General features: G+C 39.6%; 5 protein-coding genes and 10 non-coding genes across 39 annotated transcripts in view; 5 read left to right on the top strand and 10 right to left on the bottom strand.

The window, feature by feature from the left end:
• The first annotated feature begins 10,334 nt into the window (after window positions 1-10,334).
• Window positions 10,335-59,566, top strand: CEP295 (centrosomal protein 295). Of its 11 annotated transcripts, none has more exons than XM_087433582.1 (29): window positions 10,335-10,470; window positions 14,961-15,094; window positions 15,924-16,124; window positions 16,998-17,122; window positions 17,838-17,931; window positions 20,563-20,658; window positions 24,228-24,368; window positions 26,953-27,136; window positions 27,580-27,747; window positions 30,002-30,223; window positions 33,832-33,924; window positions 34,069-34,181; window positions 35,968-36,105; window positions 36,516-36,613; window positions 36,887-40,391; window positions 41,849-42,017; window positions 42,154-42,297; window positions 46,389-46,541; window positions 50,409-50,512; window positions 51,067-51,169; window positions 53,128-53,267; window positions 54,287-54,467; window positions 55,170-55,831; window positions 57,110-57,250; window positions 58,595-58,667; window positions 58,831-58,998; window positions 59,074-59,173; window positions 59,258-59,357; window positions 59,441-59,566. In XM_087433582.1, the coding sequence occupies exons 1-29, from the start codon at window positions 10,335-10,337 to the stop codon at window positions 59,477-59,479; spliced, it is 7,725 nt and encodes a 2,574-aa protein (XP_087289708.1). In that variant the 3' UTR covers window positions 59,480-59,566. The 11 variants fall into 11 exon arrangements, with proteins under 11 accessions (XP_087289708.1, XP_087289709.1, XP_087289706.1 ...); XM_087433583.1 differs by having other exon boundaries at window positions 34,078-34,181; XM_087433580.1 differs by having other exon boundaries at window positions 58,831-59,173.
• LOC147916662 (small nucleolar RNA U2-19) lies at window positions 50,639-50,718 on the top strand. The gene has a single exon (XR_015552849.1). It is a non-coding gene; the product is annotated as a small nucleolar RNA U2-19 (small nucleolar RNA).
• Window positions 50,908-50,979, top strand: LOC147916663 (small nucleolar RNA U2-30). The gene has a single exon (XR_015552851.1). It is a non-coding gene; the product is annotated as a small nucleolar RNA U2-30 (small nucleolar RNA).
• On the bottom strand, window positions 59,534-69,558 carry TAF1D (TATA-box binding protein associated factor, RNA polymerase I subunit D). 12 transcript variants are annotated; one of them, XM_087433595.1, is made up of 13 exons: window positions 69,391-69,558; window positions 67,725-67,842; window positions 66,579-66,963; window positions 65,524-65,699; window positions 65,144-65,204; window positions 64,605-64,777; window positions 63,687-63,731; window positions 62,641-62,689; window positions 62,408-62,443; window positions 61,559-61,609; window positions 61,110-61,158; window positions 59,875-60,505; window positions 59,534-59,633 (listed from the first exon to the last, which is right to left on the bottom strand). In XM_087433595.1, the coding sequence occupies exons 2-6, from the start codon at window positions 67,781-67,783 to the stop codon at window positions 64,613-64,615; spliced, it is 846 nt and encodes a 281-aa protein (XP_087289721.1). In that variant the 5' UTR covers window positions 67,784-67,842; window positions 69,391-69,558; the 3' UTR covers window positions 59,534-59,633; window positions 59,875-60,505; window positions 61,110-61,158; window positions 61,559-61,609; window positions 62,408-62,443; window positions 62,641-62,689; window positions 63,687-63,731; window positions 64,605-64,612. The 12 variants fall into 12 exon arrangements, with proteins under 12 accessions (XP_087289721.1, XP_087289728.1, XP_087289725.1 ...); XM_087433602.1 differs by lacking the exon at window positions 63,687-63,731; XM_087433599.1 differs by lacking the exon at window positions 62,641-62,689.
• LOC147916664 (small nucleolar RNA SNORA25) lies at window positions 59,718-59,844 on the bottom strand. The gene has a single exon (XR_015552846.1). It is a non-coding gene; the product is annotated as a small nucleolar RNA SNORA25 (small nucleolar RNA).
• LOC147916665 (small nucleolar RNA SNORA32) lies at window positions 60,260-60,381 on the bottom strand. The gene has a single exon (XR_015552840.1). It is a non-coding gene; the product is annotated as a small nucleolar RNA SNORA32 (small nucleolar RNA).
• LOC147916666 (small nucleolar RNA Z40) lies at window positions 60,854-60,926 on the bottom strand. Its single transcript, XR_015552841.1, has one exon. It is a non-coding gene; the product is annotated as a small nucleolar RNA Z40 (small nucleolar RNA).
• LOC147916667 (small nucleolar RNA SNORA1) lies at window positions 61,286-61,420 on the bottom strand. Its single transcript, XR_015552842.1, has one exon. It is a non-coding gene; the product is annotated as a small nucleolar RNA SNORA1 (small nucleolar RNA).
• Window positions 61,680-61,817, bottom strand: LOC147916668 (small nucleolar RNA SNORA8). Its single transcript, XR_015552845.1, has one exon. It is a non-coding gene; the product is annotated as a small nucleolar RNA SNORA8 (small nucleolar RNA).
• On the bottom strand, window positions 62,527-62,599 carry LOC147916669 (small nucleolar RNA SNORD5). The gene has a single exon (XR_015552850.1). It is a non-coding gene; the product is annotated as a small nucleolar RNA SNORD5 (small nucleolar RNA).
• Window positions 62,738-62,868, bottom strand: LOC147916670 (small nucleolar RNA SNORA18). The gene has a single exon (XR_015552844.1). It is a non-coding gene; the product is annotated as a small nucleolar RNA SNORA18 (small nucleolar RNA).
• On the bottom strand, window positions 63,875-64,002 carry LOC147916671 (small nucleolar RNA SNORA40). Its single transcript, XR_015552852.1, has one exon. It is a non-coding gene; the product is annotated as a small nucleolar RNA SNORA40 (small nucleolar RNA).
• A 155-nt stretch (window positions 69,559-69,713) lies between the features above and the next one.
• BKGD (beta-keto-L-gulonate decarboxylase) lies at window positions 69,714-88,095 on the top strand. Of its 3 annotated transcripts, none has more exons than XM_014785244.2 (9): window positions 69,714-69,794; window positions 73,100-73,251; window positions 75,791-75,889; window positions 79,357-79,430; window positions 79,606-79,707; window positions 80,674-80,850; window positions 81,841-81,990; window positions 85,803-85,919; window positions 86,896-88,095. In XM_014785244.2, the coding sequence occupies exons 2-9, from the start codon at window positions 73,197-73,199 to the stop codon at window positions 87,067-87,069; spliced, it is 948 nt and encodes a 315-aa protein (XP_014640730.1). In that variant the 5' UTR covers window positions 69,714-69,794; window positions 73,100-73,196; the 3' UTR covers window positions 87,070-88,095. The 3 variants fall into 3 exon arrangements, with proteins under 3 accessions (XP_014640730.1, XP_087289715.1, XP_087289716.1); XM_087433589.1 differs by lacking the exon at window positions 69,714-69,794 and adding an exon at window positions 72,016-72,038; XM_087433590.1 differs by lacking the exons at window positions 69,714-69,794; window positions 73,100-73,251; window positions 79,357-79,430 and having other exon boundaries at window positions 75,871-75,889.
• A 9,436-nt stretch (window positions 88,096-97,531) lies between these two features.
• MED17 (mediator complex subunit 17) lies at window positions 97,532-123,892 on the top strand. Of its 2 annotated transcripts, none has more exons than XM_087433604.1 (12): window positions 97,532-97,953; window positions 100,534-100,700; window positions 102,999-103,218; window positions 105,135-105,271; window positions 105,364-105,448; window positions 106,123-106,275; window positions 107,198-107,328; window positions 108,141-108,325; window positions 112,113-112,250; window positions 115,987-116,104; window positions 117,899-118,076; window positions 119,413-123,892. In XM_087433604.1, the coding sequence occupies exons 1-12, from the start codon at window positions 97,704-97,706 to the stop codon at window positions 119,622-119,624; spliced, it is 1,974 nt and encodes a 657-aa protein (XP_087289730.1). In that variant the 5' UTR covers window positions 97,532-97,703; the 3' UTR covers window positions 119,625-123,892. The 2 variants fall into 2 exon arrangements, with proteins under 2 accessions (XP_087289730.1, XP_004427499.1); XM_004427442.3 differs by having other exon boundaries at window positions 97,535-97,953; window positions 117,917-118,076.
• Window positions 123,893-125,432: 1,540 nt separating this feature from the next.
• Window positions 125,433-142,774, bottom strand: part of VSTM5 (V-set and transmembrane domain containing 5) — a 25,944-nt gene continuing 8,602 nt past the window's right edge. The window contains exons 2-4 of the mRNA XM_004427441.3: window positions 128,182-128,508; window positions 127,930-128,070; window positions 125,433-127,791 (exon numbers count right to left, since the gene is read on the bottom strand). Coding sequence (XP_004427498.1) covers window positions 127,748-127,791; window positions 127,930-128,070; window positions 128,182-128,508 — 512 coding nt within the window. The 3' untranslated portion in view covers window positions 125,433-127,747. The remainder of the gene's footprint in view (window positions 127,792-127,929; window positions 128,071-128,181; window positions 128,509-142,774) is intronic.

Genomic DNA, 142,774 nt, shown 5'->3' on the forward strand with positions numbered 1-142,774 from the left:
CTGTTGCAGAGGGGTCTGCCATCATCCAATCAGAAAATAAGACTGCTACAAAAGGCACCATCTGCTTGCTGTGAGACAAATCAAGAGGCAAGATGGTGGCAGAAAAAGGGCATTTTGTTAAGTGATAAGCTAGCAAATCAGAAAATGGGGGAGAAGTGTCCCAAAGAACCATCTTAAGGGGGGCACAGAATCTTGAAGCAGTTATATAGGCCAGTGGGTTACAGGGGAGGGGGCTAGGAATGTTGACCCTCTGGTGTTACAGACTGGGAGTGGCCACACCAGATAGACTCTTTGTCTGGGGGCCATCACATTCCTAAGGAACTCAAAAGAACAAAGTTATAGGCTTACCGCAGCTGGGAGGTACATACACAAGCAGGGGTCATAAAATCTACACAGCAGGTAGATCTCTTGGAGGGTGTATATCCAGCTGGGTTAGTTAGTCAGAGGTCATCCAAAGTTGCAATATGGTTTCTTTTCTACAATATGGCTTCCCTTATGTCAACCTTGTGTTGAGCCAGTATCAAGATTGCGGTTAGGAAATATCATCAATTGATCTATCAATTCCAAAATGTATAGTATAGAATCAGCTTGTGTGTTTGACTTTGGAATAAAAAGTTCTAATTTGGAAATCCATTGCTCTCACTTCCTAGCATGTGACCTCTCTGAATCTCAGTTTCCTCCTTTCTCAAACGAGGCTAATAATTTTACCTGCCACATAGGGTCATTGTGAGTTGTGAGAATTGAACACATAAAGCACTTAGCTCAGTGCCTGGGATGTGGCAAAAATAGTAAAATATTAACTATTTTTAATTTTCAGAAACTGTTGAATCTGAATCTTTTCAGCAACTGTTGGTGATTCAAAGAAGCAAAAGACACGGGGACAGTATTCAGGTGTTTGTCAATTTCTAATTATCTTTAAGCCTCAGTAAAAACTTCAGCAAATCGTGGAAGCCTTCCTCTGCCAGCCTGAATTTTCTCTCTTTACTCTTCGTTTCTATAGGAGCCCATGTGTACCTTTATCAGGGCTCCTATTACCTCCTGTCTTAGCCTGTTTGGGCTGCTGTAACAGAATACCATAGACTGGGTGGCTTACAAACAACACACATTTATTTCTCACAGTTCTGGAGGCTGGAAGTCCAAGATCAGGGCACCAGCAAATTTGGTGTCTAGTGAGCACCTGCTTCCTGATTCATAGACGGCTCTCTTTCCACTGTGTCCTCACGTGGTGGAAGGCACAAGGGAGCTCTCTGGGGCCTCTTTTAGGAAAACACTAATCCCGTTCATGCGGGCTCCACACTCATGACCTTATCACCTCCCTAAGTCCCCACCTCCAAACAGCATCACATTGGGGGTTAAGATTTAACATATGAATGTGGAGGGGACACAAACATTGTCTATAGTCCCCCCCATTGTAATTACCTGCTTGGTCATCTGGCCACAAATGGGAATGTGATCATCTTCCCCAGCAGCCATGAGCACTTTGAGAGAAGGCTCTGTGTCTTGTATCTCTTTATTCTCTCATTGTGTAGTAAAGAGCCTGGTGATAATAGGTGTTCATTAAATGTTAAATTAATGCATCTAACTGGGAAGAACAATCATCTCGTTAAGTAACAAACAAGTAGTTAACCTGTGTGACACAGGCTCTAGGTGCAACATTTCATAGGCAGGAGAAAACTATAGAAGAAGACTTTATGGAAGGGGTGGGATGTGACCTAGACCTGAAAGACATGGTAAGGTACAAAGAGCACCGGCTACAACAGTGGCAGGAGGGACAGCAGCAGCAAACACATAACACTGACTGCATGCCAGGCACCATTCTAAGCGCTTTACAGGAGTAACTCATTTAATCCTCACTAGAGCCCATGAGCAGGTACTATTATCATCCAGACCTCAGGCAGTCTGGCCTCAGGGTCTACTCTCTTCCTCACCATGCTGGGCAATGGCTTGAGCACCAGCTCAGAGAGGGGAATAATCATAGCATGTTGTGGCCCAGCTGAAGAGCAGCAGACAGGTGTCCTGAAATAAGGCTGGAAGGATAAGAGCACCATAATCATCATAACATTTGCATAGTACTTGGTGGTTTACAAAGTGTTTTCAGATGCATCATCATGTTAGACTGTCACACAGTCCCATGAGTTTGGCATGGTGGATATTATTACTCCTATTTTACAAATAAAGAAACTAAGGGTCAAAGCTCTGTGCTTTTTAGTGCCATATTATAGAAGATCTGGAAAGCTTAAGAGACATCCACAGTTGATGTATAATGTAAAAGAGAACCACTGTATGTTTTGGGTTTTTTTTGAGAAAGACTGGCCCTGAGCTGATCTGTTGCCAATGTTCCTCTTTTTCTTTTTTCTCCAAAGCCCCAGTACACAGTTGTATATCCTAGTTGTAGGTCCTTCTAGTTCTTCTATGTGGGACACCACCTCAGCATGGCTTGATGAGCGGTGAGTAGGGACGCACCCAGGATCCGAACCCGTGAACCCCAGGCCACTGAAGCAGAGCCTGCAAACTTAACTGCTACACTACCTGGCCAGTCCCATACTGTAGGTTTAAACAGGGCAGGAAAGCTTATAGAGGGATGTCTGGCTGAAAGATTGTCCCATGTCACTACTTTGTGGAATCTGAAGAAAAAAACAAGTGCAAAAATACAAAGATTGAAGCAAGCATAAATTTATTCTGTCAGCTGTGCTTGGCAGTATTCTAGAAGAGCAGAATTCCCTTCAATATGCCTGTTTCACCCAACTACAATCATTTAAATAAATATTTTACACCAACACACAATGAAAGCATATGCATTATATTATCAAGACATTGCTCCCTTTGAAATTGCTAGAATATCTTGGATCCCCAGCTGTCTTCTTCCTGTTGCCAAAGATTTATAGCTGGAGTTCCTCCTTTCTGAAAACCATGGAGTGTTTACCATATGTGTTGGATCTCTGGTGTAGCAGACCCATCAATTGTCTCCCCAGTAGTCACTGCCCCCTTCTTTCTGCTAATCCCAGCCCTCAGGAAACCTACAGACTTCTGGTGGCCACCCCACTAGTTCACCATTTATATAAGAATCTCACTTTAGGCTCGAACAGGGCACTTGCTGGGTATACAGGCACGTAAGGAATGAACAGGCTATTGGACTTAACATTCAGTATTGTAAGAGCCTGTTCACACATCTGCACTGCCTTTTTGAGGGCAGGATCATGTCTCTCATGTGCATTGTTGTATTCTTAATATCTGGTTAGTCACTGTATCCTCAACTAAAGTGCCTGGCACTTAGTAGATGCTCAATGAATATTCAATGAATGAATAAATATAATGCAGCCAAAATACTTATAAGTGGATAATTACCATCTTATTAAGATGCCCAGTACATAGACACATCCCAGGTTTCTGGGTGAGAGCTCCCATGAAGAGAAATGTGATACACCGTAAAGATAACATCACCTCATCGTATTATTACCCTCCTGGACACACTCCACCAAGGGAGATGAAAGGAACAATTGGTTCCCAGTTCTGTGTTCAATGCTTCATATAAATTATAGATATTATAATCTCCATTTTATAGGTGAGGAAATTGGGTCTCAGAGTGACTGATTTTCTAAATTAGTAAGTGGCAGAGCTAGGACAAGAATTCCAAATCCAGTATACTCTTTCTACTACCCCACATACATACACCACGAAGTGGCCAAGGTCTGCATTAGTAAAAGGAACCACTATCCTCATTTGCGATGGTGTCGTGAACCACCTCTGTTACTTCTTCATATTACGACCCGTTTGCTTCCCCTTTTCTACTCCTATTTGGACATAAATTACTCTGTCCTAAATTTACCTCACACAGGGCTTTGTGTAGAGCAGTGCTTCTCAAACTTCAATGTGTGTATGAACTGCCTGCAGATCTAGTTAAAATGCAGATTCTGATTCAGCAGATCTGGGGTGGAGCCTGAGAGTCTGCATTTCTGACAAGCTCCCTGCTGATGCTGATGCTTCTGGTCCTTGGACCACATTTTGGGTAGCAAGGGTGTAGATTACCGTTATGTTCACAGGTAAATGGAAATAATTTTGGATGAAGAGAACTCTGACCAAATAGTGCTAATTCTTGTAGTGTAAAAGCTGGATCAGTTAAAGCAGGTGAAACGGCAGTAACAAAGAAACTGCAGTGTGGAAGGTGCCTGCCCCAAGTCTGCACTGGCGGCCAAATTGTAGTATGATCTTTTATAGTTTGATATACTTTTATGTAGGATATTTACAACTTTTTATACTTGGTCTTTACAACTGCTCTATAAGACAGTTTGGATATTAACATTCCTGGCACATACAGTGCCCAATAAATGTTGGATATTTTTATCCTCATTTTATAGATGGAGACTGAGCCTCAGAGAGGTTAACTGTTGGTCAAACAGATGTTCAAATCCACATCTTCTGATTCCAGCTGCAAAACTGTCCCCCACCCCACCCAATCCTCCTCAACTGCTACGTACTTCTCTGGGTTGTAAATAATCTCCTTTTTTCCCCCTTTCCATTTAGACTTCTATGTCTTTTTAAGTATATAACTCACTGTCTACACACTTATGGCTTAATAGATATTAATAATACTAATAAATCTCATATTAGCAGTGTGCTGAAAAAGATGAAACAAAATCAATTAATTTCTCCATTCTCTCCTCTTATTTCTTACTTTCCTTAAATAAATGGCCCAATTCCTCCCCATCCCTGGACCTACCCACACACCTTTAAAAAAATATTTATACCTTTTAAAAGCCTTTCCCAGCCCATCTTTTCTCTCCTGCTGGACACTCTTAATCTGGGCACTCTTTTTTTTTTTTTTGTGAGGAAGATCAGCCCTGAGCTAACATCCATGCTATCCTCCTCTTTTTGCTGAGGAAGACTGGCTCTGAGCTAACATCTATTGCCAATCCTCCTCCTTTTTTTTTCCTTTTTCCCCAAAGCCCCAGTAGATAGTTGTATGTCATAGTTGCACACCCTTCTAGTTGCTGTATGTGGGATGCGGCCTCAGCATGGCCGGAGAAGCAGTGAGTCAGTGTGCGCCCGAGATCCGAACCTGGGCCGCCAGTAGTGGAGCATGCGCACTTAACCGCTAAGCCACAGGGCCGGCCTGATCTGGGCACTCTTAATCTCCCTTCTGAGCTTGTTAAACTCTTGTGGTGTTTATGTCAGAGAGAGAGGGAAGGTGGCAGATGATCAGATGGAGTTTGATTACTTCTGTTCTTGCAGAGATCCCCTTTCTTCTAGATTTTATATATGAGAATTATTGAGGGTCCCCCACCAACTTTAACGTCAGTCTCTCATATTGGATGTGGATAAAGATTAAAGTGACCTCAGAAGGGTGAAACTGTTACATCAGAGAAACATCTTAAACTGCTCCAATCCTAAAAGGCTGCAGTTCCGTCTTGAGGAGGGACAGCATGACATGGCGACCAGTCACACTAATGTCATCACTGCCTAGGGCAACTCCTCCTCTTGATCACTGCTTATTAATGTTCTTCCTAATGGGATAATCACACTGGAAGCTAAACATACATACCTCTCCCGAGGCCTACAAAGTACAAAATGACCTAATTAAAAATTAAACCAAAAACACCAATAAACACATTTAAAAGGTTTTTGTGGGTTTGTTTTTTTTTTGCCTCCTATAGTCTAAAATGAACATATTAAAATAAAAGCCAAAAAAGATAATATTTATTGCACACTTTGTGCCAGGCACTGTCTTAAGAGCTTTAAACCTCTCAACAGGGGCGGCCCCGTGGCTTAGCGGTTAACTGCATGCGTTCCGCTACTGGTGGCCAGGGTTCAGAACCTGGGTGCACACCGACGCACCGCTTCTCCAGCCACGCTGAGGCGGCGTCCCACATACAGCAACTAGAAGGATGTGCAACTACGACATGCAACTATTTACTGGGGCTTTGGGGGAAAAAAGGAGGAGGATTGGCAATAGATGTTAGCTCAGAGCCGGTCTTCCTCAGCAAAAAGAGGAGGATTGGCATGGATGTTAGCTCAGGGCTGATCTTCCTTACACACACACACACACACACACACACACACACACACAAACCCTCCCAACAGCCTTTTGAGTACTTTTATTACATCCCTTTTAAAGATGAGGAAATTGACTTTACAGGAGGTTCAGGAACTAGTTCAAGGTCACAGAGTTGCTAAGCCAGAAATTTAAATCCAGGCAGTTGTACTGTAGGTCCAAGATCTTAACTTTTATTCTATACTATTTCCCAAGATGCCCAGATATTGTTTGTCTATGAGAATTTAAATGTAAATCTATAGCCTCTTTTAATTTGCAAAAAAGAGAAACTCCCATTCAAAGCAGTTTAAGTAAAAAGTCGGGATTTAATGGCTCCTGTCATGGTCTCCTGTCTGTAGAATGGGCTCACCTCAGAGATGGCTGGATCTAAGGAGTTGAACACTGTAAGGATTCTCTCTCTGTGTTCTTGCTGAATGTCAGAGTCATTCTTCCAGACCAGTTTGTGGAGGGCCACATGGTGGGGAATCTTTCTGAGGAAGCTCCAGTTTCATATCCCAACATGAGCCCAGAGAAGAAAATATTCATCCTCGCTAACTCCAGTAAGAAAAATTCCTGTGAAAGACTCTGACGACCCAGTTTAGATTATGGACTCATCCTCGGATCAATCCCAGTGGCTAGGGAGATGGAGAACTGTGATTTGCCCAGTTTGGGTCACATGCCTGTGGCCTGGAGGGCTGGGTACGCACCAGAAGAGGAGAGAAAGGTGCTAGACAGAAAACATAAAATAGCTGCTAAACTACCTAACACGGGTATACCTCTTTAGAGTCTACAAAGTGCTCTTGTATGATTCAGGTCTTTTGAGTCTCTCAGCTACTCTGTGAAGAGGGCAGATCAAGTATTACTAACAAACCGTGGTGGATTAAAGATGGCCCTAAATTCTCTGTCACTCTCTCTATTGAGAGATGGAGTTCATTTCTCCTTCACTTTTGTTACCGAACCAGGCTCAATTTTGCCCACTGCCCAGAAAGCCAATGACTGAGACGACAAGACTGCAGCAGAGAGAGGGTTTTAATCACAAGCCAGCCACATGAGGAAGTGGGAAAACGAGTCTCAGATCCACCTCCTCAAAAATGGGGACTCAGGGATATTATGGGATAGGGGGCAAGGTGGTCTGAAGTGTGGAGATGGATGATTGGAGGTGAGGAGAGGTGAGGTAACTGATGATCTGCACAAGCGTACTCAAACTTCATGCCTCTTCATAAGACGCATGTTGACAAAATGGTGGCATTAGCATGATCTGAGGGTGGAGGTTTTAGCCTCTTGACATCAGAAAGTTCACTTACTGGGCATCTGTGTGGGCCCAGTTGATGGGTTGGTGGTCTCAACCAGCCTGAACTGGACAAGGGATTCCTAATTCCTGAAAAATAGCTCAAATCCCCATTACCATGGTGACCAAGGCACCAGGGAGATGTTATCTATAAGAACCTAGTGGGAGTCGGATAGTATATTGCCTAAGCAACACAGTTAATAATGGGCAGGTAAACAACTAAAAGCAATAATTAGTAACTGCAAAAAAAAACTTTAGTTACTAGCTACCTAATCATCGAGGGCTAACTGTCTACCAGTTTCACTTGACTCTGGACTGGCCCTATGATACTTAATCAATAAAATGTGGCAGAACTTACTGTTACTGCTTCACAGCCTCACCTTTAAAAGAACTTGCAGCTTCCACTTTCTTTCTCCAGGAATGCTCACTCTTAGAACACTTCCTCTCAAAATTCAGCTAGTAAGAAGTCTAACCCACGTGGAGAGGCCACAGGAAGGCACTTCATTCAACAGTTCCAGCCGAGCTTTCAGCTGACAGCCAGCATCAACGGCCAGTCATAACGAGTGAGCCATTTCAGACATTCCAGGGTGGTCTAGCTGGCAACAATAGAGAAACAAACCAGAAACTAAGGCTCATTGGCTTAGGGTCCTACAGCTAGAAAGTCTGAGTTGTGATGCTAAACCAAACCCTCTGACTCTAAGCCCACTATGTTTTCTTTGAATCCTCACTGCCCAAAATACAATAAGCCTTAATTCAAAATCTCCAATAGTAGAATTTCTGCCCAGGATGCAGATTGAGCAAGTGGAGCATATAATTCATTCATTCATTCATTCAACAAACATTTGAGAAGCTCTACATGTTGGGCAACTGAACAAAATGCATTCCCAGTTCTTGTGGAATTCAGAGTCTAATCAATAGAGAGCCCCATAAACAGCTCATTTCAATAAGAAGTGATAAGTGCCATGACGGGGAATGTGCAGAGTGCTTTTGGAAAACATGGGGGCACTAAACCTAGCCCAAGACATGAAATAATGGGAAGGGCCACCCCGGTGGGGTAGTGGTTAAGTTCACACGCTCCACTTCGAGGGCCCGGGTTTGCCAGTTCAGATCCCGGGTGCGCATGCCGCACCCCTTGTCAAGCCATGCTGTGGTGGCGTCCCATACAAAGTAGAGGAAAATGGGCATGGATGTTAGTCCAGGGCTAATCTTCCTCAGCAAAAAGAGGAGGATTGGCAACAGATGTTAGCTGCAGGCTAATCTTCCTCACAAAAAAAAAGAAATAATGGGCACATCTGTCATTGAGTGTGGGAGGGTATCTCTGAGTCTGTGTTGAGGATGTTGAAGAATATGTTTTTAGAATAAATACAATTATTCATCAAGATAAATGTGACAGGAAATGGGGAGGGAGGCAGCGAGGAAGAACCCTAGTATTTGCAATAAGGCCATGAATCCTAGTCCTTGTTCCACCCTTTACTTACATGTGCTCTTGGCCAAGTCACTGAATCTCTCTGTAACTCAGCTTCCTTGTCTGTAAAACCGAGGTGGGATCACACTATTTCTTCTTCATGTACTTGACAGTTCCTTTCTCCAACTCCTTTAAGAGATGGTGTTCCTCAGTTTGGTCCTTAGGTCATTGCTTTTCTCACCCTGTAAATTCTCCCTAAGTGATCTCATCTACTTCTATAGCTTTGCTTATCACTTGTATGGAAATAAAACCCAAGTCTATATGCTAGTCCGGTTCTGTGGGCCGTCTACCACTGTATTCATCTGCTTACTGCACATCACTGGATGGTCCACAGGCACATGACGTTCAACATGTCCAGAGCCAAGCTCATCACCTTGCGCACTTAACTGACTCCCACTTCTGATTTCTCCGTTGATTGATGGCACCACCATCAACGTTGCTAGTGGCCTGTGAGGTTAACTTCACTCTCTCTCTTCTCTCAACCTCACATGCCACTGTTTGTCAGTACTGCTAATTTTGCTTCCTAAATATTTCTGCAATTCATCCCTTTGTTTAGATATCCCATAAACAGAATTCAAAATATTCAAAGCTGAACTCATTACTTCCCTCAAACCTGCTCCTCTTCCTGTGCTCCAATAGGATGTTATTTCCATCCACTCAGTTGCCAAATGTGGAACTCGGGCAGCATGGTTGATTTCTCCCTCTTCTTTGCCTTCCATGACCCGGTGACCAGCAATTCCTGATGTTTGGCCTCCTATTTGCCTCTTAAATCAACTCACTTCTCTCCATTCTCCTTACTAACCTCTTTCACTTCCTGCAGTAGTATCCTAATTGGTTTCCCTGCCTTCAGTCTTGTCTTAACTCCCTCTGACCTCTTCTCCACAAGGAAGCCAGAGCTGGTCAGCAACTTTCTTCTCCCTCACTCCCCATCTTCTAATCCTTTGATTCCTGCTATGTTTCAACCCCTAGACCACAAAATCTAGGATAGGCGCCATAATCCATTTACCCTTGTCTCCCCTGCACCTAGCACACTGGACTTGGCACATAATAGACGGTTAATAAATACGAACCTGCACTCATCTCCTCTCTGATTATAGCTTATTTTCTGTAGATAAATCCGTGACATAAGGAGGCCCAGTGTATCATGATATGGTTCCCTGTGTACGAGTTGGAGGCCTTTAATGAAAGCTATCGGACACTAACTGCGGCATAACAGTACCAAATGAATTGTGTAGTCAGTGTCCAAAAGGATGCATATCCCAAGGCATCTTCATGATGGGTCTTAAGACTAAAGTTACCCTCATGCCTCTAAGCAAATATCTTCCTCTTTCTGGACCTCTGTTTCCTGATCTGTAAAACAAGCACGTCGAGAGACATAAGGTAATACTCCAAAGCCACAGCAGATATGAGAAATAATGGGGCTCTACGTAGGTGCTGGCGCGTGCGCGTGCGCGGGGAGCGGGCTTTTCCTGCGCGGCCGTCCCTGCGGCCCCCGGGGAGGCGGGACCAAGCCGATTCCCGCGGTTTGGCCCCGCCATTGGCGGGCGGTTTGAATGACGGAAGTGACGGGGGCTCCGCGATGGCCGCCCCGCAGGCGCACAAACGGCTGTCGGGAAGCTGATCCGTGGCGGCCGCCTGGGCTTTCTGTGTCTGAGCTGCGGGTCCTGACTCTGAGCGTCCGGTTCTCAGGTGAGGGATGGACGCGCCGTCTAACCCCGTCCCGGGCATGCTCGACTCCCTGAGGCCCGGGAGCCGGGAGTGTGTTCCGAGGAGGGGGATGCCGTGAAGGCGCGGCGTGGCGATCGCAGACGGCCCGCGGGTCTCGGGCCCCGGCAGGCCGCGGGCCCTGGCCGGGTCCGGCTGCGGCTGTAAGGAGCGCGGGGGCGGGAGGCGCGTCCCGACCCACGCCCGGCCGCTTCGTGCGGGAGGCTGCTCCCGGGCCTTTTGCACGTGTGGCTTTGCGCGCCCTTGGGGTCGAGTCGCGCGGGGTGCCCAAGCTTCCAAGTCGGGGTGGCCTCGAGGGCCCCGCGATTGCTGCTGCAAACGCCTCTCGGTGCGTCCTGCCCACCCTTCCTCCATGTCACTCGCGGACGCGGCCTGAAATCTGGTAGCCATTTAAGACGCTGCCTGGAATCGTTTACTGCAGAGAATGTCCCTCACCTTTAGTTTCTCAAGTATTAAGTCCTGCCACAAACTGAGCTTTTAAAACAATGGGGAACGTTTGCGTCTTAAATACTTAGAAGGTATTTGGCAGTTTTACATTCATTAAGTCACATAATCATCAGAACAACCTGTTGGGGTAGATATTATTATTCCCGTTATGTTGTTTAAGAAAACAAGACGAAAGTGAATCCGCCAGTGTCTTCCTGCTCGAAGTGGCATTGTCGGGTCTTGAACCCAAATTTTCTAAGTCTAGTATTAATTTTATGATTACAGTGCCAGGTGCCGTGTAATCCTCAGGACAAACTCTTGCAAGATAAGTAGCATCATCTCTGTAACTGGATAGTAATAATACATAGAATTTAAAAATCCATATTGATATGAATAAATAAGTGAGGGAGCAGGGGAAACTCTTCCTTACAGTAGGATTCCAATTGATAAATGTAGAAGGAATAATAGAAATAGAAAATACCTTTTGATAATTGCTACAGTAATTGTTTCAGACAACAGTCATCAATGTATGCTAAACTTAGTGGACAAAAGTATGATGAGGAACATGATATTTATGGCCTCAACTGTCTCTCCACCAGACACTTATAGAGGAAAAGTAGTAACTACAGTGGAGAAACTTGATAGACACCACGTTAACCAAGTGATCAAAATTCACATCACCAGTATTAAGACATGTTACCATCATTTACCTCCTGATGTGATACACTGAGAAGGACACATCATCACTTCTGTGGTGTTCTTGCCAAAAATGCGTAACCCTGCAGTCTAACCACAAGAAAAGGTTAAACAAATCCAAATTGAGGGACATTCTACAAAATATCTGGCCAGTGTTTTTCAAAAATGTCAAGATCTTGAAAGAAAGACTGAGGAACTATCTCAGATTAGAGGAGTCCAAAGAGACAGGACAACCTCAGCAGCAGCGGCTAGAATGTAATTCACAGACCCTCAACTCCTGTATCCTGAAATCCATTTACATGGTTGCTTCTGATGGCCTGCTTCTAGCCAGTGACTGAGCATAGCAACCCTGTTGCAGAGCAACAAGGGACTTTGGCTTAAGGACTCCCCAGAGGTCTTGCTGAACCTTCCTTAGACTGCAGGGCAGTCTAAGAGGCGGTTACCCAACTTGCCCTCCCTCCTTCACTGTGTCAGATTTCCATGGAAGTCTGAGTGCCCCCAGCTTTTACCAGCTCCCTCCCTATTTTCCCTCACACGGACATTTCCCCTAATAAAATCTTCGTGGGTTTTAATCCCGTCTTGGCATCTGCTTCTTGGAGGACCCAGAGTAACACAACAATCAAACGTAATGTGTTGTCCTTGGATTGGGTCCTGGTCCAGAAAATGGACATTAGTGGGATAATTGATGAAATTTGAATAAAGTCTGTAGATTAGTTAAAAGTATTGTGCTAGTGTTAATTTCCTGGTTTTGATCATTGTACTGTGGTTGACATTTAGAGAAGCTGAGGAAAGAGTATATGAAAAAATATTTTTCTTTTTTATTAAGGTATAAATTAGAGTAAAATATACAAGTCTAAGTGTACCATTTGAGGAATTTTTACCTATGTATACACCTGTGTAACCATCACAAAGATCAACATAGAGAACATTTTCAGCACCCCTGCAGGCTCCTTTGTGCCCCCTCCTAGTCAGTAACCTCCAGAAAGGTGACCCCTGTTTTTAACCTCTCTCATCGTGGATTAGTCTTGCTTGTTTTTGAACTTCATATAAATGGAATTTTACAGTATGTTCTCTTTTTTGTCTTTTTTTCCTTGATACTATGTATATGAGATTTATCAGGAATTAGTTTTAAAAATTTGAATGTGAATTTTCAAAGACCTTCAAACAATACACATTGTGAAGACTAAATTTAATCTTGCTCATTTTTCTTCTTTGTTCAGTTCTTCCCTGTTTGTCAATCCCCACTTGCAAAAAATACCAGCTTAAACAAAATTTTCCTCACTCCACGTGTTTTAGTATGTCAGAAAGTTAGGAGCCATATGGAATAAGGAAAGCAGATTCTTCCCTTGGCTCTGCCAGTAGATATTGTCACTTAGGACAAGTCCTTTAACCCAAGAGGCCTTTATTTCTTCATGTATAAAATGAGGAAAACGGGCCGGCCCTGTGGCTTGGTGGTTAAGTGCGCGCGCTGCGATGTTGGTGGCCCGGGTTCGGATCCCGGGTGCGCATTGAGGCACCACTTCTCCGTTCATCCTGAGGCCGAGTCCCGCATACAGCAACTAGAAGGATGTGCAGCTACGACATACAACTATCCACTGGGGCTTTGGGGGGAAAAAGATAAAATAAAAATAAATAAAATCTTTAAAATGAGGAAAACAATCAGCACTTTACCTTCTGTTATCAAAGCCGTGTCTCAGATGAGAGGGACGCATTGGAAAAGATTTTCAAATGCAAGCACTTATTCCTTTTTGGCGTCAGAGTCCTGTTGAAAATAGTAACAATGACCCTGTATACCTCTGTAGCACTTTACATGAATTAACTCGCTGAATGAGTCATTCTTTCAGTCTATACACTTACTGAAGTAAGTAAGCACTTATGTGCGAGGCACTGTTTTTAGGCTGTGGGCATAACACTGTGAATAAGACCATTCCTGCCCTCGTTGAGCTTATGTTTTGGTGGAGAATTCACGGAAAGTATTAGTGTCTATTAGTTAACATTGAGTTCTCCTAGCCTTTATTCTGATTACACCTGAGTGAAAACAGTGTTCATCCATAGTGTGTCAAATACTGCCTGGTAGTTGTTATTTATCAAATTAATTTGATTATTAAAATAAAATAAAACTATAGCGTCTATCCTTCAAGTTGTTAGGAATCTAACTAGAAAGGGCAAACTGCAATTGTTGAAAAACTAGAGGAAGCTAATGCAAGACAACATTAGATTAGTCCCCATAAGAATGGAAAGGTAATGTGTTATAGGTAGGGCAAGTCAGGAATGAGGGGGTGGGTGGGCAGAGCAAGAATTACTAGAAGATTGGGGCCAGCCCAGTGGCATAGTGATTGAGTTCGTGCACTTTGCTGCGTTCGGCGGCGGCTCAGGTTTCACAAGTTCAAGTCCTGGGTGTGGAGTTACACACTGCTCATCAAGCCATGCTGTGATGGCATTCCACATACAAAAAATAGAGGAAGATTAGCCCAGATGTTAGCTCAGGGACAATCTTCCTCAAGCAAAAAAAAGAGGAGGATTGGCAACAGATGTTAGCTCAGGGCTGATCTTCCTCATGAAGAAGGGGGGTTAAGCTAGCTTCAGAAAGATCTAAGAACTGCATCCATGTTTTTATTGGGGGGGGTGGGAGTGAGAATACCTGAGTGTAAACAGTAGCACTAGTAGAATAGATCTGGGAATCTAAACACTTGACTCATCCAAACATCAGAATCGTTCTTAAAAAAAATTTTTAAATGATCATTCATTTAAAAATCACACCATTGTAATTATTGAAGAATTGTTGAGGGGTTGATGTGATTTCATACAATACAATGACACGTGGTGATGAAGTTATGTACAACAGACTAGGAGATGAATCTAGGGACCAGGAGCCCTTAAAATTACATCATTTTTGCTGCTTATGAACAAGTTATCAAAGTTATAAAGTGTTATATTGTAGTTGTGAAAACATTTATTCTATGCTAATACATCTTTCAAAGTCTTGGTGCTTTTTTACCTTTAAGCTAGGTAAAATCTGGAAATCCCAATCAGGAGTAAGTCAGGTCCCAGGTACTCTAGGTAAACAAAAATCTACTGAAGATAGGGAAAAACTTTTTCAAGTAATTCTAAGTCACCCTCTACTTAACCCCTCCCCACCCATTTGAGAACTGCTGATGTAAGTGCTGAATTAATAATTGCTATTTGTAAGTCAGTTGGACTTTATTTACCCAAATTATTTTATATGCATATATACAGCCCTTTAACTGTCAAAAGTAGTAATATGTATTTTAAAAAGTATTCTGATCTTTGCTACCCTATTTTAATAGACATTTTTCTTTTTTAAAATTCAGAACCTTTCTATTTAAAGTGCACAGAAATGAAAAGAAAGGTAGTGAGTGCTGGCAGACTGAAATTGAGTCCTAATGAGGAAGCCTTCATTTTAAAGGAAGATTATGAAAGAAGACGAAAACTAAGATTGCTACAGGTAAGGTTTATTTGGAACAAGGTGTCAAATTCTTTGTCTTCCCCAAATTATTGTATTTTTTACATTAGAATGTTCTAAATAAAATGTTGCATTTAAAAACCTTTTCTGGCTGTACATGGGCTATGGTTCGGCTCTTGCGTATTAACTAGTTTGGGAATATTTGAAAAATAGGCTGAAATGGTAAATAGATTGAAGAAGAATTTGAGGATAGAGAATATTTGACTCAATAATTATTGGAAAATAATTATTTAAATATTTTTTAAAATCATGTGTTACTGATGAAGATTAGAGCAGGAAGATCAGAATGACTTTGAAGAAGACTTACTGGAAAGATTAGCTGCTGAAACAAATTTATTAAGAGGTTGTAGATTATTCTTTTCTAGAAGTCTTTTTTAGAGTAAGATGGTTAAGTCTTTGTGAAGCGTGTTTTAAATTCCATTATGTCTAGAATGGGGGATGATGGACCACAGATATGGAGTTCTCATCTACCTCTGTCTATACTCATCTGGGCTGTAAATTTTGTTGAATCATACTTACCATTTTAGCCTCTTTATAGGTTATTAGAATGATAATGGCGGTCCATTAGGGCTTTGCTGGAGGAGTTATAATAGCTAATCAGTTAGGGAACTTTAGAAGTAGTCTTGAGATTTTAATTTTTTCTACCTCACTTGGATTTTCTGCTTTACATAGGCCTTATCTAATGTGAATGAATATTCAGGAGATTTGATAGCCCTAAAGAGAGTTCATTTAAGTTCCTGTTTACAAATAGCTTTTCAAAAAAGTTGAAGTAAGCCTCTTTTCATATAATTGTTAAATATTCATTCTTTAGGTTCGAGAACAGGAAAGAGATATCGCTTTACAGATCAGAGAAGATATAAAACAGAGGAGAAATCAGCAATTTGCTCGTTTGGCGGAAGAGCTAAGGACAGAATGGGAAGAATCACAAACTCAGAAAATAAAGAACTTGGAAAAACTGTATTTGGCAAGTTTAAGGAGTATGGGAGAGGGACATCAACAAGCCAAAGAAAATGTGAGCACTTATTTGACTACCTGTCTGGGGTAGTAATATTGGTTAAAAGTAAATTATAGTTGTTAAATACTTGTCTGATAAAAATGTTTTCATGTACAGAATTTGTTTTGGGCAGCTTGAACTATTTTGTAAATTTAATATAATTTAAGAAGGGTGCTAGGTTCATTGCCTAGTAAGGGTTATGTCAAGTAAAATCTGTCTTCCTATGATATTTAAATTGCGTTATTCTCTTCCAGTCCTTAACTAGCTGGGTAAATAAAATAGTAACCTTTTGAATCAGAAGTTATTTATTTCAAGCATTTTGGACAGATTCAGTGGAGTGGATTCAGATTTCCCATTTCGTTATGATTCTTCATGTATAGTTGAATGTATATACACTTGGATTTCGTTCACAGACAGTAAAAATTCTTTGATGACTTGCAGATAGGCAAAATAGAACTTAATTCAGTATTTAAGACTGTTCCCTGACCTTACTTTGTTGTTTATTGTGATTCATGGTTGGAAAATACTATACTGCAGTCCCAGAGATAATAGCACAAAATAAGCAAGCTGGTTCCAAAGCAGGCGGGTCTTTGATATCAAACTACTAGTGAGAAAAAGAAATCTCTTTAAAGAATGTGGAAATCAAGTATGTTCCTTGGTCCCTGATTTTAGTGTATGTTTTTAGTAATAGCCTTTAGTTCTGACATCAGATTGTTGTAGCTTTATTTATGCGCCATTAACTTTGTGCTTTAGTGCAGTGTTTCCTAAACCTCAGTCATTTTAATACCACCTTCGTGGTATTTTGCCCTGACTGGGGAACCACCCATATTAGTATATGTTTGGCATTTTAATCTTGTTTAACATGACATTGTAAGTAATATGTATTTTTAGGAACCTGATTTAAATGCTCTGGCACAGCGGGCAGCAGAAAGAAAAAGAAAAGCAGAAATGAGGCATAAAGAGGCCCTGAAAGTACAGAAAAATCAAAAGGAAACATTAATGAAACAAAAAACCTGGTAAAGTAATAATCATTTTTATCATATTCTCCACTGAAACTGATATGGCTAGAAGTAGAAGGTACATTGGATACTGTTTAAGCAGTTCTTAAATAAAAGTCATGTTATTTCCATTGCATTTGTTAAACTTGGTTTAAAAATAATGCAGTTAGTGGAATGGTTTGCTTAGGTGAACGTAGTAACAAATGAGCTTTCTCTTCTAGTCTTACTTCAGCAGTGATTACTACGTTTCTATAGAAATGTATGGCTAGTTCAGAATACACGTCAACCAAAATCTGTCTGCCTCTAATGTAAAAATAGAAAATCAGTGTGATTAAGAACATTAAAAGAGGTTGGAAGTCATTAGTGAGTATTTTTATATGTTGGGAAAATGAAGGAGCCTGTTACTAGTCAGCAGTGGTCATTTTATACAGTAGGCCATCTTTATCAACATTTCTAGTTTTTTGACTCTAACTGTTCTAAACTAAGGAACATTAGATATTTGTTGGGTCAGTCCCCACTGTAGAGCGTTACGTCTTTAGATACACCTCCTTCACTTGGTAAACATTTTCTTACTTGTCCACTGGATATAGACTCTTTATTAAACAGCATATTGAACCTGTGGGATCACACTGGAGGATTTCTTGAGATCCCATGGCTTTTACATTTTTAACCCGAAGGGTTGTACTGTATTATTACCTGAGAGATTAATTTATGACATCTCTTGTTTTTTAAGGCACATAAAAGCCCGAAAGGAAGCACTCCTTGTGGAAAAAGAGAGATCTGCCAAAATTACAAGTCTGCCACCTCCTCCTCCGACTCTTTTTGAGGTGAATTACTTTGAGTGTTGTGAAGAACTAGGTTAATAATAATTCTTTACCATTAGAATTCAATGAGGTCAAAATATCATTTGTTTAAACTTAACTTTTTTGTGTGTATGTGAGGAAGATCAGCCCTGAGCTAATCCATGCCAATCCTCCTCTTTTTGCTGAGGAAAACTGGCCCTGAGCTAACATCCATGCCCATCTTCCTCCACTTTATATGAGATGCCGCCAGAGCATGGCCTGACAACTGGTGTGTCGGTGCACGCCCGGGATCCGAACCCCGGCCGCCAGCAGCGGAGCGCGCGCACTTAACCGCTATGCTGCGAGGCCGGCCCCTAAACTTAACTTTTAATTGTATAAGTAACACGTGAGTATATTTGGAGTATTTAAAAATAATACTAGATATCATTTTACCTGTTGTAAATACTTTAGTATATATCTCTGTTGTATAAGGACTTTTTTTAAAGCACAATACCAATGTTGTTCCCAATATCATCTAATATCCAGTCTGTGTTCAGTTTTCCCCAGTTGTCTCAAAAAGTTTTTTGTTTGAAAAACTATAATGTTTTTGACTTTTAAAAAACTGTGAATTGGGCCGGCCCCGTGGCTTAGCGGTTAAGTGCGCACGCTCCGCTACTGGCGGCCTGGGTTCGGAACCCCGGGCGCCCACCAACGCACCGCTTCTCGGGCCATGCTGAGGCTGCGTCCTACATACAGCAACTAGAAGGATGTGCAACTATGATGTACAACTATCTACTGGGGCTTTGGGGGAAAAAAAGGAGGAGGATTGGCAATAGGTGTTAGCGCAGAGCCGGTCTTCCTCAGCATAAAAGAGAAGGATTAGCACAGATGTTAGCTCAGGGCTGATCTTCCTCACAAAAAAAAAAAAAAAAACAAAACTGAATAATTTGTCCTTTTTTTTTTTGAATGCTCTTTATTTATTTAAAAAAAAATGGATTATTTGCCCTATAGGCTTTCCCACGTTCAAGATTTGGCCATTGTAAATAGTTACCATTTTACAGATAAAGAAATTAAGTTCAGATAAGTTAATAAATTTACACAAGTTTACATAAAGTGGTGAGAGGGATCTATTTCTTTATGGGAGTAAAATGTGTGCTTTTGTGATTCAGAGCTTATTTTTTAAAAAAACAATTTATTAAATAAAGTGGAAATTAATTTAAAAGGTATTGGTTCTCTTGTTCACATTAGCTTGTTGTGGTTGCTGAAATGGATATTTGGATGATTATCAAAATTACATAGTTATTTTTATCTAGAAAGTTAAGTTGAAGTAAAAAAAAAAAGACATACAAATAAAGGGATGTCTAATTCAGTTGTATATACAAGTATATTTTATATATGTATGATCAGCATAAGTACCAGATATTTGCCTCTTAAGCCTTTCATTTTGTCAGTCTTCCTGCTTTTATATTGAGCTATCTGCCATGTAATATTTGATCCAACAAGATTCAAATGGAAGACTCAGATTTCAGTCACTCCCTCAGTACTGTGTTACAAGGCAGGCAGTATTTTATCCATGATGCCTTTTGATTACCTTTGTCTTAATTCCAAATTAATGAAAAGCGAAGAAAACATTGTCTGTGTAAGTGATTTAGCAAATATGAATTATATGTAAATGCGTGGTTGTACTTTTTTCCCAACTTTTTATTATGAAAGATTTCAAAATACAGACAAGTTGAGAACAATGAATGTCTGTTTGCATTGTGTATAGGTTTCAAATAGTTATATGTATGTATATATACATTTGAATGTAAATTGTAGAGATGACATTTCACCCTAATACTTCAGCACGCTTCTTGTAAGAATAAAGACATTCTCCTGTGCAACCACAATGACACACCAGGAAAATTAACGTTAATTGCTTAAAAAATTAATTCCTTAAAAAATTAATTCCTTTTAATATACAGTCTGTAATCAAAATTCTGCAATTATCCCTAAAATTGTTGTATAGCTTTTTTTTTTTTTTAAACCAGGATCCACTCAAGGTTCACACATTGCTTCTGTTTGTTTTGTTTCTTTAGTCTCTTAATGTAGAACATTGTCTCCCCAACCCTAGCCAACTTTTCTGTTTCAAACCTTTTGAAGAGATTAGTGTGGAAAGACTAGACTAGTTTCTCATATTCTGTATTTGTCTCATTTGGTTATGGTGGTGACTGTAAGAGATCTCCATCATAAAGGTATATTTTTCTCTTTTCAATTACCAAGTAATCTGGGAAATGATACTTGGGCACCAACAGGTATCTATCATCCTCCTACATTTATTCATTGGCTTACTTCTGTTTGAAAAAAGAAGAGAACTTTCTCTTATCATTGGGTATGAACCACTGTAACCAAATGATCAAACTTAGAATCAGTAGGGAAGCAGCTTGCCATTATTGACATCAACGTTCCTTCTGATGTGATGCAGTAAACTATACAGCATCACCTGTTGCCTAACTATAAGGTACCTTTTAAACCTGAATTTCAGTTTAGTGGAAATACAGTGCATGATCCCATGTGAAAAAAAATGAATAAGGATAATTAATTAGACTATGAAATTATTTTTTTGTATTGGATCAGCTTTAAATGAAAATTAATGCTTTTAACCTAACCATCTATTTTCTATGTTCCATTTTTCAGAACATTGAAATAAAGAGAGTTTCTAATGTGAAAACCAGTAGTTCTACCTACCATCATCTTTATGCTTTAGTGAATAGAGAGATGGACACAAAGCAGGTGATTGACTTATTGTTTGTTCACGACCCTCACTATTATCTCGCTGTTCATTGAATTGAGTTATATCTTGGTTCTATGTATGTTGTTCTCCGATGTCAAAATTTGAACAATTCTATTAACCATCTTCGGGTAATAGTGATAAAAAAATCGTTTAAATGTTCTTTGAATTACGTGTCATGTTTAATATGAATGATGATTTAATGAGAATGAAAGGAGTTGGCTATTTAAATGGTTTTATTTTAAAATAGCTGATTTTTAAACTTTTTATCATAAAAATAATACTCTGTGAAAAATTTGGAATTATACATATAACACCTATAATTCCATCACCAAATAGTAATGTGGTTAATACATTAATGAATTCATTATAGTCTTCATATATAAACATATACACACACTTTTCAAAACATGATTTTCAATAGGTGCTTAGTATTTCATCATAGAATTTATTTAACCATTCTCCTATTTATTTTTTTTTGCTTCTGTGAAGAATGCAGACATAACAGTCTCTTGTACATTTTTGTCTACAACTCTGATTGTATGTTTAGAATAGATTCCTAGAAGAGAAAATATTGGTTCCAAACTTATAACATTTGATACAGATACTTGGTATGGATCATTAAATTGCCTTTTAAAAAGCATCAGCAACATATGAGAATGGCCATCTTATCATACCCTTGTCTGTATAGAATATTATGGTTTAAAAATTGTTGCCAGTCTTAAGAGTGACAAATGATATATCCTAGTTATTATAATTGCTATTTCTTTGTAACAGTGGGGTTTAATTCTTTTCATGTTGGATATATGTGGCTGGTAGGAAAATAAACTTTCTCAACATAGCATTCATGTGGAGTTTAGAATGCAACAAATACACATTTTGGTTGACTGCTTGATAGCAGATGTTAAAATCAATATATGGTCAAGACCTAAGATGAGTATCATTATCATAGAATTAACTTCTGAAAAACAAGAATAAATCTGGAGACTTACTTAAAATCATAAATTATTATTACAACTTCAATATTATTATAATACGGGAACAATAACTTCAGTCTCTTGCTAACTTGCTCTTGTGGTTACTGCACTGCATTTTTGCAGGATTAAATAGATGTTCCTTTTCACCTAAGATTGATGAAGAAAGACAGTGTTTTGTTTAGCTCTAGTGTAGGGTACCACTGATGGTGTTACAGTAAATTACTAAACTTTCCTCTTTGATAGTAACTAAAAGGCCTACCCCCTCCTCAATTTCTGGTCTTGAAGATTGGATCAGTAGTTATAATGCAGTTACATAAAAGCAGTCCCACAAACTAAAGTGTACTAATACTTTCTTTCATTTACTTCTTCACACCATTAGTTAGGAAAAAGATCTATCCTCAAACCTTTGGTTTAAAATGTGACAGTGGAGCGATGTGCTTGGTTTTCCAGATAACAAAATTATCTTTGAATTTTCATCTGTATCGAAGCTTGTATCACAGGCACAATAATTTAGCATCTTTCCTGGTGTAGAATGATGGGATCTTTACAGGAGGTATCATGTAAAAAAATACTTGCACTCTTGGCATATATGTTTGTATTCAGCAGCTTTCTGCAAATAAACTACTTTCATTTGTTCAGTCAGTCTTTTAATATGTAAGAACTGCTATCATGTTTTGTTTGAATGTCCTAATAAAGTAGTTCTAAAATCTCGTATATGTCATGAAATTTGTCTTTGGCTGAAGAAGAATGATGAAAGTGGCCTGCTATATTCCTACTTAGTGCCAGTTATTCTCCAAATTATGTTTTGCTACATTTCCTTTCTATACACACACCTAAACAAAACATCATATGCTTGAAATTTCTAAATTACTCATGGCCTTCATCATGTTTTTTCCTTTGTCAACCACAGTTTTGTAGAGCTTACTAAAAGTAGATTTTTCATCCCAGAAATATTTTTCCAGTTAGATCCACTATATTGTTTGCTGTGAGACCCAGAAATGTCTACAGACAAGTAAAGCAGAAATAGTTAAATTCTTCAATTTACTATGATATCATACTTAAAAAGATTTCTATCCAATGTCTGATGTACAAGATGCAGAAGTAGCATATTTAATAATTCACTTATCCTTTTGTGCATTGCAGATTATAATTCATGGAAAAGTTTTTTAGAAACGTGTTTCCTAAAAAGAATTTTTGCTTGGGATTTACAGTTTTTGTAAATTTCACATACCTTTTGAGTTCAGCTACTGAAAATGGAATCTAACAATTATTTCAACCAAATTCTTATTTAAATTTTCAATCGCATTGACACAAATCTATAAGAGATTGTTGTCCTAAAGCATTCTTGTAAAATCTTGTTTTGAAGTTTGGTCCGTCAGAATAAAATTTGTTTGGGGTACCTAATTTTTCTCTAACCCTTTAGTTTCTTAATGTTCTTGATATACCTCATTGTGTCTGGACTGAACATGTTTATCAAGCATGTTGTATGTTTTGAAGTTTTTCCTTCCCATAAAATTTTGGTTTACCAGAATGATGTTCTGCTTTTAATTCACCCTCAAATGATGTGAAAAATTCCCAAGCAACTTTTTTCTTGAAAACCCCATAGCCTAAATGGAATGAAATATTGTTCCTAAAGGTTATTTTATTTATTATTATGCATGTTAATACAATAAATAATTTTATGGAGATTATAAGTTTGATTTAATCTAACCTTTGTTATTCTGCCTGGTGTTATTTAGATTTGCACAAATCATTTAGATTTGCACAAATATTTATTGGCTCAAAAGGGATATAATGCTTTGTTTGGCCAGTGCACTCTTAAGATATTAATGTCAGTCTCTTTACCTATTTATCTCACTACTTAAGAGTTTTAAATAATTTTATATATATAGTTAATAGCTTTCATGGTCATCATTAATTATTGTTTCACCTGAGTAATAGAATTTCAACATATAAAATACATGAGAAGATTTTTACTTAAAGTTACATTTGGAATGTTCACCTATATTTGAAAGTGAATGTTTGGGTATGATAGTAAGTCCAGGTTATGTGCCCCTCTCCCTTTCTTTGATGTTACTATTGTTATGTTAATGAGATGGTGGCTGACTGTACAATCTCATAATCATGGATTTTGCACAAGTTCTAGGAGGCCAGAAATTATATTAAACTAGGTGTTGTGGTGGTTTGGCCTTCCCAAGGCGGAAGCTGAGCAGATGTTGGCTGAAAACCAAAGACAGATCTCAGTGCTTCCGTGATTGTTGTTGGTGGTTTCTTAACTACTAGCTTTGTGGGTGTTTATCTTTCAACATTGCTGTTTTGATGGAATTTCTTTACTTAACAGAAAATGATGGAGGAATGTGTTTGGATGAGTATAACGTAATCTGATTTAAATGAACAACTGGTCGAACTTGACACTAACATTTTGATATTTCTCATAGATACGTGCTGTTGATAATTGTGGGCATTTAAAAAATATAACTTATTGTTTAATTTTGTATAAGTAGAAAAACTTGATTTTAAAGTTATTTTGTTTTTTAGTTATCGCTTTGTTTCACACTTTTAAACTGTCTAAAATGTAATTGGTTGACTGCTAGCCAGATCCTCATGTGGCTGCTGAAGAAGAAGCTAAAAGATCAGAAGAACTGCAAAAACAAGCAGCGCAAGAGAGAATGGAACGGTGTGAAAAGGCACATGTCCGGGGTTTCCAAGCACTGAAAAAGATCCATTTGGCTCAAGTAAGAATTAAGTTCTGGGCCGGCCCGGTGGCTTAGCGGTTAAGTGCGCGCGCTCTGATGCTGGCGGCCCGGGTTCGGATCCCGGGAGCGCCCTGAGGCACCACTTCTCCGTCCAACGCGAGGCCGAGTCCCACGTACAGCAACTAGAAGGATGTGAACCTATGACGTACAACTATCTACTGGGGCTTTGGGGGGAAAAAACTGAATAAATAAAATCTTTAAAAAAAAAAAAAAAAAAGAATTAAGTTCTGGCTGTGACCACTACTGATAGACCTACCAATAGCACTACAGAACTGAGTAGTGAATGGGCTCAGAGTATGGAGGTATGAAGAATGTGAAAACATAGGTTTGGAGTCATAATGATTTCAAGTTTCCCAACTTTCTTTTACCTCCTGTTTCAGATTCAGGTTCGGTGAAGCTATTCTCACTTACAGTATATTGTTCTTCTAAAATTTTTACTAATGATGAATTTATTAAAAGTTTAATATTTTAATCAGTTCAAAAATAGCCTGAGAAGAAATTAATTACTTTTCTAATTTAATTATTTGAATTGCATTTGTGCTCTGCAAATTTTAGGATTCAATTCATTAAATATTGAGCAGAGCACTTGTTGGCTTTGTGAAGTATTGATTCAAAGGCACAGTCATGATCCTTGCTATCAGGGAGCCTTGAAAAAGTGGCTTTGGCAGAGCTGCAAAGGATGTATAATAAAACCTGGCTTTCTAGTTTTAGCTTCACTTCTGTCATGCTTGTTGTTCAGTGAGTGTTCTGGAAATGCAGCATAAAAAGGATTCATCTTTTTAGAAGTCTGATTTTATATTCTGAATTTTGCTAATGCATTTGGATATTTTAAACACTCACCTGAGCAATGAATTTTTAAGCACTTCTATGGAAATTAAGTGCCTATCTTAGTAAAGTTCATTTGCATAGTTTGAACTGAATTATGACCTTCTCCCTTAGATTTTTAGCTTTTATAAACTGGGAGCAAATTATGACTAAAATAACTGAATGTCTGAATTATTACCAGTAATTCCCATCTGAGGCTTAAACCTATAGAAAAATAACATGTAAAAAGCGTTGTCATCCGAACACATTCTTGCACCAGTCATTAGTGTTTAGTGGTTAAGAAAGTGGACTGCACAGTCGGCCTGGATTCCCCTCCCTTCTTCACTATTTAGTTGTTTCATCTCAGGCAACTTACCTAACCTCTCTGAGCTCTGTTTCATCACCTGTTTTGTGAGGATTAAATGAGTTAGTAAAGCACCTAGAATTGTGCCTGGGATTTCATAAGCTCACAGTAAATGTTGATGGTGGTAGTTGTTGTTATAAATAATTCAAGTAGAATAATATGCCACACTTTCAGTGAGCCGGAAAGAGTGTACTTATTCAAATAACTTTGAAGTTAATTTAATGAGTTGACTTGAATCTTAATATAAATGAAATGAATTTATTCAAAATTTTCAGAGCGTGGCAAAAAAAAAAAATTCATCTCCAAATGACAAAATATTTAAGACTTTATATAAGAATAAGTAGTGTGTGTATGTTATTACCTGAAAAACATTTTATTATATAGGCTCTCCACCTTTTTGTAGACTTAGTGTCCCTACTCAAGAATGGTCGTCGAAACCATGCAATCTCACTGCTATTAGAGGATTTCCTTTCCCCTGTCTGAACCATCTTGCTGTAGACCCTGTTGTGACCTGGGATCCTATTTCCTGCTAGTGTCTATTGTGACTAGTATTTGGCCTCTACCTGCCTCTCTACCTTTATCTTTTCTCCTTAACCACCCATGCCCTACCTATAATGAACAGTGTACTTTCTCTCAGTGCCCATGCCTGCATCCACATACCTTTGTGCTGCCAACGTTATTTCTTACTTGTACTCCTGCTCCTTCACCCACTTTTGTCTGGCTAAATCCTCATCCCAAAGGATGAGAGGTCTTCCTTTATGCGCCCCTGCTATCCTCCACCACCAAAATTTGGTTAGATAACCTCACTGAAACACTTGCTTAAACTTTCACATCAGCGAGACTCTAAGCTTAAAGAGATACATACAGATCCCTTTTAATCATGGGTATTCCTAAGAGTGTGAAGTAACAAGAGTGTGTTAAGCCATAGTCACTCTGGGTCTTGTTGCTTACCCCAGACTGGTATATGCTGCTGGCTGCGTGGAGAACTGGCACAAAGTATGTTGCAGGAGCCGTGGCAACTTGTATAGAACGTAACTTCGTGACTATCCTGAGAAAGGAGAACTCTAACTGGCAGATACTTTCGAAGCTTTGTGGCCTAATCAGTACCACCATCTTCTAGTGCTTCCTAACGTAATACTAATTACCTTTTTGTTGGTCTCTAGGCTAGGGATGAGATTGTGTCCCTAGCGTCTAGCATGATATCTGGCATTCAGTAAATATATTTTTTAATGAATAGATTAATTAATGTCTTTTTGTGGCAGAACAAATGGTAGAGGAGGGAAGGGAATCCCAGGCCCTGTTCCTCATGATTTCTCCACTTTTCCTTCACTATTAATGTTACTATCCAAAGTCTGTGACTTAACTCTTGTTAATTAATTCTGTTTATATTTGAAGAATCAAGAGAAGCTAATGAAAGAACTCAGACAGCTGCAACAAGAGGACCTGGCACGGAGGAGACAGACTGTAGCACGAATGCCACCACAGCTGGTTGAGCTCCCATACAAACGCAGTGAGATGAAAGAAGATTGGCAGAGAGAGCTGGAGTTTGCCTTTGAAGACATGTACAATGCAGACAGGAGTAAGATATTTTCAATAAACTTTCAACAATGCTTTTAAATGTTTTAGTGGAGAAATACGTTTGTGTTGATGAAACAGTTTTTCTTTTGAAATGAGTTCTGTTTGAAAAAGACCCTCATATTTTAGACTGAGAAACTATGATGGTCTTTAAAATTTTATGCTAGGGCCGGCCCCGTGGCTTAGCGGTTAAGTGCGCGCGCTCCGCTGCTGGCGGCCCGGGTTCGGATCCCGGGCGCGCACCGACGCACCGCTTCTCCGGCCATGCTGAGGCCGCGTCCCACATATAGCAACTAGAAGGTTGTGCAGCTATGACATACAACTATCTGCTGGGGCTTTGGGGGGAAAAATAAATAAATAAAATCTTTAAAAAAAAAAAAAAAATTTTATGCTAAAGTTCTTTTTAGTCATTTTGGAATGGAAACATGTCTCTATTTCTTTATTGAGAGGTGAAAGGAAACCTGATTTTGCACCTTGAACCAGAGCCTTTGCCCGCTGTGACTGATCAGATCCAAGATGAAGAACTGGACCTTTCAATGGAACAGGAAAATTTAAGTGAAACTGAAAACCTTCCAGTGACAGAAGCTGAGACAATATGTTCTAGTGAAGCAGACGGTAAAAACTCCTTCTGAGCTGAATATTACAGTATTTCTTAGGAAAAAGTGCTAATCATTTGTCAACAGTTAGGAACGTTTGGTCTAATTTAAGTGCAAACAATGACTAATACTAATGGGAGTGATGAAAGGAGAAAACAATGTTTTCAGATTTCTGTCATTAAAGATCCTTTTCACATACCTTGGAGGGAAGTTATTTTATTCATATGTACATATAGTCTGAAGATTTTCAGGTTATTTTGTTTAGATTCTCAATTCTGAATTCATTTGAGAGGGCAGCAGTTTTTTCAGACTTTCAACAAATCACCAAAGAGATCCTAACTGTGTTAATTACTGCCAGGCACTCATGTATATGATGAATAGCACAAACTTAGATCTCTCTTCTAAATTTCATCCCTATCTCCACCATTCTGAATTTTTCCACTTGGCTGTTGCACAGGTACTTAAAATTCAGTGTCTAACAATAGATTTATCATCTTCTCTTGCCTACTGAAACCTTGTCTTCCTGTTTTCCTCATCTTAGTGAATGATACCACTATCTGCAGTTATCAAAGCCAGAGCAGTGAGCCTTACCTCTAACACTACCTTCTCTTTTACTCCACATCTCCTTAGAGAACAAGCCCTCTTCATTTTCACCTCTTTTTTCCCCCATACCTACTACTGTTGCCTTTGTTCCAAACCATTCAGGCCTTCTTATCATCATTTACCCTACACTGTGGATGGGTAGCCCTTTGGGGTTCCAACTTTATGTGGGTCTTCTACTAGACTCCTTGGGTGAGAGCTCTAGGCTTTATCTCTGCCTCTTATGCCCACACTACTGTCCAGACGAAGTGTAAGTTTACTGTGGTTTGTCATAAACTTCAGAAGATGGTTTCAGGGCTCACTTGCCTTCCAGAATTGCCACTTAAATTTCATTTCTGGCCTCTGCAGAATCTTTTATTTCCTTGCCAGATCAGCAGTGGCTTTAGGAAAAAAATTTTCTATTTCATCCAGCTTTTTTAGTTTTTTCACTGGGACTATCACTGAGAGCTAGTTTGTAAGAGGTGCCGGTCTTGCCTTACCTAAAGACAGTTCTTCTTCAGCTCCAGCTGATTCCATTTGGGATTGCTGGCTTGGTGTTGCCAGCTCTCTTGATTTTTCAAAAGAACCCGGGAATCCCATTGTTTTTAAAATCTTTATTTTTAAATATTGCCAACTAATTTAATTTATTCTTAAAAACGAGTGAGTCACAGACTAATGGTGAATGAAAGAAGCCAGGCAGAAAAGAATACCTAAGTATAATTCGGTATTTATATGAAGTTAAAGAAAAAAAAAACAGGCAAAACTAATCTGGTCTCAAGGTTAACAACAGTGGTTATTGTTAGGAGTGTATTGACTGGGAAGGGGTTGAAGGAGCCTTCTAGGTGCTGGAAATGTTCCACATAATGATCTGGATGGTGTTACACAGAGTACATATAAAATTCATTGAGCTCTACACTTAGGTTTTGTGTAATTTATTGTTTGTAAATTAAAACTCAATTAGAAAGTTTGAGGAAAATGTGAGTCAGACAGCACTACAGTCTGCCAGTTTTCAACCTCTGTAGATTTCTTAAATTTTATTCCTATCTATTTGCAACAGGTTTGTCCCCATGGACAGTTGTTATCACTGTACTGAGTTTTGGCATTGTACCATCAGCCCATATGGAAGGCTATTAGAGGAAGCAACTTAAGAATTTCTTTTAACTGAAGGGATCTCTTTAGGATGATAAGTGGGAGAAATTTTCCCAAGACGGTGCCAGAAATAATTTGGGAGTACTTCATTTGCTTTTAAGGTTATAACTAGTAATGTTTTCCTCTGTAGCCTACCTAAAAAGTACCATATTTTGGACCCTTTTCTAGCATAGAGTATAGAACCTTACAGCACGTATTTTGAATGTTAGTCTTACCTACAGATTAATTAAGAGGTATGCATATGCAGTCTGTCATCTTTTAGTAAGCAGAATAAACATGTTTCTGATGAGTTTTTAAGCTTGAAATGTGCGTTGCATGCATATTGTAGGAAAATGGTTGAATTTTGGTGCCTTTATTTAAATTTGACAAAAATATTCTTGGTTATAAAATTGTGATTGGCATCAAATAACGTTGTATATACTGTTAAATTATAAATATTGAGGAAAAGGAAGTTGTGCTTTTGTTTTAACTAGTGGTTATAGTGGTAACGAAGTATCAAGACTGATATATAATAGGTGCTGATAAGCTTTTTTCTTTTCTTTTAGTTCCTTTGTCAACGAAGACCCACCAGGTCCCTTCAAAAATTCTTTTTAAAAAATTATTAAATAAGATCCGAAGCCAAAAATCTCTCTGGACGATTAAATCCATGTCTGAGGATGAAAGTGAAATGATTACGACTGTTAATGAAACAGAGAGTAAAGCACCAACAGTTGAATCAGGAACAACCGCTAGTGAAGAGGGAACATTATCCTCGGGACAGGAACAAGGTGGTTCTCTCCAGTAGTCTTGTTTTGTAATACATAACCCTTTCTAAGTTGTTCATAATATGCTCATTCCTGAAAAATCAAAGAATAGAAGTCAAAAGGAAGAAAACATTTTAAAGTCCATAATGCTGCTGCTTGAAGGCAATAAATGTTAAACAGCTAAGTGACTCTCCTTCCAGACCACTTTCAATGTAGTAGTATTATTCATATATATTAATTCCAATGTAATTGTTGAACCAAAATTAACCAGTTCTCCATTGTTGAGACATTTAGGCTGTTTCTAGTTTTTCTTGTTATTTCTTGTGCTGCAGTAAGCATCCTTTTAGCAGAATCTTCCCACATCTTTGATTCTTTCCATAGGAACAACTCTTGAAAGAAGAATTCCTGAATCAAAGGATATGAACATGTTAACAGCTTTTGAGTGTACTGTATTATGGTTTATTCTTAAGAGTTTTGTTGTCTGGATTTTTTTTTTTTTTTTTTTTTTGTGAGGAAGATCAGCCCTGAGCTAATATCCGTGCCAATCCTCCTCTTTTTGCTGAGGAAGACTGGCCCTGGGCTAACATCTATGCCCATCTTCCTCTGCTTATATGGGACACCGCCACAGCATGGCCTGACAAGCAGTTCATTGGTGCGTGCCCGGGATCAGAACCCGGGCTGCCAGCAGCAGAGCGTGCACACTTAACCGCTATGCCACGGGGCCGGCCCCCATCTTCTGGATTTTTTTAAAAATGTGATTGGATTTGTATGGAAATGTTTTGCTACCAGGCTTCTGAAAGAAGTGACTTATAGTCTGTATTTGGATTTTGGATTTTATCTTAAGTACAACGGGAAGCTTTCTGGATATGATTTCTTCACTTGAACTCTTGACAGCACTCTCTCTTGATTTTCCTACCTCACTGGCTCCTCCTTCGTGGTTTCTTTTGCTGCTTATCCTCGTCTCTACAACCACTAGTCATTGCCCCCAGACCTTGTTCCTCAAATCTTTTCTCTTTGCATCAACACTCCTAATTGATCTCTAATATCATAACTTGACTTTACCATCTACATACTGATGATTTCCAAGTGTGTCTTTCTAGGCTTGGCCTCTGCTTGGAACTCCATTCATTTAAACATCTGTTTGACATCTTCCTTGTATATCTAATTACATCTTGAACTTTTCTGAAACTGAACTCTTGATATTCCCTTCTACCCCTCACCTGCTTTTCCTACAATCTTCCACATTTCAATAAGTGGTAGTAAAATGCTCCTGCTCAAGCCAAAAAGCTTGTCATTCTGGTTCCCTTCTTTTATACCCTACATTCCAAATCATCAGCAGATCCTGTAGTCCTACCCTCAAAATGTATCCAAAGTCGAACCATTTCCCACCACCTACCATCCTAGTTTGAGCCATGTTCATTCTCTAGTATAGATTCTTGCAGTAGCTTCCTAACAGGTCTTCTGCCTTCAGTTTTTGCACATCCCTGCTATAGTCTATTCCCAGAGTCATCCTGTTAAAACACACGTCGGCTCATGTCATTCCTCTGGAGAAGCCCTCCAACAACTACCTGTTTCACTCAGTAAAAACCGAAGTGCTTACAGTGGCATCAAAGCCGTATGTGATCTGCACACACCCACCTCTCCCCTCCACTTCTCTCATGCTCACTCTCTCTGACTTCATTTTCTGCCACACCTCCCTTCCAAGCCACTGCACCCTAGGCACTGACCTCCTTCCTCTCTATTCCTCAAACTGCCAACATGACTCACATGGTCTTTGCAATTGCTGGTCTTTTTGGCTGGAATGCTCTTGGATATTTCTATAGCTCTCTCTCTCACTTCCTTCAGACACTTGCTCAGATACCACTTTCTCAGTAAGACCTTCTCTGACCGCTGTTATAAAACGGCAAGCTTCTGCCCCTCCCCTGTCTCCCACCTCCTTCACTCCCTATCCCCTTTACCTTGCTTTTTCTCCATAGATCTGATCAACATCTGATGGACCATAAATTTACTTTCTTGCTTATTTGCTTCTTGTCTTGACACCTACCCCTCTCCACCCAGTCCCAGAATGTAACTTCATGAGGGTAGGATCTTGGTTTTGTTCGTTGCTATATCCCCAGAGCCTAGACCTAGTGCCTTGTACATAAAAGGTGCTCAGTTGATATTTGTTGAATTAATTGATTATCTAAGAGCAAGAGAGGTAAGTTTGGAAGTCAGACATATATATGATATTGAAAGCTATGGGCATGGAAGACTCTTTAGGGGAAAGAATTCAGTGAGAAGAGGGCTTATAAGGCCAGCTGAGGGCTTCTAGCATTGAGAAGATGGCTAGAGAAGGCACAGACAGCAAAGGCAATAAAAAGGAGTGGCTGAAGAAGTAGGAGAGAGTATGGTGTTGGAATTCAATAGAAGGGGGCTCTCTCATCTTCAGTCCATAACCAAGTTATTTTGGAAAAGGCCCTGTATGAGTAGGCTTTCTCTAGCCTCATCCTGCTTCATTCTCCCCCTTGTCTGAGTACACCCCATATACATTGATTCTCTTTCATTTCTTGCATGAGCCAAGTTTTTTTATCCTCACTGGACTTAATACCTGCTGATCTGTCTGGAAAGGTCTCCTGTCCATCCCCACATTTACCTGGCTGATTCTTCCTTTTCTTCAGATGTCCACTTAAATGTCATTTCCTGAGAGATCTCATCTGAGGCCCTCTTCTAATTCAGGTCCCCTGTAATAGTGTCTTGTATAACCCTTTATTTTTCTTATAGCGTGCTTACCACAGTTTCTCATTTTATAATTTTTCTTCTGGGATAATTGTATGTTTCTGTCCCCACTCACCCTATAAAACCTCCTGGAGTGGATGCCTTTTCTTATTTACCTCGGTGTCCCCAGCCCGCAGCACATGAGTAGGTGCTGAATGAATAAGTGAGTGAATGAATGAATGAATGTTTGATGCAGAGTTTCTGGCTACCCTGATATGATTGCTTTATTTTTTTATTTTTTATTTTATTTTATTTTATTTTATTTATTTATTTTTTCCCCCAAAGCCCCAGTAGATAGTTGTGTGTCATAGCTGCACATCCTTCTAGTTGCTGTATGTGGGACGCGGCCTCAGCGTGGCCCAAGAAGCAGTGTGTCGGTGCGCAACCGGGATCTGAACCTGGGCCGCCAGCAGCCGAGCGTGCGCGCACTTAACCGCTAAGCCATGGGGCTGGCCCGATATGATTGCTTTAACTTCCCTCTCTGCTCTGGTTTCATAAATAATAAAAATCTTAATATCTAAATATGTTAAAGATACATTTAAATTTCTTTAGCTTCTCTTTTTTTAAACTTTGGTGCCTTGCTTGTTCTGTTCCTTTTATACTTTTCCATTATGTTTGAAGCTCTTGTCAGCATACCTTTTTAATCAGTTGTCCTTCATTTTTTCCTTTTTGTTCACAATTTTAGTCTTCTGTCTTCTTATATTAGGCTTGTGTTTAATGGATAAAACGTGGTCATCTGGAAGGTGACTGGATCTAAACTAAATAAGCTATTCAGGTGGACCTGAATTGAATTGTTAATCTGAATGCAGATTTTTCTTATTTTGTTCAGATTTAATCTTGACATTGATAATATATTCATAATAATGTATCTGTTACAGTTGTTGAAAGTGATTCACTAACAGTTGACTCTGGACCACTTACTAGTGAAGACAAACCACTTCCATGCCATACAAGCTCTGAAAAGGAACAAGGTATTTCTTCTTAGCACATCCTCAGGTTAAACTTGCCTGACTCTTCACATCTTTTTCCTAATCAAATTCATGAAATAAATGAATAAAGGGCATTATGGAGGTGTCAGAATTTTAAATTATTGAAACTAATTTTTGTTTTGTCAGTTCTCTTAGAAATAGATGAGGCTCAGCCTATCACATCTGTAGCTCAGAGTTCAGTTCTACTTCATCCTCAAGAAGAAGCAGCCAGAATTAGAATGGCAGCAAGGCAGAAACAGGTAATTTGAAATTTTCCTTTTTAAAGCTTCTTTTCTACCCCTAGGTACTATAGTTTGTTTGACCCATGAGATTTGTCTTGATGTCTGGCTGCTTCTGATACCATCTCTTCTAGCTTGTCTTGTACATTCAGCTGCTAGGAAGCATTCCATCTTCACTTGTACTGCTTATTCGACCCTTACTGCATTCTGCTTTGTGATTTATACTTTTGTATGTATCTTATCTTCCCTATAAAATTTGTCAGTTTTTTAAAGACAGAGACTATCTTTTTTAAAATTCAATTTATCCTACATAGTTTCTGGTATAATGCCTCATACATAATAAATATTCAATAAATGTTGAATAAATGATTTCCTGTCATAATGTTAGACACACAGTTGGAGTTTGGAATTCCAGCAGCTTTTTAAAAATCTGGTATTTCAGAAGAAAAATTTTAAATTTAACCTCCTTAACTATAATTTTGGTCCCATCTACTTTAGTAAAAGACTTTTTTTAACACAGATTACCTTGACAGAGGCTAGTTATTACTAAGCCAGTCAGTTTATAGTCATGGTTTTTATAAAAATACATCTGGGGACTGAGAATTTTATGAGCCAGTGTTTCTTCTCAGATAAGTGTTTTCTAATCAATATTCTAAAGCAGTATTGTCCAATAGAACTTTCTGTGGTGATGGAAATGTTCCATATCTATGTCCAGGGTGGTAGCCCGTAGCTACATGGGCTGTTGAATACTTGGAATATGACTAGTGCAACTGAGGAACTGACTTTTAAATTTTATTTAATCTGAATTAATTTAAATTTTAATAGTCGCATATAGCTACTGACTACTGTATTGATAGTGTAGTTCTAGAGGTACTACAGAACTGTAAATGGTCTAAATTCAGTGGCTCCTATGAGGGCAAGTAAGGAGGATGAAGACAGGAACTCTGCTATAGCCACTATTGCCTGCTTAGAAACATGTAAAGTATCAGACTGAGACGTTTTTTATTTTGAAAACAAGATCATCCTTCATTATCTCTCGTAGAAGTGTTCCTCTTAATAAAACTTCACATGCATTCCTTTTTTCCTATGTATTCAGTAAGTTTTTATGTATTATGTATGTTTTAGGGACTGTTCTAGGTGCTGGATTGAGCAGGCAACCAGACAGACCAGTCCCTGTCCTCATGAAACTTAGTTACTCTAACCTGTGTTCTTATGACTTGGATCCGTGTGTGTGTGTTGGTGTAATATTAGAGTTTGTGTGTCATCCCTCTGCCATTGTCTTCCCATCTGTTTCATGCCTGACAGAAAAGATACAGAATGTTGCTCATTGTATTATTTGGCTATTAGATAACTGTGCCCGTTTATGGGTATGCCTAAGAAATCAAAAGGTTTAGGGAGGCCTTGATATTTAATTTTTTCAGTCGTTATTCTTACTGAGAACAATGTAAAATTAAAGATGTGAAAACAGAATTTGGCTGAGCATCATTTGCTACTTCTCTAGAGCTGGGTCTTCAGTGGTGATCAAGGTTTTCCTTGTGCTCCCAAGAAATAGAAATAGTTAATGTGTTTTTTCTTCTTCCATTTCTGCCTCTTTTTACTTCTCTCCCTTTTTCTCCTTTCCCCTTTTCCCATCTCTCACTCTCTTCCTTCCTCTGGCAATAGCAATAACAGAGATAAAACATCACCACTTTCTTCTCGGATAATTATTACTCTTGGTGATGAGACCTATTTCTTTTCAATGTAATACATATAAGATTTTTCTTTTGTATGAGTTTGTTAATAGAGCAATAGTATTTTTGTTACTTAGATAATGGAAATAGAAGAGCAGAAGCAAAAGCAGTTGGAATTACTTGAACAAATTGAACAACAGAAGTTAAGATTAGAAACTGATTGCTTCAGGGCTCAGCTGGAAGAAGAAAAAAGAAAAAAAACTCAACAGACCGGGGTAGGGTGCGGGAAATCTCATCCCTGAATAGATCATTGGGAAATAAGAAAATGCGAGCATTATATTATATAAAAAGCAAAAGCATTTCTAATTCTTATTTAGTAATTTTTCTTTTAATAATGTATACATCTAAATAAGTTTATACAAACCTAATGGCTTTCATCTTTCAGTTTCTAGAGGGTGCTGGTATATATGACCATGATTTGTATGTAATGGGTATGTTGAGCTCTTGGACTTGGCACTAAAAGAGAATGGTGGGTTCATTTCTTAATAATGGAAGTGCCAGTCTTCTTTTTTATAAAAAATAAAGCTATGTGGAAGTTTACAATTAGAGAACTTCAGTTTATATAAAATGCTTTAGTATTTGTTTCTGGATTTGCCTTTTAATTAGTAGCTTTTTCTTTTATTAGGTTGGCACTGCTCCAGCACCATGCACTATAAGTTCTGATGAAGATAGTCATAGGCAGATGATTCGAAACTATCAACATCAGCTTTTACAGCAAAACAGGTATTAGCTAGGGTACAATTTATATGTGATAGTGTGTGGCTACATCTTTAGGATTTATTATTTGGTTTATATGAAGCTGTAATTGGGATTCCCTTAGAACCAGGCATGTGGATTTCTCAAAGGGCAATGTAAATGTTATTCCTTTTCCACCATATTATGGCCAACCCTAGATTGTTGTTAAATTTAATGTGTAGAAACTTGAGAATATGAGGCATTTTTCTCATCAAAAAAGAATAATATTTGTTTGTTTTTGTGTTCATTTGTCTTTGGTAGGTTTCACAGACAATCCATTGAAATAGCCAGGAAACGATTACTTGAATATCAGACCATATTAAAAAGAAAGTACTCATCCATGTTAGCTACATCATTAATATCTGATTCTGTTATATCAGCACCACCACAGAAATCTGAAAGACCCACTGTTACATCAGAGCATTGGGATCAAGGTCAGAGACCCAAGTTGAGTCCTAACAAATATCAACCTATACAACCCATACCGATCCCCAAATTAGAAAAAGATTATTTTCAGGTTCCAAGACAAAATCACTTTCCACAAAGACAGGTAGAAACAACAGAAACATTAATCACTTCAGATGTTTTATCCAAGCAATCTTTGGACTCACAAGAACAGCCAAAGCAATTCTCAGAGACTGAAACACAACAGAGAGACTATAAATTGGTCCCTAAAGATTCTCATACACTTTCAAGGGCTTTGTCACATGATAAACCACTAATAGTACAGAATGTTAGAGAAATAGCTGAAACATCTAGCACAACCACTTTTCAGACTTTAGACTCCCAGCAAATGTTCCTAGAGGACAATGAAAGAATATCTTCTAAGTTAACTGAACCTTCTTCATTCCTACCACTGGTGATTGAGCGTTCTTTTAGTTCTCTGCCTGCTAAAGTTGAATCTGGAAAAATCCAGGAACCCTTTTCAACTATGAGCAAAAGTACAGTTTCTGTAAGCCATTCTGGAATCAGCCAAATGCAGGATAAGTCTTTGCCATCCTCAGACAATATCACAGCCCAGCAAGATAATTTAAAGGCTCTTCAAGAACAGTTAGACCTACAGAAAGAAGTTCTTCGGTCAAGACAGGAAGCTCAAGAACAATTGCTTTTGGGCAAACAGAAAGAATTGGAAGGGCAAACTGGTGTCTCCATATTCCTTCCATTGGTGCCTCTGGATTCGTTTGCTTCACTGCCTTCTGCTACAGCTGAATCAGGGAGAATCCAGGAATCTTCTCCAACCAAGAATGATACTGTAGTTTCCTTGGGCCATCCTAGGGTCCCACAACTTCAGGATAGGCTTTTGAGTTTTTCACAGCCTATCTTACCACAGGATTTTAAGTTTCTCCAAGAACAGTTAGATATTCAAAGGGACAGCCTTCTAGCTAGGCGGGAAGCCCAGGAAGTATTATGTGTACATAAACAGAATGAATTGGATGAAAAAGTATGGTCTGAACAGACTGAGCCCCCTTCTCTCCCATCTCAGGGAGCTCAGCATACATTTACTTCACTACCTTCTGCCAGTACTCAATCTGGAAAAATCCAGGAGCAGTATTCATCTAAGAGTGAGAATGGACTTCTCTCAGGCCAATCTGAAATCCCAAAATTTCAGGATGGATCTTTGAGTTTCCTACAGCAGTTCCTACCTTTGCATGATAGTTTGAAGTTGCTCCAAGAACAGCTGACTACACACAGGGACGCTCTTCAGGCTAGGCATGAAGCCCAAGCAGAATTACTTTTACACAGGCAAAGGGATTTGGGGGACAGTAAGTCTGGGCAGATGAGTTCTTCATTCCCACCAGTGGTAGCTCAACGTTCACTTGCTTTGCAAGCTTCTGCTAAAATTGAGCCTAGAAAAATTCAGAACCTTTTATCTGAGGAGAGTATTATTCCCTCAAGTCATTCAGTAATCCCCAGATTTCAGGATGAGTCTCTTAGTTTTCCACAGCGTAACCTGCCACAGCAAGAAAATTTGACAACACTCCAAGAACAGTCACACATACAGAGGGTAATACTCGGTGCTAAACCAGAAACTCAGGAATTTGTACACAAACAAAGAGAATTAGAAAAAAGAGTTTCTTCTGAACAGACTGGCACCTCTTCATGCCTATCCCAAGTAGCTGAATCTGAAAGATCCCAGGAATTTATGTCAATCAAGAGTGATAGTACATTTCCTTTAAGTCGTTCTAAGATCCCAAGATTTCAGGAAAGATTTACGAGATTTTCACAGCATACGCTACTTCCACAAGGTGATTTGGAGGAACAGCCAGAATGGCTAGACACAGAGAAGGAGTCCTTTCATTTTAGCCAGAAAACCCAAGGAAATATATCTTCTGAACAAACTGGCTCCTCCTCATTCATACCCCAGTTAGGACAGCTTTCATTTACTTCCTTACCTTCTGCTGAATCTGGTACAACCCAGGAACCTCTTTCAACAGAGAGTGATGGTCAAATTCCTTCAAGCCATTTACAAATTCCACAATTGCAGGATAGGCTTTTGAGGATATCCCAGCTCATCCAGCCTCAACAAGATAATTTGAAGGCACTTCAAGAACAGTTAGCTACACAGAGGGAAGCCATCGTTCAGTCTACACAGAAAGCTCAGGAAGAATTACTTTTACATAAACAGAGTGAGTGGAAGGAAAGAATATCTCCTGAGCAGGCTGGCACCTCTTCCTTCTTACCGCTAGTCACGCAAGATTCATCTGCTTCATTACCTGTTACTGAATCTGATAGAATCCAAGAACCTTGTCCAATGAAGAGTGATAATACAGCCTCCTCAAGTCATTCTGAGATACCAAGGTTGCCTGATAGGCTTTTGAATTTATCACAGCCTGTTTTACCTCAACAAGATTATCTTGCATTTAAAGAACACTTGTACGCACAGACAAATTCCCTTCCATGTAGTGAGAAAACCCAGAAAGAATTGGTTTTGCCCAAACAATATACATTTGAGGAAAAGTTATCTTCTGAGCATTTTAGCCAACCTCACCATGGTGATTTAAAGACATTTCAACAGCAGTTAGATATACAGAGGAAAGCCATTCGATCCAGACAGGAAGTCCAAGAAGAATTGCTTTTGCAAAGACTAAGTAAATTGGAGAAAAGGGTATCATCTGAGCAGACTAGCTCCTCTTTATCCTTATCGCAGGTAGCACCGCCTGTTGCTGACTCTGAAAGAATCCAAAAATCTTTTCCAATCAGAAGTAACAATACTGTTCCCTCCAGTCATCCTGAGATCCCAAGATCACAGGATAGGCTTTTGAGTTTATCACAGGCTGTTCTGCCTCAGCAAGATCATTTGACAGCACAGTTGGCCTTACAAAGGGAAGTGGTGCATTCTAGTGAGAAAGCCCAGGAAGAACTGCTTTTAAACAAGCAAAGCAAGTTGATGGAGAGTGAATCTCCTGAGCACACTATTCCCTCTTTGGTTCTACCCAAGGAAAGAGAGCATTCATTTATTCCACTACCTTTTGGTGAAGTTAAATCTGAAAACATTTGTGAATTGTATTCATCCAAGAATGAACACGCAGTGCCTTCAAGCGATTCTATGAGCCCAAGATTTCAAGACAGACTTTTGAGTTTTTCACAACCTATCTTAGCCCAGCAAGATAACTTGGGACTTCAGAAGCAGCTGAATCTACAAAAAGAAGTTCTGCGCTATAGCCACAAAGCCCAAGAAGAATTGCTTGCACAGAGACAAACTGCACTCCAGCAGCAGATACAGAAACATCAAGAGACTTTGCAGGATTTCTTTAAAGATAGTCGGGTATGTATTCAACTTGAATATCTAAGAATTAAACAATAGAGGTAACCCAACTCAGACAAGTTACATATTTGTTTTAATCCTAGGCCTAAATAAGTTCTTAGTTATTGAGAATAAGTGGTTTGATCTTAACCATGCTTTAGTTTTCTACCTTAAACAATATGGAAATTAAAACATAAAAATTGATCTACCTTGCATGGTGTTTATGAGGTTAGTAGTTATTTGAAGCCCAACTGATTTCAGCAGTAGTTTGATAGAACCAAATGCAAACATCATTAAAAATGTAGATTGTCATTTGAAGTTTTGTTATAAAGGGTTTTGAGCTTACCATAAAAAGATTCAATTGTAAAATAACTAGTTAGCGGAATTTCTCATGCAAATAGCAGGTCTTGTGCTTTCTGTATAGCACTTTGTTGACATTTGTATATGAAACAAAATCAGTACCATCTTTTTCTTTAAGTGACAGTATTAACACCTGTTGTAAAACTGGCATGATTTTAGGCTGATGGACAGCTAGACCTGCTGCTTGTTACTGAATTGAAAAGACTGACACAGTCACTCAGACATTGCATGGTTTCTCTATATGCGAGACGAGTATATTCTCACTATGAATGTGTCCATTTTATTTTAAAAGGCCACTTCTTAAATTTATGATGTAGCCTAAGTAGAATTCTACAAATCCTTTGATGTTTAAGAGAAACTTGAGTTTAGTTCATGAGAGCTTGAGTTCTAGGGATTTACTGGTCATTTGAAGGAAAAGTAAGGGGAAAAGAAAAGCAGAGGGGGTTACTCAAGTATAATCTCTTATTGAAACGTACAGTGGAGGCTAAGTATTAGGTTGAAGGCTGTGAATAGTTGTACTTTTCAATGGAAATATCACTCTTTCAGTATTAGAAGCATTTCTCATTTTTCTGTTAGTGCCATTGAGTCGATTCCTAGCAGCTCTGTGTACAGCAGAGCAGAACCCTGCCTGGTCTTGTTGCGCCATCCTCTCATCTTCTGATGCTTTATCAGACAGTGCTCCACTGCTATGCGTAAGGTTTCATGGCTAACTTTTTCAGAAGTGGGTGGCCAGGTCCTTCTTCCTACTCAGTCTGGAAGCTCCGCTGAAACCTGTCTGCTGTGGGTGACCCTGCTGGTATTTGAAATACCAGTGGCGTAGCTTTCAGCATCACAGCAACATGCAGCAGCCACAGTGTAGCAACCCTCAGATGGGTCGAGTGGTTCCCGACTGGGAAACAAACCTGGGCCATGGTGGTGAGAGTGCCAAATCTTAACCACTAGACCACCAGAGCTGGCTCTTTTCATTTTTTATCTATGGATAAAGTTGTAATAGTGTGGTTAATGGAAGTATTTATTTGGTTAGGGTTCTAATTTAAGAGGGAGGTATAAATCTAATGAATTCTTCATATGATCCCTCATCCTGTGTCATCCCCACCCTCACCTATCCACTGTTTCAGACAAGTAAGCCCACAGTTGAAAATGATTTAAAAACCGGGAAGCTCAGAGAGTGGCTCCCTCATCTCCATGACCTAGCAAGAGATGATCAGGAAAACATTAGTCCTGCAGATAAGAGCAACTCTGATGATAATCAGCTGCTTTCAGAAGATGATAGTACCAAGCAAAGTGGTAAGATAATTGCTTTTTATTGTAATTATTCTGCTCGTTATTCTTTGCTTTCACTTCTGCAACTTACTGGTTGAAGAAAAGTTCGTAGTATGTTAATAGATTTGTATTGTGCCTAACTTTGTCATTGACTTGATAGGTGAGCATCTGGACAAGGAACTGGGTAGGAGATCCTCAAAGCCACCTGTAGCAAAAGTTAAATGTGGACTGGACTTGAACCAGCATGAACTTAGTGCTATACAAGAGGTAGAATCACCAGCAAGTGCAAGAACTTCTATACTAGGTAAACAGATGGTTTGATAAAATAGGATTTTTTGATACTCTGCCAGTTTTCTACATTTTTTTCAGGATGCTAAATTCTTTTTGTTGAAGAAACCTAGGCTCTGTGTACTGGTGAAAGGAATAAAATAGTTTACAGAAACAGTATTTAAAATTTAGACTTAAAGAGATGTGGCATTAGGTAACTAGTTTCTTCTTGTATATGGGGGAACCAATTTACTGTAGACAAAAATTCTTCAATATTCCATATTCTGACACTCTTGCTTCCCTCTGCTTCTTGTCATGTCTGCCTTTTTTTTTTTTTTTTTTTTTTCCTCCAAAACCCCAGTAGATAGTTGTATGTCATAGCTGCACATCCTTCTAGTTGCTGTATGTGGGATGCGGCCTCAGCATGGCCAGAGAAGTGGTGCATCGGTGCGTGCCCGGGATCCGAACCTGGGCCGCCAGTAGCGGAGCGCGCGCACTTAACCGCTATGCCACGGGGCCGGCCCCATGTCTGCCTTCTAATCCTATGTCTTTAGGATATAACTCAGTTTTTTTCTTTTCCCTTGCTGCTTTTCTACTTCAGTACCTTCACTGCTCTTTTCCTGTATCTTTTATGGGATAATTATTATGCTTAAAATCCTGGCTTTAAGGACAATTAGATGTATTTCTTCACTATACTTCTTCCTAGATCAAATTATGTAGAAACTTTTCTGACTGCGATCCTTAGTAAATAGCCCTACTTGAATTGCATAATTATTTTTAGATTCCAGACTTACCAAATAATTTTCTTGATCAAATTTATCAAAGCAAATCCTTTTTTTTTTTTTTGGCTGAGGAAGATTCGCCCTGAGCTAATTTCCGTTGCCAATCCTCCCCTTTTTTTGCTTGAGGAAGATTAGCTCTGAGCTAACATCTGTGCCAGTCTTCCTCTATTTTGTATGTGGGTCGGCACCACAGCATGACTGGTGAGTGGAGTAGGTCCGCGCCGAGGATTCAAACCTGTGAACCCAGGCCGCTGAAGTGGAGCGTGCAGAACTTTAACTGCTCAGCCACAGGGCTGGGCCCAAAGCAAATCCTTTTTAAGGTGGAAGATTAGCTTTGTCAATAGAAAGGTACATACAAGTGTAATGTTAATATTAGCTATTTTGATCTTCAGCCATAAACTATCATACCTTTATTTCTGACTGAAAGAATTAAGGAAGGTAGAGATTCAGAGTAACTCTTATGAATCAGTCCCCTTTCTGCTTTCTTATTATGTCTTATGGAACTTATAGCATAGAGTAATGATTTTATTTATTACTAAGGCTTTGGAAGCGTTTCTCCTATTTTGCAATATTTGGCCAACTACAGCTATTCAGGAATTAATTGGTGCTTTCCCTAATTCAGAATGAGCATTGGGAAATTCTCACCATTGATTCCTGTAATTTAATGAGTCATGTTTGAGATTGCAAAATGTCATCTTGTCTCGAAGGGAAAGTTATATATTCCCTCACCTCCACCTCTTTATCCTTCAGCCTTCTTTTTTCAGTGTATAGTACCATATGTAAGTCTTGACATTTCCCTTGTCTATACCTCTCTGACTCCCAATAAATCACCAGTTCTTCTCAGTGCTACTTGGTCAGCTCTGGAATCTGACCCCTCATTTAATTCAGGCTGTCATTTCTTTCTTGAGTGGGTGCTGCAACTCCCAGTGTCTCCTGTTTTCAGTGTAGCTTCACTCTAATTCATTCCCCATGGTATATTCAGAGTAATCGCCCTCTTTCTCCCTGTTGAAAACTCTTCAGTGGTTTCCCTTTGATTTGAGGAACAAGTCTACATTAAGTGATCTTGCTCCTCCCTTCAGGGTTGGCTTAAGTGCCACTTGTCCAGTAGACTTCCTGAGCTACCAAGTCTCCCTCTCCTCTGCTCTTTGGGAGCTTTCATCACAGCTTTTCTCACACTTCTTTGGATCATACTTTTAATCCAAATATTACAGGCAAATAGTTTAAAAAGGCAAATAGTGCTAAAGAGTTATAACAGGAAACAGCATTTCTTCCTGCCTCTACCCATCTCTTATCCCTTGATCCCACTCACTAGAGGCTTTTCAAGTCATTTTTCAAATCTTTTAAATGTTTCTTCTTGTATTTATGTCTATAGTTGGCAATGGGTTTTAGCAAAAATTAAGCTAAGTTATCATCATGCTGATGTATAAATACTTTTCACTGCTGAGATAATTAGTATACTAAGATTACATTTCCTTTTTGTAAAACTTTTCCTATAGTAAATTGTCTCCTTTTTATCGTTTGCTTAAGTTTCTGTTGAATGTCTGTCTTGTAACACTAATACTTCTATTAAATACCTCTAATATAATTTGAGATCACACCATTTTCTCTGTTTTTGGAACACCTTTTAGTTGGAGGTTGGATGACCTATCTGCTGCATTCTTAGTAAGGGTGTTATTGCCACCAAAAGAAACAAAAAGTGGCTCTTGGGGAGGTGAAAAAGTCTGACTCGTTTTATGTACCAAAGCATAGATATGCAGTATATATATAGTTATTAGAATTTCATGAAATTAGGAGGCAATTAGAGAAAAAAATGTCTAAATAGGCTCCTTAGGTGAGTGATGATAAAGTAACATTGAGAAACAATGATCTATGTTGATCCTCCAGTTTTCTTTTGTTCTCTATAGTTCATTTCTTTTTCTTTTGGTTTTACTTTCTGGGAGAATTTCCTCAACTTTTTCTTCTTTTCTTATGAATTTTTCTTTGAAACTTTCTTTTCTTATGAATTTTTATTTTGTCTATCAAATTGTAGTTTCTAAAAGTTTGCTCTTTTTCCTGATTTTTTTTCCTTTTTCATAGCATCCTTCTGTTGTTTCATAGATGCAAAATATTACCTGCTTCAAATATTTATAGTTTTTTTATTTTTTTCTTTGAGTTCCTGTTTTTTCTGTTTGAGTTCTTTTGTTCCTTTTTTTCTTGTTACTGTCTGATATTTTAGAAGGTTTTCTCTAATATCTTGCATATTGGAGTGGGACACTAAACAACTAAATGGAAATTCTCTGGGTGGGGGCCTTATTTACTGCTGAACTTCCTTGGGAAAGGTGGCTTTTCACTGGGGGCCCTCATCTTAGGATCTGTAGTTCTTTTACAGTTTATAGTTCAGTGTCTTCAAAGAAAGATCCTCCAAGCTTGATACAAGCCTGGCTGTTGCTGTTATGGAGCCAGACCTGGGGGATCTGAGTTGAGGATGCAGATTTTCTTTTAATACCCCTGATTTCCTTATGGCATTCTATCTCTTCCTTCCATCCTTGCACCTTTCAGTGCCTGATACCCCTGAGTTCAGAGTGTATTGGGTTCGATTTCCCCAAAGAATAAACCTTCAGTCTCCTCTGAGGATGATGTTGAGGGACAGGGAAGTCAGGAGATGGGAGGGATCTGTTCCAAGTACATATTTTTAAGCATTCTCCCTGTTTTCAGTTCCCTGACACACACCTTCCTTTTGTAATACTTGGTGCCTTTAATTCACAAGTTTTTCTGGAGTCCTACATAGTAAATTAGCTTCTATTATTGGGTATCTCCCACTCATTTATTTGCTTGCTTGTTTTTATTTTTGTGTCAAAGTATCACATTCAGAGAAGTGCACAAATAATAAGTGTTTATTTCGGTGATTATCACTGTAAAAACCAGCCCCATGTGAACACCACCCTGGTCAAGTACTGGAGTGTTAGAAAACCCCATAAACCCTTCCTTCATACCCTTCCGATTACTGACCCCTCAGTTCTCCCCAGGGTAACTCCTGTCTTGATTTCTTATACCACAGATTAGCTGTGGCTATTCTTGAACTTTATGTTATGAATACATATTATTCCTTATAATACTATTAATGGTTAGTGAATTCTCCAGGCATTTTTACTGTGATTAGTCAATACTGAAGCATTATCTAGTATTAGGAAGTAGGAGTATCATTAAAAGGCCTGTGTGAAAGATAAGCAGTTATTATTTTCTTGGTACATAGATCAGGTCTTGGAGAGTTTACATTTTTACCCATAATCTAAATTGCCATGTTAGTTTTAGCTAGCTCTAGAAACTTAAGTGGAAATCTAATGAGTCAACTTTTTTTTCCTCCCAGGTAAACCAGAATTTTATCAAGACAGAGACCCCTTGAGGGTCTCAATTAGCCGGGAACAAAGTTTCCTTGGGAACCCACTGGACAGTGATCCGTTTGGTCACGTTCACCCGATTGCCCAGGAGAACATCTGTGGTGATGACTCTGATGAAGCAGGTGAGAGATAAAGAAATTGAAGGTGGAATTGCTGTGCACAAGGGTATATGGACAAAAGATACTTTTTGTAGTTTTATTTTTGATGAATAATGGTAAATAACTTCAATGACTGTTGGTAGTGGAATCATTATGGTGCACCCATACTATGCAGTTCTGTGTAGCTATTAAATGAGGGGGAGGGGAATTTGTGTTCATGCAGTGAAAATTGTCTGGAATGATAATCACCAAAGTGTTGGTACAGGTTTACCTTTGTTAGAGACTGGGTTTCATTTTCTATTTTATAAGTTCACGTACTGTAGTTGTTTCTTTTGTTTTTTTTTTTTTAACAAGAAGCATGTATTATTTCTGTATACAAAATGTTAAATGAGAGAAACGAGGTTTATTTAGAGAATAATTAATTTCACTTTTAAATTGTTTTACTAAATAAATGCTGGTAGGAAGTATATGAGGGTATGAGGTTTTTACATTTGGCAACCTTTACAAATTTTGTCTTTAAGCTGATTCATACCAATCCACATTTATTAAATACTACCTTTAAAAAATTCTTTTTTTTTTTTTTTGAGGAAGATCAGCACTGAGCTAACATCCATGCCAATCCTCCTCCTTTTTTTCCCTTTTTCTCCCCAAAGCCCCAGTAGACAGTTGTATGTCATAGCTGCACATCCTTGTAGTTGCTGTATGTGGGATGCCACCTCAGCGTGGCCTGACAAGCAGTGCGTCGGTGCGCACCCGGGATCCGAACCTGGGCCACCAGTAGCAAAGCGCGCGCACTCAACCACCAAGCCATGGGGCCGGCCCTTAAAAATTCCCTCTCTGGCACTCTAAACGAGCTGCTTTATGTTTGCTTTTAAATATTTGAAAAATTGGGCCAGCCCCATGGCTTAGCGGTTACGTGCGCACGCTCCGCTACTGGTGGCCCGGGTTCGGATCCCGGGCAGGCACTGACACACCGCTTCTCCGGCCATGCTGAGGCCGCATCCCACATACAGCAACTAGAAGGATGTGCAACTATAACATACAACTATCTACTGGGGCTTTGGGGGAAAAAAAAAAAGGAGGAGGATTGGCAATAGATGTTAGCTCAGAGCCTGTCTTCCTCAGCAAAAAGAGGAAGATTAGCATGGATGTTAGCTCAGGGCTGATCTTCCTCACACACACACAAAAATATTTGAAAAATAAAGAGAATTACAAGGAAAAAACTTGAAATCACTTAATTCTGCTACCCAAAGACAACCTGTGTTAATTTTCTTGCTTTGAAATTTATGCATATATATAACAAGCTGTTTTATAGGTGTAATATTGCTTCCTGACCCTACAAAGCATGGTTCTAGTACTGCTTCATTAGTTCTAAAGCACCTTTTAAATACTAACCTTTTCTAACCAGAGTTCTTTTTATTTTTGCTGTCATATATACTTGGATAATTTTATCTTACTTGTGTCTATAGTTTAATAGAATGAGAGATGAGAGAGACCTGTTCTCTTTTTGAGAGTTTATAGAAAGATTAACTTGAGCATCTCCTTTTTTAATTGGAGATTGAAATAACTGCAAAGGATATAATTTCCAGTGAATTACAGTTTTTGGCGTTTTAAAATAAAACATCATTCTCTTAGATTTAACCAATGGATATTTATATTTCCTTTTTATTCTACCTGTTGATGTCCTCTAGTCAGAGAGTACCAGGAGCACACCTGTGGTTGAACAAAGCTGGGTGCTTTGACATCTTGCAGTGAGGGGAAATGCACACCATGGGGAACACGAGGTGTCTCAGAAGAGGGTATTAGAGAGGACTTACTATAAGGTTTGGGTTTGTGTTAGGTAACTTGGGGAAGATTCAAGGAAACGGGGCTTCGCTTATTAGTATTGGACGTTATCAGGAAGCAGGGGTAATTCTATTACTGGGTATCTAAAAAAATTCTTATCTAGGAGGTAGGAATAATGGAGCGAGGCTAACTAAAGCTGTAATGGCAAAGCAGCAGCGGTCACTCATATTAGCCAGGATGAGGAGATGCTTGGTTGTTTGGACAGTATTCATGGTTTTGTTTGTGTTCAGAGATGAGTATGGGTGGTCTGATTTTTGTCTTGATCCATCATAGTCATAGAGTGGCCTCTTCTGATATTGGTATTCTGTGAAATTGTTAATGCTTAGGAGAACACCTAGGCCTAGCTGATAGTGCCTGGTCAGCTCCTGGCTCTCGGGGGCTGCTTTTCTCTTTCTCATCATCATCCCAGATTCATGTTGTTTCTATCTTAGAAGGGAGGGTCTTAGTTTTGTTACTCTGCTCTGTTCCCTCCCTACCACTTTATTCAGGTCCTCATCACGTCACCTTGATCTCTTAATAGCTTTTTAGGTGGTATCACTAACTTCAAGCCCTGTACCCTTTGCTTTTGTAGGAAATAGGAAACGGTGCCTTCCGACGTGGCATGGGAAGATAACTCTGTCATCTGAAAGGCATTGCTTTCATGATGTTACTTCCTCCTTTTAGGAAGCTCCTCGTGGGTCCCTATTATCAGAGAGCCATTTCCAAGCAAATAACACTTCTTTTCCCACACTTTCAGGGACCTAGCCATTGAATTCTTTAACATCTTAAATAACCCTGACTTTGCTCCTTTCTCTCATTTTTATTTTTCACTTCTTACTACTACTCAAATGCTACCCTGTTCTTCTTGGTGTATTATAGGTAACAGTATGGAATTGTGATTATGAATTGAAAAACCCCAGATTAACTTCTCATCCCCCAACTAGCTTTTGAAATGAGCTGCTTAAGAAAAAATAACTCACTATAAAATTTCACCATCTCTTATTTTCTTTACCTAAAATTTTAGTGTGGATAAAAGCAACCAAATAACAGTTTAATGGTTACATCAATTATGTCACAATAATATATTTTTAAGTGAACTAAGAGAGAGTAAAAAATTGTATTTAATAACAAATTATATTTAAATATAATATTTAGTGTAAGCTTTGTTTCTACTTCATTATCCATAACATAGATATTATTTTACGAATAAATATATATATACACACACAAACATATACAGATATATGTATAATATTACTTGTGTGTGTATAGATATGTGTGTGTGTCCTGGGTTACCTTTTAGGAAATATTTCTTACACAGACATTTAAGAAACATACTTTTAATATGCATGGTATCTTTTAATAATATGGATAATGAGACAAATTTTTAGTTTGTATTTGGTGGAACAGTTTTAATTTTATTCTGTTTCAGAGCCACAGATGACCATATGCTTTGGCCAGCTTTCTCACAAATGTTGGCTATTGGGAGTAAGAGAAAAATGAACTCAGAACACCTTAATTATTAACAGTGAAACAGAGAGTATAATTTGTATATATTTATAATATGTCAAATTGAATAGGAATGATAATTCATAATAAAAGCAGCACATGCTCATGATTTTAGAAAGGACTAAAAGTTAAGAAGTAAAATTCCTCCTTGTCCTACCATTCATAATTATCTACTGACTGCACTTTGGTATTTTCCTTTCTTGTCTTTTTTATTTGCATTTATCTGAACTTTGAGATCATACTGTATTTATGATAAAATATTCTTGCCTCTTCACTTAAAATAATGACAAAAGCATTTCCCATCACGTTAGCTCTTTTCTAAAGGTTTTTATTCATAGAACAATGACAACTACAGTTTTCTAGGAAAAAGTATATTGTGCTGACTAGTAAATATTTTTAATGAATAATAAAATGAATTTTTTCTTTTCTTTTTGGTCTGAGATAAGGCAACTCTACGAAGCACAATATGAAAGAAAATTGTAGGAAAGCAGGAAATGATGCCCTCTGGTGCTAAGAAATTGATATGCCATAATCCGAACCCTTTCCCCCCCATTTCAGTCAAGGTCAAGGAGGCTGTGCTTGAGAATCATGCAGTATTAAGCTATGCTATGGAGGAAGAACAACATACATATCTGGGTCCAACTGTGAAGCCAGATAATAAGGTTAGTAATGTCTTAATGTGTCCTACATTGTTAGAGCTATTTGGCTTCGCATTGTCTTCTGTTTAGCTTATAAAAGTTGTGAAATATTAAAGTCTGTGTTCTCTGAGATCTGCTCTTACTGAAGTGGATCAATGATGAAAATAGCCAAATCTGAGCATCAGAGGACCTTCCAGTCTACCTGATGCATGATCTCTGTAGTTCTGAGAAGCAAAAGTATAGAGTAATTTAAAACAATAAGGGCTTATGTCTGTTTGTGTGTATGTCTGTGTGTGTGTGTGTGTGTGTGTGTTTGTGTGTGTGTGTTTATAAAGGTGACAGTGGATAACTGAGGACTTGTTGATGGATGAATGAGACTGGTGGTGGGGATATGTGTGTATTAAAGGCTAATCAGTTCTGAGCAATGATGACAAAAGGTTTTACCACTGATCTTTATAACTATGAAGGTTTCTACACTTGATCTGAGCTCAGAATTGATAACTGCTTATGTTGGTGATTTGGGTTTTTTCTAGATATTACTTTCTACATTGTGGTCTAATGTTCTTGTTAATTTTTAGGCTGAAACACAAGAGATTTATCATGAGCCATTATCTTCAATAACTATTTCTACTGGGAGCTTGTCAAGTAATGAAAACACAGATTTGAGCCTTAACAATCCAGGTAGTAACATCAAAATGTTTATAAATAAACTGAAAGACCAGCACTAGTTGAGTTGCAATACAGTGGTGAGAGCAAACATTGCTTTTCACAGTGTGCTGAGTGGGATTGTTTCTTTAAATCTCAAAAGTAAAGTATTCATGCCTGATAGAATATTGGACAGTATGATGTTCTAAACATGATTGGAGGGCCAGCCCCGTGGCTTAGCAGTTAAGTGCGTGCGCTCTGCTACTGGCGGCCCGGGTTCGGATCCCGGGCGCGCACTGACGCACCGCTTCTCCGGCCATGCTGAGGCCGCATCCCACATACAGCAACTAGAAGGATGTGCAGCTATGACATACAACTATCTACTGGGGCTTTGGGGGGAAAAAAAAAGGAGGAGGATTGGCAATAGATGTTAGCTCAGGGCTGATCTTCCTCACAAAATAAATAAATAAATAAATAAATAAACATGATTGGAAGTCACAGGCCTGCAGACCCACAGGATGTTCTGTGGATCCCCAACAACACTTTGAGAAGTATGCACTAATGGCACATTTCCCATTCAGTGGGAATCTATCTGAGCAAATTTCTTGGTTGCACTGATTCCTTACCAATGTATATTGCTATGCCTCTCTACCAAAATTTGTCTCTAACCAGCCATTAAATATTTTCATTAAACTGAATTTTCAGAGTCATTTTCAGAGCATGTGGACCAGAGGGAACGAGAATGTCACCAGTAAGGAAGAGGAAACAAATATTTTAAGTTCTATAGTTCCTTCCTCACAAGTTATTTATCAAAGACAGGACCCTTGGGACGTTAATAAACCTCTTTTCCTGCAGTGGAAAAATTTACATCTGGTCAAATGCACATTCAGCAGATGATGGACAAGTACATAAATGAAGCAAATTTGATGACAGAAAAAACAGACTTACCGAGTAAAATTATTTTGAACAAATACTTTCATATAAACTATTTTTAGCTTTAACTTTTTAGTTTTAAGTAATGATTGAGCTTCATGTTTTTATGGCCTGTTGCAGCAGTTATGATATGGAAAACATTGAGCGCGTTTAGTGAGAGAGGGGATCGGAAACTGATGAAAGAACATGTAGAAGAGAATAGCATAACTTCTTTTACTGTTGCAAAGTTTATAAAAGCTTGAGGCACTATTGCCAATATTGAGAACAAAAGCTCAGAAATCAGACAGACCTCGATTTGAGTCCCAGTTTGACAGTTTACTAGGTGTGAGACCATAGGCAAGTTACTTACTCTTTCATCTTCTATACAAGAGGGATGTTGGAGGTTAAATGAGATAATGCACATAAAGTACAACGTCTGGCCCATACTAACACTCAGTGAGCTCTTTTCTTTTCTTTTTTTTTTTTTGTGAGGAAGATCAGCCCTGAGCTAACATCTGATGCCAATCCTCCTTTTTTTGCTGAGGAAGATTGGCCCTGGGCTAATATCTGTGCCCATCTTCCTCCACTTTATATTGGATGCCGCCAGAGAATGACTTGACAAGCGGTGCGTCAGTGCACACCCAGGATCCGAACCTGTGAACCCCGGGCCACCACAGCGGAGCACTCGCACTTAACTGCTAAGCCACCGGGGCAGCCCCAGCTTTTTTCTTTTTTTAAATCATTGATCCTAAAATGAGCTAAGTGAGAATAACAAAGCTTATAGCAAAGCAGTGATCATAATGGCCCCTTACTCCTAATTAATCTCATAAGACTTTGCGCCTGGTAGAAATGGAAACATATTTGTGAAAAGTTTTGGTCATTGAGAGTATCCCCATTTTTTTTGCACATCGGAAATAATGATAGGACTTAATTTTAAAGCATCTGCAGGTAATGAAAAAAATGGAAGTAATTTTGTTGAATTAGAATTTCCTAAAAATAAACTTTTATAAATATGTTCTTAGTACTAATCTAGGCTTTATTTTTTAAATAAATTTATCTTTTTTTCCTCAAAATTCCAACAGTTGACCTTGACTTTCCAGAATTGGAATACACTTTTCCAAATTTGCATCATCAGCTGTTTAAACCCTTAGAACCACATCCAGATTATGATTTGTCATCATCATCCTCTGGAATTTCTCAAGACAGCAGACTCTTTTACCAGGTATATTAAAGTAGATGCTTCATTGCAGTGAATTTCCAAGAACAGTTTTTCTTTTCTTCTGTTAGAACAGAACAATGGTTTTTTTCCGTGGCTGCCAATTAGCATCACGTGGAAGGTTTTAAAGATGCCAGTGCCCAGACTACACCCCAGACCAATTAAATCAGAATCTCTAGGAGTGCTCAGATATCACCAATTTTTTTTAAATTCCCCAAGTGATTCCAGTGTGGACCCAAGATTAAAAACAGCTGTATTAGAATTTTGTCCTATCAGCGTTATCTCCAGCTAGTGAGTATGACCCATAAAAGTCTGGAGAATATTTTTTTGTTTTGTTTTTGTTTTTGTTTTGTGAGGAAGACCAGCCCTGAGCCAACATCTGATGCCAGTCCTCCTCTTTTTTGCTGAGGAAGACTGACCCTGGGCTAACATCCGTGCCCATCTTCCTCTACTTTTTTATATGGGACGCTGCCACAGCATGGCCCAACAAGCGGTGCATCAGCGCATGCCTGGGCTGCTGCAGTGGAGAGCGCGCACCTAACCGCTTGCGCCACTGGGCCGGCCCCTGGAGAATATTTTTATTGTTAGTTTTTAGTATTTTTGTTTGTTTTCTTACTTTAATGGAATTCAGCCTTAAACAGTTCAGGTAAATAGAATTTTGCAAAATTTAAAACATCTCTTGCTATGCAGTAAAGTAGCTAAGACTCAAACCTGGGGCTTTCTGCTCCCACAGCCTGACATCCTGATATTCCAGGCTGCTCTGCATAGTTCCTGCTTATCAGAAAATGATCTCATTGTGTTCTACACTCTATCTGGTTAATTCACAATTTGTTTTCTAAGTAATCTTTTTTAAAAGTCATTTTCATATTAACCAAAATGGAAAAATTGGGTTTGAATAAGCAAATTACTAGTGTGATAGTCAAGTGGTAATTAAGGAAGAGTAATCTCAAAGGAACATAATGATTATCGATTGAAATGGTAATACATAATCAATATTTCAGCCTTTTTCTGCTGTTTTCCATTAGAGCTCAGATTCTTCATGTGGAAGCCCCCGTGCTACTTTATCATCCAAAAGTACAGACTCTTTTACAGCACTGAGGAGGACCAGCCTGCATTCTTCTCTTAACACAAGCCTGAACCAGCAACCTGACCCTAACTTGGCTCTTGCTGCAGCTCCGAGTTTTGCTACAGAAAATATTATTGAGGGTATGTATGATTAAGTAAAAAAAAGTTAAATAAAACACAGTACTTTTTCATGGTTGTTTACATCCATTTTCCTTGGAAATTGTGCTTAGCAGCTCTTGATTGGTCTCCACTCCTGTCGTCACCCGTCCCCAGTGTTAGTACTTCTCTTTCTTTAATTGTGTATTTATTTAAGTAACAGAAGTAAGACATGCTCAGTTTGCATTTTTAGAGTACTGAACTTGATAAAAAGCAAAAGTGCTGCCTCTTGCTCAACTTCCCTACCTCAACCCTTACAGTTAACAGTTTAAGCATTGTTCTCAAACTTCTTGTACAAATTTTATATATATAGGTGTGTATATATGCATACATACACACCTATACATATATACCTATGAGATATACATGCAGGGTTTAGTCTAAGTCTTTTTGTTATTAAAATCAATATTCTGTTCTCTTATGGGGTAAAAGTCCTCATCATGTCTAATAGCCATGTTTTCTTTATTAAATAATATTAGGAGGAAATACGTAGCTTGAGCAGTAGAGTTATTTGAAAATCACTATGACCATCCATCCTTTAGCTTTCTATTTGTGTTTACATACATCTTCTTTCACTCCTGAAATTGTAGGAAGTAACCTATTTTTGGCAGCTTACTCATAAAGTATTAGACTGTATCTGTATCCAAGTTTTACAACATATAATTATAATGAACTGATGTCTTACAGGATCTGAACAGTCTTTTCAACAGCTTCTGCCAGAATTTTCTTCACAGGAGGGGAGCCAGCATGCTGATCTACCAAGTATTTTTAGCATTGAACCAAGAGATTCTTCCCAAGTCATGGAAAATCAGAACTGCTCTTCTGAACAGACTGAAATATTACAAAATAAGAAAAAAGGTGTTCATTTCCAGCTCTCTGTAGGAAATTTGCAAAGTTCAGTCTTCAGTTCATCTGCTGAAGCTAATGTATTTCATCAGTTAAATCTACAGCATAGCACTCCATGTGGTTCTACCTCTAGTGAGTGCTCAATAAAAGACCAACTAGAAGGCAGAGAAGAAAGACGGGGCTTTGAAGAAGTAGCAAAAAGAGGGATTGATAAAATCTTACAAAGTCAAGGACTCACTGAAGATGATAAAAATGAAACCTGTGGGGTTTTAAATATAAATCCACATGTAGAGAAACTTGACTCTCAATTATGTGTAAGAACAGTGGAGATGGGAACTTCAGTTCAGACACCGTATTCATTAACTGTTCAGAATGAAAAATATTTTGAGAATTCAACTAAAGCAGAAACTCCAAAAACCATCAGAAACCTATCTCAACTAGCACAGTCAGAGTTCTCTGTAAATTCTGGATCATTTTCGTTACAGAGCTCTATTCCAGTCTGGGTAAGTGAAATCTGTGTTGTATAAATAGCATGTAAATTCATTTTCAGTAAAGACTTTTGAAACAAAATTCAAGGGAAGCAACAAAGCTACTTGTTAATATTCCTGAGATAGTCAATCTCGTAATCATTGGAAATCTCCAATGAACTGAGAAAGCTCCAAATGTTAAGCTGACCTCTGAATTTTACAAAAGAGCTTTCCTCACATTTCCCTTCTCCAGCTCCCCTGAGGAGTGGTGGCTCAGCCTGTGCTTCAGCACTTTCACTGTTGAACCTCATTTCACTGCATTGGATTAATCTGCTTGGTTTCTTTTTTGTGAAGATTAGCCCTGAGCTAACATTCATTGCCAATCCTCCTTTTTGCTGAGTAAGATTGGCCCTGGGCTAACAGCCGTGCCCATCTTCCTCTACTTTATACGGGACGCCGCCACAGCATGGGTTGTCAAGCAGTGTGTCAGTGCACACCTGGGATCTGAACCTGCGAACCCCGGCCACTGCAGCGGAGCGCACGCACTTAACCGCTAGGCCACCAGGCCAGCCCCAATCTGCTTGGTTTCAACTTCAGGCGCCTGAATATGGTCTTTACCTTCTAGTATTGTTTGTGCTTCTACAGCTAAGCATATAACAGAGATTGACATAAGGGACATCTAGACCACAGATGTGTTGTATTTGGCTGCTTTTAGATTTTTTTGTAAATTCTTGTTCGGTATTTAAAACTAAAGATATTTCCCTTAAAAAATGTAGTCTGGGAGCTGGCCCGGTGGCACAAGCGGTTAAGTCTACACGCTCCGCCGTGGTGGCCCAGGGTTCGCCAGTTTGGATCCCGGGCGCACACCAACGCACCACTTGTCAGGCCATGCTGTGGCAGCATCCCACAAAGTAGAGGAAGATGGGCACGGATGTTAGCCCAGGGCCAGTCTTCCTCAGCAAAAAGAGGATTGGCAGATGTTAGCTCAGGGCCGATCTTCCTCAGAAGAAAAAAAAAAAAACGTAGTCTGGCAGCAGTGGCCTACATTTGGCTGCAGCCCAAAAGGCTATCTAGCCTCTATAAGCATTTGGGTTTGTCATCTTTGCAGTAGATATTTTCAGACAATCATCACATTATTTCACCAATCCTCAAAGTCCTCTCCAGTATTTCTAAAAGTGGGTTGGGGATGGGGGAGGCACCACCTTGGTCTTCACTAGCCATTGTTGTTCTTCCTCCATAATGTACATTATGTTCACATTGTGTTTTAAGGCTATGATTTTTGGACATGGTTTCCTTTTTAATTTGACTACACAGGAGACAGAGTCTGGCCATGGTATAATGGAAGAACCAGAACTTACATTAGTAAGCACCAGCGATATCAGTATTGCTGAAGTGGATTTTGCAAACTTAACCCTAGAAGACGAGAGAGAGAATAAGGCAAAAACCTGTTTTCAGGTAAATTTTGTACAACCCATAGCTGAGAATTAGCAAACAGAAAAGGATATTGGTTTTTTCACTTATCTTTCCACATGGCATTTTTTTCCTTACATTAGAATTGTTTGCAAACTAATTTCCTTCCCCATATTAGATGCCAGTACAGTAAACTACAAAGTGAACAGGAGCTTAATGTGCTCATAGCAGAAACTGATGGCTGACAGGGAAAGCCTCTCAAACCCCCCTGATGGCATTGTCTTGTACCCTGTAGTAGTCAGTCCTAAATACATGTATTTATGATGCTCTCAATTTCATTAAGACTTGGGTTGGAACTCATGCCTTCCATTCCCCAATGAAAGAAATACTTGATTCCATACAAGTTACATGAGAGGCAGCAGAGGTGCTCTAAAGCTAGGTAAGGAAATCCAGACCTGAGGTGGAGACAGAGTAAGTGGTATTGCTTTGGAAGTGTATTTTGCACTTGCAGTGCTTAAGTTGCTGCACGTTCATTATACTTTTTTCCACTACAGACTATTCTTGCCTGGCTCACCATTTAAAATCTTAGAAGGTTATCATTGAAGGGAATTCTGCCGTGGATGTAATTCTAATTTAGTAAGGACTTTAGATTAATAGATGAATTCATTTAATAAAACTGAAATTGAAACTTAGAGAAAATGCAAGTCACCCTCACCAGCTGTTTTATTTACAATCTGTTTTTTCTCAAACACTATTGTGCATTGTCTTTAATCCCCACAACACAATTTTGCAGATAAGTCCCAGATAGTACATTTGTACACTGTGCTACACAATACTATGGCAGAACCAATTTTTTTTGTGGCCTGATGCCATTAGAAGGGAATTCACGTAAGAATATTCCAACACATTTAGAAATGGCTCCACGCTACAACTACTAATTGTTTGTTTTATGATCACTCACAGGGTAGTGAGGACACAAATAGACAAGTAGTGAAAATACAATAGAGGTGGTATTGAAGAAAGATTTGGTAATTACCAAAATCAGGTGAGGAAAAGCTTTGGGCTCGAGTAGGATGGGAAAGCAGGCTTAATTGTTTTCTAGTACTGCTGGTCAGCTAAAGCATTTTAATAGGAATAAAACCATTTAAAAAACTCCCTTACCGGAAAATTCAGTCCTAAAGTTACTGAGACAGATGTGAGGGCAGCACGAATCAGTGAACTAGTTGAGAATCGGAGCCGAGTCAACTGGACATTTATCCCTGTATTGCAACTGGGGACTGAGTAGTCACTCAACCACCCACCACGAAGGGAACCAAGGTTTAGAACCTTTGCTGTAAGTCTGTATGATGAGGTGAAAGTGCTAAATTCATCTAACTTTCTTGCAATTAGGTGAGTGAATTTCTGCCTCTTCTATCAGAAACATCAGAACATTCTGTGGAGAAGCCAACAACAGTGTCTACAGGTATGCCTTGAGCATCTGAAATGGTCACTGAACCCAGGCACAATGGGACTTCCCTACTCAAGTTCTCAACCTCCACATTTCTAGGAGGGAAGTAGGAACCCCACAATCCTAGCAAAATAAAAAAGTTTGAGATGAAAAGAGCTTTTGTTTTTTTCGTTAACAGAAATCCTTCCAAAGTTTACAGCTATACCAGGCAGCTTGCAAGAGGCATTTATAAAACGAAAAAAATCATTTATAGCGAGATCCTCCCAGAGACAGAAAGAAATCAAGAATAAAATCCGTGTCTCTGAAAATTCTCAAGGCAAAATAGTTAAGGAGAAACCTTCTACAGGTATGTTCCCCACATTTGTATGTTTTCACAAAGAGAATCTGGCATTCTTTATTAAACCACTTGTTCTCTGCTCAGGCTCATCTATGAGTCACCTAAAGGGTGTGAGTAAAGTCAGAGTGTCACTTCCTGAAGACAGAAAGGCCACACAAGCCCTCATGCACCAAAGGGCTTTAAGGTATATGTATGTGTGTCTGTATATATGAATAGTAATGCATATTTTTGAAGTATTTGTCTTTAATTCCATATAAATTTCTTACAGATTATACAATCAGTTAGCTGAAGTGAAACAGCAAAAGGAAGAGAAAGCAAAGCAAGAGGCTTATGCCCAAAATAGAGCAAGGGCAAAAGAATTTCATAAGGTGAGTAGGGCCCCCTACAATTTTTCATGTCTAAGGTACACCACAACTATAACTGCTAAATCTTATTTCTATTCCCTCCACAGAAAACACTAGAGAAACTTCGAGCCAAAAATATATGCTGACTTTCTACAAAAAGTGTAAAGGGTTTAACGTAACATAGGGTAACATAGGCAAAATTATTTAAAGTCAATAAATTTTTATTTAAGTAATTTCACACGTTGTGATTCTTTCCACTGCCCCTTAGTTCCTCCAAAGTTTTGAGTCTTCAAGATAGCCCTAAAGAAGAGAGTAGGCATTGGTTAAACTTTAGACATTTTATTTACTTTTCCACATCACCCATCATGGCTATAAGCAGCTAAATCTTGTACCTCCTCAGGAAAACATAGCACTACTGAGTGACTATTATATCCTATGGAGAACTTCAATCTTTGGTCACAGCGTTAAGAGCTCCTGGTTTTGGTACCACAAGCCCTCTTTGAAATGACCTATAAATTATCTTTTTCTAATGTGTACGTACCTTTTAAAAAGAAATTTTGCTCAATCCACGGTTGTCATGTCAGTCAGTTCTATAACACAGGAATATAAATATAAGGTTGCGTTTCCAGAGATGATCATGTCAATTCTGAAGCCAGCCTCCCTATTAGCTCTATTACATTACAAGCAGCCTGGTTTCTAGCAACTCAGTTTAACCAGGCAATGGATAGTTGCAAGACTCCAGAGATCCAGGCATGCACTGTTCAATAGGCTCTAGCCATGTACCACCAGTGAGAATTTGAAATATGGCTGTTATAAAATCTCATTGATTACCACTGGCTATTATTACAAAGTCACATATGGCTTGTGTTCTATTAATACTGGGCAGTGCTGATCTAGGCAATGTAAATAAAACCAGTAAGGGTTAATAATGTTCCCAATAGGCTGAATGCTAGCAAGGTAGCAGAAGAAAAACCTAGTGGGAAATTTTTTTTATGGTCATGTCCACAGCAAATGAGAAACTACATTCTAAAAGCCTTGGTAATGACCATTATACCCTGAAAAATAATGTGCTGTATGGTAAGACTATAAAAAACAAGTAACTTGCCATGATTCTTTTAGTTCGGCTTCTTTGATTTCCACTTGAATATGAACATTCTTTAAAAATTCCCGACCTACGGAAAGATTTTAAAGTTTATATTGGACTTCAGTTTTCAAAATGAGGTTGATTAGGTTCCAAAGTATCCTTGAAACCCAGTTTCCAACTAGTATGTATTAAAAATTCCACGCTTAAAATTGCAAATAGAATAAACATCTTTTCAATCCAGTTCATTTAAACTAAATGTTGAGAAAAAATATATTTTAAAATTAAGGCTTAATTAACCATTTCCATTCATACCTGACTTACATGAAAAGTATTCTCTGATCAGTAACTCCAAAGGTTTGGAAACATACACATGTTTCAGATAACTTTTACCTTAGAGCTTTCATGTTCTATGGTATAGCACATAATTAATGTATATGTATGTTCAGAAAGGCTATTTTCATTCAGCCCATTCAGAGCAGTTGAACATTTTGCCCATCATCATAACATCATACATCACTAGTAAGCACTATAAACAACACATGGTGGCCTTTTTAAGATCTATAGGTTTTTTTTTTTTTTCATTTTCTCGTTAAGTGGTGATAACAAAGGACCACCAGGATTAGCAGCAATAAGAAGTGAAGTTAAAGTCTGTTATAAAATAGAGAATTTGAGGGAATACATTAAAATCTTACCTGTAATCTCTGTGATCCAATTTCTTCAACCAATTTACTTTTTAGGGCCCTAGGAGTTAAATTGTAGGCGTACACGTTGCTATTTTGGCAAGGGATCTAAAAGTATATTACTCCTTAATCATTTCTATTATTAAAAAATCTTTTTACATCCAATTTTTACTCATGAGCCTAACAAAAAATGTTACAGGTCTCATTGTCACCACTGCAATAAACTTACTGTGATGGAAGCATAACCTGTGTCTCAATATAGCCACATTAACAATTTCTGGACACCATGAACAACAGTGCCCATTTTCATCTAGAATGAGGCTTCATGAAAGTTTCTCTCAAGCTTATATATACACCATGCAAAAGGCTTTTGCATCTGTATAGAAGTTCTGCTGTTCGGCTGACCATGCTATCAATAAAGGAAAGAAGCTGCCTGAAGCAACAGAAATAGAAAGCCTTACATGTTTAGGGTCAGAGTCGATGGATCTGCCTGGTTCTCAATATTAGACAACCTAGAAAAAGAGACGCATTAGTTCCTACTGAAGATTATGTCAAACTGAACAGTATGAGCAACTACAGGAATACTGTATCAATAAAAATACCAGGTTTAACATGCATGAAGCCAAGAAAACCAACGATGCCAGATACTGAATTTATATCGCACTGTCCTTTGAACACCCAGCAGGAATCAACTGCTGAATGCAGATACCATGCAGTGCAATCATGACTGAACTAATATAAACTTATTTTTACAAATCTCTAAAAACCTAAGTTCCTGTAACAAGTAAAATAAATTCACCTTCATTCCTAATTGTCATTTCAATGAGGGAACTACATTAACTGCATTTTAAACTATAAACTGAGTAATCATTATCTTTATCCCATCTCTTTATATACACTTACAGAATTGAGTCAAATCACTAAAAGAAAGAATGCACTAGAAATAAATATCATGGTTGCTCTTATTGGGCAGAATTCTTTATAAGAAATGCAAAATCCATTATCATAACATATTGAAGTATAATGTTATTAGGATGATCCATACGGAATTGTCAATTCAATAAAAGGGTACAAAAATGGAGGCATTTTCATTTGGTAGCCCTAGACATACACTCTCCAGTTTTTTCCCCAATTCTGTATATAAATACAAATAATATGGCAAATACTTTGGCCAAGATCTTAATAATTCTGTTTTATACCTAAATAACTACTAGTCACAACAGTAATGGAATGCTGTACTCATAATTTATATTTTTTCAACCCTTTTGAATCGTTAATAATTTTCAGTAGAAATCAATTACTCCACTTACCTCTAAACATGAGTTACGTTCAAATCATATTCACTCCTACAGATAAAATACCAAATAAAAGATTTAGGACAACTTAAGTGTGTGATTAAAAACTAACACCTATACAGAGATATATCCAGCTCTGTCAGAATTAAGTTTTAGTTCACGTCTGTATCATTCAGCAGTTGAACAGGTAAAATTCATCATCTGAACTATAATGGTACCAAGATTAACTATCACCAATGAAAACTTACCTAAGCTATCACACTCTAAAATAGTACAGATCTTGGGATATGCCAAAACCTAAGAAAAAAAATTTTTGGCTATTAAATCCTTTCATAGTTTTAACAGCTCTGTCTTGTAGTTCTTTCTCACAGGTCTAACAGATAGTTCTGTGAGTCAAGGAAACCACACAATTACTCTATGAGGCGTTTCCAACGATGTAGGTCTACAGAAAAAGCCCCATCGGGATAGACCTCAACCACTGTTTACACTTTTTAAAAAACATAAACAAAAGTCTAAGATTCCAATTATTAGAAAGAACTGTGATCTGCTCCAGACTCTTTGATGAATTTGAAATTGTGTAAAAACATCCATTTGAAAAGAAATTAAAAGAAATCATCCCATAAATCAATCACTTGGTAAGATTTTAATAATGCTGCTTAGAAAAGGCAGAGTGTATATACTGATAAAAACATGCAAAGTGCCAACTAGCTAGTATAGATGAACCAAAGGAAAAAGATTTCCATGCACCAATTGAAGTCTTGATTTTTATTAACTTCAATACTGATTGATTACAGCACAATTTTTACTTTAGCTGAATTTTGCCTCAGAATTTAAGAACTATATAAAATATTTTCTTAGTTGGTATCGATTATAAAAATACAGAAAAATATTAATGTGGCTATGTTATCTGGGAATCACTGGAAGATAAATTATTGGGTTAAACTTTACATCATTCAAGTTTATGAAATCTTGAGTCCTAGCATTACACTATTCTATCTTCTACCTCATGTTGGATTATGCATTAATTAAAAATAATGTTGTATGTGCTTGAGTGGCAGCAATATCCAAGATTCTGATTATTGCTATAGCCTTACAGTTTTGGGACCCTTTACTGCATGTCAAGTGAAGGTGGCACAATATCATGATAAAATGTGTGAATCCTAAGATTCCTTTTCTGAAATCACATCATAAACAGAAATTAAAAGTTGGCAAAAATGTGTTTCAATAATGAAACCTGTGGAGATTTAAATTATCTGACAATGTACATTTAAACAAATCCAATCTGAAAACTCACCTAAAGCGTAAGACTTAAGTCCAGACGTGTTTTCAAGATAAAAACCTAACAAAAAAAGAAGCCATCTTTGTTTCATGTCAATGTTAAAATTGGAATACTAAATCAATATAGCCAAGATTTGCCTTTTATCCTATGCTTTTTAGTTGTCAATCAGTCCCCCAGCCCCCATCACTTTATTCAGTTTTAGGTATGTTCCTTCTTATCTGTATCAAAACTCATACTGAACAATGAGCTCTGGGTTGCAAAAGAGGATTTATTTTTTGCACTTGTCTATAAGTCTTTGTCCACAAGTTAAACAAAAACAAACACAAGTGCTATCATAAAATGAATTATATATAGTGGCATAATCAACAAAATACAGTGGTGATGACAAGAAAATGGCAGTTGAAATATTCCAGTAGTTAGGAAGGGAAAATTAAGTTCTTATTACAGTACTAAACATTTGACACTAAAGAAAGGTCACTTGTCTGAATAAAACTGGGATAAAAATAAGGTTCCAGGTACCCTAAAGAGGGTGGTTGGCTGTCAATCAGTAGTGATTATAACTAAGATTTTTCTTTTTAGGATTACAATCTCTGTACTTCTTTGACCCAATGCTCAAATGATGCTTATAAGCTCTTACCCTGAAATAAACAAGTATAGGCAAAAAAAGTAGGATGTTCTGTTTATTATTTACTAAGTGATTATTTCTTCCATGAAAGCCTCAATTTCTTGTACATATATGATTTCAGTTTTAAAAATGTTTTTTTCTAACAATTACTTCTTATTCTTTAGGAGTTTCTTTCACGGGTTTTTTCAAAAGTTCTTTTTATTTTCTCCTTTGAAGGTTGTTATCGTGAGGCTGGCATATATATATATATATTCATATTCATCATCTTTTCTTTCTATAAAAAGTTGCTTTTTCTCAATTGTGTTTACCTTGACATTCATATACCTATCTTCTTTTCAGGCCATTCTGTCCTCTGTCCAATGTTTTTGGACTTTGACGCCTTCTTTTTAGATAAAGCAGCTTCTTCAGTATATTCCTCTTGTTCTAAATATACATTCATCTTCTTTGGTAATTCAGAACTTATTATGAAATAATTATCCTCCTGCATACAAAATATCAATATTAAGCAATAACTAAAACTTTAGTGCTTTAGTAATTACACATAACTGAGCTCTAGGTTATTTCAAGTAACATGGAGACTACATTGAGAGGTTAAAAATCCAGATTAAGTTCTGCTTATTTTCTCATTTGATATCCTAGTAGCAATACCACATATTAAAACTTATTCAACAATAGTATTGAAAAGTCCATGTTCTCTTCAACTATCAAAAAAATTTATTTTTATTTTTTCATTTCCTACACCAAATGCATTCAGCCTTTCAAAAATCGAGTCTAAGATACTATTGGATAAAATTCCTGTACCAACTGCTGCCCTCCCCACATGTAATGGAATAAAAATGTCACTTACCACCAATTTGATATCACATTCATCAGCATGTTCAAGATTTGTTGCAACCTCATCCTCTGCTCTGTAATATTAAAATATCACTCAGATGACAAAATCTTCTAGAACCCAATTAGTATACTGTCATAATATACAACTGAAACAGTAATACCAGTCAAGGAGAAAAATTATGTTGTCATCCATTAACACTCCAAAATGATATAGCGCAACTGTACTAACCCAAATGGCATACTGTATCTGTGCTCACATCACTATTAAAGTATAAACAAATCGTAAACAAAGTATAAACAAACTTAAAGCATAATATGGGGCATTAAGATTAAATTTAAAAACATTTAATTTGATAAAACTTATGACCAAAATTGTTTCACATTTCAACTTACGCTGACTCTTCCATAGGAGAGATGGATCCATCATCATCCAAGTATTTGTATCTACGACTATCAAGGTCTTCCTTTTCTAAATCTTCGCCGACATTCATTTGTCTCAAGGATTCCTTGAGGTGGTATTCATACTTCAGTTTTTCAAGGTAGTTGAAAAATCCTCTTGCTACTGCTTGCTATATATAAAAAAAAACACCATATTTTAAGTCATGGCCTTACAAAATAAAATTTTCTAACTCAGCATATGCCCATATTCCAAAATGGCAAAGATCCCCTCAGTAAGAAGGCTTAGTGATCTTGATTTAACTACTCTGCACCATGGAGATCACATATAATTTATTAAATGCCGGCTGTAAAAAGAATTCACTGTTCTACCTAGTAAGTTATCAAACTTCCCTAAGTTGGTACCAAGGAAAACTGAAGCATAAATCTCGTATTGTTTGGGAATTACTAAACACATTTTTAAATGCAAAAAAACAAATTTCTAATGTTTATTATTATCACCTTAAAACATAAAAGTGTAACGAGTAGTAATCCTTTCAATTCAGATTTTAGAGCAAGAGACTTAATTATGCAAACATTTAACTAAAATTTTTTAGAGTCTACTGATAAGCATTAAAGTATTTATCAGGCAATTCTGTCAGAAATTGAATATTCAATATCTGTAAGAAAATAAAATCTATTTTAAAGCCACTTAACACGAAAGGCAGGTGTGGGTTTGACTTAGGTTACCATAAAACAATTGGGAATCATTTGAGTTGTAGGGAGGATGTTTCAAGACCTGATAGGATGAAATCAAGGGATTTTATAGAAACAGCCTCAGAGCACTTCATATATAGGCACAGTCACTGAATATACCAGTGAAGATTCCACCCAGAAGCCCAAGTGAAGTTTGAGGTGAAGGATGGGATGGTCTTGAAGTGTTAAGTCAGTATGGAAGAGTATTATCACAGTTGCAGACTATGTTCCAGGTACACCTAAATTCTGAAAGGGACCAACAATTCATTGCAGACATTTTAGCTATATGTATCAGCAAATATAAAATACTGACTCACCTCAAAGGTTAAAATTTTTCTCCAAGGTAATGGTTTTCTTCCATTCTTTGATTCTAAAAATGGGAATCCATGTCCTTTGTTTTTTATATGTTTCCTTTTTATTTGTGAGCTTCTAGTGTTTCTCCTTCCTTTTGGTCTTCCCCTTGGTCTTCCTGTTGGCTTATATTTCCTCTTTTTACGTTTCCTTTTTTTTTGTTTGAATCTTTCAAAAATAGCTTTTAAAGTCAATGGTTTTGGTTCAAAAGATGAGTCACTAGATGAATCTCTTGCTTGAACATTTTCAGCTGAATGAACAAATTTTCTAATCAAGTTTCTTTGCCTCGGTTTAGGTGAGTAAGGAACACACTGAGTTTTAAATAAGCTGCTACCAGAGGAAGAGTTATCACTAGAAAAAAAGGGAAAAAATTGCATCCTCTTATATTACTGAATGCTTATTATCAGTAATGTACTTTTCTCCCACAGACCAAAGAAGGAAAACATGCTCAGGATAATTTTTAAAAAGACAGGCTCAGTCCTAGCCAACCAAGTTCTGACCACTCTACCTAAAATGGCACATAATGCCATGTGCCATACTGCCATAGCACTTACCAAAAAAATCTGAGAAATAACAAGTTCCACAAAGTCTTGTTCACTGCTAGACCCTCCTCTAAATAAAACAAGAGTAGCCTAATAGACAGATACTTGATGTGAATATACTAGAAATGCTGATTTTGATTTCCCAGTGAGATCAATGGATGAGGTTATGTAGATACCTCCATCATATACAGAAGCTAGCATCGTTGATAATGTAGAATATCGGAGCAAGTTGATGTTTAAGCAAGACACCCCACTGATGTCCATTTTCTTGTTGTAACACTAGGATGATTTAGTTAGGAAGATACCAAATCGGCCCAGAGAATATACTCCTGTTTCCCTGCATTAAGAATGCGTCCAACTGTTAACTATAGAAGTAGATAAACTTTGAAGGTCTGTGTAAAACAGGTTTTCCTTTTCTTTCCCAATTCTTGAAAATTATCTTACCGCAACTCATTATCTACAATGATTTATGCTTTCCCGGAAATTCAAATACAGTAAACATCATCATCCAATCTGTTTCCCAGTAAAAATCTGGTGGTGGTTGTTGCTCACATAAAAAAACGCACCTACCTTTGATTTTCAATTTCCACAGCTGAATCAGATGGCGTTATACAGTCGAGAGAATCCATTCGTGATATGTATTCTCCAAATCCCTCTCAAAATTGTTTTATTCGTCAGTTGTTCTTTGCTTTAAACAGATTTGACAATATAAAATTTGTGAATGTGATATAGTTTCCCTGAACAAATAAATGCTAACACAAACAGCTAATATCCACGTAATGCAAAATTTGATGTAGCCACGTTATGCCATTATACATCAATTAAGGCAAAATCACATAAAAGGCCTTTAACATTTTCTTGTAGGAACTGTCCATTTCAGATCAAATTCTAAAACCTAGAAATTTTATTCACCTGTTCTTTCACTTGTGCTTTCTAAATCTATCCAATGGAGTACTGTCATTTCCACAGAAGTATCCAACATTTTTCCATAACAGTAAAAAATATTAGCCATACAGTAATGTACAATTATGAGTATTAATGTACCATTAGTGGCCCAAAAGCCATTTTCCAAGAGCACATGGTAACTCCTAGGAAATTTTACAAAGCCAGAAGACAGACTGTGGCCTCACTACACCAAGAAAAATAATCATCAAGATTTAGTCTCAACCCAACAGACCATTTTAAGCTCCTGGTCTGGGATTTTCATTTATGGCCTCTTCTCATTCAAACTATGATTCATCAAAGTCACTGTAAAACTTCATTAGCATATTATCTCTTTGCCATTATGGGTATTAATTTAAAAGTTCTGAACTCTCAAACTTTTCAATGAAAGGCTCTCAGACTGCAACAATGGTGCCCTTTGTGTTCCTTTTTATCTCCTTAGAAGATTTTACAATAGTTTGAGCAAAAATAACAGAAAAAAGACGTCTTATTTTACTACCGCCATCTCCCTTATAGAGAATGCCATCATTCTTCCGTTTTTGTATTTTTCTTAGTCTTTAGCATACTCGAGAATGACAACTAAGTAAAGCTATCAATAAGGTCACACAGATTTTAGATTTGCAAAACGTCCAAAGGACTCGTGGTAATTTCATGGTGTTTTACTGTAGCTTTTTAAAATGCAGAATCTAAGAATTCATGAAATAACTGCTCAAAAACTCAAAATTGAGTCCAATAGCACTGATGCTATACCTGAGGTTAAATTTTTTTTAAATATCAGCGCATTATCAAAATAAAGTGGAGCTAATTCAAAAATCACTTTTTCGGAAACTGTTTAGAAAGCATTCCTACTAAGTGTCGCTTGCTATTCCGAGACTGCGATGAGAGGCCACATGGCCCGACAGAGCGCTTTACCCGCGCTAACAATGCTTTTAACCCCTCACTGAGTGACCTTGGCACGAGTGTCTCCGGGAAGTACCTAACCTCATGCAAGGAAAATGGTGTCAGTAATGGTTACCCCGCGCTTATCAAGATTAATTCAGAAAACGTGTACCTGTCTGTAATACATTTTAACATCTACATCCCAGATACGCTGGACCCCGTCCACACTATAATCGCCTATGCCGGCCGCAGTCCAGCCAGTAGGCCTGAAGCCCACAACCGCCAGCCCCCGCACTCAGGGCCTGACTTCTACGGCTAGATCCTCGCGAGCAACACGGAGGGGGTCCCTGGAAAAGCTAGACGAGCAACCCCTCCCTCGCCCACCAGGCCCGGGCGGCCATGTCCTCTTCCTTACCCATCCAGACTGGCGGGCGGCTTGCACCAACAAGCGCCGGCTCAGCACGGGCCTCAGCTGCGTACTCGCTGCCCGCAACCCAGGACTCGGAGGGGTGCCTCCAGCAACCTCTCGCCCTCCGCACTCCTACACGCCGACAACCACCTCCCTCCACAGCTGCGCGGAAGAAAAGGATAGGCCACCCACGGAACGCAGCTAATAGTGGGGCCGAAGTCTCGCGATAACATCTTAACTCCGGGAAGAAAGTGAGAGGTGGGAGGAGGTGCGAGACCGGGGCGCCATTTTGTTCGCGGCGAGGGGAGGAGCAATTAAAAGTGGGCGGAGCCTGATCGCGCTAACCCAGAGGAGGTGGAGCCGACTGAGCCAAGATCAGGGTGCAGGTGTAGGCTTCCCTAACGGACGAGGTAAGTGGAGTACCCAAGAATATTTCGGCAAATGACAAAAAGGAACTGTGGGGTGAAGAGAACGAAGTGGATGTGAACTGCAAGGAAGCGGCCACTCAGCCTGATTTGTTTCCGGTGGTCTCGCGTCTGCTGAGCTGTCGTAGAACCGCCGTTCCATAGCCTGGTCCCGGGTGTGTGGTGCCGGTGTGCTTTGCCATATTGTGTCTGTGTGTGCCTTCAGAAATCTCTTCTGGGTTCATTTGTTAAAGGATCACGCTCTGACCGTGACTCCAGTGTGTAACCTTTGTCCTGGAAGCCAGTGTGGCTCCACAGCACCCCCAGTCCCCTCCACCTTTGGACCTGTTTTGTTAGCTCGCTCTCCACTCTAAACTAAAGGTCAGCCTCCCAGGAGTTGGCTAACATGTCACAAGACAGCCAGCCGTGGATTTGTGTTTTTTTTTTCTGTTTTTTCCCCCTTAGTTCCCTGAAAGGTTACTACCGAGTGTTAAGATAAAACAGTTTACTAAACTTTGGGTTTTTTTGGTGGGTTTTTTCCCCCCAAAGTAGTCACAAAAAGGAATGAACTGGTTTGATTTGTCCAACCTTAGTTGGACTGAAAGGTTACTACCGAGTGTTAAGATAAAACAGTTTACTAAACTTTGGGTTTTTTTGGTGGGTTTTTTCCCCCCAAAGTAGTCACAAAAAGGAATGAACTGGTTTGATTTGTCCACTTTCAGACTTGTATCATATGATAAATCACTAAAGCTGTCTAGTCTTACTTTATAGTTAGTGTCGTCTCGGGATTGGACAGACCTTGAAAGGTAGAATCTGGTCTCTTTACTCAGTTTTGCTCTAAAAACTGCACAGTTCAAGGCATAAAAAGTCTAATCCTGTAGGCATTTCCACAGTCTGAAATACTGTAAGCTCCAGGACAGGGATCACATTCACTGTCATGTCAGGGAGCAGGCCCGGCCCCTACCCACACACACAGAAACACACTTAACACACGCTAGCACGTGGCCTTCTGGGCTGTTGGCTTGCCTAAGGCTCTACATTTCTAAACCAGTTATTCAGGCTGTAGCCTCCTAGGGTTGTACGTTGTTCCTATTTTGGTGGGGAAAGAAAACAAAAAAACCTGACCTTTTAAAGATAGTAAAAGGTGTAAAATTAGGATTGTATTTGAATTTAAACTTGAGTCTTTAATATTCCTACTGTAAGTAGAAATATCTAGAGTGGTTTTATTATCCTCATTGTAAATAAATATGGTATTATTGAGCAGATTTTGACATGCTTTTAATTAGTACTTGCTATTTTCTGATAAAGAAAATATGATGTTACTGTTTGGAAAATCTAGGTGAAGACTATACAGGAATTATTTGTATGTATTTTCTGTCCATCTGAAATTATTTCAAAAGAAAAAGTTAAAATTTGTCGTTCCTGAACAATTATAGATTATTCAGTTCAAAAATATGTTTGAGATAATTGAAATATGATTATATAGGACTTGGGGCCCATTATCAATAGTTTATATTTTCTTTGGGAGATCACATTATACATATTAAGTAATTAAAGGAGAATAAAAGTCGGTATTTGATAAAGTACTGAAGTAAATGTCAAGTCCTAAATGTGTGCAGGAGCATGTTTGTGAAGGATGTGTAGTTTCACATTATCAAAACTAGACCCCCAGTTTCTAAGAAACCTGTGACTCTTGGGAAAATTTTTTTTTAAAAATTTGTTTTTGCAAGAATTTTTCAAGTGATACTGAAGGATCATATTTCACTTACTAAGCATGTACCAGAGACTATTCAAATTAATGAGGTGTTCCATTAACAAATTTAATGAGAATTCCAACAGTGCTCCTAGAAACACCCTTAAAAGTTTTGTCTTTATTCCTTGCTGCAATTGGCCTAGAGGGCAGGATATCCTGCCCACCTCATATTACTTTTGTTTGGGTTGTTTGTGTGTGTGCGTGTGAGAAGATCAGCCCTGAGCTAACATCTGATGCCAATCCTCCTCTTTTGCTGAGGAAGTAAAGTCAGCCCTGGGCTAACTTCCTCTACTGTATTTGGGACGCCACCACAGCATGCCTTCACAAACGGTGCATCGGTGCGTGCCCGGGATCCGAACCTTCGAACCCCTGGCCGTTGCAGCAGAGCTCGCGCACTTAACCGCTACACCACTGGCCGGCCCCTGTCTTTTTTTTTTTTTTGTCTTCCTTTTATTTACCTACCTCTACTTGCATACTTCATCACCTGAACGCTTGACGTAAGATACTAATCTCTGTGTATATATGCCTACTTATTGTAAAATATACTTAACATGTATATTTAAAATGTCAAGTTATAATTGGTTAGATTATCAGAATAATTGAACATTAAAGCTGCTTACCAAGAAAGTATGTTTATTTGTAAATGAAAGTAATCGTTTGAATTTCAAAAGCTAATCATTTGTAGAAGTTTCCATTTCTCTTAGTAATTTAAACTTTCTTTTGTAAAAGAGATAGTCTAAGAAACTTGTTTAATTTTTAGCCTAAATGTCAAATATAGAATAGAAAACACAAATGATCTATTATAGAAGTATTTGAGCGTCCTGTACTGTTATCTACACCATTTAAATGCTTTTTCCTAAACCTTAATAACTACTTTTTGCTTCAGAACCTATATTCCTTAGACCAAGCATCAGAAAACTGCATGTTCGATCCAGATATGTGACTAAAGAGAATGAATCATGTCCCCGCTTGCTTTGGCATTTCTTCTTGTCTGTGTATTTTAAATATGTAAGCGATTTAAAGTATCCGTATTAAAAGAGGTGTTAAAAAGAAACAAGTCTGAAAATGGAGTCACTTGAGCTAAGCCCTTAGCACTTGGTTCATCAGTGAACCGAGACTTAATTGCAGTTTCAGCTTCTTCCAGGAGGGGAATTTTAAACCAATCAATCTGGAGTTTCCTCATCAATTCTGGTGAGGTAATCTGCATGGTAGACCCCCACCCTTCCCCAAAGGAAGGTGACCTTGCCTAGAACAATTCACTCTTTAGAAACGTCATTTTTCCTCCCCCTTCTGCCTTAAAAGCCTTCCATTCTGTACAGCTCCTTGGAGCTCCTCTCTGTTTGCTGGATGGGATGCTGCCTGATCCATGAACCATCAAATAAAGCCAATTAGATCTTCCGATTTACTCAGTTGAATTTTGCTTTCTAACAGAGGTTACTTGGGCATTTCTCACTTGGCCTATTAAATACCAGAAGCTGTGGTTGCCTTTCTGTGAGGACAAAAATCTGAATGCCCTTTTGCCCTCTTTATATAACTGAACTTTATTGTTCATTTCCAGAGCAGCAGCTGTTCATGCTGGGTGCATTGTGAACTCTGGTGATAATTAGCCTAAAAGAGCTTTAGTGGTACGTGCTCGAACCAAAAGAAGAAAGAAAATGGCTTGTGCTGAATATTCTTTACATGTGCCAAGTCTAGAGGAGCTTGTTGGAGGTAAATACAATACTAACTTTGAGTTTTTTAAATTATTCTAAGGAAAAAATTAAAAAGTAAAAATATTCTAAGATATAATTTATGCAATAGTACTTTCAATTCAGAACTCATTTTCCTTTTCGGTATCTGTTCTGTACTATGTTTATTGAGAGTCCAAAATTCTGCCCCTCCAAAAAAACTAAACTCACCATTTAAAGATTCTGGATACAATACCAACTTTATAGAATGAAAATAAATATATTAATCCAAGATTTAAGTATATGCGATGCCCAAAGTGTTGTACAATTTTGCTTTATTAACTGTTTACCAGTTACAATATTCTGTGTATAATCTAGTGTGGTATATTAATCTTGTTCCCGATATACTACTTTTTCCCTCTCTCTTGATATGCCAATGAACTTGCTTAGATTTCTCTGTGTATATTTTTATGTATTTCACCTGTTCGAACAACAATTTAAGACAGCTTCACAAGATAAATTAGAAGGAGGGGAAATAGATAAGAAAAAGAAAATAAGAATAGGAATATAAAGTGAAGCCAGGAACAGTACTGATCCAAAACTGTATGTTTAGCCTGTCGTAATGCTAACCTTTGTGTCACAGTGAACCTTTAGTTCTATTCTGATGGTGACTATAAAACCTTCCCTTATTTCTCAAAAATATCCTGGTAGTTCATCTGTCCTGATAAGATTGAAGTCAAGAAGTTATGGGGCCCGCCCGGTTGGTTGCCTAGTGGTTATTTCTCGTGTTCTGCTTCAGCGGCCTGGGATTCACTGATTTGGATCCTGGGGTTGGACCTACTCACTGCTCATCAAGCCATGCTGAGGCGGCATCCCACTTGGAAGAGCTACAACTCTACAACTATGATACACAACTATGTACTGGGGCTTTGGGGAGAAAAAAGAAAAAAAAAGAGGAAGATTGGCAACAGATGTTAGCACAGGGCCAATCTGCCTCAAAAATAAATAAATAAATAAATGTTTTGCTTGGTTGTAGCTCTTCTCTTATAACCTTCTTATTTTCTCCTAAATTGAATGGCAGCTAGTAAACAATCTGTACTGGCTGTATTTCTTTTCTATCAGTCTTTCTGTCTTCCTTGATATGACAGGACAGCTAGCAATCTTTTCTTTGGGTGCCTTTCTACAACTTATCTTCTCTTGTGTGTTTATGTTTCTATTTTCCTTCTATATGTACAGGATATATTCAGTACAAAATAGAGGTGGAATCTAGGTTTTTTTAGTTTAAAATTTATTTTCACTTTCTGCAGAAAATCTTATAGCAAGAACTTGGTCCCTTTGTAATTGATAAAAAATAGGTTTTACTATATTTCCACATACTGAATCTTAATTTATATATTCATAAGTCTGCAGTCATTCGTCTAGGGAGGGGAATTTTCCAGTCGGTTTGGTTTCTGTTTTCATATAGATGAAAGATCTGATATGGAGTATCTATATGGCTAGATTTAGGAGGACTTCATGTTTTTAGAGAGTCTGATTCTACAAGACTTAAACTAGTGGCTGACACTACTATCAGAAAAACTTTTATAAGAACTTTCCATCCTTGGGGCCGCCCCCGTGGCATAGTGGTTAAGTGCGCGTGCTCCGTTGCTGGCGGCCGGGGTTCGGATCCCTGGCACACACGGATGCACCACTTGTCAGGCCATGCTGTGGCGGTGTCCCATATAAAGTGGAGGAAGATGGGCACGGATGTTAGCCCAGGGCCAGTCTTCCTCAGCAAAAAGAGGAGGATTGGCATGGATGTTAGCTTAGGGCTGATCTTCCTCATAAAAAAAAAGAAGAAAGAACTTTCCATCCTTAAAAAGTACAGTGCTCTTAGATTTTTAACTTTGAGACACCTATGTTTGCTTTTTTACTTTTTTTATCGAATTATATCTACAGTAAAGAACACTAATCTTAAGTGTACAGCTTCATGAATTTTAACGTTTACAGGCATGTCACTGCCATCCAAATCAAGATATAAAATATTTCCAGCATCCCAGAAGGCTCATTCATGCACTTTCCCAGTCAATATCTCTACCCCAAGAGATAACCACTGTTCTGACATATGTCACCTTAGATTAGTTGCCTGTTTTTCCAATACCTATAAGTGAAGTCATATAGTATATATTCTTTTGTGTCTTGCTTCTTTTGCTCAACATTTTGTCTGTAAACATTAATGAAGTTGTTGTGTAATTGCTTACTTTCTAGCAGTTTGAATATTTACATTTCAATAGATCTTTGGAATCCTCTCCCCAAAAGAAAAGTAGTCCTCACCTGAGCGCAGTGTTTATCTTCAGTGGTTTGTAAACACTATGATTTCTAGTAGTATTTATGAAGGTATTTAGGTGTCTTAGTCTACATTATATCTTGTGATTAATTATGTGTCTAATGTCTAATTATATTCATTAATAAGACCATTTCTCCCTCTTTTAATTACATTAATTAGGTTGGGAGTGTGACACACAAAAAAGTTGAGGGAAGGTTTGATACGTGGTGGCAAATTTTCCCTAATGTTAAATAAGCCTTTTCCTTGTCTTTATTAGTTCTGCAGAAGGGGCTAAAGGAGAACTTTGCTGATGTCCAGGTCTCTGTAGTTGATTGCCCTGATTTGACTAAGGAGCCATTTACCTTTCCTGTAAGAGGTAAGCAATTTTTGCAGTTAGCTTTTGTTTTTCAGTCTTAATCCTTTTCTTAAACCAGAATTATTTTTAAAGATTATCTTAAATTATCTAAAAATAAAGGATATTGTTCCAACTTTTAGACTAAAGTGTGCTTAGTTTCTATGTTCACTGATTTCTTATATTGGTTAAATTTCATTTTATACCCTTGTGGAAAAATACTGTGTTTTATGCAGTTTCGTAGCTTCCACAGGTTATATAATAGATATTCAATAGGCTAGAATCCTTGATATTGCATGAGAGTTTTGTTTTTAATTGCTCAAGTGACTGTCATGGGAACTTCCTTTAATTTTTATGTTTTCGTTTATTTATTCAAGACCAGAAAGGATCTTAAAAGCCTTGTATTTGAATCATCTATTAAATACTTATACCCCTTCAACAAATTTGCCAAGTGATCATCCAACTAATGTTTAAAGTGAGAAGGAAGGGAAATTAATATTGGTTGAGTAAGTATAATTTGTCAGACAGTGTGATAGTTAACCTATATTTGATGTCTTAATTTTTACAATAGCAGTGCAAGGTAAGTACTAGCTCCAGTTTGTAGATGAGAAAACTGAGGCTCAGAGAGGCTAAGTAAGCTCAGTGTGAATCATAATCAGGATTCAAATCCAGGTCTGTCTGCTTCCCGAGTCCAACATTCTCCCATTATACCCTAATGTGATGAGAAATTTGGAGATAAAGACCCTCCTTTACTGTTTTATTACGTAATTGACATCTTTTTAAAAAATAGTTTTATGTAGAAGTCTTGGACTCTAGATCTTTCTCTGCCACACACAGATTTTATTACCCTGGGTAAGCCAATTAATGTATCTTGGCTTCAGATACATTAAAATTGGGGGCATTTGGGTGAAATCTTCTTTTTGGGTTTTTCCAGTTTAAACAGTCTTTGATTTTAAGTAGACCTGTAAATACTGTAAGTTTTGTGTACCTAATGGCAATTTCTCTTCACATCTTGAAAGCATTTAGCATAATACTTTTTTATAGGGTGTTTCTTCCAATTAAAAGACTAATATATTCTCCCCACTAAATAATTAATTAATTAAAATAAAATAAAAATCAGAAAACGCTGAAGAGTACAAGGAAAAATGGTTAATTTTAATTCTGTCATCCAAAGGGTTATATTTTGAAAAAGAGTTTTCTGGTCAATAATTTGTGCATCTTTAAATTACAATACTAGGGGCTGGTCCCATGGCCTAGCGGTTAAGTTTGGCGGGCTCCACTTCAGAGGTCCAGGTTTAGTTTCCAGGCAAAGACCTACACCACTTGTTGGTGGCCATGCTGTGGCAGGGACCCACATGCAAAACAGAGGAAGCCTGGCACAGATGTTAGCTCAGTGCAAATCTCCTCAGCAAAAACTAAATAAATAAATAAATTACAATACTAAGGAAGCTAGATATGTATGTGTGTATATTATATATGTATGATCTTTCATAAACATAGGCACTTTCTACAGGAACTAGTCTTGCTCAGTTGCTCAATGACTTGGTATTATTTGATCTCTCCACATATTTCATACTGTTTGGCCATTGCTGTCTGACATTTTCTTTCTTGTTTCTCTTCTGTCCCTGCCTCTTCTTCCTTGGTACCTTTCCTACCTCCATGATGTTCTTTCTTCCTCATTTCTCTTGGCTCCTTTCTCTTTGTGGCCGACTCTTAAATTTTGATGTTTCCCAGAATTCTTTCCTCAGTCTCTTCTTATTCTGTAAAGTATCTCTGGGATTTTTCATCTACTCCTGTGGGTTTTTTTTGTTTTGTTTTGGTTTTTTTGTTTTGTGAGGAAGATCAGCCCTGAGCTAACATCCATGCCAATCCTCCTCTTTTTGCTGAGAAAGACTGGCCCTGGGCTAATATCTGTGCCCATCTTCCTCCACTTTATATGGGACGCCACCACAGCATGACCTGACAAACAGTGTATCAGTGCGTGCCCAGGATCCAAACCCGGGCCGCCAGCAGCAGAGCACACGCACTTAACCACTAAGTTCTCCTGTGGTTTTAATTACTACTTGGATACAACAACTTTGAAATCTGTACATCTCACCTAGATCTCTTTTTCCACCTGTCTCCAGGACATCTCCACCTACATTTGCTAAGGACAACTTGAGGTCAACATGTCTAAAAGTTAACTTATTACTTCACCATAGTTGTCTTATTCTCTTTTCTTTGTTCTTTTTCTTAATTTCTTCTTCTCCATCTCTACAGTCACCATTTTTAGCTCATTACTTTTCTATTTGCTAAACTACTAAAATAGTCCTCTAATGGTTTCTCTAAACTTCAGCATTACTATCACTTATGAGAAAGAGTCTTAACCATGAGTAATTTCTGCTGATCCCATGGAAAACATTTCCAAAGTCCCTAATTTTAAATGGGACCTAAAGGAATTTTGTACCTCTACCCTCTGCACAGCTGAAGAAATAGAGCCATTATATCTACTTTATTGTAGAATGATGTTAGTATGAAACTGACAATACTACCTTTTCTCAGACAAAGGTAATTATTTTCCGCTCTACATATTAAAAAAAAAAGAATTTGCCTTCTCCCCAATTGTGTCTAGCTGTACCTGTGATGTTAATTTAAAATGTAAGTAGAAAGTTCCTAGCATCTGAAGTTACCTCTAATTACTTGTCATTTTTATAAACAACCTTGGGAATAAACAACTTTGACAAGATGATTTTACAATATGGATTTCTAAAAGAACTAATATTCCACCAGAGCAAAATATTTTATTTTATTTTTTTATTGTCTTCCTTTTTTTTTTTTTTTTGGTGAGGAAGATCATCCCTGAGCTAACATCCACGCTAATCCTCCTCTTTTTGCTGAGGAAGACCGGCTCTGTGCTAACATCTATTGCCAATCCTCCTTTTTTTCTCACAAAGCCCCAGTAGATAGTTGTATGTCATAGTTGCACTTCCTTCTAGTTGCTGTATGTGGGACGCAGCCTCAGCAGGGCCGGAGAAGCGGTGCGTCGGTGCGCCCCCGGGATCCGAACCCAGGCCCCCAGGAGCAGAGTGCACGCACTTAACCGCTAAGCCACGGGGCCGACCCCCAAAATATTTTAAATTAAAATACAATTTTAGCTAAAACCCTGTCTGTCCTCAAAAAGAGATTTTTAAAGGAATAAGTCAATATAGACTAATTCTAGAAACCTCATCCAATCCATACTTTAGCCCCAGGTCTAGCCCTTGCTCTATCACAACTTTCTCTTGCCTTTATGCTAACTACATTAAGTCATGCATGCTTATGACAATACTGGAGACACAGGCAGTTAGAATAGGACAGGGGTCCTAGCTCCTTATATTTTCCAACCCCTGCTATTTGTAAAACTATGAGAATGGAAAAGTTTTATACTCTTAATAAATTAAATTAGTGTCTTCTGGTATTTTCTACTAAAATTAAATGTTTGCCTATTTTTAAGATGGCTTATTTTTTTTTAGGCATCTGTGGGAAAACTAGAATTGCAGAAGTAGGAGGTGTGCCTTACTTAATGCCTCTTGTAAATAAAACAAAAGTAAGTGTACTTTGCATTCATATGAAGATTATAGAAGTTGGCTTGATTCCTCTTTTTATTATTAGAAGATCCATTGACCAATGTGGTAAGGAAGTATTAATGGACTCATAATAACAAGTAAACCAGGGAATTTGTAATGAGTTGATTTAAATAATATTTTTTTCCTCTTGTATAGGTTTATGATCTAAATAAGATTGCAAAAGAAATCAAGCTTCCTGGAGCTTTTATTCTTGGAGCCGGGGCAGGCCCATTTCAGACTCTTGGGTTCAATTCTGAGGTCAGTATATATATAATATAATTATTTTATCATATCGATTTGACATTTGGTTTGCATTTTTCCTTTTACTGTCCTATCAGAAATCCTGCTTTCTAAATGAATTGTCATTGGTTGCTATCATATCTCTCTACAGATTTGATACTGTTTGATACAGATTTGGACTAGAGCATATGCTCCAATTGGTCCAACTGTAATGGCGCACTAACCTCTCATTTCAGATTTTCTTAGCATATACACTCAGTCTTAGATGAGTCGATCCAAGGTCCTGTGGTCTGCTGAGGACTTTGGATTGTGAAAGATTTTAATCCTGACACATCGGAGGATTCCTAGCTTCTTTATAAATCTTTGCTTTTGGTATGAGGGCAGCTTTCAATCAGAAAATGAATGGAATATTTAATGATCTAGTCAATTCCCTCTTTCAGACCAAGTAGTAGGGACTTACCACAGTAGTATGACGATTAGTTACAGAAGGTAATATCTATTACTATGTATGTAAGTATACTTCCAACATAAAGCTATCAACTGTTTGTCTTCACATCTCATGAATGGAAGAGTGAGTGACCTCTTCAGTCTGCCCCTTCTCTCATAACCTCTACAAATGTTACCATTAGTCAAAAACCATACAAGTCCTTTGCAGAAACATTAATATAATTTGCATAGTATTCCGGATATAAAAAAACTTTAAAATTTAAAATTAGATGTTTTAAAGCAAATGTTACAATGTTATAGAAACACTATAACAAATACTGTAAACATTTTATAAAATGTTTTCAGTTTTTTGATATTTGTAAATGTTAAACAGTTTTAACTCTAAAATTAAACATTTCCTATTTCGTGTTTTCTTATTAGGTCTTGAAATAAAATGTCTTAAAGTCTGGGATAAAATGTTTTGTTACATTATTCAAGATACTCTCTCTGCATAGAGATACTAAGATTTACTAATTACCTTATTTATTTTCTTTTCAGTTTATGCCAGTTGTTCAAACAGAAGGTGAACATAAACCCCCTGTGAATGGAAGTTACTTTGCCCGTATTAACCCTGCAGATGGAGGGTGTCTGCTAGAGAAATACAGTGAGAAATATCATGATTTTGGGTGTGCCTTAATGGCTAATCTTTTTGCCAGTAAGGGCCAACCTGGAAAGGTGATTTTCTTCATAAAAACACAGTATTCTCCAAAAGTTCTCAGATAGCTAAAAATTTGAACTTTTATTGCCATAAATGCGGTTTTCTTAAGAAAATCCAAAGCTACCTAAGTCAAAGCTCTTTAAATAACCCAGTTATGAAAGATTCAGAGAGTACTACAGTCAGAGTAAAAGTCTCATTTGAAACTGAGGTTAAAAATAATACTTAGTAAGCAATACCTTTTTTTCTGAGGAACTAAAAGGTAACAGGATATTATCTGGGGAGTAAGTTAGTCAAATAGATGAACCATGCAGCTGAAATAAATACATAATGTCTACCTATAGTTAGTATATATGCCATTTGTTCATTCCTGACTGATCAGACATTGAGCTAGATAGAAATGATGGTAGCAAAAAGTTATAGCAAGAAGGAGGTAAGGAGAATTAATGCCTTACTTCATATTTACTTCCTGTTAGTACATAAAATGATGATTTCAGTTTTACCAGTTGTGAGAACTCTTACATTTTCTAAATAGAGATAGCTACTTCAGTTACTCTGAGAAATGAGGTAGTGAAGTAAAAGTACCTAATAAAGTGGAGGTAACATAAATCCAGAATTTTAAAGGAGCTGAGAAAATGTAATCATTTTCCTCTCCCCTCCAATTTTCAGAGGTTAATCCCTTTAAAGCCAAGAAATTCTCAACTTTTTAGTACCTTGACATATAATGATAAGACTCTCCCGAGTTCAGTGTAGGATTCAGCTATAAGTCTCTTTCTCAGTCCAAGAAAGCATGAATAAGACTTATTATTAGAGTAAATGATGTATAACTCATATAAATATTATTGATCAAGACTTACAGAGGATTGAGACACCTCAACTATCTGGGTGCTCTAAACAAACAAGTGAATATTTGCTTGATGGCATTAGATTATATAGTGTTTTACTTGGTATTTATTTACATAAAATCTTGCAGCTTAGAACAATGGTATGCATATTTATGTCCTCTCTAGGTCATTGAGGTGAAAGCCAAAAGAAGAACTGGAAAACTTAACTTTGTGACTTGTATGAGACAGACTCTTGAAAAACATTATGGAAATAAGCCTGTAGGGATGGGAGGTACTTTCCTAGTTCAGAAGGGAAAAGTGAAGACTCACATTATGGTAAGGGCCTGTGTGTGTGTGCATGCATACATGTGTGGTATGTTTATGTGCACATGTGCTTAAGATCTTAGTATTTTTTAAATATACATTGAGAATTCTACCTTTAAAGACACCCTGAACAAATCCCTTTACTATGATTATATCACTTTAAAATTTTATTTATTTATTTATTTATTTTTTCTGCGAGGAAGATCAGCCCTGAGCTAACATCTGATGCCAATCCTCCTCTTTTTTCTGAGGAAGACTAGCCCTGAGCCAACATCCGTGCCCATCCTCATCTACTTTATATGGGATGCCACCACATCGTGGCTCGACACACCATGCATCAGTGTGCGCCCTGAATCCGGGCGGAGCGTGCGCACCCAACCGCTTGCGCCACCGGGCTGGCCCTGTATCACTTTAAAATTTTAATGACAAATAATACAGTAAATCATATTGTGCAATAATGCCCAGCTAGAGTCCTTTTTTCATGTTAATATTTAGAACTTTCTTTTCAGTGTGTTTGTTTTTAAGATCAAAATAGATGTGAGTGGGGGCCGGCCCCATGGCATGGTGGTTAAGTGCACGCGCTCTGCTGCTGGCGGCCTGGGGTTCGGATCCTGGCCACGCACCCAACACACTGCTTGTCAGGCCATGCTGTGGCGGTGTCCCATATAAAGTGGAGGAAGATGGGCATGGATGTTAGCCTAGGGCTGATCTTCCTCAGCAAAAAGAGGAGGATTGGCATGGATGTTAGCTCAGGGCTGATCTTCCTCACAAAAAAAAAAAAAACGAACAGATGTGAGTGTAAGCCTTAGAAACTGATTATTATTTTCATTGCCAGAATCCCAAACATAATACATAGACTTTGCTATTAAGATGGTTGTGGTTTTGGGGAAAGAACTGATTATGAAAATTATAATCTTATGGGCTAAGTATAATAAATTTATAAGAGACTAAGGATGGAATACCATATGAAGACAGACTCAGGGCATTCAGGACTTTTACAATAATTTTTAGTAGGTGAATGAATGAATGAAGTATGAAAGTGATTACAACTTAACTTCCTCTTTGCTTTATCAGTAAAGCCATCAGAAAATGTATTGTTTTAATGTTTTTTATCCAGGTAAGTTTTTTTTTTCTTTTGCTGTGGAAGATTCGCCCTGAGCTAACATCTGTTGCCAATCTTCCTCTTTTTTTGTATGTGAGCTGCTGCCACAGCATGCCCACTGGCAGACGAGTGGTAGAGGTCTGCACCTGGGAACTGAACCTGGGCCACCAAAGCTGAGCATGCCGAACTTAACTACTGGCTGGTGGTTGGCCAGGGCTGGCCCAATCCTGATAATTTTAAATGGCAAGCCAGCTGATCCTCTATAGAAAGACACAATATTTGTAAAACTACTTAATACTTTCCAAATTATTTATAACAAAATTATAGATAAATCTATTTGTAAATACCAAAGGATTATAGGATTTTTTTAAAATTCAAGTACACAATACTTTATTATTAACTATAGTTACCATGATGTACATTAGATCTCTAGAACTTGTTCATTTTATAACTCAAAGTTTGTACCCTTTGGCCAACATCTCCCCATTTCCTCCAATCCCCCAACCCCTGGCAACCACCATTCTACTCGCTGTTTCTCTAAATTGGACTTTTTTAGATTCCACGTATAAGTGATATCATGCAATATTTATCTTTCTATGTCTGACTTATTTCGCTTAGTATAATGTCCTCCAAGTTCATCCACATTGTTGCAAATGGCAGGATTTCCTTCTTTTTTAAGCCTGAATAATATTCTATGTATATATAAATAGATGGATATTACAATTTCTTTCTCCATTCATTTGTTGTTGGACACTTAGGTTGTTTCCATATCTTGGCTATTGTGAATAATGCTGCAATGAACATAGGAGTACAGATATTTCTTCAAGATACTGATGTCATTTTCTTTGGATAAATACCTAAAAGTAGAATTGCTGGATCAGATAGTACTTCTATTTTTAATTTTTTGAGGGACTTCCCTGCTGTTTTACACAATGGTTCTACCAGTTTACATTCCCACCAACAGTGTACAAGGGTTGCCTTTTCTCCACATCCTTGCCAACACTTGTTATCTCTTGTCTTTTTCATAAAAGCCATCCTCACTGGAGTGAGGTGTTATTTCATGGTTTTGATTTGCATTTCCCTGATGAATAGTGATGTTGAGCACTTTTTCATATACCTGTTGTCCATTTGTATGTCTTCTTTGGAGAAATATCTAATTCAGTTCCTTTGCCCATTTTTTAATTGGATTGTTTTTTTGCTGTTGAATTCTGTGAGTTCCTTATATATTTTGGATATTTACCCTTATCAGATATGTGGTTTGCGAATGTTTTCTCCCATTCCATAGGTTGCCTTTTCATTTTGTTGACTATTTCCTTTGCTGTGCAGAAGCTTTTTAGTTTGATGTAGAACTACTTGTTTATTTTTCCTTTTGTTGCCTGTACTTTTGATGTCATATCCAAAAAGTCAAATCCAGTGTCATGAAACTTTTCCCCGATGTTTTCTTTTAAGAGTGTTATAGTTTTAGCTCTTACATTTAGGTCTTTTATCCATTTGAGTTAATTTTTGTATACAGTGTAAAGTAAGTGTCTAACTTCATTCTTTTGTATGTGAATATTCAGTTTTCCCAACACCATTTGGTGAAAAGACTGCCCTTTCCCCATTGAATGATCTTGGCACCCTTGTCGAAAATCATTTGACCATATATGCAAGGTTTATTTCTGGGATCTCTGTTCTATTCCATTCATCTGTATGTATGTCTTTTTGCCAATATCACACGGTTTTGATTGCTATAGCTTTGTAGTTAAGTTCGATATCAGAAAGTATCAGACCTCCAAATTTCTTCTTCTTTTTCAAGATTGTTTTGGCTATTCAGAGTCCTTTGAGATTTAATATGAATTTTAGGATTGATTTTTTTTTTTTTTATAATTTTATTTATTTATTTTTTCCCCAAAGCCCCAGCAGATAATTGTATGTCATAGTTGCACATCCTTCTAGTTGCTGTATGTGGGACGCGGCCTCAGCATGGCCAGAGAAGCGGTACGTCAGTGTGCGCCCGGGATCCGAACCCGGCCGCCAGCAGCAGAGCGTGAGCGCTTAACCGCTAAGCCACCAGGCCGGCCCAGGATTGATTTTTCTATTTCTGCAAAAGCATCATTGGGATTTTGATAGGAATTACATTGACTCTTTAGATTGCTTTTGGTAGTATTGACATCTTAACAATATTAAGTTGTCCAATTCATGAACACAGGATGTCTTTCCATTTATTGGAGTCTTTTTAAATTCCTTTCAGCGATGCTCTGGGGGCTAGCCCGGTTGTGCAGTGGTTAACTGCTCTCGCTCCACTTCAGCAGCCTGAGGTTCGGAGGTTCGGATCCCGGGCATGCACCTACGCACTGCTTGTCAAGCCATGCTGTGGCGGCGTCCCATATAAAGTAGAGGAAGATGGGCACAGTTGTTAGCTCAGGGCCAATCTTCCTCAGCAAAAAGAGGAGAATTGGCATCAGATGTTGGCTCCGGGCTAATCTTCCTCACAATTACTTAAATAAATAAGTAAATATTAATAGACTTATTCCTTCATTTATTCATTCATATGTTTTAGTGTGTACACATGGATTGGTGATCCTTTTGAAAACTAGAGTGTGTAACTCCTTTTGATGTCAGAAATAGTCAATAGAATGTATAAGGCTTAAAGTTTTTAACTTAATGAAATTATAAATAATTTAAATTTTTAATTCTCAATAATATTCAGTATGTTTACCTGTTTAATGATCTTTTATTGTAGCCTGCGGAATTTTCTTCCTGCCCATTGAACTCTGATGAAGAGGTGAATAAATGGTTGCATTTTTATGAGATGAAGGCTCCTTTGGTTTGTCTGCCAGTTTTTGTCTCCAGGGACCCAGTAAGTCTATGTCTTTCTTTACATTGCAGTGTACTACAATGATAATGCTCAATTTTTAGGATATTCTTTTAGAATTAAGCTTTTTGTGAACAAATTAGAACTTTTTGTGTTGCTATTTAGAAACTAGGATAATCTCTAGAATTATCTTGAAATATAAGGGAGTAGGTGGCTAACCACCCTATGAGTTAGGCAGAGCAGATTTTACCTTTGAGGAGATGAAGGCACAGTCATGTTAAATAACACCCAAAGTCATGTTGTTAAATGGTAGAATCACAACAGGATTCATGTCTCCTGTCATCTTATTTGCTGTTCATTATACTGTTCATTATATTCTGATACTATATACTAGAAAAAAATATTATAATATAGACCAATTCACAGCAAATATCTACGAAAATACTGACTAGTCATATCTTTTGATCCAGTGATTACATGTCTAGGAATTTATCCTTAAATATTTGCATAAGTGTGTAAAATGGTTAGTTAGAAGGTTATTCATGACAACACTGCTGTAATAAGCAGAAGAATTGGAAGTAATCTAAATGTCAGTTGGAAGTGGTATATATGTACAATAGAATACCATGTAGGTGTAAAAGAATGAGAAGGCTCTTTTATGATCTGATATACAAAGATCTGAAAGCTATGTTGTTAAATGAAGAAAAGCAATACGCAGCACAGTATGTACAGAGTGTTACCACTTGAGGGGGAAAACAAGTAAATCTTTCTGAAAGGATACAGAAGAAACTGCTTACACTGGTTGCCTACAAGAAAAGGAAATGAGTGGTGAGGGCAGGAGATGGAAAGATACATTTTACTGTTTTGCACCCTTTGAATTTTGAATCATGTGAATGTATTACATTCTTAAAGAATAAAATAAAAACTATTGCAACATAAATGAAAAAGGTCTCCCTCACCCTTAAACAAATTCTATCCAAAATAATTTGAACACTAACCGATAGTTTGTCTGTTGCCCTAGGGGTTCGATTTGCGATTGGAGCACACTCATTTTTTCAGTCATCATGGAGAAGGTGGACACTACCATTATGACACTACCCCTGATATAGTGGAGTATCTTGGATACTTCTTACCTGCAGAGTTTCTCTATCGCATTGATCAACCAAAAGAGACCCATTCATTTGGGCGAGATTAAATCAACTGATACTCATTTAGAAAAAGAAATAATTAACTAAGGTTTATTAATTAACTCATTAATTGATACTAATATAAAATCCAATAGAAGTGATGTCACTACTTAAACCCTATATTTTTGGCCTTTGAAATGAAAGGTTGTTGACGTTGTACTCTGGCTTATTTCATAGATCTATCTGAAAGAGATGATTGGGAACAAAGATACATAATGGAGATGTTCTTCATTATTCTTTTATCCTAAAAACCAGTCTTATGTTTATACCATATATATAAACATGATCAGGAATCATGTGATTATTCCTACTGTTTAATAGTAATAACTTACATTTGTATAACATTATTAAATTTTTCAAATTAGTCTCACAACTGCTAAGTGGATGTCTTAGAAAATCACTGTTGGAAATGTTGATAGTTGTTGAATCTTTTGTATTGAATTTTAAAAATCCATTTTAGAAGTCAGAGTAACCTTTTTTCATGGAATAAGGTGGTCAAAGGGAGCAACTTTACCCCTTTGGGTTAAGTTGAACCGTACTCAGAAGTCTGCATTTTGCCTTTCACAAACATTAGCGAATCAGGTTAGCCATGATTCCTCCTTTGTTTGGATTGCCAATTGCAAGCAGTTTGTACCTTGTTGGTTATTTGCAAGAAGAGAAAGGAAAGGAAATGGCATCAAAGTGCAACATTGAAGTGAGTATACTCTAACTTATAAATGAGGCTATTGCTAAACATGACCACGGTCCTTCATGAAATATAAAATTATACTCTTACTGATTATAATGGTTGAAATTTTCTTCAGTGTTCTTCTGTAATAATCATTAGCCAGAAATCAGCTCTCTAATCTTACTAATGCCAACAATGTGCAGATTAGGAGCTCCTTAGTAGATAATAAATCTTCAAAAAATAATGTTGATTGTCTTTGGATGTTAGCTATAACATGTCCTATGAGTATAAATTCCAAAGTATTATTTTTAAATAAACACTAGTTCGTAGCAAAAAAATGAATAAAAATTTTATATTCATAATATAATGTTGTATTTCTTTTTAATACCTAATACTTAACTCCAGAAAAAATAATATTAGTATTTTTTCATTTAACAAATACATAGTTAACACCTACCCTGCCCTCTGGAATGTAAGCTCCATGAGGGCCAGGGCTTTGGTCACCACTATAGCACTGTGCCTTTACCAGTACCTGGCCAAAGTAAGCACTCAATTAATATTTGTTGAATGAATGACTAGGTGGATGATTATGCCAGACACTTCACTAGATGCTGGGGATCTATCATTCAGTCATTTATATGGTAGGGTAAGACAAACGATAAGTAGATACATATTATGTCATATGGTATTGAGTGCTATGAAGAGAAATAAAGCAGAGGATGGACTGTGAAGGAGGATGCTATTTTCTTGTGGCCATGCTAAGACAGGATGGACTCCCCACCTAAAATTCAGTCAGAGGTCAGATGAAGTCACACACACATACCAACAGGGTATGAAAGGGTTTATTACTCACGTAATGAGGCTTTTTGGGGAAAGCAGGGCAGCTCCCAAGCAAGTCCAAAAATAGCTTGAGAGAACAGGGAAAGGAGACTGGCGTGGGGGTTTTATGGTGGTTAAGGGTAGGGCCAGGGTGATGGTTCTGCATGCAGTGTGAATTTCCCATAGGTGTCGAAGGAAGGAGCAGCCAGGCTTTCTTATCAGCTTACCCAAATGTGGGGCAGAGGGGAAGAAGGGAGAGTAAGGCTTAATAGCTGTCAGCAGTCAAACATCAAAAATGGAATCAGACTCTACATTACACATTTTATATCGGGAGATCAGGGAAAGCCTCTCGGATAAAGAGACATTGGAGCAAAGACCTGAAGAAAAGAGAGCGAGCCATGAAGTTATTTGGAGAAACATCCTTCCTAGCAATTCAAAGGCTCAGAGGCAGAAGAGGACTTGGTGTGTTCAAGAAACAGCAAGGAAGCCATTGTGAACAAACAGGATCACCTGACTATGGAGCTAACATCTAGTGCATGGTCTGAGAAGCAATTTTTTAAATGCTATATATATACACACCACCTGACATATTATGTATCTGCTTATATATATATATGCAAAATTATTTGTTAATGCCATATTCACTTTAAAATTAGGAATGTGTCAAGGATGCCCAACATCATGAACTACTGGAGTATCAACCAGGAAAGAAGACAAGAAAGAACAGCTATAACAACTGAAAAGGATGAAAAAAAATTTGAGGGGGCTGGCCCAGTGGCGAAGCGGGTTAAGTTCACACACTCCGCTTCGGCGGCCCGGGGTTCACGGGTTCAGATCCCGGGTTCAGACACCACTTATCAAGCCATGCTGTGGTGGCGTCCCATATAAAGTAGAGGAAGATGGGCACAGATGTTAGCCCAGGGCTAATCTGTCTCAGCAAAAAGGAGGAGGATTGGCAACAGATGTTAGCTCAGGGCTAATCTTCCTCAAAAAAAAAAAAAATTTTTTTTTAGCAGAAAACATGATTGACTTCTTAGAAAACCCAAGATAATCTATAATGAAATTATTAGACTGAGTTCAAAAAGGTTCCTAAATATAAAATCAATATACAATACAGTAGTCCCCCATTATCTGCGGGGGAAACATTCCAAGACCCCCAGTGGATACCTGAAACTGCATTTTCTATACTGTTTTTTCCTACACATAGATGCCTATCATAAAGTTTAATTTATAAATTAGGCACAGTAAGACATTAACAATAATAACTAATAATAGAACAATTATAAAAAATATTTTGTAATAAAAGTTGCTGTAGGTCTTAGCAGTCTCAGCATATGATTGTTTTTCTTTCCTTATTAAGTCAAAAACTTTCACCTTTTCACTTAAAGGAAGCACTTTACAGTTTTTCTTTGGCAGAACAGAATTGCCAGCATCACTACTCTCTTGCTCTTTGGGGTCGTTATTAAGTAAAATAAGGGTTACTTGAACACAAGCACTGCAATATCTCGGCAGTCCATGTGATAACTGAGAGGGCTACTAAGTGACTAATGGGCAGTAGCATAGACAGCATGGATGTGCTAGACAAAGGGATGATTCACACCCCCAGCGGGACAGAGTGGGACGGTGTGAGATTTCATCACACTACTCAGAATGGTGTGCAATTTAAAACTTATGAATTGTTTATTTCTGGAATTTTCCATTTAATACTTTCAGACCATGGTTGACCACAGGTAACTGAAACCATGGAAAGTGAAACTGTGGATAAGGGGGACTACCATACAGATCTTTGACTTATGATGGGGTTACATCTTGATAAACCCATCATAAGTTGAAAATGCATTTAATACACCTAACCTACCAAACATCATGGCTTAGCCTAGGCTGTCTTAGCTACAGCTGGGGGCAAAATCATCTAACACAAAGCCTATTTTATAATCAAGTGTTGAATATCTCCTGTAATCTATTGAATACTGTACTGAAAGTGACAAACAGTATGGGTATGTGGGTAGAGAATGGTTGTAAGTGTATTGGTTGTTTACCCTTATGATCACATGGCTGACTGGGAGCTGCGGCTCACTGCCACTGTCCAGCATCATGAGAGAGTATCCTATAGCATATTGCTAGCCTGGGAAAAGATCAAAATTCAAAATTCGAAGTACGGTTTCTAGGGAATGAGTATCACTTTTGCACCACGGTAAAGTCGAAAAATCATAGTTGAACCATCCTAAGTCAGGGACGTCTGTAATGAGCTGTATTTCTGCACACCAACAACAAACAGTTAAAATGTGAATGTGAATTTGAAAAAGATATCAACTACAATGTTATCAAAAGTACATAGCAATATTTTTATTTAACAAAAATTATATATAACCTTTATGGAGAAAATCATAAAACTTGAAAACTTAAAGAAGTGCCAAATAAATAGTTATATCTGGGAAGATACAATCTCATAGAAATATCAGTTCTTCTCAAATCTATAAATTCAATTCAATGCCAGTCTAATCCTAGTAGTGCATTTCATAGAACCTCACCAGTTAATTCTAAACTCTATGGGATAGCAAAGGGCCAAGATAAGCAAAGACAATTTTTAAGACAACAAGGTCAAGGGTATTTGATATATAGATATCAAAATTTATAAACTTATTATAAGACAGTGTGGTTTGAGCACAGTGATGGACAATGAAACCGATAGAACAGAAAATCAAGGCCAGAAACAGATCTTCACATATGTAGATACTTGATTTTGACAGAGGTGGCATTGCAGATCAATGAGGAAAGGAAAATGCATTCAAATAGTACTGGCACAACTAGTTATTCATGTGGAAAAATAAAATTGGATTGGACTCAATACTAGATGAATTAAAGACCTAAATGTGAATATTAAAACTTTAAAAGTTTTAAAAGAAAATATAGGAGGATATCTTTATGCAGGGGTATGGAAGGACTTCCTAAGGAACATAAGGCTCAAACTGTAAAAGAAAAGATAGATAAGTCTGATCTTACAACATTAAAATGTAAAACTTATCTTTCAAACTATAGCTCAAAAAGGAAGAAGGCAGACTACAGTCTGGGAGAATATATTTTCAAAACATAACTGATGCAATTCAGGTAGTATTCAGAATGCATTAAGAACATCTATGGAAGGAAGGAAGACAAAGGAAAAGACAAAAACCCAATAGAAAAATAGGCAGAAATTATGAACTGGCATTTCCCAGAAAAGGAAAAACCAATGGCGAATGTTAAATGTTAAGATTTCTATTTCCAGTAATAGTGCAAATCATCTCAGTAAACACAATTTTAAGAGCTGGAAAAATATAAAAAGTATCTTCTTGAAGGTACCGAAGAGTTAACAAGATAGTGAAGGACTACTAGGCAGTATCTGGAAGAGAATGGAAGCCTAGCTTAGGTCAGCCCCCCACCAGGACCTACAGATGCTTCAGGTATGATGATTATTGTTTTAAGCCTATGACTTTGGGGATGCTTTGTTACACAGCAATAGGTGACTGATTTAAAAATAGATAGATGGAAATGATAGGTCATGGTTATTTCTAGGAGGAGGGAGGGAGATGTGAACTAGGAAGAGTACAAAGGAACTTCAACTATATTAGTAATGCTTTACTTCTTAAGTTGGAGTGAATACACAGATGTTTGTTGTAACCTCCTCTTTAACTCTTAAATATAAAATTAAGGACATAGTATGAATCTCCTTTTTGGAAGTATGTTCTTTTGTACTTCATTTTTCACATATTAAAGTATCTTTAAGTTTATACCAAAGAATTATCATGCTTTAGTAATTAATGTTCAATTATTTTTAAATTAAATAAATATTTCCCTTTTGTCCTCTTGACTTCGTTAGAATTCTTTTCTGACATATTGACACCCTATTTCTATATACAATACCATTTTTTTCCTAAGGAGTTATCCTTTGTATGTCAGTGACCTCTATTCATGATATGTGGGAAGTGGTAGATGGTATTGGGGAGGGATAACTGTGTTGGACGGGGATATCCTATTTGCCTTTGGGAAAGATGGGAAAATGTCAGTGACATACTATGCATTGTTTTTCTGTGAAACATATTGGAATATCTATGTATTAAGATTGGATCATGATATACCAGCTTCTTTGCCTTAGATACTAGTGAATTCCTATGAGACATATCATGAATGAAATGACAAGCCTACTTTTCAGGTGTCCGCCCTGGTATAGTGACATGAAAAATCAACAGAAGTAGAGGTAAAGAGTGAAGACGATTTGGATCTGAAAAGGAAGATCAACAGGCAGAGCGTTCTGCATTTAGTGAGGGAGAAAAGTGAAGTGTAAAACTGCGGAGCATACTAAGAGCCTCTTCCACACAGGAAACTGTGAGATGGGCTGAATGACTAAGGAATCACAGCCCTTGGGGGAAGTGAGCCGTCCTGCAGGCTTGCCTCGTGGGTTCACACCTGAAGTCTCTGGAAGTTGCCTTAAGGAACTATGCTGAGAACTTCTCTTGAGTCCCACTCTAGGGCTGCTTCCTATCTGATTTCAGATGTGGGGGGTCCTCTGAAAAAGCCCAGGGCCTCTTCCCCTGACCAGAGAGTGTGAATACCGCCTCTACCAGTGTTCTCCCAAGTGGGGTGCATGAACCACAGCAAGGGCACAGGCCATTCTAGGGGGGGCAAGAGTATTAGAATGTCTGTTTACATATTTTATTTCGTCCTTTTTAATTTCTATTTTTGCATACACTTCTTACATTACATTATGTTAGGGATATCGGCTGAAATTTTTTTTGCTGATAGACACAGTTCAAAAAGCTTGGAGACCAGATACATTTACATCATCTTTCCAAACCTAAAATGAGAATACAATCTGACAGATATAAGGGCAATTATGTGACTAAGGAAATAAAATATTAAAAGCTGAGTTTTCCACAGAAAATCTGGTATATTTATTGGTCAAATCTGTGGTTGCTGTTCCTGGAACTCCTACCTTTTTTTTTTTTTTATGAGGAAGATCAGCCCTGAGCTAACATCCATGCTGAATCCTCCTCTTTTTTGCTGAGGAAGACCGGCTCTGAGCTAACATCTATTGCCAATCCTCCTCCTTTTTTTCGTTTTTCTCCCCAAAGCCCCAGTAGATAGTTGTATGTCGTAGTTGCACATCCTTCTAGTTGCTGTATGTGGGATGCCGCCTCAGCATGGCCGGACAAGCGGTGCGTCGGTGCGCGCCCAGGACCTGAACCCAGGCCGCCATTAGCGGAGCGCGCACCTAACCGCTAAGCCACAGGGCCAGCCCCCTGGAACTCCTACCTTTGACCCCATTTCTCTGATATGGCCTTTTTTTCTGAAATGTCCTGTTTTTCTGAAGCATATTAACTAAGGCAAGGAAGACTGACTTCTTTAAGTTTAGAATAATGCTTGGGATTAGGTCATTAGTAACCTAATATTTGCCACTACAGTAGATATCGAAAAAGCAGGCTCCCATTTGCTTTTGGTTTTAAAACCCCAGCGTCCTTTGAGGTTATCTTTGAAGCCTCTGTGTGGCCTATCATTCAATAGTAATTTACTGAGCATCATCAACATGCCAGGCACTATGAATACAAAGATGAATAAGACATGGTCCCTGCCCCAGAGGAGCTCAGTCTAATGGGACACTGACTGACATATGCACAAATAATTAAAATAAAATAGGGTAAGTCCTATTAGTATTACCCTATAAGGTACTATACATTAGAGGAACCTGCATATCACAAATAGAAAAATACATTTACAAAAGAACACATAAACTTCCAGTACTGGCCAAGATGGAATAAGCCCACAACAGCCTATTTCTCCCACAATTACAGAATATAAAACTTTGGATAAAATACAAAAAGCAACTCCCAGAACAGTCTTGAAAATTAAATCATAGCTGGCAAGCTGAAGGGGGAAGTCAAAATTTGAAGAACGAACGATATGATGATAAATTTCCTGATTTTTTTTCCCTCTTTTACCTGAGGCACAGAAATATGCCACCGGCACGAACAGCAACAACTCCCAAGAGACAGTCCTTTCTGGCCAGAGAACCAGGAAAGGGAGCCCCAGCAAGCCACAGTGAAACTCTCCATTTTTCACCTTTGTTTCCTTTGTTTTCTCTCTCAGCCCTGCCCAGAGGCTAGCCCCAGTGCAGCCAAAGCTGCATGCTGCATCAGTGGCATCAGCAGAGCTGTCACCTGAAACACCAAGAGAAAAAAGAGAAAAATGATTCCAGAGGAATGAGGCAGTGGGCCTCCTGTGGTCTCATTTCTCTTTTCTCTTGGTGCTTCATCTGGAGGGTGGCACCAGTTGTGAAGAATTGGTCTGGGCGGCTAAAACTAAGAAAAGCTGGTATTTGTGGCCAGAGGAAGCAGGAAAGGGGTGTTATTCAGAGTATTCCCTTATTAATCTTTTAATGTCTGTAAGAATTTTGAACATGTATCCCAAAGTGTCTTAGACTCTGTTCTGTTCTTTTGGTGCTTTGTTTTGGCTTTTTCCATTGACCAGTCTTTGAGTTCACTAATGCCGTTCTGTGCTGTGTCAAATCTCTTAGTAAACCTATCCGATGGGTTATTAATTTCAGCTATTTTTAGTCTAGAATGTACATTTGATTTTTTTTTAGAGATTGAAATTTTCTGTCAAAACTCCCCATCTTTTCATCCATTTTGTCCATTTTCCTCTATTTTCTTTAACATATTAATCAGTTATTTTAAAGTCCTTGCCTCCATCCCATTTCCAATGTTTTGATCATCCATGGATATGTTCCTATTATGTGTTTTTGCTTTTGATTATCAGTCACTCTTTTCTGCCACTTTACATATCTACCACTACTACTATTATTCTATCCTAGATATTATGTGTTCTAGATGATATTTTCCACCAGTGAGGGTTTCTACCTTTCTTTTGTTAGATAAGGTGACACACTGATTACCTCAATATAATCAGAGATTTAGCTGGGTTGCAGTTGGGTTGTTTTTTTTTTTTTTTGCTGAGGAAGATTTACCGTGAGCTAACACCTGTGCCAGTCTTCCTCTATTTTGTATGTGGGTCTCTGCCACAGCGTGGGCGCCAATGAGTGGCGTAGGTCTGTGCCTTGGAACTGAACCCTGGCCACCGAAGCGGAGCGTGCTGAACTTAACCACCTGGCCACAGGGCCGGCCCCTGTTTTTTTCTTCTGGTGAGGAAGATTGGCCCTGAGCTAACATCTGTGCCCGTCTTCCTCTGGGTTGCATTTTAAAGAAGACTCAGGCCACCTTTGCTTACAGGCTGTTACTGCATGTGTTCCTTTTGGGGTTTTAATTGAGAGCCTGGCAGATCTCTGTCTCCTCAGCCCTGAAAGATGGTAGGGGGTTCAGTTCTTCCCTTTGGAAGATTTGAGCTCCATGAACCCTCAAAATCTGACAAATATTTTTCATAGAACACTTCCCTCTCAGCAGGACTTAGTATCATGTATCTAAGTCTGCAGAAGACTTCACTCTCTTTTTTATATTTAGATCTTTAATCCATTTGGAATTTATTTTATTTATGGTGTGAGATAGGAGAATGTAATTGGATTATTTTCCATATGGAGACAGATTGTTGGCCCTGCTCTTTCCTTTATCCATACTCCTTTCCATGTAACTCTGCAGTTTCTGCAACTGAAAAGGCTGAGTGTATCTCTTCTCCCACCCTTGACTTTTGGCCCTGGCCATGGGACTTGTGGGTCTTAGACACATAATGCAGGCAAGGCTTACCTCTTGTACCTCTGCCATCACCATGAGAAGAACATATTCTGACCAGCCATATTCTGACCACTCTTCTTCTCAAACAAGAAGAATGAGAAATACATGGTACAAAGTCATCTAAGTGACCTGTAAACCTATAACTTGAAGTAGAACCAACCAGCTGAGGCCAGCCTAAATCAGCTGACCCTCAGGTGTGTGAGCCAGCCTAGCTGAGAGAGTAGACACCCCAGCCAAACTGCAGAAGTATGAGCACCTTATAGAGATTAAATGAAAAATAGGTTTAAAACACTTAGCACAGTGACTGGCACAAATAGAGCCCATGATAAATATTAATCTAATTTTAAAATAAAGTATTAAAACCTTTTACAAATTTATGCATAAAGAGTAAGTACAGTAGTTCTCAAACATGATTGTGTAACAGAATCACTGTTGAGCTTGCCAAAAATAGGTTCCTCTTGAAAATTCTGTTTCCAAACCCACATGCATTCTGTTTTGGTACAGACTGACACCAGGGAAACCCTATTTACCTAAGTACTTTAGAAAAGTAGTTCAAAATCTTAAGTATATTTTGGTCAGTACAAAACTTGGAAAGACTCATGATAAATGATATACATAATCCCTTAAACTGGAGTTTTGTAATATAAAATAATCCATCTGTGGAATTATTACTAACGAAATACTTTCTCGGGGACTCAGAGACTGAAGTTACACCACTGCTTCTTAATCTTTTAAATATTTATTCTCAGGCACTCAAGCATTAAATATTTATTAAGCGCCTATTACGTGCCAGTATCTATTATGCTTGCTGGAGATAGCCGCCGTAACGGAGTTTACAACTAATGGGAAAACAGATAATTATATAGGATCGTTTTAAGTAGCGATAAGCACAATTAATTGTTTTCTTCAAAGTACGCCCTTATTGTATAAGTCTTCAGACATGCTGTTTCTGCTGAATCTCAGCATTCTCAGAGGGACTCTCATCGCTCAAATCCAGGAGCCATTCATTTCCTTTTCTCTACCTCTTCGGCCTTCTTCAGCTTTGTTTCCTCCATCACTTTCAAACAAGTGAACACGTAAAACGCAGACGGACACCAGGGACCAGCCTCCCCACCGCTCCTCACCCGGACCCCTTCCTCCCACCGCCGGCCACGCCTCCTGCAGACCCGGGAGTTTTTCCCGACGCGGCACTGGGATTCACCGGAAGCGCTCGCCAGAGGGCCGCAGCGCCGGCGCCTGCCGGTTTCGTTCCGGGAGACTCCGAGCGCAGGGGGTGGGTGTATCTCCTGCAGTGCATTCTGGGGAAGTCGCTGCGGCCTCCGCTTTGTTTCCGGCCCAAGTGCCCGGCAGGTTTCCTGAGGGTTGTCAGCGGCACCTTTACTTCCTCTTTCGGTTTTCGGGTCGGGCGGGGGTCCTACCGTCGCTCGCCGACGCCGCCGGCATGTCTGGGGTGCGCGCTGTGCGGATCAGCATCGAGTCGGCCTGCGAGAAGCAGGTCCAGGAGGTGGGCCTGGATGGCACGGAGACGTACCTGCAGCCCCTGTCCATGTCGCAGAATCTGGCGCGTCTGGCCCAGCGGATCGACTTCAGCCAGGGCTCGGGCTCCGAGGAGGAGGAGGCGGCGGGGGCCGAGGGCGACGCGCAGGACTGGGCGGGCGCCGGGTCCAGCGCGGACCAGGACGACGAGGAAGGTAAGGCCCAGGTCTGCTGCTCGAGTCCGCGGGCCTGGCCCGGGTACTGTCGCTCGGCCTCGGGCGCTGGGTGAGATGCTGGGCGTGGGAGTACTTGAAAGTAACACCTGCGGGGAGCAGTAGTTGTGCTCATCGTCATCTTTGTTTATAGCTGGACAATTTAGGGCACCGGTTGGCTCTTAATACTCCTTCTCCTTCTGCAGGTTTCCGTGAGTGGGACCGTTTGAGACACTGTCGCTGGTGAAGGGTTTAAATAAATTTTTAATAGAGAGTCTGTAACGTGGCACATTCTAGTTAAGAGCCCAGTAATTCGTATCGCCGCTCTGCCACTCACTTATTAGCTTGTGATCGGGGAGTTAGTGTCTTCCCTCTGCAGTGTGGCTGATAGTAACACCTACTGAAAAGAGATCTGTCTTGACTGGAGTGTGGCATAGGTGTAAAATAGATAAGGTAGGCCGGAGCCAAATCATGTAGTGCCAGTAGGCCAGGATAAGCATTTGGCTTTTATTAGAAGAACAACTGAAAGCTTTTGAAGGATTTTAAGTAGACAGATTAAAAAGATTACTCTGCATCGGATGTAGTAAATGAATTATGGGGAAAACAGAACGGGAAGGAGAGAGGCTAGTTAGGAGAGAATTGTAGAAAAAGTATGAGTGCTTTTTGGAATCTAATTATTGTCGAGGATGAACAATACAATTCTTGATTTAGTTATGTGCAACAAACCCTATGTAAATGGGAATTTAAAGATGGCATTTCAAGCCAGTGGTGTTAGGACAACTGGGTCCATTTCGGAATAAAAGGTAAATACTGCCTCATACCTCAGACAAAAATTATTTCCACAAGGATTGAAATGCAAATGAAGAGAATAAACAAAATATGGGAAGAAAGTTATAATCCTATAACCTTGGGAGTAGGAGAGACCTTAAGCAAGATAGGAAACAGAAGTTATAAAGGAAAAGATAGACATTTTAATTACGTTAAATTTAAAGATAATAATGGGAGAAGATGCCATAAACAAAGTAGAAAGATAAATGACAGACTGGGCACAGTATTTGCAACACATATGACACACAAGTGGTTGATATTCTTTATATTCATAGAGTCCTTTCAAACTGAAAAGAAAAAGACAACTCGGGCCGGCCCCGTGGCTTAGCCGTTAAGTGCGCGTGCTCCGCTGCTTGGGGCCCGGGTTCGGATCCCGGGCGCGCACCAATGCACCGCTTCTCTGGCCATGCTGAGGCCACATCCCACATACAGCAACTAGAAGGATGTGCAACTATGACATACAACTATCTACTGGGGCTTTGGGGAAAGAAAAAAAAGGGAGGAGGATTGGCAATAGATGTTAGCTCAGAGCCGGCCTTCCTCAGCAGAAAAGAGGAGGATTCAGCATGGATGTTAGCTCAGGGCTGATCTTCCTTACACACACACACGAAAAAAGACAACTCTTTGGAAAAATAAGCCAGAGATATAAACAGTCAGCTCACAGAGGAAAGACTTCAGATCTCACTAGTAGGAAGAGGCAAATTAACACATCCTTAAAATAGTATTTTAAGATTAGCAGAAATTTCAAAGATTGTTAACGAACGTCCAGTGTCGGGAATGTGAATTGATAGAGCCTGTTTGGAAGAGAGTTTGACAGTTCAGTATGTGTCAGAATTTTTAAATGTGCATCTCTTTTGACCCACTAATATCACGGCTAAGAATTGAACCTACAGAAAAAGTTCTACGTATGCACAGATGTGTGTTCAAGATGCTTACCACTACTAGCATTGTTGGAACCAGTCTACATGTCTGTTAAATACGAATGGTTAGACTTATTGTACATCCGTGCTCCAGAATATCATCCAGTGTTAAAAGAATGAAGTAGATCTATATGTGCTGACATGGAAGTGTCTCTAGGACATATAAAGTCAGGGAAAAAGCAAGTAATAGAAAAATGGGAGTATAAGTATATAAATGCATAGAAAAACATTTGGATGGGTACTCCCCAACTGTTAATAGTGATTACCTGTCAGTAGGGGAGATAATTAGGGGTAGAGAATGAAGCAAAACTTTGACTTTTTATTCTGTAACTCTCTATCGTTTGAACTCTATATAGTGAGCATGTGTTCGTGAAACTTAATTTAAAAAATAAATTTAAAAAAAGTGATTCAGAGGTTGGAAGATATGTTAATAGTGTTTACTATCTGAGTGCTGCCGTTATAGGTCATTTTTATTTTTGTACTTTTCTGTATTTTGGAAATTCTCTATAATTACTCAAGTTTTAAAAGCTGAAAGAAAAAGGGTTATTAAAAAGGCTTGCATAAATTTAAAAAGATTTGAATGCCTACTTATGTTGTAATGTTAGATTTAACCTATGGAAATTAGATCTATATTTGTTTTGCCGTTGTAGGAATGCGCACTTAAATGTTAACAGCGATTCAAGAAAGGGTGGAGAGCATGGGATAAAAGAGGGAACAATTTGAAAATAAAATTCATTATTTCTTCTGTTAGTACTTTTAAACCTCTAAATGAGCTTTCTAGCTTCTATTCAATGTAACTAATACCTGTGTATTTCTTTTTTCCTTCTCTTTTTAGGGTTGGTAAAGTTTCAGCCTTCCCTTTGGCCTTGGGACTCAGTGAGGAACAATTTGAGAAGTGCCCTGACAGAGATGTGCGTTCTCTATGATGTTCTCAGTATTGTTAGGGATAAAAAGTTTATGACTCTTGATCCCGTCTCTCAGGATGCACTTCCTCCAAAACAGGTATTTGTGGGCTTTAATTGAATAATGGTACCATTTTATTAAGTCCCAGGACCATTTTCCTTTCATGCAAAATTAAGTCAGTCTGGATGAATATTTGAAAACTAACTGGGTCAAAACAAAGGCATAAAACTGTATCTTCTTTATCTATTATTTTGTTAATATACTTGTGATCCTTGGAAAAGTTGTTTCGTTAATAATGTAATACTTTAAAGAGCCTGGATCCTTGATCTGTAATATAAAATATTATACAAAAATGTGATGGTAAAATGGCTTTGGAGTCAGACCTGGGTTCAAATTCCTGCCTTTGCCCTCATATCCCTGTGACCTTGAACAAGTTATTTCCTCTCTTGAAGTCTTAGTTTTCCCCCTCAAACCCCCCCCCCACTTTTTAGGGCCTGGTTAGAAAAGTTAGAAAGGCCAAAGTATGGAGGGTATTGAGAGCTAGGTAGAATTGTTGAGATTTGATGAAGAGTATATTCAATTTTTGAACATTAGAAAATGAAAGGGAGGCAGCAGAAGGATGAATTGGTGAATGAAGAGTCTGAAATCAAGGAGGCCACTTAGTAGGTGCTTAAGGAAACAAGCGTCGGGACCATGACCAAGTAAGTGGCACGGAGAGGAAATAATAGCTGTAAGAACCCATTTGTAAATAAAACTAATTGAATATAATTACTCACATAGCAATAGTTTCAGACTCTAGAAACATTGTGCTGGAAGACTTCTTAGAGATCATTAAGCCTGCTTCCTTCATTTTACAGAGAGAAAAACTAAGGCCCAGAGCCTTTTCTCTGTGATGTGGTCAGGTTGCAGTAAAGCCAGTGGTTAGAGAGCCAAGACGAGAACTCCAGCACCTCACTCATAGCCCACTGCCTTTCCCGCCATTCTGTGCTTTTCCCAGAGAGGAGTCTCCAGGAATTCCTTGAGCTCTCTAAGAACTTAGAATTAGGTTCCCTAATATGATCAAAAGATTATTGTGGGGCCAGCCCCGTGGCTTAGTGGTTAAGTGCTCGCACTCCGCTGCTGGTGGCCTGGGTTCAGATCCGGGCGCGCACCGACGCACCTCGTGTCTGGCCATGCTGAGGCTGCGTCCCACATACAGCAACTAGAAGGATGTGCAACTATGACATACAACTATCTACTGGGGCTTTGGGGAAAAGAAAAGGGAGGAGGATTGGCAATAGATGTTAGCTCAGAGCTGGTCTTCCTCAGCAAAAAGAGGAGGATTAGCATGGATGTTAGCTCAGGGCTGATCTTCCTCACAAAAAAAACAAAAAAAAAGATTGTGACATTTTTTGAAACTTCATGATTTTGACTTATATAGCCAGAAAACTTTCTTTCATCAAACGTGGCTTTTTGGAAATATGTCTGGCTAATACAGTACACAAATGGGTGGTGATTATGGCTATTGATGTATATATATATAATACGTAGATTTTGATTTCTCATCAGTTTTCCAAAAATTACCATTCAGTGAAGTACTTTTAATATTAATACTGCATGTTTCAGTGTTAATTCCAAAGGCACTTTGCTTGCTGTAATACAAGTTAATTTTACAGCTATACTCATTGGAGTCATTCATTTATTCATTAAGTCAAATATGATGTGCCAGGCATTGTTCTAGGGTCTGTGAATATAGTGGTTTCTGCCATCATGAAGGTTACATTCAGGCAGAGATTATAGACTTTAATTAGAAATGTAATGAGTGCCACAAAAGAGTGAGCTTACACGTGGGTGGGGAGTGGGGACTGGTAGTACATAAGAGGGGGACATAACCCAGGCTGGGCAGGGTTGATGCAGGGGTAAGTTCTGATCTGTAGTTCACCGTGGTGTGTTTGGTTTAACATAGTCTTTATTTGAGTTGACCGAAGAAATAGGTTGAGGTTATTTATTATTATTTTTGTGTGTATGTGTGAGGAGGATTAGCCCTGAGCTAACGTCTGTTAGCAATCCTCCTCTTTTTTGCTGAGGAAGACTGGCCCTGGGCTAACATCCATGCCCATCTTCCTCCACTTTATATGGGACGCCTCCACAGCATGGCTTGACAAGCGGTGCGTAGGTGCGTGCCTGGGATCCGAACCCCAGGCCGCTGCACTGGAGCACACGCACCTAAGCGCTACGTCACTGGGCCAGCTCCAAGGTTATTATTCTTAAAAAACATTATTATGTGTACTTTTCCCCCCTTCTCTTTGCTTTTCTTTAATTTCTAAATTTTCTCTTGAGTAATAGGCATTTTATTATTGGGAAAATGTATAATTTTAAAATCATTTAAAAATTTGCACTTTTGGTTGTTTTTGATAGAATCCTCAGACGCTGCAGCTGATCTCTAAGAAGAAGTCACTTGCTGGAGCAGCACAGATCCTGTTGAAGGGGGCGGAAAGACTGACTAAATCCGTGACTGAAAACCAAGAAAATAAGCTACAGAGAGACTTCAACTCTGAGCTTCTGAGATTAAGGCAACACTGGAAACTCAGGAAAGTTGGAGATAAAATTCTTGGAGATCTCAGCTACAGAAGTGCAGGTGTAGATTATTGTTAAAAACTATGCTTTTAAACTATAGTTTGTCAAAAAACTACAGGGTTGATTGTAATGTTACATATTCTTCTCTAATGTATTATTTCTCAGTTACATGTTATATTTTGAAGTTTTAATTTCTGTACACATAATCCTGAAAAAATTAAAATTACTGTCATAGCCTTCCATCAATATATATAAATAGTTTAGATTCCATTTGAGAACGTTTTAGGTACATTGAACAGAAAGGTCAGAGATAGGGTTTCTGTGCTAACACATGTTGACCATCATTGACATTTTAGTCAGAAATGAGGTAGGGCTAGACTCCTCAATCAGGAGTTTACATGTAGCCCTTAGAAACTGGGCATAAAAGGAGAAAAGAGACATTTCTGTTCTTGTTCTTTTTTTCTCCCTTTAGTCTGCTGAGCTGTTTTTACATCCTGGGTGAAGAGAGGATGGTGAAAACACTTTGCCTTCCTTTTCTGCCAAGGCTACACACTAACTTAAGGAACATATTTTGTTGGAGTATACCAAAGTTTGGTGATCTTGAATTCACATCTTCTGGTATAAATTCTTTGTTGTTGAGCTGTAATAGCAGGTTCTCAAGGTAATCATGGTAATGTCTTTCTATAAGCTGCTCAGGTGTATTCAGAGGAACTGTACAGTAAAAGGTTATAAGATTCACAGCTCAGTGGCTTACAGGCTTTGAATGCCAAGGGATAAAGTGAGGAGCCCTGGTTGTGATCGTGAGATAGCAATAGTAGAGTGATATTTCAGAAGGATTCATAATCCCAGAGCAAGCCATCATTATCCTAAAATTAAAGGAGGGTAGAGCGAGGTGGTCATGTCAAATATTGGAGGACCTATGTGCCTCTGCTTTGATGAGTTTTGGGAAGTTTTGAATTATGAAGGTAAAATCCCATTACAAAGATGAATTCAAGATGACAATTCAAGATGACAGAGACATTTTTACATTTTAATAGGTGGTCTGTAGAAGCAGTACTTTCTGGCTCTGGACATTGTAAATTCTTTCCAACAAATAATTATGTACAAGTACTTTACCTAATTTCTCTTTACGGGACAGTCGCCCATGATTATACAGTCATGTACCGCATAACAAAATTTTGTTCAACAACAGACCGCGTGTATGATGGTGGTCCCATAAGACTAATACCATATAGCCTAGGTGTGTAGTGGGCTTACCATCTACGTTTTTGTAAGTACACTCTATGATATTTGAACAATGATGAAATCGCCTAACGACATATTTCTCAAAACATTCCCATTGTTAAGTGGCATAAGACTGTACAAGGATTTGATTATATTCTATTTTTAATTGCAAGAAGATCTTAAACATCTCCCTTGTTATAAAACAGCAGTTACATTTAAGTACCCACTCCTCGTATAATTCAGCAGCCCAGAACAACTTACCCAAACTGCTGCACTACACGAAAAGATACACACAAAAATCTAGGAACTGGTTGAAAAAGAGGTGGTGTATGCTCTATCCTTTCGTCCTTCTCTTGCTGGATTCAGAACACTTCAGTTGAAACCTTATTACAGAGGCTGAGCTCCAGAAGTATTTAATCTCCAAGGTTTAACTCTGAGGAAGTATTTTCTAGAAGTACATTCATTTTATAGAAACTGCATTGGAATAAAAGTTTGGATGGCTCATAGAGTTCCTTTATACTAACTTTACCATTAGACTAAGGAGTGTTATCTTTTAAGGTAAATAAATCTTTTCTCCTGCCTTCTTTCTTCCCTTTGCCCACCACCCCTTCTCCTTTCCTCTAAACACATGTGTTTGGTGGGAACTTAATTTATGATCAATGATGTGGATGTGAAATATTATTATATACTTAATAAGTACTTAAATTAGTTTGTTAACTGTTTTTGATTTTCCTGTTTTTAATACCCCATTAGGATCTCTTTTTCCCCATCATGGTACATTTGAAGTAATAAAGAATACAGATATTGATCTGGATAAGAAGATACCTGAAGATTACTGTCCCCTGGATGTTCAAATTCCTAGTGATTTAGAAGGATCTGCATATATCAAGGTATTTGTCAGTGTATTTTTCAAGTAATTTCTTAGTAATAGCCCAGAAGCTAATTTGCTAACATCTTTTTTCATGTTTTTATTGTCACATAGGTTTCAATTCAAAAACAGGCTCCAGACATAGGTGATCTCGGCACAGTTAACCTCTTCAAACGACCTATGCCCAAATCTAAACCAGGTGTAGTTATGTTCTATTCTCTAACTTCTAGTCTTTTTTTTTTTTTTTTTTTTTTTGTGAGGAAGATCAGCCCTGAGCTAATATCCATGCCAATCCTCCTCTTTTTGCTGAGGAAGACCGGCTCTGAGTTAACATCTATTGCCAATCCTCCTCCTTTTTTTTTTCCCCAAAGCCCCAGTAGATAGTTGTATGTCATAGTTGCACATCCTTCTAGTTGCTGTATGTGGGACGAGGCCTCAGCATGGCCGGAGAAGCAGTGCGTTGGTGCGCGCCTGGGATGCGAACCTGGGCCGCCAGTAGCGGAGCGCACACTTAACCGCTAAGCCACGGGGCCAGCCCTCTAACTTCTAGTTTTAACTGAGCTTACATTTACAAATAAACTGAAGATAAATATAAATAGGAAAAATAGGTACTTTGGAGTAAGAACAATCGGAAATGTACTATTTAGAATTTGTTAATTGACCATTAGTGAATAGTTGTACAATATTTTTTTAAAGATTGAGCTTGTTTACCAGTTTTTTCTGTGTAAAAAGAATTTTTATATTTTGGAAAAGATATGCTGTAATACAGTGTTTTCTGGACTTTTGTCTAAGGTCTTCAGATCACCATTAAGCTAGTTAATACATCATATAGTTAGGTAATTAATATATATGTTTATGTTTCCTGTCTTTCAGGTTCCCCACATTGGCAGACAAAATTAGAAGCAGCACAAAACGTGCTCTTGTGTAAAGAAATTTTTGCGCAGCTCTCTCGGGAAGCTGTTCAAATTAAATCACAGATCCCTCACATTGTGGTGAAAAACCAGATTATCTCTCAGCCCTTTCCAAGTAAGAGCAGCCAACCCTTTGAGATTTATAAATAGGACTTTGTGGTTTGGGGACCAGGACAAAGTGGGGAGCTGTATGGGTGTGTTGAAGGAACAGTAAGAGCAGAGAGGTAGTGTGCTCTTCATAAGGACAGCTAGTAAAGTGGGCAGCACAAACTACATTGCTGACTCTATTCTGGGTCCCAAATAGCGCACCTCCGGGATTTTAAACAGCATATGTTAAAAATTTGCAGTAGCAAGACCTTTATCAAGCAACAGTTCCTTTCAGGTGTCTACACTAACACATTTGTGGAGGATTTTTCAAGGATCATGCCTTATTGTCTGCATGAGATATCAATTAGAAAATGCTTAATTTATTAAATACTCATAATATTCCTAAATTTGTGGAAATTGGATTGTAATCATATTGTTCAAAAGCAGTTAGACTTACCCTGGAGATCAATTTGTAGTTAGCTGTGCACTTGTTTTTTACATAAGTTCTGAGGAGTATCTTCATGGATCTTGTCAAGGGAATGGGTTTTCAGAGTGAAAAATTCCATCCTCGTTCTCATGGGAGCAGAGAAGAGTGTCTTCTAGTCAGTAAGACCAGATACCAACTCTGTGTGTTTTTTAAAAAAGGTTTTTTTTTTTTTTTCATTTAAAGGCAAGAAGAAACTAGTTAATTAATATATAGTTTCTGTTCACCTGTCTTTAGCCACAGCTCAAAGTCAGCAGCCACATTGTAGGTCATCAGAATTTGAATTGTTGACAGTTTATTATACTCATGAACAGTCTTTCCAGTGAAAAATGTTACTCATGAACCCTCTTCTTCAAGTTTAGAATGTATCTTTTGAGAATGGGCTATGATTATGCTTTGTGAAGAGAGTTTCTGCCATCCCGTATTTTAGGTTATTTATGTCTGTTCTACTTATTTTTATAAATAGGCTTGCAGTTATCTATTTCTTTATGCCATTCTTCACATGATAAGAAATCCCAGAAATCTGCTAGTGAGAAGCAAAGTCCAGAGGACCATCTTTATGTCCTAGAGCATAATTTGCATCTACTAATGAGAGAGGTAATGCACTGCGGTAAGCATATCCTGGGCAGTGAATGTGCACAGGCTCCCCTCTACTGAATCCTCATTATTCTCAGAGCAATGCCAGTCAGTGTCTGTGATCCTTGACATTCACTGTGAAAGAGCCTTGCTGTATGCTGGGGGAATACAGACATAATCAGAATACAGCCTCTGTTCCCAAGCATAGCTTCTAGTGGTAGAAATAGACCAGACGTTTTATAGAGAGGATAAGAAACATGCTAAGGGTCCAGAGGGATTCTGATTGGGTGATCAGGGGAAATGTCTTGCCAGAGCCTGTGAGCAGGATAGGTGAGTTATTTCAGGACATACCCTACTTATAGGTCGTCTAGAACTGTGTTTCCAGTTTAGGCTAATTTCAAAAGAATCCCCCAAGAAACTTTTAATAGAAGTATATATTCCAGCCTCACCCCAAAACCTGGGTCAGTTGTTTGTGATGGTGCAAGAATCAGTATTTTCTGAAAGTTCCTCGGGTGGTTCTGATAGGCAGCCAGGTTTGGGAACCCGTAATCTAGGGTATAAAGGAATAGCTACTGATTGCATGTGTTCTGTCAATGAGACTTACTGAAGAATGTTTTTTTTTAAAAACCTTTAAAATAAAAATGACAGCTTGAGAGGGACCCTTCTTTTTACAAACTCGCATTATGCGTGGCCTAGTAGATGTTAACGTCTTCCTGTGTGCCAAGATTGCCTTTATGTGTTGTTCACGTCCATTGCTTTTGTGTTTCCAAAATGTGAGCTGTGCTTTGATTGAACATTGTGTAGTATTTCATCTGTGGCTGTTTTTGTTACAGTTTCATAAACAGACCTTGAGTTCCATCACGATGCCTCATCCAGCAAGTGCACCTTTTGGCCACAAGAGAATGAGACTTTCGGGTCCTCAAGCTTTTGATAAAAATGAAATTAATTCATTACAGTCCAGTGAAGGGCTTCTGGAAAAAATAATTAAACAGGCAAAACATATTTTTCTGAGAAGTAGGTAAGGATGAACAAAGTTACTATTTTTTTTGAAGCTGTAGTCCTGTTTCCTTTATTAGTTACCTCATAAACATTATTTTTGGCATGCTTTAACCTTTTTTCCAGGGAGAGGAAGGTGGCTGCAGGGTCAGAGTTTATGGTCCTAGACAGTCCTGTCAAGTCTGGGAAGACTTAGATCCAGGGCCCATGTAACTTCATATATTGTTTCTAACACCGGCACTAAAATTTTGAAAGACGACTGACTGGGAATGTGCCCTAGAACACCATACTTTCTTCTAGAACCCATCCATGAGATACTTCTTCCTGAACTGATTTAAATCTTTTTTTGAAGCTGTCTGTATTTTTTGGTTGTCATGCATTTTAGGCCTTTGGAAGGCACTTTCCCACATGTTGACTTATTTAATCCTTATTCTCTGGGGTAGATGGTGTTAACCCATTTTTACTAATGAGATTGAGGCTTAAAGAAATTGTGCAACGTGCTCAAGGTTACACAGCTAAAAAGTAGCAAAATCAGGATTTATGCCTGGGTCTGTGTAACTCCAAAGCTCATTTTCTTTCTTCCATGCACATTGTTTACAAAAGAACTGGCATGATTGGGCCTAAATAAATGTGTCTTTTTCAAATGCTAACGGATGTTCTTCTATTTTATTATTGGTACTTAGTGAAGAGGTCTGTTGTTACTTCATTCATAATTGTGCCTTGATAGTACTGCAGGATTTTAGGCATGGGCACACTGCTGTTCCATGAATGATATTTTATTTTTGGTTTTCAGCTTTTTCCTGTTAATACATGGTTTTATTAGCACATTAGCTTGTAGTCTTAGAATGGAAACTTTTAGTAAAATGAATTAGGAAGACATGTTAGAGAAGATAGCATGATGCAGTGAAAAGAGTAAGGAATTTAAGGTAAAAAATGGGTTTAAGCCAGGGCTCAGCCACTTGTTAAGTAATTTTGGGCAAGTTACTTTTTTTTTTTTTTGCCCCCCAAAGCACCAGTAGATAGTTGTATGTCATAGTTGCACATTCTTCTAGTTGCTGTATGTGGGACGCGGCCTCAGCGTGGCCGGAGAAGTGGTGCGTCGGTGCACGCCCGGGATCCGAACCCGGGCCGCCAGCATCGGAGTACACGCACTTAACTGCTAAGCCACGGGGCCGGCCTGGGCAAGTTACTTAATATCTATGGCCTCCATCTATTCCTCTGTCAGCTGAGGGTATAGGAGTCTGGGCTTGTGATCAAATTAAATAATGCATACAGAAGTTCTTTACAAACAAAGAAAATATTATATGGTAGGTTACTGTTGTTACTTTCCTTTTGTGTATTTCAATTATAAAAGCTGTTAATTTGAGTATATTGTCAATCTTGCAAATTTCTGATTAACCATAAAGTTAAATATTCCTTGAAATAAATGAAGGCCTGGAAATAGCTCTCTTTAGAATCGTTATAAATTTCAGAGTAGTAGTTACAATCTTGGAAGCAGCAAAGCTTTAAAAATGTTCCCTTTTTTTCACTTAGGTGTAGAAATCATATTCCAGTGTATCAACACCATCTGTATAATACCATACACAGCGAGACCTACTATTAACATGCTCATGTATTTTGATATATATGTGTCAGGGCGTGTGTATTTTGTGTGTGTGTGTGTGTGTGTGTGTGAGGAAGATCAGCCCTGAGCTAACATCCGTGCTAATCCTCTTCTTTTTGCTGAGGAAGACCGGCTCTGAGCTAACATGTATTGTCAATCCTCCTCCTTCCCCCCCACCCCCCACAAAGCACCAGTAGATAGTTTATATCATAGTTGCATATCCTTCTAGTTGCTGTATGTGGGATGTGGCCTCAGCATGGCTGGAGAAGCGGTGCTTCGGTGTGCGCCCGGGATCCGAACCCAGGCTTCCAGTAGCAGAGCGCATGCACTTAACTGCTAAGCCACCAGGCCAGACCCCGTATATCTTTTCTAAAAACAAATCTGGGATCAGTAAATTTTATACCCTGCCTTCAAAGATATTTTAATAGCTATGTAATATCCCATTATGTGAATATTCCATGGTTTTTTTTTTTTTGTGAGGAAGATCATCTCTGAGCTAACCTCCATGCAATCCTCCTCTTTTTGCTGGGGAAGACTGGCCCTGGGCTAACACCTGTGCCCATCTTCCTCCACTTTATATGGGACGCCACCACAGCACGGCCTGACAAGCGGTGCATCAGTGCACGCCTGGGATCTGAACCCGGGCCGCAAGCAGCGGAGCGCACACACTTAACTGCTACGCCAACGGCCAGCCCCCATGATTTCTTTTACCAGTTCTCAATTGCTAGATATTTTTAATTTCTAGTTTGTTGATAATTGTAATGCTGAGATGAGCACTCTCACGTACGTATTTATCAGCCGTCGGAATTTTTGAAGCACTGTCAGGGAAACAAATCACAGAAAAAGAAGAAAAAGTTAAGTAAGCATTGAAAGAAACCAGTACTAGAGCAGAAGCAGGGTCAAAGAGCAAATTCCAAGCCCATTTTTCTAAAAGCCCTTGTCCTTCATCACTGGCTAGTCACTTCCTCCAGGCCTTGCCTTCTCTTTCATGAAAGTGCTAGAGTCAGATCATTAGAAACTGAGGACCTCTAATAGTTTGGTTAACTTGCCTGGTTTATGCTTTGTTCCAGGCAGTGGCTGTTGATTAGTGTGTATAAAATATAAAGGAAAGATTGCCGGCTCTGGAGTTAGACTCCCAGGTTTTGTACTCCAGCTTACAGCTCTGGAACCTGGGGCAAGGCACTAAACATGGCCCAACTGCTTTTTTCTCTTCTGAAAAATGGTGATGATAATGGTACCTACTTCACAGTGTTGTTAGTAAGATTAAATGATGTTGGGGCCGCCCGGTGGCGCAGTGGTCAAGTGCATGCACTCCGCTTCGGTGGCCCGGGGTTCGCAGGTTCGGATCCCGGGTGCGCACCGATGCATCGCTTGTTAAGCCATGCTGTGGCGACATCCCATATAAAGTAGAGGAAGATGGGCACGGATGTTAGCCCAGGGCCAGTTTTCCTCAGCAAAATGAGGAGGATTGGCATCAGATGTTAGCTCAGGGCTAGTCCTCACAAAAAAAAAAAAAGATGCTGTAATTCATGAAAGCACTTACTACAATATTTGGTACATAATTAGCACTTGATGAATCTTATTTCTCATTTAAACTTATCATATTTATCTTTCTTGCAGTATAAGATTTTAATTGTGCAGAAAGTCTCTCTAGCTTCTCTCTCTTTTTTCCTCCCTTTTTTTTTTTATTGAAGTATAGTTGACATACAATACCCTGTCAGTTTCAGGTATACATCATAGTGATTCAACATTCTCTCTTGCTTCTCTTGAAAATGATTATAATTCCATGACAGTAATGGGCCTCAGCTATGGGTGTGTCCCAAGTCATTTGTCACCAGGGATCAAATACTGATATTTATGAATGATTTATATTCTTAATAGAGCTGAGGTTAGTACCCTAGAAGTGTCCTTCTTGCCTGTGTTCTGATAAGATTTCCTGAGTGGGAGAAAACAAATGGAGTTAAAAGAGAATAAAGCTGTGCATGTGTGTTGTAATGGGAAGCTGAGAACCAGCGCATCAGAGCAACGTGAAGGAGGGTCTTGAAACTACATCTGACCTTGCTTGAAAATCTTTGCTTTTCAAATGGTGGTATTTTCAAAAAGTAGTCATCTGATTTTCAAATATCCTTAAAACTGATAAGTGATTTCTAGTCTTATTATTTTATATGGTGACTTTCTAAAAATTTTGATTTCTTTTCTTTTAAAGAACTGCTGCCACCATTGACAGCTTAGCAAGTCGCATTGAGGATCCGCAGATACAGGCTCATTGGTCGAATATTAATGATGTTTATGAATCTAGTGTGAAAGTTTTAATCACATCACAAGGTTATGAACAAATATGCAAGTAAGTGTCAAAAAGTTATTCATTTAATATATTAAGTTGCTTTTTATGTATTGATGTTTGCTGAGTGATAATATCAAGATTTTGTTTTTTTGCTAGGGTGGCATACCATTCTAGTAAATTATATCAACTATAGAGTGATTGCGAGAATGAGAGGAAAGAATGTCTAAAATAGTCTCTATTAGATAAATGTCACATATGTGAGCTATGGTGAAAAATGAACCTTGGCATTGAGCAGAAAGCTGCCATACCTCCTTAGACTCTGGTCTGCTTCACTTCTTGCCTAGAGGCTGTAGTGAGTCTAGGATATTTGAAGTGAGTAGGTTCATTTATATTAGAGCCTATACTCTTGGTATTGTGCCTAAAACAGCCTAAGTTTTATGGCTCTCTCCTGGCCTGGAATTAATTCTGTGTCTAATTCAGTTCATGATTATGCCCTTAAAACTGTGTGACATCTGTGCAAAATGACTTTTGTCCCCAGCATTCATAGAGCAGCCATCTACTTGATTTACATTCACAAATCACAGGTTAATATAGAGAGAATTGATTGGTGGTTGCCAGAGGTGGGGCTGGGTGAAATGGGTGAAGGCGTTCAAGGTACAGACTTCCAGTTTAAGATAAATAAGTTCTGGGGGAGTAATGTACAGCATGGTGACTATGGTTGATAATACGCTATTGTATATTTGAAAGTTGCTGAGAGTAGATCTTAGTAGTTTTCATCACAAGAAAAAAAAATGGGTAACTGTAAGGTAATGAATGTTAACTTATTGTGATGATCATTTTGCAAAATAATACATATATCAAATCATTATGTTGTACAGCTTAAACTAATGCAATGATAAGTGTCAATTATATTCAATGAGACTAGGGGGCACAAAACAAGTTAATACAATTGGCTAGTAGTCACGAAAGGCATTTTTGGTCTCCATTTGAGCCTCTTTGAAATTTAACAACTGACAAGATATGGCTGAGTCCCCTTCCCCAAGTCAGTCTGAGAGAGCCGTTAGCAAACGTTTATCAGGGTCTGTGAATACTTTTTATTTTTCAAGATTCAGTTGCTTTATTTCAGGCAGACCTAACTAGCCACAGTGGTCTCTCCATTGAGCGAAACACACCTCGAAAGAAAATCAACACCCTCAGGACTGGGGGAGTATAATACATTTATAATGCTATTTTTTAATATGGAGGTTTTAATTCACTATTTTTTAAATGAAAAACAGTAGATGAGCATGATTTAAAAGATCAAATATAGAAGATAAAAGAGTGCACAATGGAAAGGAAATCAGTCTTGAAACTTGTAGGAAAAGAGGGTGGAATGAGGCTGGATCATGGCTTTCTTCCCCCATACCTAAAGAAATAATGAAATAATTGGGGTGACTTAGGGGTGTGGTGGGAGGGTTGGTGTTGAATGTAGATGAAAGAAACAAGTTTGGCATGAGTTTTTAACTGTTAGGCTGGGTGGTGGGGTCATTGTACTCTACTTTTGTTTGCTTTTAAAATTTTCCATAATAAAAAGTTGAGAGTGAGCACAAAGGAGAGGAAGAGAGAGAAATTATCAGCATTAAATTGTTTGCAGCTAGAACTAAGACCAAATAATTTATGGGATTATGGTTACAGGACCCAGTGTAAACGTTCTAAACTTCTGTGAAGAAGGGTTAGTGATAATGTGGCCTTGATAGAATCAGGAGGGAAGAGGAAGTAGAAGGAAGTAGTAGAATGCCCTTTTCCTCAACTTTTATAGCTGCAGTTATCTTATGCTGTTTAAAGTTGAAAGTAATTCTCTTTCTTAGAACGCCACTGAAGCAGTCTTGAAAACAGTTTCTTACACATCCTTCCAGGAAAGTCTATGCATTTACAAGCGTATATGTCTTACCTGCTCCCTACCTCTTTTACACAATATTATGTGCTTTTTAAAAAATGAGATATAATTCACATAACAAAATTCAACATTTTAAAGTTTACAATTCAGTGGTTTCTAGTATATTCCCTATGTTGTATAACTATCATCACTGTCTAATTCCAGAACATTTCCATCACCCCAGAAAGAAATCTTGTACCTATTAGCAGTCATTCCCAGTTTGTGTGCTTTTTTTTTTTTTTTTTTTTAAAGATTTTATTTATTTATTTTTTCCCCCCAAAGCCCCAGTAGATAGTTGTATGTCACAGCTGCACATCCTTCTAGTTGCTGTATGTGGGACTCGGCCTCAGGATGGACGGAGAAGTGGTGCCTCGGTGCGCGCCCGGGATCCGAACCCGGGCCACCAGCATCGGAGCGCGAGCACTTAACCACCAAGCCACGGGGCCGGCCTGTGTGCTTTTTTTACTCGGTAGTATTATATTGGTAAATAAGCATTCCTTATCAGCACATAAAGATCTACTTCATTCTTTTTTACAGCTTTATTGTGTTCCATCATATGTACCGAGGCTTTTAATCAGCCTTCTATTGATGAACATTTTAGTTGGATGACAACAAAATAATTTGTATACATGCAAGTATGTGTATAGGATAAAGTCCTACAAGTGTAATTGCTGGCTCAAAAAATAAAGACATTTAAAATTTTGATTAATGTTACCAAATAGCTTTCCAAAGTGGTTGCCATGACTCTGCTGTGATGAGAAATCCTCTTCCCTCACACCCTTGTTTTAAAAAAAAGACTTTAAAAAATTTGGTTAGATTAATAAGTCTTTTCCTTTCAGCCTTCTGAATTTTGTGTTTTGCTTTGAAAGAAATATATAAACTTTAATTCATCAAAATTACAGTTTTACGTAGACAACTGCCAAAATGTTTTATTCCTAAATATTTACTATAAAATAAAGTTAGAAAAAAGAGGTACTATCAGATGTGAAAAGATATAATGCTATTTCTTCTGCATTTGTTCATCTAGATTATTTGGTTTGGGGAATTTTGTGTTTCTTGTACGTCATATGCTAAAAATTTGTAAACTGGTTTGAAAAAGTGTCGTGATCTGCATCTTATTCACTGGCTATTTGATGAGTTTCTTTGTTTGACCTAAGTCAAGTTTAGAGTGTACATATTCTGACTTGTTTGCTGATTATTTCAGGAAAGGGTGAAGAGTTAAAACTTTTTCCCTTTCTGTATGAAAAGGAAACTCTGGCTCTGGTCCCTTAGTAACCGGATAAGGAAAGATGCCATCTGTGTTACTAGGCAACACTGCTTATGACAAAAATGATCCCAAATTGGTAAAATGGATCTGGACTGGGAGGAATTCTAAATACCTGATGGGGCTGCCTTTGGATTTCCCCGGATGGAGTGACTTCTCAAACTGGGCAGGTCTCTTGTGGGGACCCTGGAAACCATGCCTATGGAGTTGTTACAAGAGCACGTGGCTCCTATGAGGAATGAGGTTTCTGAGTCAGGGCAGGTCCCACACACCCAGTGTGGATCTCATCTCACTGCACTGCTGCTGTGTAGACAGCTGCATGTCCTGCTGCAAGGACTGCCATAGAAGAGGAACAGCCAGTGTTGGCCGGCTGGCAAGCTGTGGTTCCTCTCCTGTACCCTTCTGAGTAGACGAGTGCTCAGGGTGGTCTATAGTAGTCTGGTGGAAGTCTGACGGTTTAGTTGAACCCAAGAAAACCCCAGTCCCTCATGGGTGTTGGTGTAGATTATTAAAACTGTCTGTTATTTTCTTTGTCTTCGATGTTAGGGTTTAATGTTTGTGGCGTTATATAAGGTAATTTTGAACATTTCTGATGTTAAGTATATGTGTCTGTACAGGTCCATTCAGCTGCAGTTGAACATTGGGGTTGAGCAGATCCGAGTTGTACACAGAGATGGAAGAGTGATCACACTGTCCCATCAGGAGCAGGAGCTGCAGGATTTCCTTCTGTCTCAGGTAAGAGTTGCAGGCTGCAACTCTTGATCCCCTTCCTCTCATGACCATTTAAAGAACAAAGTGGGTGAGAAGTATTTCAAGTATAGTAAAGTATAAAAAGAAAACCATTGTTTCTGCCATCTTATTTAATTTCTAGTGCACATTTTACAACCTATTGGTTAATTGAAAATGTTGATAAACTATCCTAGATTTGTTTCCACTAAGTTTAAGATGAAGAACCAGTTCTGAGACTAGCAGACTTGTTTTATTTCTCATGTTTGCCAAGGTTTACAAGCCCTCTAGGACCGCATGAAAGTGGAGAGGTATTAACCCAAGCAAACCAGAGAAAGGGAGATCAGATACAAAACTATAGTGACCATTCTCCATAATAATAAGTGGAATGCTTTTATCTTAAGCCCTAAGAAAGAGTTCCTCATATTAAGGGGCAGTATGGAAAGTGCTGGGTTCTAGTCTCACTCCACCACAAAATTTAGACAAATTTCTAAACCCCTCTTTCCTCATCTGTAAAGCAAGAACAGTATTTTTCGTGCCTTCTTCATGGAGTTGTGATGATCCAGTGAAATACTGAGTTATGGGAGAAAGGGTAGATTTCGAAATGCTAATGTATTTTTCATATAAAACATTTATATTTTACATAAAATTCAAAAAAAAAATACTGACACTCTCCATCCTAGAAGCAATAATCTTTTATGTTGACTTGCTTCTTTGGTGCCAAGTAAATAAAATGCATTTGTGAGGTATGGCAGCTCTTGGTTGATTACACCTGAAATGGCTTTGGTCAGCTTAAGCACACAGACACAGACACACACGTGTGCACGCGTATTGGAAGGCTATTGAGTAGCTCTCAGAATCGATGAGAAGTCTAGAGAACAAGGCTTGCAGATGGATAGGGATCAAAGGAACCCAGCTGGTGAGAACCACAGCCAGGGGGATGCCACTGTTGCCATCCTGGCACTATTGCCTGCATCGCTGGTCGGGGAGTGCACTCTAAATTGCCCCTGGGTATCAGTCAGGGTCTTAACAGGAAATAGTGGCACATTCAGGATAATTTCAGGAGGGTCTGTTTACAAAAGTTTGAGTGTACGAGAACCACCAGGGAAAGTGTGGTGACCTGCTGCTACTAGTAACCAGGTAACCAGGCCTGTGGGGTTTAGTAGTCAGTAGTCCTAAGCCAAAGGGATAAGGAGAGGGACAGTCATGTAGAACAGGCCACTTTGAGAAGACCAGCGGCCTTTTGTCAGGGATACAGCCAGTCTCGACAACCTCACAGGGAGGGTACCAGGGGAATAAATGCCCTGACCTTACTCTCTTCTTGCCGTCCTGCTGGCTCTCACTGCATGGTTCCCATTACCTGGGTGACTCCCATTATCTGAACCCAGCCTGAAGCCAGAGCACATAGAAAGCTGTTAGTGTAACTATACAGATCAACCTTCCAGGGCAGAGTAGGGTGCAGAGTGGATTTGAAGGAGTGAAGGTGAAATAGTCAGCACACCCTGCTGCTTGTAATGTTGCTCCATGTTCAGGGATCCAGGTAGGAGTCTCCAGTTGGCCAAGTTTAGGTCGCATGCTTGTGCTCAAGCTGCCAGTGGACAGGGAAAGCATGTGTCAGACTATTTTAGCTCCTGCAGTGGAAGGTGGGGTCCTGCTCCCTCCGCCCAGTAGTCACACAGGAGGATTCCTCACATGTGAGATAGGGTCCCTGTGCTAGGCAGTGAAAACCCCAACGAAAGTTTACTTCACATTCATGATGTCAACTCACTGCAAAGTAAATATGCATGCTGATTGTCAGTAAAGTTTCCTTTTCTTTCACAGATGTCACAGCATCAGGTGCATGCAGTTCAGCAGCTAGCCAAGGTTATGGGCTGGCAAGTGCTGAGCTTCAGTAATCATGTGGGACTTGGGCCCATAGAGAGCATTGGCAATGCCTCTGCCATAACTGTGGCCTCCCCGAATGGTGACTATGCCATTTCAGGTACTTTCTGCTTCTTTACATGTGAAGAGACCTGTGGGAGTTTGTCCTTAACATGTAGCTTTAATAGTTACATAAACTAAAGAGTAATTTATCTCTGCAGTAAGTGAGTTCATGTAGTAGTTATGCTGAGCATTTATCTGATTATAGCTATTATTCAGAGCAACAGATTATTACTTCTCTTTCTAGATGTTTTGCGTGGCAACACATTTTCCTAGGAGATTATCTGAAAACTGCCATCAGCATTGTTACTCCTGCAGTTCAAAACCTTTAATGGATAAATGCTTTTTAAAAATGTATTTCTGCAAACCAATAATATCTGCAAGAATATTATCTGATCCTAAAGATGGCAAACGAATAGAACTGAGAGGAGAGATGTCTTATTAAGCACCTACTCCGAGCAGGGCACTTTAATAGGCACTTACACGTGTTATCTAGTTAAAAATTATATTTGGAGTGCTTTTGGTTTTAGTGTGATCTTTTCTAACCCCTGCTCTAAATATTTGCAAAAGTGGGTAATTAGAAATTTTTCCCCACAGGATCACAGCTTGTGAATCCATAGGCTTGGTCATTGCTAGGTCTTTATTGATAAGAATTTCAAAATACCCTTTTCTCCTTTCCTGAGTAATAAAGCTTCATTAAACTCTGAAGTTCTTAGTGCAGAATAATCTTTCCTTTCTCCCTCTCAGTCCTGATTCTGAACATTTGAGTTTCACTGTATGGTAGGTGTACATTAACCAACTCAGTGAATGATTGGATTATCAAATAATGTGTTAGAAAAAATAAATTGGTGATTTTCTGAAAATATATAGGACATTTCACTTTCTTAAGCCAGAATTCATCTTGCCTCATTTTTATACTACAAATAGTAATTCATGAATATTTATACCAGCCCAGTATATATAAATTAGTAAAAAATTTTTTTAGCACATTGAAACTGAAAAGCACTTTTATTTTTTTTGTGTGAGGAAGATCAGCCCTGAGCTAACATCAGATGCCAATCCTCCTCTTTTTTTTCCTGAGGAAGATTGGCCCTGGGCTAACATCCATGCCCATCTTCCTCTACTTTATATGGGACGCTGCCACAGCATGGCTTGACAGGCGATGCGTTGGTGTGTGCCTGGGATCCAAACCTGTGAACCCTAGGCTGCCGAAACGGAGCGCACACATTTAACCGCTTGTGCCACCGGGCCGGCCCTGAAAAGCACTTTTAAACAAGAACTTTCAAGTTGGTAGACAGACAAGGTTTTTGTATCTGCGGTAGAATGAAGTTGTGGGATCTACCCTTGTTTTCTAGTTTGGAAAATGAATGTATTGATATTTTGGTTTTGTTCCACAGTTCGTAATGGCCCTGAAAGTGGCAGCAAGATTATGGTTCAGTTTCCCCGTAACCAGTGTAAAGACCTTCCAAAAAGTGATGTTTTACAAGATAGCAAATGGAGTCATCTTCGTGGACCATTCAGAGAAGTTCAGTGGAATAAAATGGAAGGTCGAAACTTTGTTTATAAAATGGAGCTGCTTATGTCTGCACTTAGCCCTTGTCTACTATGATTTTTTCCAGAACAGTTTTCAGATTATTTTTTCCAGTGAGGTTTCCAGAAACTTAGACATGAGATGTTTGCAGATAACTATAAGCAGAAGGAAGAGAAATCTTCCAAAGGAGTATTGTTTTAAAAAAGTAATAACGAGCAAGTGTTTACCAAGCATTTTGAAACCTTTCACTTTATAAGTGACAAGTGCTTTGAAATGCAGAAGTTTATGTACAGTTATAGGGTATACAGTATGGAAAGATGTAAAATAATACATTTTTTTATGCACTTAACTTGAAATGTTACTTATGGGTTTGAACTTAGTTTTTAAAATATTCCTTTGATGTTGACATCAAATAAAGCATATGGTTAAAAATCCCAGATGCTTTCTGAACTCTTAACAACCTAAATGAATTGTGTCTTTACTTAACTCGTCTTATTCCACTATTTGTTAAAAAGATTGCTTAAGAATATTTAAATACTCGTATGACCCAGCTTTCATCCAGGAATTCACTCACATGGGGAGAAGCAGATCCTTCCCTGAAGCGTAACCAAGTACCTGCCAACATAAGGAGCCTCTCCTCCCCTCCCCACCAGAGCTGTTAAAGCATGCTCTTGTGTTAATGAAGTACACCCCCTCCAGCTGTCTTCTTTATGCATGCCTGGGTCTAACCTAAACAGGTACATTGAGAAATTCCTCAGAAAGCACCAGCTGAATGTGTGGAAGGCAACAGATTGTTATCTTTAGGGCTTCCTCAGTCCCTTTTGGGGACCCATTTGAATGATCTCACTCTGCTTGCAACACTTAGTGTCTCGCCCTGCCCTGGGATTCTCTGGCCTCCGCCCAGGGACCCGGGATTGCTTCTTCCAGTTAAAGACTTGTCCTGTTTTATTCCACTAGCTCTCTGCTTTCTCACGGGGAAGATACTAATGGGTTAATGGATTACATTTTGCAAATAACATGTTTGAACTTCTTGGAAATAGTGCCCCAATCCTAAAATGTGCCTGAGGCGGCCCGGGTTGGGATCCGGCGCGCACCGACACACCACTTCTCCGGCCACGCTGAGGCCGCGTCCCACCTACAGCACCAGAAGGATGTGCAACTACCGACATACAACTATCTACTGGGGCTTTGGGGGGCAAAAAAAAAAAAAGGAGGAGGATTGGCAATAGATGTTAGCTCAGAGCCCGTCTTCCTCAGCAAAAAGAGGATTGGCACGGATGTTAGCTCAGGGCTGATCTCCCTCACAAAAAAAAAAGTGCCTGAGGAACTTCCCTTAATAAGAGACTTAGGCTTATAGGACCTTTAGGTACCAATATCGATAATATAGGTAGTGGTTTCCTTATGAGTAAGGCTTTCAATTTTTAAAAGATACCCTTCTTATAAGGTGACTATGAAGTAACTTTTAAAAAGTCTTTTGTGTTTCTCCACCTTTTTTCTCTTCAAAGAAAAATGGAACTTGTAGGCTATAAAGTACCATAACACCTTCGGGTTTGTGTTTGCTTTTTTTCCCTTCTGATCGAGGTTCTGCGTCTTTCTATCCATGGGAATTAAAAGAATTGGTATGAATCTGCAATTAATTATTTAAAAGTCATTAGCACCTCGTAAGTTTTGGTGGCCCACAAAAGTTGCCTTAGCAAATTTTACTAAGCTGATCTGTACAGTTCTACTCACATACGGAGTCTCTTATGTGACTTTGCAGGCCCATGCTGTAGTACAGTGAATCTCAAACTTTTGCCAAAGGACTAGTTTTTGTTTTTTTTAATTTCCATTTGTTGCAGATTGATACTTCTTTGATAAAATATAATAAAAATGAATTACTAGAAAAATTAAACTTAAAAAACATACAAAAGTCCCCCCTTTAAGTGGCTGTCAAATATAAACATTTCTGAATGCTTTATTTTCTGTTTCTATGATTATCTTGTCATAAACCAGTAACAGGACCACGTCTGAGTAGAACAGATGAGAATACATGCACAGATATTACCACCTGTTCTTGTAAACTTCATCTGAGTAGACTGTAATAACTGAAGACTGACATGATCTTCATATGCCTGCCTTTCCCCATTTTAAGTCACTGTGTAGTGAATAGCCATTACCCACTGAAAGAATAGTGGAAACTAAAGTAAATGTGGGGAGAAATGGCAGCTCAGTTGCTGTGCAGCAAATCTTGTGCCTTGTGTGTGTTTACATTTTCCAGCTTAATGTTTCAACCTGAATCACCTGGAGTTGGAAGGATGTGCTGTGAACTTGGGAGACAGGTTGGTGAAAACGAGTTAGTCCCTCACCAAGCAAACAGGTTGGTAAAAGCTGTGTTGGAATGTTGGCTCCCCTACTGCTTAGCTGTATCAGCTTGGCAAGGTCACCCTCTCTGACCTGTTTCCTGATGTATCAAATGGGGACAAGGATGCCTCTGCTAACCTCAGTGGTGATTCAAAGCTTTCAATGTGGTTGATAATGGATATTAAATTCTAAAGTGCTATGCAAATATAAAGCATTAAGTAACTGTTTTATAAAAGTCAAGCCAATTAGAAGTTGGAAAAATAGTTAAGACACCAGCTTTATTTTTATTTATCACTAGGAGAAAGCATTTCAGAAAGTCCTGCGATGTTCAAATTTACAGATGGTAAAGACAATAAGTGCGTTAGTGAGTAGGAAGATTTTAGTTTGTTCTGGTTCATTTTTAAAGCCGTGCTCTGTAGTCGACCTCTCGCCATACTCTCTGCCTTTGTCTTTAATTCGTTCCTTTCACTTCCCTACTCCTGTTCTTCGGCGATGCCTTACATACTTGGAGCAAAAGTCAAGTCTCTTTGAATCTCACTTTGGGATGGGAACTTTTTCCCATATTTTTCACTTTAGGATGGGAACGGATGTAATAGGCTGTTCACAGCTGAGACATGCTGTCTCTGAAATACGAGCACCGTGGCGCAACTGCTACTCGGAAATCAGTGACCAGAGCTTGGTCTTCGTTCTCAAGTTTGCAGTTTCCTATCTGCAAGTCCACCTCTAGAAATTCATCATATAGACACACTTCACAAAGCACAGATTCACAAGGATCATTATGTAAGGGTTATCGAGGAGGTCTGTAAAAGTGAAAAATTGAGACCAATGAGAGAATGACTAAACTTATGGTAGAGGGGCCCCAGACAAAGGTGCTCATTTTTACTTCTCTAAAAGTTGAGCTCAGTGGCCGAGGAATTTTTCTACTCTCGATATTCTGGCTCCCCTTGCTTAGGAATCAGAACAACTTTCATGTTCTATGGTATTTGTTTCCCTGTTTACTATCATGAACTGTTGTAGAACAGACTATATTTGGCTTGAAACTTAATAGATGAGAGAGATGATTGAGATATAAAAGTTACATACAATCTGAAAAACTTCCTGATGATTTAGTGAGTATACCATGGAGATGAGGCCAGTGGCAGAATCTCCTCTTTCACTCAAATCTATGCATGGCTTCTGTTAACTTTCTTTACAAGTACTCCCAATCCAAGCCCCTTGGGACCCGAAGATGCAGTAACAGACATGTGTGATCTGTGTTTGGTATTTGAAAAAGCCTAATGGCAGTCATACGTTTACCGTCTAAAACTTCATCAGATTTCTTGGCCAGAGCACCATCAAATCAAAGTGATACGCCTGATTATCTCATGTTGACCAGGAATTCTAATCAGCATTTATGTATTGTTGATGAATAGAAATAGGAAACTGAATTATTATTTAATAAGTTTACTTTGTTTAGTAAGGAAAAATCCTTCCAAACCATGAAGTACCTGAGGGAAAAATACTTGTATCATTTTTAGGGACAGAACTGCCTGAACGTCCTAGCTGTGTGTGCACTTGATAAGGTCAAGTCTAAAGCTAAAACTTAAGACTCATTTTACATTAGCAGTGCTTTTTCTCCCTCCCTCAAACATTCAATCTCTGATAAACTTTACTTAAAACCCACCAATATTGTAAAACATTGTAGGGGCCGGCCCCGTGGCTTAGCGCGCTCCGCTTCTGGTGGCCCTGGTTCAGCTCCCGGGCGCGCACCAACGCATCGCTTCTCTGGCCATGCTGAGGCTGCGTCCCACATACAGCAACTAGAATGATGTGCAACTATGACATGCAACTATATACTGGGCCTTTGGGGAAAAAAAGGAGGAGGATTGGCAATAGATGTTAGCTCAGAGCCGGTCTTCCTCAGCAAAAAGAGGAGGATTGGCATGGTTGTTAGCTCAGGGCTGATCTTCCTCACAAAAAATAAAAATAAAAAAAATAAAACATTCAAAATGCACTGAAAGAGAAAGAGATCCATAGGAAATAAAGTTGAACGCATTAGTTAACAAGAGGGAGCCATCATGGTTGAAGGAACAAGTCTTTAATGTAATAGAAAGACTGCCCAAGATATTTATTTTGTATATATCATTTGAAATAAAAAGTAATTTTTCAGTGAACAATCAATTATAATATATCCATGCTATAGATTGCATTGTGCAGGCAATAAGAAGAATGAAGTTCAGGATATATATATGTATAAAATAGAATCCCATTTGCCTAAAAAGAAAATAGATTAAATATGTGTATTGTGGTACATGTATATATAGATATGTTCACATATGCATATGCAAGTCTAGAAGAATACACTCCAAATTAATTGTTCTCTCTGGAGAGTAGGATTGGAGGGAGAACTTTTAAACTTCAATATCATTTTAATTTTAAAGAAGGATTTGTAACCTTTGTAACTAAACCAAACCAAAACCACCCACCTAATTTTTAAAAAGCAGTGGAAATAGTGAACTCAGCAACCATGTTCTCAAGGACTGGAAAAGCTGACAGCTGGGATGGGTTTGGGTGTGCAAAGAGGCGCACATACTGGCAACTCACACCATTCTTTAGTGAAGTTGAGTTATGGACACACATGCTAACAAGAGCCACAGGGATTTACTCTGCTTTCAGTAAACTAGAGATGTGTCTGATGCTTCCCTGGAAACTAGGCAGAAACCTCTGCTGGATATATAAAAGCTGATTACAGAAAGAGGGTTTCCCTTTCCCCCAGTATCCCCTCTGAGCTTCTCAAGGAGACTGAATGTGAGTCACGTCCCTGGGGTTTCATATTTGGTTCCTCCGTCTTGGTTACATCTCCCAGCATCCTATTCTGCCACCTCTTCTCTACCCATGTCAGTTATCCAGCCCTTCTGAATTGCATCCTCCTGCAGGGCCTGCCTCTGCATTCCTGCACGGAGCAAGATATCCTGATAACCTCTCTTACCTCACACTGCCTTTGCTCCTCACCTTCCCGTGGTGTGATTTCCAATCAGAGTGAGTGTGAAGTGCTGTCAGGCATTTACTACCTCATGTGGGCTTCAGAGGACGGGGGTTCTGTCTCAGCTCTCCTTGCACACCCAGAAGACCGTGAAATGAGGAAGTACAATATATACCTTTTTGGTTTCTTAGATCACAATCTCTGAAAGGACATTCTGTTGACAAAGCATGTATGTTCTGTTGGGCACCTTACGCATCGTTGAACGAGGTGGTACAATTGTCGCATCCTCGTTTTTAGCCCTTTCCAGAAGCAGAAAGTACTCTATTACAATTAATATTCTGGAAGCAAAAACTTCAAATTAGTCTTCAGGCTACAGTGCAGGGGAGACTGATGGGCTAATTAGATGTTTTTCTGAATTGCTCAAGAATATTTACAGTTAAAAGCAATGTGGTGAATTCCATTGTCATTTAAAAAAAATGTGCCAGACCCACAGCTGTGGCTGAGGGTTTGTTTGTGTCTACAGCTGGTGGAAACCTCACCAAGCCTCTGAGTTCTCAGCAGGAGTGGGCTTACACACAATGAAGCAGGATTTTATTTTCAGGTTTTATTTCATTCTTCAAAACGTTTTTTTTCACAGTTTGAAACATAACTTACAGCTTAACATTTATAGTGGCCAACCTCTATGATTTAATATTTTCTTTTTTGAAAAATAGACAAAAACCTCAGGCTCTGGAATCAAAACCTTTCCACAGGAATGTTTAGGATGGAGGGAGCTTTACAAGTGCAAAATAAGGAAATGGAAAGCTGAGGGAATAACCTTTGGTGAGATTTTTGGGGGGCAATTTAATTTACCTCTGGGTTTGCCCCTGGAGGCCTCTCACTGGGTATTCTTTTCCATTTCTCCTTTTATGATTGGAGATTACTACCCTGACTTCTGACAAGCTGAGAGGTAGAATTCTGGAAAGCAGGTCGGGTAAGAGAGGATACACAGACAGACTCCAGCAGCTACCCAGATCCAAACCGCTTTCCTGCTGATGGGCTTGCTGTGAAAGAGAAGAAAGAATCCGACTGCCCTCGACCCCCCTTTTTCTCTGGTACTGCTCACCCTGCTGCTTCATGGCGAGACCAGTACAAGGAACCTGTCCTGGCACAGGCTCGGTTCCTCTGACTGCTCCTGGGGAAAGGGCACGGGTGTGGATGTTTACACATGTACGTAAGGAGGTGGCCCGAGGTGAGAACCTTCTATGAATCAGGTGCTAGAGCTACAAATCAGTCGTGTAGACCAACTGCTCTCTTGCCTTTTGAGTCAAGTAGTGCCTTCAGAGCCCTCCAATAGATCACTGAGAGCTCCTAAATACTCCAAAAGATCCCTTCCTGTAACCCTGGATTCATTATTTAGGGAAAGGCCTCATACTAACTTCTCCAGGCAACTCCTTATCTGCCACAGGGCGAGTAGAAGAGATGTGGACATTGGAAACTTGAAGGGAGGCAGGAGAGAAGGGAATATTCTAGTTCTTCATGTTTGCATGGATGAATTTGCAGCTGAGGGCTGGGGACACAGCTAATAACCTCAGCCTCCATCAATAATTGGGGTAGTACCTTTGGTCTGGAGCTAAGAATGTTTGAGAGAGAAAAGATAATGGAAAATAAATTCACGCCTGCTTTAGAGCTTGCCAAATGGAAGTTGGGGATGGAGAAACTCAGGTCAACATGGTGACCAATAAGTTGAGAGAGGGCCAAGGCCAGCTGTGATATAGTCCCTAATTTCACTTGGAGCCCCAGTACCCCAGAGCATTTTATCAATTTCCAGTACTCAGATGGTATAGCGCTTATTGCTTTCCAAGTTCTTGAAGAATCCTCCTGCTGTTCTTAAATCGCTCAGAGAGCTCTATGCTACTGTGGACTTCACGTGATACCCTGACTGAGGTAGGTAAGTACCAAGTGTTCCTTAGCCCAGTTGGGAGAGAGCAAGGGCCTGACTTGAGACATGAAGTGTTAGTGACCAAGGGGGACAGATTCAAAGCCCGAGCTGACTGACTTTCCAGTTGTAACAACCATTATGCAGGCTCAGCTTTCACACAGGTAGCATTACCTAGCTTGTCAGGGGGACATTTGGAGGCCAGATGCTGTCCACAGTGGAAATGAACTGTTCTTTTCCTCACACTGGCCTACGTTGGGCCCATAGGTGGGAAAATCCAATTCATGTTGGAATGAGAGAGGAGGAGAAAGGTAATTTTCTCCCTATTCCTGGTTCCCAATGCTGGACCCTCAGAAACAAATTAAGCTCGTCTCCCTAAATCTCCAGGCCATGAGGCATCCTCGGCCTGCTCTCATGGAAACTCACTGCAGCACAGCAGCACCCATCTCAGTCTCTTTCTACCTCTGCCTCTTAGGCATCAGACTGTCTAAAAGCCTCAGGTTTTCTCACAACAGCTCCCACAGCAGAGTGTCGGAGGGCACGAGGAGAGCAGACAAGAGCACAGAGAGCTGTTCCAATGCTGCCTGCACAGTCGATCTAGAGACACTCTGGCCTCTGATACAGGGACCCCTCCAATGGCCATCCCCCGAGCCAGAGCAGAGCACAGTGAGCAAGCAGCCAGCACCCACACTATGCCATTGGAATGGGTCAACAGGGCCCGGAGACTGCAGCCCAGCAAAGCTCTGGCTCAAAGCCTCAAGCTCTCCTCCCCTTGAACTTCATGCAAGTACAAGAACTGACTTTGTCCCATCCAGAGTCCTGAACTCCACGCAGTCAATTTTGTTAACGTCCCGCTGCCCCATCAGGAATGGGTGGCTGTGGTGGGGCAACAGGAGGCTGCGGGGTGGAGTGTCCGTGTTCAATCAAACAAAAAATAATGTTTTCCTCTTGAGGTAGGAATGTAATTGGGCCCAGCCTTGGCTAACACTCAACATCTCGCAGCTCGATCTCCTCAGTTGTGCTTTCTGCAAAAGCAAAAGACACGTTTTTGAGTGTCTGAGTTGCAAATCAGCCACACAGGGTTTCTCGGTGAGAACAAGGTAACACATGCCACCTCCAGCCATAAAAACATGAAGTGACTATCATAAGGCCCAGAGAATTACCTTTGAGTTTGTGTCTCCTCTTCCTCTGGAATTTATATGCACACTTATTACAAACCCACATGAGGCTGATTAGCACGGCGGCCACAGCAGCGAGAAAAGCAAGGAAGACGACGACGAAGTGGAGGTCTTCATAGAGGATCTCTATGGGGCGGGTGAGGGGAAGGGGAACATAACGGCTCTTTTAACATCATGAAGTCTGCCGGCCTCCCACACGCTCACAGCTCAGAGGGGAGCTGGCCCTGGGGCTCTTACCCGACACGTGCAGCACGATGGTGCCAAACTGGCTGCTCCCCAGGCTCTCTGTCACTGTGATGACGTAGTAGCCAGAATCCCTCACACCCACGCTGAAGAGCTGGATGGAGCCGTTGTCGAAGGTACAGACTCTGTCCTTGTGGCTTTGGGAGATGTTGGCCTGAGTCCCTGGCTTCCACTCCACGATCTTCTGCACTCCCCACTTGGATGTATACCTCCATACGATGGTGGGGATGCCATGGCAGGAGTATTCAACGGAGAGCAGGATGTCTTCTTCCACTGTAGCATTGATGGCGGACTGGGGAATGTACAGTGACACGCCCTGACCTGCAGGATGGAGTGCAAGATGTAGGGCAACTTACATGAACTTACAGTGAAATGAACATCTATAATTCATTAATTTATTTACTGAGTGTCTGTTACATGCCAGGCTCTCTTCTAGGTTCTGGTGCTGATGTTACAATGGTGAATGTTATGGACTGAATGTTTGTATCCCTCCCAAATTCCTATATTGAAGCCCTAACCCCCAGTGTGGCTATATTTGGAGATGGGGCCTCTAAGGAAGTAATTAAAGTTAAATGAGGTCATAAGGGTTGGGTTCTGATCCCATAGGATTAGTGTCTTTATAAGAAGAGACATAAAAGCTCCCTTCCCCATCCTCATCCCCTCCGCATCCCCATCCCCCTCCCTCTCTTCCTCCCCATGGGCATGCATGGAGGAAAGGCCATGTGAGGTCACAGCTTAAAGGATGTCTGAGCTCTCATCAGAAACCAAACCCTGCCAGAACCTTGATCTTGGACTTTCCAGCATCAAGAACTATAAGAAAATAAATCTCTCTTCCTTAAGCCTCCAGTCTGTGGTATTTTGTTACACAGCCTGAGTGGACTAAGACAGTGAACAAGACTCAAGGCTACTGTTTACTGTTCCCTGGGGCTTCTGTTCTATAAGGGAGACATACAAGGGTTAAATAAACAAACGAGATCATTTTAAATCATGACAAGAGCTTTAAAGATAATAAAACAGAGCACTGGTGACGGGTAGGGGTGGAGATGGTACACAACATTAGATAGGATGGTCAGAGAGGACCTCGCTGAGGAAATGACATTTGAACTGAGACCTAAAGGACAGGGAGGCAGCCATGTGAAGACATGTGGAAGAGCATTTCAGGCAGAGGAACAACCACAAAGACTGAGGTGAGAGTGAACGTTGGTGCATGAGGGACAGAAAGAAGGCCAGCATGCCAGAATGCAGTGAGCAACACGGAGAGTTAGGAGACAAGGCTGGAGAGTTGGGCAGGACCCAGGTCGTGACGTGAGGGTCAGCGGTGGGGTTTTACTCAAGGGTGATGGGAAGCCATAGCAGGGCTTAGGGAGGAGGGTGACATTCTCCATTAAGCTTGACAATGTCTGCTGTGGAGAACATTCTGGGGGTGAGGGTGCAGAGTGGAAGCAAGAAGAACAGTCAGGTGGCTGTAGCAGGGGACTAGATAAAAGATGGAGATGTAGCCTTGGGGAGAGTGAAAAGCAGTCTGATTTGGGATATGTATTTGGAAGTAGGGAGGACATGCTGATGAACTAGATATGGGGGTGGGTGAGGCAGAGAGGCATCAAGCAGAGATTTCTGTGTGTGCGGATAAATAGTAGTGCCATTGGCTAAGGTTATGTATGTGTCGTCATACATGTATTAAGTAGGTACCATGCACAGGCCCTGTGCTGACTGCCTTACACACATCATCTCTTCAAGTCTCACACAACCCATTGCGATTCTATCGAGGATGCAAGAAACTTCAGTGTCAACAAGACTAACTAGTTGTCCAAGTTCACTCTGCAAGGCTGAGAGTCACACAAGGGCTGCTGACTCCAAAGCTCATGTATTAACCTCTACGCTCAAATCAAAGGTCACTGGCTGGCAGTGGAGGGCACAGAATGTGACAAATGCCCCCTACACGGAGAGGAGTGGTCAGGGCTTGCTGGAGACTGGATGGTGAATAGGGCAGGACTTCGGCTTGGAGCCCATCCCGTGGTTCCCACCTCCACTTCCTGTGTAGCCCCCTCACTCTATGGCTGCCCAGTTGCCCCAAGGTCCCTGCTGTGTGGCTCCAGGTAACCATGCCTGTTACTTTTCCAGACCTTTCTCATTGTCCTTTCCCATCCCCAGCATAGCCCATTAGCATCCCTCTCCTAAGGTCTGGCTAAGCGATGAGATAATCCGATAAATTCCACGCTGAAAAATTGGGAGGTAATAATGGCTTTCAAGAGTTACAGCTGCCAAGTACCAGAAGTGTGTTTTCTCCCCAACTCTGGGGAGAAAACATTCTGTGTTTTCTCATTTTAAAAAATGTTAAACTCACTGGACTGTGGTTACCAGGGGCAGTGGGGGTGGGGGGAGGGGGGTGGGGGGTGGGCACAAGGGGTGAAGGGAGTCATATATATGGTGATGGACAAACAGAAATGTACAACCCAAAATTTCACAATGTTAGAAACCATTAAAACATCAATAAAAAAAAAAAAAGAATTAATTTTCAGAAAAAAAAAATGTTAAACTCACAGAAAAGTTGCAAGTACAATTAATATCTATACACCCTCTCCCTATATTCATCAATTATTAACACTTTGCCACATTTGTGCTCACTCATGCGTGCTCTCTCTCTGTCTCTGGAAGAAAATGGGTCAAATTCCAGATCAGCCCTGGGAGGGCAAAAGTTATGTATTTTTTATCGCTGTGTCCCCTGTACCCAACACAATGCCTGACACATAGTGGCTGGTTAATAAATGTTTGTTGAGTGAATGAATAAGTGAATGACCAAATACTTATAGCAACAAGAAGGGCGAACTGTTTCCTGATAGAAATGTTGCCACTTGGGTGGTTTGAAAAATTAGGCACATCTAAAAGGTAACATAGGGACCGGCCCCATGGCTTAGTGGTTAAGTGCGCGCTCTCTGCTACTGGCGGCCCCCGGGGTTCGGATCCCGGCCGCGCACTGAGGCACTGCTTCTACAGCCATGCTGAGGCAGCGTCCCACATACAGTTCTAGTTGCACTAGAAGGATGTGCAACTATGACATCCAACTATCTACTGGGGCTTTGGGGGAAAAAAAAAAAGGAGGAGGATTGGCAATAGATGTTAGCTCAGAGCCAGTCTTCCTCAGCAAAAAGAGGAGAATTAGCATGGATGTTAGCTCAGGGCTGATCTTCCTCACACACAAAAAAAATAAAAAATAAAAGCTAACATACATATAGGAAAGAGAACTATAATTTAGTCAAGGCTGCATGTGCCAGTTACTATATTATATACTTATTGTGTACTTTACAATCCTTCTCTCTTTTATTTTTCACGTGAGAGTCAGCAACGTGCCCATGTAGCTAGGAAATGGCAAAGGCAGGATTTGAATGCATTTCTGTCTGATTCAAAACGCTGTGTTTCTCAAACTCTACTTTGTGACTATCTATCATCTATTTAACTATCTTTTCTGATTTCTCTGACCCAAAATATGAGCAGTTGGAATCATGATTACTGTAAGATTTGGAGAACCATATTTAGAACTAGTGACAAATCTGTATCATAACCTATGTGTATTTCACGTACATCCTATGTCAACCATGTTGGTCAAGGTTACTGATGGATTAGTCTCCTGGGAGACCACCAGCCCTCTGAATAGCCTTAGGGACCTTCACTTTGAGCCTATCAGGTACTCTGGCCCGAGAAACAGCAAACTGAAAAATTAACAAAAATAACAAGCCCAAGTTTCTCAGATGCTGATACCCCTGGAAACTGGCCAACCAGTCAGAGTTGGTTTCTATATTTTTTCTTGACCAGAAAAACTTCCTCCTAATCAGACAGACTAACGAGGTATTTAACTAGGTTTAAGGAACAAACAGTCCTGCTTCTTGACACATATAATTAGGAATAAATGGTCTATAGCAAAGATGGAAACTTAACAGTTCCAAGAGTTTAAAGGCAAACTGCTCGTCTACTGTTTAAGAAGTGGAATTAATGAGTAACCACTTCAGCACCCCATGCTGAAATCATTCCAGAACAAGCCCAAAAAAACTCTGTGGCTAGACCAATATTCAGATCTGGCTCAAATGGTCCACTCAAGTAGGTTGGTTCAATAAATCAGATTTTACTTGTAAAATGGGTGCCAGGAAGCCATTAACGAGAGAGAGCTTTGTGTGGACAAGGGAAGATGTCGATGACATGTTACTAAGTTAAAAAATAAATCTTATTTATATTTGTGGAAATATGTGCTTCTATTTAGTGGTGTGGAGTCAATTCCAACTTCTAGTGATCCTATGTACAGCAGAGCGGAGCCCTGCCCGGTCTTTTTGTGCCATCCTCTCACCTTCCAGCGCTATATCAGATGATGCTCCACTGCTATTCATAGGGCTTTCATGGCCAATTTTTTCAGAAGAGGGTGGCCAGGTCCTTATTCCTAGTCTATCATAGTCTGGAAGCTCCACTGAAACCTGTCCACCATGGGTGACTTTGCTGGTAGTTGATATACTGGTGGCATAGCTTTCAGCATCCCAGCAACATGCAGCCGTCACAGTATGACAACCAACAGTCGGGTGGTATGGTTCCCTGACCAGGAAACGAACTCGGGCCATGGGAATGAGAGCGCTGAATCTTCACCAGGGCTAGACCACCAGGGCTGGCAAATATGTGCTAAATGTACATATTATGTATAGAAAAATGTTGTAGTAATATATGCTAAAGTGTTAACAGGGATTGCCCCTTAGAGATTGGACGGCAATAGAATTTTATATTCGAAGTTAAACATTCATATAAATTTGAATTTTCCACATTTATTGAATTGATAATAAAAAAATATATTTTTAAAAAGCTTTTTAAGTTCTCCTGATTAGACCAAGCAATCTGAAGGGCAAAGTTTTAAAAAAATGTTTAAAAGTTTACCTTGCTTTTCATCTTCACTTGAATTCTTTGTAAAAAGCAGAAAAGAACTAAATTCTACCCATTTCCCAGACAGATGGGGATGCCTCCTCTAAGGAAAAAGTCACAGAACTGAAATTCTAGCAGGGCAGAAGTCACTGGAACCTGAACTGAGAAGCTTCCTGAAAGCCTGATTTCCTGGAGCTAGGGAGACCCGCTGGGAACTATCAGAAAGAAAGCACCAGGCAGGTGAAACCAGCCACTGAGCACAGGCTGGACTATAATACTCAGAATGGTTCCTTATTCCTTTTCTTACATATAAATTACACAGGAAGTGCTTTGCTGTTTTTAAAGCAGGATATATTTAAGCAGGATATATTTAAAGCAGGATATATTTCCTGAAATCACAATAAAGGTCAACACCGTTCAGACCACACTTTCAGTGGACAGCTAATGGTGAGGCAGATACATTGCTGACATGGTCTCTGAGTTTAAGGAGTCAAGGAGGATACACCTTACTCAGGACAACTCATTTTCACCTCACTTATCTGGAAAGCCACTTATCCAGCCAGCGTGATGATCAGATGCAGCGAGAACCAGGAAATAAGCATCATTGTCATCATTATCAAACCTGTAAGCAGCTAAAATAGGAGTCAGAAAGCTAGGGTTCAGGAGCCCTAATTTGGAAAACTGTTGGAGCAGGTGCCGGAGTGATGAAGCACATTACAAAAGGGTTATTCCAGGTGGCACTGAGGTGTGGTGGAGACACCTGGTGTGGGCAGGATACACATAGGTTCAACCCTGGGACCTCCTAGCTGTGAGACCTAGAGAAAGTGCCTTCACTTCTGAGAGCCTCCGATTCCTCTCCTGTACGATGAGGACTGGAAAACCTCTAGAGGAACACTGTGAGGATGAGGTGACACAACCCTGAAGGCCCAGCAGGACACAGCTTAGTGCCCGTCCAGGAGCTGCAGCCCCCATTGCTCTTCTGGATCGGTGTGTCACTGGCCTCAGGGTGACCAACCCTCCTGGGGTTGAGAGTTTTCCCAGGATTCGGGAGTTTCAGTGCTAAAATCAGAACAGTCACGGGCAAACCAAGACAGCTGGTCACCCTATCTGAGACTCAATAAAAATGTTGAAGAGCAAAGAGAAAACTCTAAGATACACAATGGCTGATTTCTGAGGCGCCCACGGGGGCTCAGCAGTGGAGGTGCAGAGGTGGCCAGCTCCAGGTAAGCTGAGGGAGGACGAAAGACCTTCCCTTAACCCTCTGGCTCCCAAACACCTCTCCCATTGGTCAGCAATCCCACTGCAGCCCCATTTTAGTGGGGACCTCCCACCAGTCGCTGAACCCAGGCCCGCACTCACCATGCTTCCTCTACACAGGGCTCTGGCTGGCAGGTGCTGGCCTGGTGAAAAGTATATTGTTATCCCCATTTTACAGAGGAGCAAATTCAAGGTTACTGAGGTTAGGTAATTTGTGCAATGTCACAGTAAATGGCTGAGCAGAGACTGAAATCCTGGGTACTTTTCACTGTCCTGGTAATGAGCCAGGAAGTTTGCAGGGGTTGGGGAAGGGGGAAGACACTCAGTTAAGTGGAGGCTTGAAGAATAAGATTTTAAAAGCGTGGGAAAAGGAGGGAGCACAATCCCAGCTGAGAGAACAGTGAGTCCCCCCAGGGAGGCATGATGGAGCCTCAGGTTTGGGACCTGGTGAGCACGAAGTGCAGGTTAGCTGTGGCTCGAGGAATCTGTGATAGGCTGGGGATTCCTTGAAGGAGTTATCCCTCAGGCAGGGAGAACCAGGATGGTGTTCAAATAGAAGCATGGCATGATCTGACCTGGGTGTCTGGAAGGGCAATCTGGCAGCAGAATTCATTATCTTATCATTTACACACATCACCTGCACTGCCCCGGGCCCACCGCATGTGCTTGTCCTGTGCATCTTCAGGAGATCCCATGGCTAGAGCCCAATCAGTTGGGAACAACTTGAGGTGCTGGGTGTGGCCCTAGCTGGGCCAGCCTTTCGCGTGCACTGGGGAGAAGAAAGGGGGCAGCTAGAAGCACACGTATGCATGGTGATTTCACAGCCTAGGGCTGTGAAATCTTTTTTGGGAGAACTTGCTTCTGATTCATCTCAGAAACCCCAGCGCCCAGTACAGGGTCTATACGCGCTCACAATATACTTGTATGAATGAACGACTAAAGACAGGCACACCCTGCCTGTCAAACTGCTGCCCATTTGGATCAGGAAGTGGGGGGTGGGGGCGGGGTCTGTGTTAAGCCAAGGGGGCAAGGGATCTGGCTGAGGGAGGTGCTGGCAAGACCCCTATTCCAGCCCCAAGTCTGCTGAGAGTCAAATAGGTAGGAGGAGAAATGGCACAATTTATAAGCCACAAAATATCCATGTCCCTGCCTGACTTCTGCCATTCTTGAAATAAGTGAGCCTGGAATGTCAGAAACACAGCTCGTGTGGGAGGCCAGCACAGCAACCTCAATAATGGCTTTCAGGTTTAGATGCCATGACGAGTGTTGATGACTGGCATCTGCATGTAATTTACAGGGCACCTAGCCCTCCTGCTCGTTCAGGTGGTAATTCCCCCTCTCAGAGCCTGATTACTCAGAGACCACAGCTCAGCTTGTCCCCGGGGGAGCTCCCCCATGATCTTACTGTATAATAGCCCCGGGAAGCCACCCAGATGTCAGCCAAATCCAAACAACATGAACAGATGCAGGTTTAGAGGGAGGCCAGCAGGCTGCTCCCCTTCATCAGATTCCTTATTTGTACCCCAACCAGAAAAATCACTCCAAAATAGCAATAGCCACCATTTCTCTTGGTAACCCCTCTTAGGTACCAGCTGTCATACATAGTTATCTCAGCCCAGTGAAACCCAGGCTGGAAAAGTTGAATGACTTGGCCACTACCAGACTGGGAAAGATGAAGTTTGATAACATTATGTTATCAGGGGTGTGCAGAAGTTATACTCACCATTACTGTGGGGTTGTAAATGGGTGTAACCTGCTTGGGGGGCAATATGGTAAAATCTATAAAAATATTAAATAGCACATACCTCTTGACCCAGAAATTCTACTTTTAGGAACTTATTCTACAAATAATAAGGGCACATAGATGCAAAGATATATGTGTACATACCATCACTAAAGCATAGTATAGTCAATCACAGTACAAAAGACTGGAGACACCTGTGTGCTCACTGTTGTGGGACCGTAAAGAAACTGTTCTCTACTCACAACACTCTGCCAGTAACTACCTGGACTTAGCACAGACCCCACAGGTTAAGGGCTCAGTCTCACAAGACTGGCCCCCACTTCAGACACTGAACATGAGTCCAGGCCTCCTGTACTTCTGACCAACTGGCTATACATCGGGGGTTCCCACGACCCCCTCCTCAGGTTTGACAATTTGCTAGAACGGCTCACAGAACTGAGGAAAGCACCTTACTTACTATTACCAATTTGATATAAAGAATACAACTCGGGAACAGCCACCTGGAAGAGATGCACAGGGCAAGGTATGTGGGAAGGGGGTGGAGCATTCATGCCCTCTCTGGGTGCACCACCCTCCCAGCACCTTGATGTGTCTGTTCACCAACACAGAAGCTCTCCAAAGGCCTTCAGATAGGAATTTTTTTGGAGGTTCCATTACATAGGCATGACTGATTAAATCATTGGCCATTGGTGATTAACTCAATCCCCAGCCCCTGTCCTATCTCCAGTTTGGGGGAGGTTAGGGCTGAAAGTTCCAACCCTCTAATCACATAGGTAGGTCCTCTGCCAACCAGCCTTATCTTCCAAGAGTCACCACATTAGCAAACAACAGAACACTTATCACTCTGGAGATTCCAAGCGTTTCAGAAACTTTTATGTCAGGAACAAGGACTAAGACCGAATATTATAATATCCTTATCACTCAGGAAATTACTAGGGTTTTAGGAGTTCTGTGCCAGGAACCAGGAGCACAGACTAAATATATGTTTCTTATTATGTCACAACTGGTTAAATAAATTATCAATATTCATACTTTGTAATACTACAGAGACATTAAAAATGAGGTAGATCTATATACATGGATATTGTATGATCTAAAAAACAATGAAAAAACACAGGGCAGAACAGTATGCAGAGAAGGTTTCCATTTGAGTAATGACATGTATGCACACATGCACAGATGCACACTTATCCACATAAATGCATAGAAAAATCTCTGGAAGGATACTCTAAAATCCAGGAGCTGTGGTTGTTTTTAGGGACGAGCCTGGGTGTCTGGGGTGGAAGAAAGCCTTACATTTCACTTTATACCCTTTTGAACAATTGGAATCTTTTAGCAAGTTTGTGAATGACTAAAAACTAAAAACAGCATGATCCTAAAAATAAATAAAAACACATGCCAAGACTGGGTCTGAGCCCGATTTGAAAATGTTACTAATTCACATGTACACAAAGTACTTCACAAGCACCATCTCATCCTGTGAGCAGGCAGGAGACTTGGGTTAAGGAACTATGCTTTTTGCTTCACAGGCACTTACTTATTTGATCGCTACTTTACAGATGAGGAAACTGAGGCTCAGAGGCATAAGTGCCCAAGTTCTTGCCAAATAGAAAATCAGAGCTGAGGCTGGACCCCAACTCTTTTCACTGCCCCACAGCTGCTTGTAATAAAATAAAACACTGAGTATAGAGGTGGAGTTTGACCATTCTTTTATGTTTCTTCAAATAGCACATGGCTCAGTGCTGGTAAAGACTTGGGAGATAGATGTGACAAGAAGCAAGAGTCTAGACCTGGCCTTTCCAATATGGTCCCCGCTAGGCACATGGAGCTGTTGAGCACTTGAAATGGGTAGTCCAAATTGAGATGTGCTCTAAGTGTAACATACACACTGGATTTTGATGACTTAGTATTCCGTATGTTAAACAGAATCTAAAATATCTCAATAATTTTTTTACATTGATTACATGTTGAAATGATAATATTTTGGACATATGGGGTTAAACAAAATATATTAAAATTAATTTCACCTGTTTCTTTTTACTTTTTTAATGTGGCCACTAGAAAATTCAAAATTACATACGTGGCTTATATTATATTTCTATTGGACAGCTTTGGGTTGGATTATCACTCCTCCACCATCTTGCAGAAAAAAATCCTGTTCCCTTGAGGTTGTTCCACTCTGTCTCCCAGTCTTTCCTCTTCATTCTCTTTTTTTTTTTTTTGGGAGGAGATCAGCCCTGAGCTAACATCTGCTAATCCTCCTCTTTTTGCTGAGGAAGACTGGCCCTGGGCTAACATCCGTGCCCATCTTCCTCCGCTTTATATGGGATGCCACCACAGCATGGCTTGACAAGCAGTGCATCTGTGCGCGCCCGGGATCTGAACCGGTGAACCCCGGGCCGCTGCAGCAGAGCGCGTGCACTTAACTGCTTGCGCCACCCGGCCGGCCCCCTCCTCTTCATACTTTAAACATGTTGGAAATTCTACTGCAAGGTATGGCATCATCCTAGTACCTCCAGCACCCCGGTCTACAGGAACATTCCCCCTCTACTCTCCCTTGGCCTCCAGTAAAGCAGCCTGCTCTGACCACAACAATTGGCCTCCTGGGTCCTTCCACTCCAACTCCCTCCACTTTTCCCAGTCCATCATCCTCACTTCCCTCCCTATCAAGCCTGGGTTCCATGGCCCATCATGTCTCAAGCACTCTTGCCAATTCTTTAAACTCCATTGGCCTCTGTCTTTTCATCATATCTGCCTGGCAAAACTCTGGCCCTGGATCAACAACTTTCTACTTTCTCTCTTCTCAAACCTGAGCAGTCAACACTGCAGGAGAAAGTCTCACAGCAGACGCTCTCCAGAACAACAAAAGACACTGTTTCCAGTTTACATTCAAGATCACCAGATTCAAGACGGCCCTCCTACTGCCAATCTGACTATGTTGTTCAGTGAATTTACTCTTCCTTTTTCCAAGATTACTATGACCAGGTCCCTCCAATCTCTTTAGACATCCAAATTCCTCCTCATTCTCAGCAGATGACCTTCTCCTGGGACGCTGCTGACCACTCTCTCCTGCGTGAAACACTTGTGTGGCTTCTGGGCCACCACACTCACCCGATGTTCTTCCCAGCTCCTTCTCTGACCATGGAGTGGAAACTGCAGGCTTCGCAAAAGGTCAGCTCCGCCCTTCTCCCCAGATGCAGAGAAGGACACCTGCCTGGGGGGGCAGAGGGTGGCAGAAGAGGGCAAGATGCTGGTTGAGGAAGCCCTAGGAAGGCCACCCCATGCACACTCTGTGGAACCAAAAGACCTAGGTTCTGTTTTGACCGCTGTATGCTCTAGCTGGGTGACTGCGCCGTCCGTCACCTCTCTGACCCACCATTTCTTCATTTGTAATCAGGGATCGGCACGGCTTGACTGTCAATGATTCAATAAAAAAACAAACCACAAAACATGTGGGTGAGAAAGCTTGACAGCCAGAAAAAATTCCAAGGGGCATAGGAGCTTCCTTCCCTGATTTCTCACCCAGAGGAAGCCCTGATTCCAGGCCATGAGAATTCAATCCAGTCTCTTTCCATTCCATTTGGGAAGGGAAGGGAAGGGGACTAACATTTACCAAGCTCCAACACCAACTTGGCGGCCCACGCTCCACATGGAAATCCATTATTAGTTAATGTGGCACCTGACCAGCTCCCCCCAATCTCTTCTCAGAGCCCCTGCAGAGAGGGCCATAGGCACCCACCTTCCTGGCCACTGCTGATTGGACCGAAGTGGACCACCTGATCTAATCTAGTTATTGTCAATCCTTGATTGAACATTAGACCATCTGGGGAAGCTTTTAAAACTCCTACCCCAGACTCATGAATTCAGAATCTTTGGGGTGGGACCAAGGCCTCCATGATTTTTAAAAGTCCCCAAGTGATTCCAGTGTACACCCAAGATTGATCAGAACTGAGTGAATCCACAGTAAGGGGTTAGCTGCCGAAGCCCATGACCCCTTCATGGGCACTTTAACAAAGCCTAAAGCTAAAGGCGTGCAGGGCTGCTGGGAAAGAGGAATGTTTGAGGCACCTGTGACAGCCCTTTCAGCCACATATTTGGGGGAAATGGACTCTTTCTGGTATCCCTCAAATTCTATTGTATCTGGTCCTATTTCTAGTGATGCTTTGGGGTTAGGGAGGAAGAACAGGGGAGTTATGTAATTCCATTTGCCCCATCCACCCTCTCCAATGCTCCACCGCAGTGGTTCTCAACATTTAGCTACATCAGAATTACCTGGAGGGCTTGTTAAAACACAACTGCTGGGCACCATCCCCAGTTTCTTATTCAGCAGGTCTAGGGGGAGGCCCCAGTGTTTGCATTTCTAACTAGTTGCTAGATAATGCTGCTGCTGGTCCCAGGACCACACTTTTAGAACTTCAGTAGTTATGTTTCTGCAAGACTTGAGGGCAAAGGAGGGCACTGAGGATGCTCCCAGTATCCCTGCAGGCCGGCCCCTCCTCTCCTTCTCCAACACTGCTAACACCACTTCTGCTAGGCAGGGACAAGCATCTGCTGCAGAACTTCTCATCTTGGAGAAAGAAGAACCCAATCATTGCCAGAATGAGGACCAGTGGGTAAAGACTGAAAGGAGACAGATTCTGGTGAACAGAATTGAGGCAGTGTGTATATAATGGATGCCTTCATGGACTCTGGAATCAGACAGGCTTGTGTTTGATATTTAGGTCTGCCAGTAACAGCTGTGTGATCTGCAGTAAATTACTTAGTTTTTTTCAGTCTCAGTTACCATACTTATGAAATAAGTATACTGAGTGCTGTCCCCACCTCCTGCAGCAGAATGAGGTTTAAGTGTGGCAATACGTGTAGGGAGTTTATCACAGTTTCTTTTTTTTTTTTTTTTGTGAGAAAGATCAGCCCTGAGCTAACATCCATGCCAATCCTCCTCTTTTTGCTGAGGAAGACCGGCCCTGAGCTAACATCTATTGCCAATCCTCCTCCTTTTTTTCCCCTTTTTCTCCCCAAAGCCCCAGTAGATAGTTGTATGTCATAGATGCACATCCTTCTATTTGCTGCATGTGGGACGCGGCCTCAACATGGCCAGACAAGCGGTGCATCGGTGCGCGCCTGGGATCCGAACCCGGGCCGCCAGTAGCGGAGCACGCGCACTTAACCGCTAAGACACGGGGCCGGCCCGTATCAGTTTCTAACACTTGGTGATCACTCAATAAATATTAGCTATTATTAATGAGAATTCCTTGAAGAAGCACTGAGCAGCTTACATCCCCAGGGGTGTGTAAGCAGAAGCTGGAGGTGTACCAGGGATTGAAGCAGTAGATCTGAGATGGAGAGCTGGAGTGTTGGGTGCAGGAGGCTGGTTCTTCCAGCCCAAATCACGTGGTAGGTATAGAACTGGAATGAGCGTTTGTAAATCTCTGATTCCCTTGTGGAAGTGTGGCAAGAGACTGGGCGACCTGAAATTTCTCCCTGTGGAATTCCTCCTGGACTGTCTACCATAAGCAAGAGTCAGCTTTATCAGAAAGCTGAACTCTTTTCTGAATGGCCATGGGCTATGGTCATGGCACTGCCGTGTTTCTACTCAGATGCCAAGGAAGCCGGGCACGGCAGAGGCGGCTCCCTGGCTCTGCACAACCTTGTGGGGAGCACTGCTGGGTTTGCTCTCTGCAGAGCTGGGCTGCAGGACTTATGGTCAGGCCTGGGCCAGTGGCCAGCCTGGGGAATGGGAAGGTGGGGTCCTCCTCAGACACCCCTGCAAAAATGTGTGTGGAACAGGAGAACGAAGGAAGAAATGAGGCGGTGTGACCTCTCAACAATTCTTTGGGAGGACTTTACAGGATGCCTGAAGGCACTTGGAAGAGGGGTGTAAAGTGATCAAAAGATAATTCAGGAACACCCATGACTGAGTATGACGGTTAGGGTACAAAGTTCCTCCTTCAAAGAGACTAAAGGGCCAACTCCTCTTCATCCTGTGGGTCTCATTTTCAACATCCCTTCTTCCAGGAAGCCTTCCCCAATCCCTCAACACCAGGTTAGGAGTCCCAGCTCCATGTTCCCGTAGCTCCCTGTTCCTCTCTAGCAACACACTTATCTCAGTATGTTGCAATTACCTTGATTAATGGCTCATCCTCCTAGACCAGCTGTCAGCTCTGAACACTGGCGCTGGTCCATCTTCTTCACCGTTGAATCCCCAGGGCCTAGCACAGTGCATGGCACTGTGGTTTCCATAAACACCTGCTGAATGAATTAATGTCCCTAAGCAAGTCCCTCAACCTTTCTGAGCCTCAGCTTCCTTACTGATAAAATGGGGACTAATAACACCTATTTGCAGGATTACTGTGAAAATGAACGGAAAGCAGCTGTTACAGTGCCTGGCACAAAGTAGGTGCTTAATAAACAATCACAGTTATTATTGTCTTGTATTGTTATTAACGATTATAAAAACTCAGGAGATACTGGCTTTTCTTCTCTTCAGTTGGCTGGAGGCTCTTGTTAGCGATCTTTTTAAACCACTCGTCGGGCTGGGTCTCCTCTAGCTCTGAAAGACCTTAATAATCTGGTCTCAAGTTTCTTTTCCATCTCCATCTCCCAACACTCCTTGCCACCAACCTCAATTCCAGTTGCACTGTTCTATGGACCACTCCTCACTGGGCCTTTATCCCTTCTATCTCAGCTCAGATC

This window comes from Ceratotherium simum, chromosome 7 (assembly GCF_057802395.1).
Source record: "Ceratotherium simum simum isolate JZ-2026a chromosome 7, ASM5780239v1, whole genome shotgun sequence".
NCBI lineage: Eukaryota > Metazoa > Chordata > Mammalia > Perissodactyla > Rhinocerotidae > Ceratotherium > Ceratotherium simum.

Bases quoted from the DNA above. Each gene is read 5' to 3' on its own strand.
- CEP295 (XM_087433578.1), top strand. From the start codon at position 10,335: ATGACGGAAGTGACGGGGGCTCCGCGATGGCCGCCCCGCAGGCGCACA. The intron at 17,932-20,562 runs GTGAATTACTTT...TCCATTTTTCAG, and splicing joins CTCCTCCGACTCTTTTTGAG to AACATTGAAATAAAGAGAGT. The intron at 36,106-36,515 runs GTAGGGTGCGGG...TTCTTTTATTAG, and splicing joins AAAAAACTCAACAGACCGGG to GTTGGCACTGCTCCAGCACC.
- TAF1D (XM_087433603.1), bottom strand. From the start codon at position 67,783: ATGGATTCTCTCGACTGTATAACGCCATCTGATTCAGCTGTGGAAATT. The intron at 66,964-67,724 runs GTAGGTGCGTTT...CTTTTTTTCTAG, and splicing joins GTGGAAATTGAAAATCAAAG to TGATAACTCTTCCTCTGGTA. The intron at 64,778-65,143 runs GTAAGTGACATT...TTTTGTATGCAG, and splicing joins AATGTGATATCAAATTGGTG to GAGGATAATTATTTCATAAT.
- BKGD (XM_014785244.2), top strand. From the start codon at position 73,197: ATGGCTTGTGCTGAATATTCTTTACATGTGCCAAGTCTAGAGGAGCTT. The intron at 79,708-80,673 runs GTCAGTATATAT...TTTTCTTTTCAG, and splicing joins CTCTTGGGTTCAATTCTGAG to TTTATGCCAGTTGTTCAAAC. The intron at 85,920-86,895 runs GTAAGTCTATGT...CTGTTGCCCTAG, and splicing joins TTTTTGTCTCCAGGGACCCA to GGGTTCGATTTGCGATTGGA.
- MED17 (XM_087433604.1), top strand. From the start codon at position 97,704: ATGTCTGGGGTGCGCGCTGTGCGGATCAGCATCGAGTCGGCCTGCGAG. The intron at 106,276-107,197 runs GTAAGAGCAGCC...TTTTATAAATAG, and splicing joins TATCTCTCAGCCCTTTCCAA to GCTTGCAGTTATCTATTTCT. The intron at 118,077-119,412 runs GTACTTTCTGCT...TTTGTTCCACAG, and splicing joins TGGTGACTATGCCATTTCAG to TTCGTAATGGCCCTGAAAGT.